Here is a 144179-nt window from a genome sequence, read left to right as displayed (position 1 = left end):
CACTCACTGGCCACTTTATTAGGTACACCTGTCCAACTTCTTGTTAACACTTAATTTCTAATCAGCCAATCACATGGCGGCAACTCAGTGCATTTAGGCATGTAGACATGGTCAAGACAATCTCCTGCAGTTCAAACCGAGCATCAGTATGGGGAAGAAAGGTGATTTGAGTGCCTTTGAACGTGGCATGGTTGTTGGTGCCAGAAGGGCTGGTCTGAGTATTTCAGAAACTGCTGATCTACTGGGATTTTCACGCACAACCATCTCTAGGGTTTACAGAGAATGGTCCGAAAAAGAAAAAAAATCCAGTGAGCGGCAGTTCTGTGGGCAGAAATGCCTTGTTGATGCCAGAGGTCAGAGGAGAATGGGCAGACTGGTTCGAGCTGATAGAAAGGCAACAGTGACTCAAATCGCCACCCGTTACAACCAAGGTAGGCCTAAGAGCATCTCTGAACGCACAGTGCGTCGAACTTTGAGGCAGATGGGCTACAGCAGCAGAAGACCACACCGGGTACCACTCCTTTCAGCTAAGAACAGGAAACTGAGGCTACAATTTGCACAAGCTCATCGAAATTGGACAGTAGAAGATTGGAAAAACGTTGCTTGGTCTGATGAGTCTCGATTTCTGCTGCGACATTCGGATGGTAGGGTCAGAATTTGGCGTAAACAACATGAAAGCATGGATCCATCCTGCCTTGTATGGAGCATCTTTGGGATGTGCAGCCGACAAATCTGCGGCAACTGTGTGATGCCATCATGTCAATATGGACCAAAATCTCTGAGGAATGCTTCCAGCACCTTGTTGAATCTATGCCACGAAGAATTGAGGCAGTTCTGAAGGCAAAAGGGAGTCCAACCCGTTACTAGCATGGTGTACCTAATAAAGTGGCCGGTGAGTGTATATATATATATAATTCCAAATAACCTTCCCTTTTTAATAATTAAAAAAAAACATATTTTGTATGGCTGTGTCCGTAAAAGTCAAATCTATAAAAATATAAATTTAATTACTGATATGGTAAACACTGTAAAGAGAATTAAATCAAAACACCAGAATTGCAATTTTTTGGTTGCTACAGCTCCCTTAAAAAATGCAATGAAAAGCTCTCAAATCCTCATAATATCCCAGAATTGTATCAATAAAAAGATTAGCGTGCAAAAAAAAAAAAAAAATCCTTTCAAACCCTTGCATTTAAAGAAGTTGTCTGATCTTAAACTACAAGTCTATAGACATTCTATGTGATTGCAGACTTGTGATTCCTCACAGCGCGCACAGTGATCGCTGTGAGGATTCTCTAATGCCGACGCCAAAAATGGCGGCTATATGCATACTCCGGGCCACATTCTGACTAGATGGTCACGGCTTCGCTCACAGCAAGTGTATTGAGTGAGGCTGAAAATCGTTTAGTTGGAATGTGGCGAGGAGCATGCATATTGCATACTTGCGGGCACATAACCACCGTCCTCGGGGCCAGAGAATCCTCACAGCACAAAGCGTGCACAATGTGAGGATTTACAAGTCAGCAGTCACACAGAGTGACTGCAGACTTGTAATTAAAGACGGGACACAACCCCTTTAACCTTTGTGATGAATTCGGAATTCCTGTTATAAACAAGTATCACAAATATGAGATTGCTGCGTATTTCTCGTAGGACACGTTCAGCATTTGGTCAGTATTTTACCTCAGTATCTGTAAGCCAAAACCAGCAGTAGGTGATACTACAGAAGTGGTGACGAGTTTCTATCAGGGGCGGACACAGACTGCTTGGGGCCCTTGTGCAGGAAATGTGCCTGGGCCCCCCTCCTTTTAAGGCGACAAAGCTAAGGGACTGTGCTATACATAAGTGAGTACACTTTATACTAAGGGACTGTTAGACATAATAATCGATAATAATGTCTTCCTCCACCTCCTCCTGTTCTTAAACCCATTATAAATCCCCCGCATCCCATTATTGCCCTCTCCCCCACCGCCCATGATTGACCTCTTCACCACCTCCATTATTGCTTTCTCCCCCACCACCCCATATCATTGCCCATTCCACCACCTCCATCATTGCCTCCTCCCCACAACCCCCATCATCGTCCTTTCCACTGCCACCATCATTTCCTCCTGCCCCACCACCTCTATCATTGCCCTCTCCATCAACCCAATCATTGCCTTCGGCCCCGTGACCCTCATCATTGCCCTCTCCTCCACCTACACACACACACAGCACCATTCACCTCCCTGCACACACACACCTCACCTCTGCTCACACAGTATCCTGAAGCCGCACCATCGCTGGCAGCTTCCTGTCTCACACAGCCGTGGCGCTAAATGATGATGTCATCCAGCTGCTGCTGTGTGGCAGGAAGCAGGATCCATTCCCTGCAGCTCTGCTGCCTTTTTCTCTTGCAGGCAGCGGAGCTGCAATCCCATGATGGCAATCTGGCCTGGGGCCCCCTGGAGACGGATAAACTGGCCAGATTGCCCTCATTACTAGCCACCCTGCAGGCAGGGATGGTTTTAGGCAAAGTGGGGCCCTAGGCAAAGTTTAAAATGGGGCCTCAAATCCTAACATATTGCACATCACACAGAAGCATTTCTGTTGTATTTACAAGCGCTGAGTTCAGGCCACTAAAGAAATGTGATCGACAATACTGAAGTTGTTCAACGCTTGTTTCCAGGCCTTTTTACACCGTCTGAGAAAGAATGATGGGAACAGAACAATCACTAATAGATCACTAACAGATCACCATACAGTATCATGTTACCAGCAGCACACCTACAGTTTACAACGGCGATGTGCTGCTGAGAACAATGATTTCTGTTCCGGCATAACCAATCCAATCAATGGATGAATAGGCAGCATTTTACTTGTTTAGTATAATACACCTCATAGTCCTCAATATATTATAATGTGCACCACAGTCCTCCATATTGTAAAATACACACCGCATAATCCTCCATATAGTATAATACACTCCTCAGTCCTCAGTCCTATAATTCACTTCCCACAGTATAATGCACCCCATAGTTCTTCATATAGTATAATGTATTCCCCATAGTCCTTGATACAGTATAATGCAGCCCACACACTGTATAGTATAATGCAGCCACCCCATACAGCATAATGCAGCCACCCCTGTTATGACCTGGTGGTTAAGAAGCAACATGGGACGAGCTCTGAGGAGGTGGTATCTGTACTGACCGCAGTTCCTAATCCTAACACCAACACTAGAAGTAGCCGTGGGATGTTCCTGTCACTCCCTAGACACCTCATCACAGCCTGAGAACTAACTACCCCTAAAGATGGAAACAGAAAGCTATCTTGCCTCAGAGAAAACCCCCAAAGGAAAGATAGCCCCCCACAAATATTGACTGTGAGTGGAGAGGGAAATGACATAACACAGAATGAAAACAAGATTTAGCAAAGGAGGCCAAAACTAATCTAGATAGACAGGACAGAAAAGGATACTGTGCGGTCATTATTAAAAGCTAAAAATCCACGCAGAGTTTACAAAAAATCTCCACACCGACTCACGGTGTGGAGGGGCAAATCTGCTTCCCCAGAGCTTCCAGCTAAGCTGAATATATCATACTGACAAGCTGGACAAGAAAAAACATAACATGAGCTGAACGATTTAGTCCACAGCAAGTGGACAACAAAAGAACAAGCAATGACTTAATTTTGCTGAAAATGGACAGGCTATCAGAGAAATCCAAGGAGAGATCTGAATCCAACCAAGAAACATTGACAGCTGGCACTGGCTGAAGACTAGAGCCAGGCTAAATAGCAGATCCAGGAGAGACGATCAGTGGAAGCAGCTGCTAATGCTAAACCCAAGGAGCAGCAGTTCCACTCAAAACCACCGGAGGGAGCCCAAGGGCAGAATTCACAAAAGTGCCATTTACGACCACCGGAGGGAGCCCAAGAACGGAATTCACAACACACCCCACAGAGTATGATGTAACCCCCATGGAATATAATGCAGCCACCCTCATATAGTATAATGTAGCCCCCCATAAAGTATGATGCAATCACCCCTCATAGAATATAAATATAATACAGCCCCCCATAGAATATAATACAGCCCACCTCCCCATAGAATATAATGTAGCCCCATCAAAGAGTATGATGCAATCCTCCCTCATAAAATCTAATACAGCCCCCATAGAATATAATACAGCCCACCTCCCCATAGAATATAATGTAGCCCCCATAGAATATAATGCAGCCCCCCATAGTATATAACACAGCCTTCCCCATAGAATATAATGCACCCCCCATAGTATATAACACAGCCTCCCCCATAGAAGATAACGTATAATGTACCCACCTTAGTATACAACACAGCCCGCATAGTATACAGCACTGCCCACATAGTATACAGCGCAGCCTCATAGTATACAGAACAGCCTCATAGTATACAGCGCAGCCTCATAGTATACAGAACTGCCCGCATAGTATACAGCGCAGCCTCATAGTATACAGAACTGCCCGCATAGTATACAGCGCAGCCTCATAGTATACAGTGCAGCCTCATAGTATACAGCGCAGCCTCATAGTATACAGCGCAGCCTCATAGTATACAGCGCAGCCTCATAGTATACAGCACAGACTCATAGTATACAGCGCAGCCTCATGGTATACAGCACACAGCCTCATGGTATACAGCACACAGCCTCATAGTATACAGCGCAGCCTCATGGTATACAGCACACAGCCTCATGGTATACAGCACTGCCTCATAGTATACAGCGCAGTCTCATGATATACAGCACACAGCCTCATGGTATACCGCACACAGCCTCATGGTATACAGCACTGCCTCATAGTATACAGCACACTGCCTCATAGTATACAGCGCAGCTCTCCCCCCCAGAATGGCCCCACAGTCCAGTACTCAGTTATAGAGTAAAAAAAAACAACAAATAACACAGCACACTCCTCACCTCTCCTCGTGCCCGCGCTGCTTCCAGTTCCTGCTCCTGCCGGCACACAGTGAGTGCGCGGTAGTGTCTGTCAGAAGCAGAGCGGGGAATGATGAGAGAGGGAGCGTCAGCTGACGCTCTCTCCTCCATCATTGCTTTGAACTGTACCGGCAGACGCCGGTATAGTTAAATGCAGCGGGGGCGCTGGCGGCAGGCGGGCCCCCTGCCTCACAGGGGCCCCATAGCAGCTGCGTGATGTGCCGCTAGCTGGGGGCCCCTGGGGGAGCGAGGACCTAGGCAGCTGCCTGCCCCTAACGCCGGCCCTGCCTGCAGGGGCCCCCTGGAGCCTCCAGGCCCCTGTGCAGCTGCACAGGTTGAACAGGCGGTATGTCCGCCCATGCCTCTGTCTCTCTGTCACCAATCTACAAAAATATGGGGAAAAAATCCCCAAAAATGCTTTTCTATGTAAAAATCTAAAAAAATTAAATATTATACACAGAACAAGTTACACATATTTAAAGACATGCACCCGTAAAGGGAATTTCTCAGTAGTTTTTTTTGTAATTTGAGAGCAGCATAATAAAGAGCTAGAAACCCTGATTCCAGGGATGTGCAACATCAAAAAGTTAATTTATTTCAGTTCTTCAATACAAAAAGTTAAACTCATATATTATGTAGAGTCATTACAAACAGAGTGATGTATTTCATGTGTTTATTTCTGTTAATGTTGATGATTATGGCTTACAGTCAATGAAAACCCAAAAGTCATTATCTCAGTAAATTAGAATAATTAACAAAAAAAACACCTGCAAAGGCGTTTAAAAAGGTCCCTTAGTCTGTTTCAGTAGCTCCACAATCATGGGGAAGACTGCTGACTTGAAAGATGTCCAAAAGGCAGTCATTGACACTCCACAAGGAGGGTAAGCCAATAAAGGTCGTTGCCATAGAAGCTAATGTTCACAGAGTGCTGTATCCAAGCATAATAATGGAAAGTTGAGTGGAAGGAAAAAGTGTGGTAGAAAAAGGTGCACAGCCTTGAAAGGATTGTTCAGAAAAGGCCATTTAAAAATTTGTGGGAGATTCACAAGGAGTGGACTGCTGCTGGAGTCATTGCTTCAAGAGCCGCCACACACAGACGTATCCAGGACATGGACTACAAGTGTCACATTCCTTGTGTCAAGCCACTCATGACCAATAGACAATGCCAGAAGCCTCTTACCTGGGCCAAGGAGAAGAAGAACTGGACTGTTGTCAGTGGTCCAAGGTGTTGTTCTCAGATGAAAGTAAATTTTGCATTTCATTTGGAAATCAAGGTCCCAGAATCTGGAGGAAGAGTGGAGAGGCCACAATCCAAGCTGCTGGAGGTTTAGTGTGAAGTTTTCACAATCAGTGATGGTTTGGGGAGCCATGTCATCTGCTGGTGTAGGTCCACTGTGTTTTATCAAGACCAAAGTCAGCGCATCCATCTACGAGGACATTTTAGAGCACTTTGGAGATGGAAATGTCATTCTCCAGCAGGACTTGGCACCTGTCCACACTGCCAAAAGCACCAATATACCTGGTTTATAAACAACAGTATCACTGTGCTTGATTGGTCAGCAAACTCGCCTGACCTTAACCCCATAGAGAATCTATGGAGTATTGTAAAGAGGAAGATGAGACACCAGACCCAACAATGCAGATGAGCTGAAGGCTGCTATCAAAGCAACCTGGGCTTCCATAACAGCTCAGCAGTGCCACAGGCTGATCGCCTCCATGCCACGACGCATTGATGCAGTAATTGATGCAAAAGGAGACCCGACAAAGTATTGAGTGCATTTACTGATGACATATTTCAGTAGTTAAACAATAAGTTTCCCAAGATAAATACCAAAAATAACAGGTCCAAATTCAAAAAGCATTATGAACACAAAAAACCCCAATAGGTGTAATTAAAGTAACAGGGGAATCAAAGAATATGTTCAACCATAAAATCAATTTTATTAATAGAAATTAACACTTAAAAATCTGAGCATATTATCACTACCAAAGCAGGAAAGTTAGGGGATCATAAGAGAAAGTATAAAAAGGGGTAAAAATATATAATATAAATAAGTGTATGCAAAGCAGAAGGCTCTGCCAAAATTGCACAAGTGAATTGATGTAAACAGAGGTAAGTTACAAAGGGTTAAAAGATGTGAAAAAGGCAGAGCAACAATAGGGAAAAGTATAAAGTGAAAAGTATGGTCCCCAATAACACAGATAAAAATAGGTCTAAAACTGTCAACATACCATATGGCCATATCATGGAGAAAATAATTTTGTAGAAAGCTAATAATATCAATTATCAATTCATTAAATCAAATGATAAAATCCGTAACCTGATTGTCCACAAGCATCTATCATAATTAAATCAAGTCCATAAAGAGGTTCACAATCCCGGCTGTTCAACAGTCTATCAAGGCTCCATAATGTCTCATAGAAAAAAATAATAAAGAATTCACAGTCTAGCCAGGGACCATTTCTAGAGTTCATATATTCTGCAACAGATCCATGGAGTACAATAGCAGAGAAAAACAAGCTTGTTTGTAGGAAGACTTACCTCCCCCAATTCTCCATCTCTTTATAGGATGAAAAATGTTCACAAAGTAGAAATCATCACATACATGGATATAGATAGGTGGATTAAAATCCGGCCTTCATGGCTGTATACTGCAGAGCAAACAAATATGAGTTAAAATCAATAAAAAAACACAACCCACCTCCCAAAAGATGCCTCCATATTTCTAAAAATGAACCAAACCCCAGATTTTCATTAAGCCTGGTCGGTACCCAATCTAAAAGTCCACTTGCTCTCAACGTAAGCAAGAGTTTTCTTGAGATCACCATTTCTCGGTCCCAAAAGAACTCTGAGAAGACTTGAATCCCTATGATGGAATTGTTGAAAATATCTTAGTAGGGTTTTAAATTGTTCAGGATCATCCTCTGTCCTAGATTTGTCCATGTCTCTTACATGTTCCTTGATACATACGTGAAGTTCTCTAGCAAGGAGACCAATGTAGATTTTCCCACCTGGACATCGGGCGTGATAGATCACCCACTAAATGGTGTCTGATGTCATATGTCTAATTTAATGACATTCCCCTGAAGGTAGCCCTCTCAGGTGTGTTCATAGTTGTCAATAATTGTGTCCTGTCCTGTTTATGAGACTAGGACACCTGCTGATTGTGCTATGTCTTCACATGTCTGTGTGGATGTGAGGTCATAAGTCGTCTGCACCACAAATAATATGGGAGTGAGCGGTGACATCTTACTCCTTTAATCCCCATTCTCCTGATGATGCCTGAGAGCGGGCGAAACATGTTGGGGGATTAATGTTTATAGATTTAGGGCGACAGGACCTGCATTACAATAACGGTGACAATCCGCCAGTATATAACTAATCGCTGACTGCAGCAGTAAATGGTACGGTGTATTCACTGCCTGTGACTGTGACACAATAGCACAAAGAAGCCGTAATAACAGCGTCATTTTCATTTATGGGGATTTTAATTGTTACTTTTCTTTGTGTTACTGTCGTGGTCGTAACGACAAATACATCCTTCCTTCACCAGTCATTCCAAATTAAACTATAAGCATGTGGTACCGGGTAAGAATGAGTCAGACAGGTAGCTGGTTCAATCTCAGTGCATGCTCGTGGATCCACACACATGTGTGTAACGGTCACAGCAACTGGCTTTATTCTAAAATACACAATACTATATTGAGTGTTAGGGGAAGGCGTGCATTAGGCGGGGTTTGAACAGTATACGTCCAGTGCTCAGTCCTTCTGATTCGTCAGACGTCTCCTGGTGGATTCCTCCTCTTCTTTACTTCTCTAAGTTTCGTTTCCAAAGAAATGAATCTTAACCCTTCGGTCACTAAACTGAAACGAAACTGAACACTGGCGGCCATCTTTAAATACAATTATATTCGCAAGCAAATAGGAAAAACTTATTGTTTTACAGTATAAGATATAAAAGTACAAAAAGTATATAAAGAAATATATTTTCACCTTGACAATCCCCCCTAAACACTAAGTTTTTCCCTTAAAGAAAGATCCTTCGAGACTGTCCATGTGATGGGGAAAGGGGAGGTGGATTTCTTCATCCAGACACCTCAGAAGCTCTCCCCTAGCGAGAGGCCTCCAGGCAGCTGAACCCTTCACTAACCTCACATGGAGTTCTCCCACTGTCCCTAAACTAAATCTCTTAACATCATCTGAGAATGGGGGGTTTTGTCTACTCTCTTGAGGGGAATATACTTAGGGATCTCCCCTGGATCAGTACCATCGTACTCTGGTGGGTCTACTTCTTGATTGAGGAAGGTGCCAGTCGGAGTTGCTTTGGCAATAACCTTTTTATACAAGGGAATAACACAACAGAGAATTATTGATCCAATTATAAGGAGGGCAATTAGTACCAAACAAACTTATTGAAGGAATCTTTTGATCCCACCTAACCAACTGGAGAAGAAAGATGTGTCTACTCCAGCATACATGACACATCGTCTTATTGTCCTAATTCGTTCAACTTCTTTAGAAACCTTCAGGTCTTTTGGATCTTCATTTCGCCATTCAGGTCTGGCTGTCTATATTTCGTATCGTAAGTCATTGGTCATACCGTCAATGAATGTATTTACCAATACTCTAACATCAAGTGGGTTTATGGGACTGTACCTCATGTCTTCCCATTTCAGCTGTAACCGTCCAAAGTATAGCTCTACACTCTCTCCTTTTGTCACATCTGTAAAAAGTCTTAATTTGCATCCTAGCTCGTCACCTGTTTTTGTGCTCACTAACTACCTAGGCCTGCCCAGGTGCACTTATACATCCAACATATGGTCATTATTTGTCTGTAAAATGGGAAAGTTTGGTTCTCAGGGTCAGCCAATTGCTTTAGCGTAGCTAGCTAGTCAGAGGGCCTCCAGGGATAATACTCCTGTATCTGTCTTACCCTACCTGATGTGGTTGGTTCTTTGGTGGTGGGGAGTGACATGACATGCTGGTCTACAGCTCCTTCCCAAAAGGATTACTGTCAGCCTACTCCTAAAAGTTAATGTCCCCACTATCCACCAACCACAATCCTGTGTCAGCTTCTTATATCACTGCATGTGATCTTGTCTGGACAGGATTCAGTGTAATTCTCTTAGGTCGGGTTGCCGCACGGGTCATACAAGTGTTAGGGCCCAAATCCTCAACTATACCCTGAAAGGCATCACAGCTATAATTGACAAACCTTTGTTCACTGTAATATATATATATTTGATCCATTCAACATTTTTATTAATCTGCACCTGTGGGATAATAGAAGCAATGCCGGCATAAATCTGGTTCTGGGCTTTAAACTGGTCAGGCACCCCCCTTGGCACTCCAATGGCATCAATATATACTAGTAGATCTTCTTCATAACTCATGTGGAGCTGATCAAAACTTCTCCTCTTTCTGGTAGGTTTATCAGGTACCTCTGGATCCCAAGGTAAAATCTTGAACTGCATAGCCAGTCTAACAAGTGTGCATTGACCTGTCCAGGCATTAGGCAACCTAGGACGGAGCTTACCATCTCCACATAACCAATAAATATCGTACATATATTGTGTATGTTTAATTAGCAAATCCGTATCTAGAGAACTGTTCCCTTTGCAGAAACTTGTCTTGAAGATCCCTACTGGTGTACCTGTGGTGTCGTGGGAATTATACCAGGTGTAATTGTCAGCTAATACGGTTACTCCTCCTGGAACCTTTAGTTTAGGTTCCTTATGAATCAGTGGGACATAATCTGGGCAATCAGTGGGCTTCAGACCTTTCAACAGATTCATGACACAGGCAGTGGTGTTGTCATCAGGAAAAAGCAATGCATGCGTGTAGAGATGTGTATTCGCAGCAGCACAAGCAATACATCCTACAGAGATATTCTGGACTCTTACATTATATCTCACCCATTCTAACCATAGGTTTTTCCTTGGGGCTGTTTGTGTTTCTATGGAGAAAACCTCTTGCCAACTGAGACCTGGAATGGGGATCACTTCATTAACTACATTTTGCAAACGCTCACCTGGGCTTGTTTTAGGTGTACTGGTAACAGGGGCCTTGGTTGGTCTAGAGCTAATATCCTGGAGCTGTATATGGCCTAAATTCCCATGGTATCAACTATTAAATACATAATTATAATGCCTTCCCAGTACATACGTCTGTAGGTCAGCAGATTGGGGCTTTCAAAATTTAGGAGGAGGGGGTGACAACTTTTACCCCATTTACAGCCCCTAAGTGGTTGCAGAAGGGCTGTTAGATGCATTCTCTCACGAAGACTCCTACCCGTCCCATCCTTGGGAACATGGCTTCACTAGGTTTATATCCCCAATCATCTCCCGTATTCCAGGCAGCATCTGACCAATAATAACAGTTATTGTTGTCATTTCTGGTAGCACACATATAAAAACTGGATGATTCCCTCTACCACCCGTTCAGTCTCGAGGTACTTGACTACATCACAGAAATCAAATCGCCAGATATTTACCGGGGCTGTCAGGTTTACCCAGAGAATAGTGGGACCAGAATTCTTATTTACAATAGGGGCCTAAGAAGTAGGGGCGAGGATGGCCCCCAACCTCAAGATCAAAAACAACAGCAACATTTCCTTTCAGTCACTACTGTGACTAAACACTGGTTCGGTCTCTTTTACAGTGTGAGGCATGGATCCAGGTGCTCTTTCCTTCACGTTTTACTGCAGTGGGGGTGACCAGGATCACCGTGTGGGGTCCTTCAAATCTCGTCTGGAGACAATCTCTGCGCACAAACTTTTTCACATACACCAGGTCTCCTGGCACAAAGGGATGGTGTCCAGGAACCTTGTCTGGGTGTCATGAATCCCAATGGCTAGGGATAGCACAGGACAAGCAAAGTACAAATATATTACGGACGAGCTCTAGGGTGATGGAACCTGGGCTGACCGCTGCCCTACACCTGACAAACGCAACTAGAGATAGCCAGGGAGCGTGCCTACGTTGGTTCTAGACGCCACGCACCAGCCTAAGAGCTAACTAGCACTGCAGAGGAAATAAAGACCTCACTTGCCTCCAGCGGAATGAACCCCAAAAGATAAAGTTGCCCCCCACATGTATTGACGGTGAAATGAGAGGAAGGCACACACATAGAGATGATATATATAGTTTTAGCAAATTGAGGCCCGCTGTAAACTAGAAAGCAGAACGATACAAAAGGGGACTGAGCGGTCAGCAAAAAACCCTAATCAAAAAAACCATCCTGAGATTACAAGAACCCATGTGCCAACTCATGGCACATGGGGAGAACCTCAGTCCACTAGAGCTACCAGCTAGCATAGAGACATAATAAGCAAGCTGGACAAAAAACCAAACAACTGAAAATCAGCACTTAGCTTATCCTGAAAGATCTGGGAGCAGGTAGGCAGGAACCAAACAGAGCACATCTGAATACATTGATAGCCGGCAAGGGAAATGACAGAAAGGCCAGGTAAAATAGGAAACACCCAGCCACTGATGGACAGGTGGAAACCAAAGGCCGCAACCCACCAAGGTCACCCAGTACCAGCAGTAACCACCAGAGGGAGCCCACAAACAGAATCCACAACACTGGGTCTGGAAGAGAACTGAAGACAGTTAAATGCACTTTGGCAAAGTGTCCATGTAAGGCCTGCACATAGCTAGTCAAGTCCTGGTACTTGAGCTGCAACTGTTGTGGAAAGAAACATTCAAGATTGGGGCTCCTGCCAAACAGAATCTCATACGGTGACAGTCCTGTCTTCCTGTTTGGGGTATATCTTACTGAAAACAAAGCTAGAGGAAGGCATTCTGTCCATGGTTTACCAGTCTCTGCCATTGCCTTCTGGATTTTAAGCTTAAGAGTTCCATTTAGTCTCTCCACTTTTCCACTGCTCTACGGATGGTATGGAGTATGCAATGCTTGACTTACCCCCAGTGCTGCCATTACCTCTGACATGATCTCTCCAGTAAAATGGGAACCCTGATCGCTTTCAATGACTTCAGGAACTCCATACCTGCATATAATCTCAGCCATCAGTTTCTTCGCCGTTGTCTTAGCTGTAGCTTTGGCAACTGGGTAGGCTTCTGGCCAACCTGAAAATAAATCAATGCAGACCAACACATACTCATACGTCCCTACCCTGGACAACTGAATATAATCAATCTGCAGTCTCTGGAATGGGTAAAGGGGCCGGGGAGTGTGTTTGGATGGGGTTTTCACTGTCCTACCCTGATTATGTGTGGCACATATCATGCAGCTCTGTACCTGCCTTTCTGCGCAGGTGGAAAACCCCGGGGGCAATCCATTGTTTCTGTAGGGTGTCACACATGGCCGTCTTCGAGTGGTGCACATTCCCGTGCAGAACCTGTGCCATCATTGGGTACAGTACCTGTGGCAGGCAGACCTTTTCACCCCTCCCCCATAGTCCAGTGACGGTATCAGAGCAAGCCCCTATCTCTTGCCACCTATTTTTCTCCTCCTTACTTGCCTGTTCTTGTAACCGGGCTAAGATGTCTTTCAACACAAGTGGAGATGGTGGGGTGTCTAGGTGATGTACTCTAGAGGCTACAGGAGTGCTTGCTGCTTTCTTGGCAGCCTGGTCTGCCAGTGCGTTACCCTTTGCCTGTCCATCAGTGCCTTTGGTATGTGCCTTTACCTTTATGATGCCTGCTTGGGTGGGAAGCTGTAGTGCATTCATAAGTTGCTGGACTGCCTCAGCATGTTTAATGGGGTGGCCATTTGCTGTCAGGAAAGCCCTGGCTCTCCAGATAGGCCCATAACTGTGTGCAATGCCAAAAGCATACCTGGAATCAGTGTAGATATTTACAGTCTTACCTTCTGCTAGTTTGCACGCTCTGCTTCTTGTGCAGACATATGAGCTGGCATTGACTCTGCCTTGATTACCTCATGTTCTGAGACCACAGCATATCTGGTACAGAAGCGTCCTTGGTCATCTTGGTGACGGGATCCATCTACAAAAAGCTCAAAATCAGCATTAGAATGGGCACACTAGAGACCAGCCATTTCCTGAGACATTAATTCTAGACAATCATGGGGTTTGGAAACCTAATCTTGTTCCTCTGGATCCATTCTAGAAAGAAAAAGAGTGTCCTTGCTCATGTCACCTACTCCTCCCCCCTTTGGATCCAGGGGAACTAGGAGAAAAGTAACGGGGTTTAGGACAGTGCACCTTTTCAAAGTCACATTGGTAGGCATGAGAATAGCACACTAAAATCGCAGCTGTCTAGCCATGGACATGTGGCTAGGTTGTACCTGGTTAAGGATACTATATACATCGTGTGGGGTGTGGACCATCAGTGAATAATCCAAAACAATCTCTGAAGATTTGTGTAGCAACAGCTGGACAGACAACACAGTCCAAACACAGAAGGGGCTTCCTCTTGCCACCGTATCCAGGCGACCGCTGTAATAAGCAACAGATCTCTGTTTGTTTCCATGTAGCTGAGTCAGCACACCTGTAGCATGTCCTGCAATAGGTGAGCTCTGTCTGCAAGGCAGTCTGCAATACTGTACGGCAGTGCTCGGGTGTCTTGTAATCAGTATCTAGGGCCTGCAGTGTGTAACACTATATCACAGGGCAAATTCCCTCTTTGGGTGGACATAGCGTCTCCTGGATACAAGGGGCCATAAGTGGCAAGGTAGGCCTGACACTCTTGGGCTATGACTGGCTCCCCCCTTTTGGCTATCTGTTGGGCCAAACCACCTCTATATGACAGGGTAGAATTAGCTGGATTCACCATGGCTCCTATCTGGTGGGTAATTATGTCCCCATACCCCACTGAGAAAAGAACCTGGGATTCCTGAGATGTGATGTAGAAACGTGAATGACAGGGAAACAAACTTCAGATTCTTGGAGAGTCTGGCCTTGTAGGTGTGAAGGTTTCACGGGAAGAGGAGATGTAGGGGCCTTTCCGGGCTGGGGGGGGGGTTCCCAGACAGGGTTAAAAGGGATATTTTAGTATGAGACTAGATTTGTGTAAGGTGGGGAGGGCAGGGGCTGAACTCTGTTACATAGACTCTGATAAGGAATGAAGCTTCGTCCTTGTACTGCGGACTGCGGTGGGGGCTGTATTTGGAGCGGGGAATTGCTGTCAGCGTTTAGCAAGGGAAAGGTGGGGGCTACGACCCTAAATCTACTCGCTCCACAATTGTAACAGACCTCTCTACACTGAGAATTAGTAACTCCGCATACATCACAAATCCACCCGACAGGATCATAGAATAGAGGCGCACTAAGTTTTGGCAACCCAGTATATTGGTGCTTTGGGATTGTAAGGAGCACAGAGCTTACAGTCGGGAGAAGAGGCTTAATTTCCTGGGGAGGGACCATATTATCTAACAGGGAGCCCCCCTGTTGATCTTCAATTTGCTATATATCAATCACTCAACTTGATACAGGTAATTACCAATCTTTCAATTACTTACAAGTTTTACTCTAAGACTAGGCACAGGTCTATTTCACTTTCAATTCCATACAGTACTTATTGCTTTAAACACAAATCTCTCAGCGTGTACTAAACCAAGGACAGAGAAAACTTTGGAATGCAATACATAGCCCCCCTCTCTGTAGCCCACAGTACCGAAGGGAAAAATTTCAAGCAGATCGCGCAGGGATTCACTCACCCCCTCCCATCTAGTAACACGGAGATAAGAAAAATCACTGCATTCTTCAGCGCTGAAGGGAGAGCAAGAGCCCAACTCTATACCCCCCTTCCTCCAGCACGTAGCGCAGATCAGGAGAAAAGAGGAGAACTGACAAAGAAATCTCGCAGCGGTCCGCTCTGCCCCTCCCATGTCCTACAAAGTAACAAATTGCAGCAGTTTTCAGACTTAATTTCTACAAAACTTTCCTATGATCCTCCGTGGTCTGGGCGGAGCCCCAAGGACGGCCCGTACGCACACACACGGCAGGTTTCCACCCAGGTTGGATTCTGCACAACACAAACAGGACACACCTACGCTTCTGGAGAGCTCATCCCGTCGCCATTACAGGGCGCTGGCTGAGACTGCATTTTCATCATCAGTGGCACGGCGGCCATTTTTCAATCTGTAAGATCACAGTTCAAAGGCATTTTATAACCAAACACGGGCTCTACATTGTCTGATCCTTCCTCTCCATCAACCTATTTTCATCCTTTGTTCTTTAAGCTTCGCGCAACTCGCAGATGAGCTTCTTGACTGTCTCTTGCCCTCCCGTGACCATTGTCTTGACTTCCACAGCATCCTCATCTAACTTGTGGGGCACGGACTTCCTTTGCTTTAAGATACGCAGCTTGGCTCCCAGGATACTATGGCCTCCTGCAGTAGGCCACTGGCAGCGATCTTCAACACTGATATTCTAAAAACACGGAGCCTCTCGCTCAACGTTTCCGTCCCTAACCTGAACAACAGTGATTAACAGACTATCCTGCCACGATATCCCAAACCGTTGGGAGGCGGTCTCCTAATGAGACCCCTCCACAAAAATATAGGTGGTCCCCTCTCAGAACGTCTTAAGTTACCTATCAGCACAGGTGGTCCCCTCTCGGAACGCCTTAGTTACCTGTCTGGACAGGTGGTCCCCTCTCGGAACGTCTTAGTTACCTATCAGCACAGGTGGTCCCCTCTCGGAACGTCTTAGTTACCTGTCAGCACAATATCACAGAGGCTGCGTCTCCTTTCCCTTTCTCTAAGCTGCCCCACAATCTACAACTAGCTCAATTTATCACTCCACTTCACTACTAGACAATAGTCATGGGTAGGGTGGTTGAACGGAGTACAATGACCGGTGGAGGAGGTGTGGTGTACAGAGGACGCACAGAATGCGACGTCTCTCAGTTGCTGGTTCAGAGCATGGCACAGGATCGCGTTCGGTCTCACCACTTGACCGGTCACTCCCCAGACCCAAGGAGACCACAGACAAACCAATAACGGCTGAGACACTAGCAAGTGTGACACATACAATGTATATGATCGCCACTTACCGTGTGCGGAGGGTGATCAGTCCTCGAGGTCAGCCACTACAGGTATCATCCACAGACATCCAGGCATGGGTCCAGGGGGTCTCGGATCGCTGGCCACGCCCCCCATTGGGCTGCCAATTGTCGTGGTCGTAACGACAAATACATCCTTCCTTCACCAGTCATTCCAAATTAAACTATAAGCATGTGGTACCGGGTAAGAATGAGTCAGACAGGTAGCTGGTTCAATCTCAGTGCATGCTCGTGGATCCACACACATGTGTGTAACGGTCACAGCAACTGGCTTTATTCTAAAATACACAATACTATATTGAGTGTTAGGGGAAGGCGTGCATTAGGCGGGGTTTGAACAGTATACGTCCAGTGCTCAGTCCTTCTGATTCGTCAGACGTCTCCTGGTGGATTCCTCCTCTTCTTTACTTCTCTAAGTTTCGTTTCCAAAGAAATGAATCTTAACCCTTCGGTCACTAAACTGAAACGAAACTGAACACTGGCGGCCATCTTTAAATACAATTATATTCGCAAGCAAATAGGAAAAACTTATTGTTTTACAGTATAAGATATAAAAGTACAAAAAGTATATAAAGAAATATATTTTCACCTTGACATTACATGTAAATAAAGCGATATTATAAAGAGGAAGAAGAAGATTTCGGTGACCCCAGAGATGAGCAGCAGTGACCTGTCCTTCCCATGGGTTGTGGTGGGATTACTGTAAATCACATGTGATGGGTTATTGGGAACGGTACAACCTGTATTATATATAGCACTGATGGCTTTATTATATACTGCCCCAATATCACCATATTCCTGGTAAGAGGTAATAATTGGTAGAAAGTGTTGGTTATACAGAGAATATAAAAGCTCAGGAAGAGTTTACAGCTCCGTGTATTCTGTCCATGAGGTGCAGTAGAGCCGGCTGGGTGGCACTGTGGGTAATAGGTGCGCACCACTTTGGTGGAATAGACTCTTGGGAGAAATGATAAAGGGAAATGGGACATCGAGGAAATATGTGATAAGAAACATAGAAAAACTAATAAAAATATTAACTTTACAATACAAAAATAATGTAAGTTATAAAATGGAACTGTCGGCTGAAGTGATTGGACCGAGGTCTACAGGCGGGAAGAGATTATGGAGAATGGCGACTACTGGACGAGGAGAAGCGAGCGAGAAGAGGAGCGAGGAGAAGGGCGCGAGGAGAAGAGGAAGAGGGAAGAGGACAGCGTGACCGGATTAAAGAAGAAAAGGAGACGAGACAACAGCGGATTGGAGGAGCCAACACCTGGATGCAGCGGAGACCCTGGATCATCCGGCCCCTATGCCAGGCTTAACATCAGCCTCTTCAACATCCACCAGGTCCTAGGTAGAGGCGCCTTTGGCAAAGTAAGGCCTACATATTTGTTATTTGAAATCTGAGATTTTTCATATATCCCCATGTATTGTTTTCTGTTATCAGCCATGTCTTGCTTTGTTATTGCTCATTGTAGTGTCCTTCTGTGAGGTGAGGTATAAGACATCACCATAGTTAGGGCTAGTGCTGCTATAACCTGGTATTCTTCTACACTGGAGGGTTCCTCTCAGGGGTCACAGCTGTAGAGGGCAGGGGACATTATTTTTTTCTCCTATCAGGCTGCCATATTGTACATACATTTGTCTCTGTGTTTTTATTAAATCTAGATAATCAATGATATTTGGACCATACTAATGCCAACTCAATGCCTCTACTAATGCTTACTCTGTTTATTTCCATATGGTAACAGAGGAAAACCCTTTAAAAAGTCATCGTCATTTTAATTTTTATTTCATAAATCAATAGCAAACATGAAAATAAGCAGCTTTGTAATAATTCTAATCAGATAAATCTTCTTTCTCCACCAAGACTGATTTTTCATATTCTATATTCTCAATTTCTGGGTAAACTCTGTATTTAGTGAAGACAGATTGTTACATTACTGAGAGGAGATGACAGTTGGTGCTGATAATATTCTATGTAGTGGAGAGGAGGGGCTAAATGCAAAACTCCTCCCTCCTCCCTTCTGCATAGAATATTATCAGCACCAACTTTCATCTCCCCTCAGTAATGTAACAATCTGTCTTCACTAAATACAGAGTTTACCCAGGTACATAGAATTTTGAAAATAAAAAATCAGTCCTGGCGGAGAAAGAAGCCGATTTGGCTGATAAAATGTATTATAAAGTTAAATATTTTCATGTGTATTATTGTTTTATGAACTAAATATTAAAATGACGAATATTAAGACCTCTCCATAGCCCATCCATGGAGCAGGCAGTGCATTGTTCTGATAGATCTGCTCCTCTATATGGTCCTGGTCACTAGCAGACTGAGCGATCACTCAGTTTTCTCATGCGCCTCGTGGACTATAAAATCCAGATCCTTCCACCCCTGCAGAGACCTTCTAAGTATTCTCCATTTGTGTTTTTCAGGTGGTCCTGGCATCTGTCCCCGGCAGTAACATCAACGTGGCCGTCAAAATGATCACCAAAAGGGACAACGAGGACACCATCTTGAGAGAGTGGCGGATACTCCTGGCGGCCAGACACTGCCCATTCCTGTGCCACCTCTATGCCACACACCAGTCTCAGCACAGGGCATATTTCATCATGGAGTACCTGTCCGGTGGCAGCGTGGAGGATTTGATCAGGATGTGCGGCTGCCTGAACATCGGCAATGTGAGGTGAGAAAGCAGAGAATGTACCTAAAAGAGAACTAAGAGAAAGGGAAAAAACCTGAGGTCGGGGTGCAGCTAGGGGAGCACTGGCAGGGCATATATTTAGGGTGCTGGAAGCAGGAGGTGGGGTGCCATGGTATTTGGGGATTGCCAGAGAAGGATTTCATGACATTGATTCTGCACTCTGATCTCCATCAGATTCTACACAGCAGAGATGGTAAGTGGCCTCCAGTTCCTCCACGGACACAACATCGTCCACCGGTAAGCAGAACTTTCCTCCTTCTCTCTGTCCCCTTTACAAGCTGTAGATATGGCCCCCGGCTTCCCTGGTGTCCTGCCGCCTATTCTGCCGTATTTTGTAGTGACCCATTTTCCATCTCTTGTATGACTGGACAGATTTCTTATTTTGTTTTCTTCTTTCATTGCAGTGACATAAAGCCGGATAACATCATGTTGGATGCAGATGGCCACATCCGTATCATCGACCTTGGGCTTGCCCAAGATGGCGTCTCCTCCTCCAAAAACATCTCTGGAGTGAGCACTTTCCATTACATGGCCCCTGAGGTGCATCGTAGAAAACGGTATGGCGCAGCAGTGGACTGGTGGAGCCTGGGGATTGTGGTGTCCAGGATGGCAGCAGGGCGATATCCATTTTACAACGGCCCCGTCAAGCAAATGGCTTTCAAATCCATCATCAACGAGAAGCCAAAATTTCCAACTTGGCTTGATGCTGACGTGAAACATCTCATCAAGAAGCTGCTGCGCAAAGACCCTCAGACACGCCTGGGTGTGAGCGGGAACATCAGAGAGCATCCATTCTTTACCACCATCGGCTGGGAGGATCTGGAGCAAAGGAGAGTAGAGCCACCATTAACACCATTCAGGCCAGTTCTGGAGAACCACCATCTGAAGTGGCCGGAGCACACAGTCCTTCACCCCGTGGCCGGATTTACGTACGTGTCACCAAGCTGGACCCGGTAAGTATCTCCTCCTCTGGGGATAACACTCATCAGGTGCTGTTCTCTCATTGTGGTAATCATCATCATCGATCTTACCTTTTTTCACTTTTTTTGACAGTGACTTTATGTTTCTATTTTTCTTAGGTGGATGAAAAGATCTGGACTGTGAAAGAATTCACGACCATCTGGTGAGTGACCGATGTACACACAGGACACCTATTATGTCAGTACATTGTATCTGATGTTATATAGCAGAATGATTCATTATAAAGACCATTCCCCTAATATAACATAAGATCCGGTAGATAGATTTCCTGTCTTCCTCTTATGTCTTGCAGGATGAGCCTGTGCCAACTGCTCAGAACTTCATGCCTCCTGACCCGTGCCTCACGTCTCTGCTGCTGTACGTCACCTCGGCTGCCCTTCAACATCATCTCTCTCTATACCATCTTCATGCCGGACCACTGCCATTGCTGCCCCAGACCCTTGACCTCCTGGGCTGGCATCCAACATCCCTCCAGCCCGAAGATCTTCTACCCCAGGGGCGGCCTGTGCTAAGTTTCCATCTGGTGAGTTCAGGAACAATAGTCGCACCTTTCAGTCCTGGGGCCGCTGAGCAGCAGCATGTAAGGAGCGGCCATTATCCCTGAACTCACCTTAGCACAGGCCTGGTAAGTATCGCACCCATCACACATCACCCACACTACATGGTCAGTGCCGGTCCCCACACTACATCATCAGTACAGGCATAGCACACAGTACATATCAGCACATAGATGTAGGACATAGATCGGCTTCTGATCCTGAGATTTAATCTGATCGCCATATTTGGGGTCAGGAAGGAATTTTTCCCTCTAATATGAGGACAATTGGCCCATTCCTCATAGGGGGTTTTCGCCTTCCTCTGGATCTACACGGCCTTAAATAGGTTTAGTATAATAGATTAATAAGTAGAATCACACACTAGTAGCACAAAAAAAAGTTATAATAAAATAAAATGTTCTTACTTTAAAAGAAAAAATAGTTCCTATAAATAATAATTAGTCCAAGTAAAGAAACATATATATTATTGTACATGACAGGTATATTACACAGGTTAGATACATTACACAGGTTAGGTATCAGCCTTTGATCTTGGGATTCATTCTGATCGCCATATTTGGGGTCAGGAAGGAATTTTTCCCCCTGATATGAGGATAATTGGCCGATTCCTCACAGGGGGTTTTCGCCTTCCTCTGGATCAACACGACCGATACATACATTTAGTGTCATAGGTTAATAAGTAAGTGCACACTTTTAGAGCATAAAAAAGATACAAAATAAAATATTATTAGTTGAAAAAATGTTTCCTAACCAAATATAGACATAAATTAGTCCAAACATGCTACCAGATTAATAGGAAAAAAATAATACAACACATTTTTTTACTTTAATCTCATCGGTTCATTATCAGCCCTTGATCCTGGGATTTATTCTGACCGCCATACTTTATTTGGGGTCAGGAAGGAATTTTCCCCCCTGATATGAGGATAATTGGCCGATTCCTCACAGGGGGTTTTCGCCTTCCTCTGGACCAACACGGCCCATAGATAGATTTAGTCTGATAGATGAATAATTTACACATATACATGATATATAATATATAATAACCTCATCTATAAATAAAATCTTCTTTTTACCCCTATACCTTTGTGTTGTCTTTACTCTATTGCTCGGCCATGTAGTCATTATTATACTGCCCCCTATGTCTGGTGGGCGCATACAGCAGTGTCCCCCACACTCCAGGCCTCACGGCCCCAACACATCATGGTGTCAGGATTTCCTTCGTATTTCTCGGGGGAGAGAACCTGCGGCAGCTTCTGAGGCCTCGATAATAATTCCATCCTCAGTGCAAAATTAAGGAAATCCTGACACCATGATGTGTTGGCGCCGTGAGGACTGGAGTTTGGGGATCAATGTCACACATGAGATAAAGCTGGATGAGCCCCGATATTGTTATATCCGATGGGGATAAATCAGGTAATTGCTCTGATTCCAGGGAGTGTCAGGTCCAGAGCAGGAGACTCTGGGGCCTTTCTCCATTTCCGCTAATAAATGAGAACACTGAGCCGCTCCATCCTCTATTACCTCAGAACTTCCTAACAGGACAGAGAAGAATGGGTTTCCTATACCAGACCCCCATATCATAGACAGCCAGTCTGATTAGATCCTCCAGAAAAGATTAATGAAGAAGGAGAATCCCCTGCAGAGAGGCGTCCACAGCAAGAGATGTGATAGTAATAGCTTTTGTGTCATTTCCTAGTGAACTGTATCTGGAAATAAAGGATGACAATCAAAATGGCCGCCATTATCGCTCCTACAAAGGACATCACTAAGCTTTCATACACCCTGAACAGTACATGGTGTAATGACACATCCCCTCACATTAGCACTGTTACAGAGGTGCCATAAAGCTCTCATAGATCCATGGTCAGCATTAGGGGTAGGCAGACTTGGCATCTGCCTAGTACCCTCACTCCTCCAGGGGCCCCCAGCCAGTGGTATACCGTTAATAGCGGCATACCACGCAGCCGCTAATACCGGCACACCATGAGGCCACTATGGGATCAGTGGGTCAGGGGATGCCGATACAGTTGAAAGCAATGATAGAGGAGAGAGCGTCATCTGAAGCTCCCTCTCCCATCATTCCCCTCTATTTCTGACGCAGTGGGTACGCGATGACGTCAATTAATCGCGCACCATGCTATGGGGGCAGTGGAGCTATAGTATATAGTGTACTATACTATTTGGAGGACTAAGGAGTGTATTTGTCACAACTCTGTTGTCGGGTGTCCTGGGACCAGGGGCTCATTCCCTGTCCCTAACACTAGGGGCCCCTAGCTTGCCCTGTTCCCCAGGTTACTTCTGATGATGAAGATGCTGTGGCCACATACCTTGCCTTAGCTCCACCCTCAGTCTGCACCCTTACCGCACGCAGGAAGGAGGTGATTAATAGTGTACCGTAATATACCAACCAGACTAACAAGATAATACGAACAGGGGTAATGAAAAATACCAAACATACAACCCCCCATAGAATATAATACAGCCCACCTCCCCATAGAATATAATGTAGCCCCATCAAAGAGTATGATGCAATCCTCCCTCATAAAATCTAATACAGCCCCCATAGAATATAATGTAGCCCCCCATGGAATATAATACAGTCCACCTCCCCATAGAATATAATGTAGCCCTCATAGAATATAATGCAGCCCCCCATAGTATGTAACACAGCCTTCCCCATAGAATATAATGCACCCCCCATAGTATATAACACAGCCTCCCAAATAGAAGATAACGTATAATGTACCCACCTTAGTATACAACACAGCCCACATAGTATACAGCACAGCCTGCATAGTATACAGCACTGCCCGCATAGTATACAGCGCAGCCTCATAGTATACAGAACAGCCTCATAGTATACAGCGCAGCCTCATAGTATACAGCACTGCCCACATAGTATACAGCACTGACCGCATAGTATACAGCACTGCCCGCATAGTATACAGCGCAGCCTCATAGTATACAGAACAGCCTCATAGTATACAGCGCAGCCTCATAGAATACAGCGCAGCCTCGTAGTATACAGCGCAGCCTCATAGTATACAGCGCAGCCTCATAGTATACAGCGCAGCCTCATAGTATACAGCGCAGCCTCATGGTATACAGCACACAGCCTCATGGTATACAGCACACAGCCTCATGGTATACAGCACACAGCCTCATGGTATACAGCACACAGCCTCATGGTATACAGCACACAGCCTCATGGTATACAGCACACAGCCTCATGGTATACAGCACACAGCCTCATGGTATACAGCACACTGCCTCATGGTATACAGCACACTGCCTCATGGTATACAGCACACAGCCTCATGGTATACAGCACACAGCCTCATGGTATACAGCACACAGCCTCATGGTATACAGCACTGCCTCATAGTATACAGCACACTGCCTCATAGTATACAGCGCAGCTCTCCCCCCCAGAATGGCCCCACAGTCCAGTACTCACTGTTATAGAGTAAAAAAAAAACAACACAGCACACTCCTCACCTCTCCTCGTGCCCGCGCGGCTTCCAGTTCCTGCCGGCACACAGTGAGTGCGCGGCTGTGTCTGTCAGAGGCAGAGGGGAGGATGATGGGAGAGGGAGCGTCAGCTGACGCTCTCTCCTCCATCAATGCTTTGAACTGTACCGGCAGACGCCGGTATAGTTAAATGCGGCGGGGGAGTCGGCGCTGGTGGCAGGCGGGCCTCCTGCCTCACAGGGGCCCCATAGTAGCTGCGTGATGTGCCGCTAGCTGGGGGCCCCTGGGGGAGCGGGGACCTAGGCAGCTGCCTGCCCCTAACGCTGGCCCTGCCTGCAGGGGCCCCCTGGAGCCTCCAGGCCCCTGTGCAGCTGCACAGGTTGAACAGGCGGTATGTCCGCCCATGGTTTCTATTATACTTTTCCTCCACTGTTCCTCTCCTGGTTTTGGCTTACAGATACTAAGGTAAACTACTGACCAAATACTGAGCGTGTGAATGTGGCTGTAGACATATACTCAGGAGGGTCAGTGTGAGCTAGCCCCTTCTATAGTGGCCGCCATACTCCCACAGTACTCCCACTGTGACTGTCGCACGCCCACACCCTACACCTCTTCTTGCACAAGACAGGGCTCTGCCCCACTCTACCATTTTCAGCAGTATGGGCTGAAGAATCTCAGTACAATGTAAGGGGGGGAAGGATATATTTATTTCATAAACTGGCATTAAGTGTGCCTTATGGACACAACTAAACAGACACAATAAGAACAGTTGCCCATAGCAACAATCCGACTACAGTTTCACTTTCTAACTTGGTGCTATAAAATACAAGATGACAAGTTGCTATGGACAACAGCTTCATTTCCTGCCTGGGAGCCGCCTTGGTAATGGTAGAGGCTAAATCCAAGTCGGCTAAAGGACCTCTGCCCATGTGACCGGAAGGGGCGGTGCCTCTTCCTCCATAGAACAGACAGAGCAGACACGAGGAAGCTGTGGATGTCATGGCGGGATTTCGTGCAGGATTTGGATTTGGAGTGTTTTGTGCAGGATTTGCCTCTTCCTCCATAGAGCAGAGCAGACAGGAGGAGGCTGTGGATGTCATGGCTGGATTTCGAGGATTTTTGTGCAAGATTTGGGGTATTATAGGGGTCATTCTCCAAAGTCATAGATCAGGTAAGTGGGAGTCTGCCTGGGGAGAATGGGGTGGTGTTGCTTGCATGGGGCTGCTGGGGAGAATGGGGTGGTGATGCTTGCATGGGGCTGCCTGGGGAGAATGGGGTGGTGTTGCTTGCATGGGGCTGCTGGGGAGAATGGGGTGGTGTTGCTTGCATGGGGCTGCTGGGGAGAATGGGGTGGTGTTGCTTGCATGGGGCTGCTGGGGAGAATGGGGTGGTGATGCTTGCATGGGGCTGCTGGGGAGAATGGGGTGGTGATGCTTGCATGGGGCTGCCTGGGGAGAATGGGGTGGTGATGCTTGCATGGGGCTGCCTGGGGAGAATGGGGTGGTGTTGCTTGCATGGGGCTGCTGGGGAGAATGGGGTGGTGTTGCTTGCATGGGGCTGCTGGGGAGAATGGGGTGGTGTTGCTTGCATGGGGCTGCTGGGGAGAATGGGGTGGTGATGCTTGCATGGGGCTGCCTGGGGAGAATGGGATGTTGCTTGCATGGGGCTGCCTGGGGAGAATGGGGTGGTGATGCTTGCATGGGGCTGCCTGGGGAGAATGGGGTGGTGTTGCTTGCATGGGGCTGCTGGGGAGAATGGGGTGGTGATGCTTGCATGGGGCTGCCTGGGGAGAATGGGATGTTGCTTGCATGGGGCTGCCTGGGGAGAATGGGGTGGTGATGCTTGCATGGGGCTGCCTGGGGAGAATGGGGTGGTGATGCTTGCATGGGGCTGCCTGGGGAGAATGGGGTGGTGATGCTTGCATGGGGCTGCCTGGGGAGAATGGGGTGGTGATGCTTGCATGGGGCTGCCTGGGGAGAATGGGGTGATGTTGCTTGCATGGGGCTGCCTGGGGAGAATGGGGTGGTGATGCTTGCATGGGGCTGCCTGGGGAGAATGGGGTGGTGATGCTTGCATGGGGCTGCCTGGGGAGAATGGGGTGGTGTTGCTTGCATGGGGCTGCCTGGAGAGAATGGGGTGATGTTGCTTGCATGGGGCTGCCTGGGGAGAATGGGGTGATGTTGCTTGCATGGGGCTGCCTGGGGAGAATGGGGTGATGTTGCTTGCATGGGGCTGCCTGGGGAGAATGGGGTGATGTTGCTTGCATGGGGCTGCCTGGGGAGAATGGGGTGATGTTGCTTGCATGGGGCTGCCTGGGGAGAATGGGGTGATGTTGCTTGCATGGGGCTGCCTGGGGAGAATGGGGTGATGTTGCTTGCATGGGGCTGCCTGGGGAGAATGGGGTGATGTTGCTTGCATGGGGCTGCCTGGGGAGAATGGGGTGGTGATGCTTGCATGGGGCTGCCTGGGGAGAATGGGGTGATGTTGCTTGCATGGGGCTGCCTGGGGAGAATGGGATGATGTTGCTTGCCTGGGGAGAATGGGGTGGTGATGCTTGCATGGGGCTGCCTGGGGAGAATGGGGTGGTGTTGCTTGCATGGGGCTGCCTGGAGAGAATGGGGTGATGTTGCTTGCATGGGGCTGCCTGGGGAGAATGGGGTGTTGCTTGCATGGGGCAGCTGGGGAGAATGGGGTGGTGATGCTTGCATGGGGCTGCTGGGGAGAATGGGGGGTGTTGCTTGCATGGGGCTGCCTGGGGAGAATGGGGGGTGTTGCTTGCATGGGGCTGCCTGGGGAGAATGGGGTGATGTTGCTTGCATGGGGCTGCTTGGGGAGAATGGGGTGATGTTGCTTGCATGGGGCTGCTTGGGGAGAATGGGGTGATGCTTGCTTGGGGAGAATGGGGTGATGCTTGCATGGGGCTGCTGGGGAGAATGGGGGGTGTTGCTTGCATGGGGCTGCCTGGGGAGAATGGGGGGGGTGTTGCTTGCATGGGGCTGCCTGGGGAGAATGGGGGGTGTTGCTTGCATGGGGCTGCCTGGGGAGAATGGGGGGTGTTGCTTGCATGGGGCTGCCTGGGGAGAATGGGGGGTGTTGCTTGCATGGGGCTGCCTGGGGAGAATGGGGTGGTGTTGCTTGCATGGGGCTGCCTGGGGAGAATGGGGTGGTGTTGCTTGCATGGGGCTGCCTGGGGAGAATGGGGTGGTGTTGCTTGCATGGGGCTGCCTGGGGAGAATGGGGTGGTGTTGCTTGCATGGGGCTGCCTGGGGAGAATGGGGTGATGTTGCTTGCATGGGGCTGCCTGGGGAGAATGGGGTGATGTTGCTTGCATGGGGCTGCCTGGGGAGAATGGGGTGATGTTGCTTGCATGGGGCTGCCTGGGGAGAATGGGGTGATGTTGCTTGCATGGGGCTGCCTGGGGAGAATGGGGTGGTGTTGCTTGCCTGGGGAGAATGGGGTGGTGATGCTTGCATTGGGCTGCCTGGGGAGAATGGGGTGGTGTTGCTTGCATGGGGCTGCCTGGAGAGAATGGGGTGATGTTGCTTGCATGGGGCTGCCTGGGGAGAATGGGGTGTTGCTTGCATTGGGGAGAATGGGGTGGTGTTGCTTGCATTGGGCAGCTGGGGAGAATGGGGTGGTGATGCTTGCATGGGGCTGCTGGGGAGAATGGGGTGGTGATGCTTGCATGGGGCTGCCTGGGGAGAATGGGGGGGTGTTGCTTGCATGGGGCTGCCTGGGGAGAATGGGGGGGTGTTGCTTGCATGGGGCTGCCTGGGGAGAATGGGGGGGTGTTGCTTGCATGGGGCTGCCTGGGGAGAATGGGGGGTGTTGCTTGCATGGGGCTGCCTGGGGAGAATGGGGTGATGTTGCTTGCATGGGGCTGCTTGGGGAGAATGGGGTGATGTTGCTTGCATGGGGCTGCTTGGGGAGAATGGGGTGATGCTTGCATGGGGCTGCCTGGGGAGAATGGGGCTGATGTTACTCGCATGGGTCTGTGTGGTGTGCAGGTCAGTGTGTGTGATGTCACTTGCGGTGGGGGGGTGCAGGAAAGTATAGTGCTACGTGTGTGGGGGCGAACAGGGGAGGGGATGAATGATGATGGAGATCTGAGGGATTGATATTACTTAGCATGAGAATCTCTGCCTGGTGGTGAGGGGTCGGTCCTGTTTTTTTTTTTTTTTTTTTTTTTTTTTTTTTTTTTTTTTTTATATACATAAAATGTGTTCTCATTAATATTATTGGGGACACATGCTGTCAGGTTGATGACTGAGCTATGACCTCTGGGAGCGAAGCAGCTTTACAACAATGTCTCCAGATCCCTGACTTTATTCTCCCCTCGCACTCTGTGCTGGTCAGTATTAGCCCGGTGGCCACTGGTGTCAGCCACTACTTGTATCCAGTTTTCTGCATGATTTTTTTTCTGTTTTATTCTAGGTATTGTGACTTTTCCCCATCCTGTGCCCCCCAGAGCAGTGACCTCCCTGCAGATGTCATTTCATCACTGGACTTCTTTTCACCAAGTGGAATGGCGGTGCCCCCACAATCCATGTGAGGACCCAAAGGGATGACACTGTGGGCGTCTGATAATGTCAGATTGATGAGTATAATTACTAAATTTGTCTCCCTCCCCCGCCCCGGCTCCGTCTCCCCCGCCCCGGCTCCGTCTCCCCCGCCCCGGCTCCGTCTCCCCCGCCCCGGCTCCGTCTCCCCCGCCCCGGCTCCGTCTGTTAAAGGGAACCTGTCACCCCCAAAATCGATGGTAAGCTAAGCCCACCAGCGTCAGGGGCTTATCCTACAGCATTCTGTAATGCTGTAGTTAAGCCTCCAATGTATCTTAAAAGATGAGAAAAAGAGGTTATATTATACTCACGCTGGCGGTCCGATCCAAGTCGCGGTCCGATCCAAGTCGCGGTCCGGTCCTGGGCCTCCCATCTTAATAGGATGACTTCCTCTTCTTGTCTTCACGCTGTGGTGCGCAGGCGCCGGGAAAGGTCAGAGGGGCCTGCACACTGCAGTACTTTGTGCTGGAGCCGCAGCGTGAAGACACGAAGAGGACCAAAACAAAAGTCAAGGGTGCTCACTATACTTAGGCAGGGGTGCTCTGGAGAAAAAGAGTCCAATATACAGGTCCTTCTCAAAAAATTAGCATATAGTGTTAAATTTCATTATTTACCATAATGTAATGATTACAATTAAACTTTCATATATTATAGATTCATTATCCACCAACTGAAATTTGTCAGGTCTTTTATTGTTTTAATACTGATGATTTTGGCCTACAACTCCTGATAACCCAAAAAACCTGTCTCAATAAATTAGCATATCAAGAAAAGGTTCTCTAAACGACCTATTACCCTAATCTTCTGAATCAACTAATTAACTCTAAACACATGCAAAAGATACCTGAGGCTTTTATAAACTCCCTGCCTGGTTCATTACTCAAAACCCCCATCATGGGTAAGACTAGCGACCTGACAGATGTCAAGAAGGCCATCATTGACACCCTCAAGCAAGAGGGTAAGACCCAGAAAGAAATTTCTCAACAAATAGGCTGTTCCCAGAGTGCTGTATCAAGGCACCTCAATGGTAAGTCTGTTGAAAGGAAACAATGTGGCAGAAAACGCTGTACAACGAGAAGAGGTGACCGGACCCTGAGGAAGATTGTGGAGAAGGACCGATTCCAGACCTTGGGGAACCTGAGGAAGCAGTGGACTGAGTCTGGTGTGGAAACATCCAGAGCCACCGTGCACAGGCGTGTGCAGGAAATGGGCTACAGGTGCCGCATTCCCCAGGTAAAGCCACTTTTGAACCATAAACAGCGGCAGAAGCGCCTGACCTGGGCTACAGAGAAGCAGCACTGGACTGTTACTAAGTGGTCCCAAGTACTTTTTTCTGATGAAAGCAAATTTTGCATGTCATTCGTAAATCAAGGTGCCAGAGTCTGGAGGAAGACTGGGGAGAAGGAAATGCCAAAATGCCTGAAGTCCAGTGTCAAGTACCCACAGTCAGTGATGGTGTGGGGTGCCATGTCAGCTGCTGGTGTTGGTCCACTGTGTTTCATCAAGGGCAGGGTCAATGCAGCTAGCTATCAGGAGATTTTGGAGCACTTCATGCTTCCATCGGCTGAAATGCTTTATGGAGATGAAGATTTCATTTTTCAGCACGACCTGGCACCTGCTCACAGTGCCAAAACCACTGGTAAATGGTTTACTGACCATGGTATTACTGTGCTCAATTGGCCTGCCAACTCTCCTGACCTGAACCCCATAGAGAATCTGTGGGATATTGTGAAGAGAAAGTTGAGAGACGCAAGACCCAACACTCTGGATGAGCTTAAGGCCGCTATTGAAGCATCCTGGGCCTCCATAACATCTCAGCAGTGTCACAGGCTGATTGCCTCCATGCCACGCCGCATTGAAGCAGTCATTTCTGCCAAAGGATTCCCGACCAAGTATTGAGTGCATAACTGAACATTATTATTTGATGTTTTTTTTGTTTGGTATTAAAAAACACTTTTATTTGATTGGCCGGTTGAAAAATGCTAATTTATTGAGACAGGTTTTTTGGGTTATCAGGAGTTGTAGGCCAAAATCATCAGTATTAAAACAATAAAAGACCTGACAAATTTCAGTAGGTGGATAATGAATCTATAATATATGAAAGTTTAATTGTAATCATTACATTATGGTAAATAATGAAATTTAACACTATATGCTAATTTTTTGAGAAGGACCTGTATTATAGATAACTCCGGCACACCATAAATCTTCAGCAGTAAATGTATATTTATTATCTCAATTCAGTAGACAGCGGGATGCCATACAGAAAAGAAAAACGATCACAATTGTGGGTATCCCCAACGTTTCGGCATCAAATAGCCTTTCTCAAGGGGTATCAGTTTATTTGTGATGCGACCAACAAGGTGAAAGGCTCCCGCTTAATCTTTTCAACGTCCGGAACAAGGCTCCAAGTAAGGACAAAATGCTGCGGTCAGGTTTTGTCCTTGTCATTTTGTCCTTACTTGGAGCCTTGTTCCGGACGTTGAAAAGATTAAGCGGGAGCCTTTCACCTTGTTGGTCGCATCACAAATAAACTGATACCCCTTGAGAAAGGCTATTTGATGCCGAAACGTTGGGGATACCCACAATTGTGATCGTTTTTATTTCTGTATGGCATCCCGCTGTCTACTGAATTGAGACACGAAGAGGACGTCATCTGATGAAGATAGGAGGCTCCGGACTGCGATGCCCATCGGACAGGACTGGGACTGTCCCTGGGTGAGTATAATATAACCTCTTTCTCATTTTTTAGGATACATCGGGGGCTTATCTACAGCATTACAGAATGCATTACAGAATGCTGTAGATAAGCCCCTGATGCTGGTGGGCTTAGCTCGCCCTCGATTTTGGGGGTGACAGGTTGCCTTTAAGCACCACAATACAATTTTTGCAGCTAAAGCACAGTGGACTTTGGTAAAAAAATGTGTTTTTCTTTTGTTATTAATCTGTCTTTAATGTTTAATTCATTGTTTTGATTTCTAAAACTCTTTATTATTGATTTGTATGTATGCATACTTATATATTTCTCTTTTTTATTTCTAACTATTCATCTTGTAATAAACTTGTTTGACAGCTATGAGTTGAAATTTCATTTCCTTGCGGATTTACGTTCTATGGGATAATGGGGAAGAGACAAAAGGTCGGGGGTGCAGTAGCTCTGGTGGTGGTGAGGCGGCAGAATGGTTATTGCAGGCTGTAGGCTTTCCTGAAGAGATGAGTTTTCAGGTTCCATCTGAGGGATCCAAGGGTGGCGGATAATCGGACGTGTTGAGGCGTGGAATTCGAGAGGATGAAGGATATTGGGGAGAAATCTTGGAGGTGGTTGTGTGAGGAATAAGTGTGGAGGAGAGTAGGAGGTCTTGGGAGGATCGGAGATTACGTGAGGGAAGATAGTGGGAGATTAGTTCAGAGATATAGGGAGGGGACAGGTTGTGGATGGCTTTGTAGATCAGTGTTAGTAGTTTGAACTGGATTCGTTGTGGAATTGGGAGCCAGTGGAGGGATTTGCAGAGGGGAGAAACAGGAGTAGCGAGGAGAGAGGTGGATTAGCCGGGCAGCAGAGTTGAGGACAGACTGGAGTGGTGCAAGAGAGTTAGCGGGGAGGCCACAGAGGAGGATGTTGCAGTAGTCGAGGCGAGAGATGATGAGGGCATGCACAAGCATTTTAGTAGATTAAGGGCAGAGGAAGGGACGGATTATGGCAATATGTTTGAGTTGGAGGCGACAGGAGGTGGCAAGAGTTTGGACGTGCGGTTTGATGGACAGGGCAGAGTCGAGAGTTACCGCGAGGCAGCGTATTTCAGGTGTGGGAGAGAGCGTGATGCCGCTTACCATAATAGATAGATCAGGTAGGGGGGATACGCGAGATGGAGGAAAGATGAGTTCGGTATTGTCTACATTGAGTTTTAGGAAGCGAGAGGTGAAGAAGGAGGATATGGCTGCTAGACACTTCGGGATTCTGGACAGCAGAGAGGTGACATCTGGGCCAGAGAGGTAGATCTGAGTGTCATCAGCATACAGGTGATACTGGAAGCCATGGGACTTTATGAGTTATCCTAGGCCAAGGGTATAGATGGAAAAAAGTAGGGGCCCCAGGCCAGAGCCTTGAGGGACTCCAACAGAGAGAGGGCGGAATGAGCCAATACAGTCTGCTGTGCCTGCGCAACGACCGCAGAGTTGCCCAGATCTTCCTTACTGATTACTGGGTGGCCACCCTGCTGGATCCCTGCTGCAAAGACAAAGTACCATTATTTGTTCCGTCACTGGAGCGGGATGCCAAAATGTGTGAATACAAGCACATGCTGGTAGAGGCACTACTGACGGCATTCCCACCTGACAGAAGAAACACAACGCAGAGGAGGAGGAAGTCGCCAACGCAGCTGTGGCACCACCTCAGAAGGGAGGGTTAACATGGCTAAAATGTGAAAAAAATTCATCAGCATGACACAGCATGCATCCAGCACCACCATCTGATACGGTCTATACAACCAGGTGCCAGTGTTATAACAACATGGTGGAAGAGTACATGTCTATGTCCACACGTCTGCATATACTAAGTTGGGTCTGCCCATTTAACTTCTTGGTTTCCAAACTGGACACATGGCCTAGGCTTGGAAGTGCCGGCATGCCCCGTGGCAAGTGTAATGTTGGAACATTTGTTTATCAGAGCAGGGGATATCACACATAGGCGCATCCACCTGTCCAAAGCCAACGTGGCCACTCTCGCCTTCATTAAAAGAAACCAGGAGTGGAGTCCACAGGACTTGTCTTTGCCTTTGGCAAACCAGACAAAGGTACCATCTGCACCCAGACATTGTTATATTTTATTTGCCATTTGTTTTATTTTGGGGCCTTACCAAAAAGGAAGAGAAATAAAATCCACCAAAATAATGGCCTGCCTCTTCCACCTACACTGCAATGTCCACCTACATCTCCTCCTCCACTAGGACATCCGACTACTGTATCTACATTGTTCTTTTTTATTTTATACTATGTTCTTTTAAATGCTGTCCCTAAAAAAAAAAAAAAAAAAATCCTCCAAAAAACTGTTGGATACCTCATCCCCTGCCTCTTCCACCTTCATCGCCACATTCGCCTCAAGCTCATCCACCTACTACACCTCCTCCTACATTTGGACCTATGCCTCTTTTTTCAAGATTATTATTACTTTTTATTCTCTGTTATTTTAAGTGATCTTACTATCCACATTTGTTTTCAGGGCTATTGTCCTGCTTACCCCCTTTTTGTTCTATTTTTCACCTTTACCGCTTACTACCCCCATTTTACCACGCGAAAGTACGAGACCACATTAACTGTGAGCTGGTCTCATTATGCTGGGAAGGGCCCAATAAAGATTTAACTTTTCAGCTTATTAATCAGTGAACAGCTGTCTGCTTTTTCTTTGCTGGTTATTAAAAAATGGGTGGACTCATCCAAAAAATTAATTGGGGCCCCCTCTATTTTTAATAACCAGCTACGGCAAAACAGACAGCTAAGGGCTGATATTAAAAAGCTGTGAAGGTCCATGGATATTGGCCCCTACCAACACTAATGAGACTAGTCCTCAGCCGCACGAGAAATGGAGCATCTATTAGGGTATATTTCCACTGTCAGGATGGCCGGCGGTATCGCCGCAGCGGCGAAGCCCCGCCCCCTTTCTGCGACGCGATCATGCCGGATGTGTTAACTCTTCACATCCGGGATGATCGCTCGCTCCCATAGGGCCCTGTGATATGCCTTGCGGGGACGCTGCGTCCCTGCAAGGTGTACAGACATGCTGCGATCTGAAAAGACGCGCAGCATGTCCGGAGTCGCAGGGCCGCCGCGTGCGGGTTTCCACGCATAGTGGAGACGGGATTTCATAAAATCCCCTCCACTATGCTGGAACATCTGGACGCTGCTTGTTTGACGCTGAAGCTCTGCGCAGTGTCAAACAAGCAGCGTTTCCTGACCGTGGAAACATACCCTAAGAAGCGCTAATTCTTGAGCATCGACTCAGCTCTTCCTGATTGCATGTGTGCAGTGGCAACTGGGGTAATATATACAGCTCTGGCCAAAATTAAGAAACCACCACATCAAAACCCTGCCATGGGCAGCCCATTCTCCAGACCTGAACCCCACTGGAAACCTCTGGAATGTAATCAAGAGGATGATGGATAGTCACAAGCCATCAAACAAAGAACTGCTTACATTTTTGCGCCAGAAGCAGTGTGAAACACTGCTGGAAAGCATGCCAAGATGCATGAAAGCTGTGATTAAAAATTATGGTTAGTACACAAAATATTAATTTCTGAATAGTGATGGGGTCGAGCAAATTGGAATACTCGGGTACTCAGCCAGAACAGCGAACCCAATATAAGTCTATGGGAGACCCAAGTACTTTTACTACGATCTCCCCCGGGGGTCCTTTTAAGGTCTAAAAATGATGGAAACACTGCTCAAAAGACACAGGAACATCATGGGGATCGCCCCTGAAAAAATTCCTGACTCCTAGTTCACAGCCTTAATAATTTTTTTCCGAGATTCATGCCATTTTTCCTGGTGCCACAAAAAACACATTAAAACGAAACCAAAATGGGTTTTGCTGGCCTCTAAGGCCAAATATTTAACCCCAGGCCGAAAATTTCCTCTCCCTCTTAGGCTGCCGTCACACAAGGAGTATTTGGTCAGTATTTTACATCAGTATTTGTAGCCAAAACCAGGAGTGGGTGATAAATGCAGAAGTGGTGACGTGTTTCTATGATACTTTTCCTCTATTTGTTCCACTCCTGGTTTTGGCTACAAATACTGATGTAAAATACTGACCAAATACTGCTAGTGTGACGGCAGCCTTAGGCTTAGTTCAGACGCAGCGTTTTTGAAGCGTTTTTCAACTTTAACATTGCTTTCAACCACTACAAATGCATTCACTGGGAAATGTCATTGTAACATTTAACTGGCCATGTGGTGTGTGACACATAAGCAGACCCATCTTGTTTCATTTATAAAGGAGGGACTCTTAAAGTCACAGAGCCTATTTTTACTGGCATCAGGCGGCATTAATCTTCTTAAAGGGCCAATATGAAACAGTGGGTCTCCTAAGCTGTTGTAGCCTATGCTGTGAGTGGATGGGCTGCCAAGAATTACGACGCACCACAGTACCCCTGTCATAAGATGTCCAGGGGGGACTCCTGAAAAAGTGTTGCATTGAATTCAAGGCCTGCCCTGCTACCAATTCATATGCACCCCAATAAGCCTTTGAACCCACATAGTGGATGGGCCCATGAAAATCCACTTCACAATATGCATTTTGTACTCCGTACTCCTTTGTTTTACACATTGGCGGCAAGGCCAGCCCTGCTGCATAGTCATATGCACCCCATTAGGCCTTGGAACACACATACTGGATGTGCCCATGAAAATCCACTCGTATTTTTTATGGTATGATGGTTCCCTCTTTGCAGAATTATTTACAGGAAATTTGGCAATTGTGTTTGCCATGTTTTTAACACTAAGGTTCAGATACGGCTTTAAAAAAGTCTAATCCTAGCAATACAAAGCAATTTCATTGCAAACTACAAAAATCAAGGAATATTAAGATTGAATAGTGTGAGTGCGTACATTTTTGTATATGTTACCAATAACATACAAAAGTTAATGATTACATATAAGGATTACATAGATATACTGATTACGTGTATATATGAAGATTAACTTCATACAGTCTACTTAGATCATCACCAAGAGGCTTTTAAATATCATCCGTCTGGAATATCCGAGAAGCAACACCAAGACAGAGAACCCCTTTTAGATTACCTACACTGCATGGGCGTCCCCAATTATGCAGGTATCAGCACACTGTACATGTACAGGTACCCCAGTTTTGGTATCTGTCTTAGTCATGTTTCTCTGGTCTTATATAGTGATTTACACTATGTAGTAACTCTAGTTTCACCCAGACCTTCAAGTGACCAGCTTTCACGGGTGTATTAAACTGAGATATCATGGAGTCATGAGACGAGTGGCCATAAACCACTAGAAAATAAAAACCACAAGGATTTAGATCAAACCACCACAGGCAGAGTTTCAGTAAACCTTAATGTTTTACAACGACAAACAGCAAACATAGAGGCTTCAAACTGTTTCTGAAGTGAGAAAACAAACATTTATCAACATGGTGCATTATGAGCATTGTCTGTCACATTTGTAAATGTTTTACAAGACATGCAGCTATGTGATTGTCTGAATGCATTCGGTGTACAGTATTTCAATCTTGTTTACAAATCGCCATTTGTATATTCGCCATTTGTACATTTGAGGCAGCCAAAGTTATCGCTCTCAAGGAGAGAAACTAATATAGTGGACAAAGAAATATTTGTAATAAACTACTGAGCCAAACTAACATCATTGCATTATCAAATTTATATGAAGTGTATTGTGTCCAATTTACGCAACCAGGCAACACAAAAAGGAGCTTTTCCAGTGAGCTCTTTAAGGTACACAAATGTGAAGTGTTTGCTATCAAGGATGTGGTTTCACCAATGGGGGGTACCTTTTTTAAAAATATACTATTGCCATCACAGCCACCCATGCCCAAACTTCACGGGCCTATAACAATACAAAGCATGTTCACCCAGGTCATGTTGTCGGAGATAAGGAAGAGACATTGCAGGAGACAGTTAAGAATTAGGGCCAATGTAGTGGTGTGGGTCTCTGAGACTTGTAATGAAGTGCATGATCTGCCAAACAATTCCCCAAAGGGGGTACTGTCAAGGTGAAAAGATATATCTTCATACACTTTTTGTACTGTTGTATTCTTATACTGTGAAACAATAAGTTTTTCCCATCTGCTAGCTAATATAGATGTAATTGTATTTAAAATGGCTGCCAGTATTCACCTTTGCCCTACTTTTTGTCTCTGAGGAAAGAAGTATCATTTCTTCTTAAATTGAAACTTGAGGAATGTGAAGAAAGGAGGATTCGCCAGGAGACATCAGGACAAATCAGAAAGACTGAATACTAGACATATACTGCTTAAACCCCGCCCAATGCATTCCTTCTCCTAACACACAATATAGTACTGTGTATCCGGAAATAAACGCAGTTGCTGTGATCGTGGCCGATACTGGTAGACGCACGAGCATCAACTGAGATTGAACCAGCTATTTGTCTGACTCATTCTTACCCGGTACCAAATGCTCTGCTCATACTTTAATTTGGGATGACTGGTGAATGAGGGTTATTGTCGTGACGACCCCGACAGTACCTTTTTTAAAAGTACATTAGTGCCATCGCATGCCCCTAGCCCAAATATTAACGGCCTATAACAGTACTGAGCATGTTTACCCTGGTGATCTAGTGGCAGGAACATTTTAGATTGCAGGAGAGCAAGTTAAGAAGTCAGCCCAATGGAATGTCATGCCCAATTCCACAATGTGGGATCTTTTTAAAAAAACTAAGAGTGCCATCACAGCCCCCTTGGCAGGGCCGGACTGGCCATCGGGCAGTTCTGGCAAATGCCAGAAGGGTCGGTGGCAGTAGTGGGCCACTCGAGTGTGCCGCTGTCAGCACACTCCCCCCGTTGTCGGCACACTCCCCCCGTTGTCAGCACACTCCCGGCCCCGCATTCAACTATACCGGCGTCATAGACACCGGTACAGTTGAATGCAATGATGGAGGAGAGAGCGTCTGCTGACGCTCCCTCTCCCATCATTCCCCGCTCTGCCTGCCGCTGACACTGTGGGTGCGCGATGACGTCATATCATCGCGCACCTGCTGTGTGACCGGGCGGGCAGACTGCAGCTGCTGAGACCGGAGCCAGGAGCAGCAGCGCGGGGCAAGAGGAAAGGTGAGTAGACTTTGTTTTTTTATTATTACATATCAATGGGTGATAACTGGATTGTAGGGGGGGGCTGGCTGCATTACATTCTATGGGGCAGTGCTGCATTACATGATTTTATGGGGCTGGGCTGCATTACATGATTCTATGGGGCAGTGCTGCATTACATGATTCTATGGGGCTGGGCTGCATTACATGATTCTATGGGGCAGTGCTGCATTACATGATTCTATGGGGCTGGGCTGCATTAAATTCTATGGGGCAGTGCTGCATTACAGGATTCTATGGGGCTGTGCTGCATTACATTCTATGGGGGCTGTGCTGCATTACATTCTATGGGGACTGAGCTGTAATGCTGGATACAGCTGTAATTATATGTTATATAGTCGTGTTACACTCCCCTCACTTCTTGTAACCTACAATTGTACAAAGATATTATACAGTCACCAGGCGACAAGTGGGCCTGTGTGACTTCAAATGCCAGGGCTGAATTTTAGTCCCAGTCCGGCCCTGCCCCTTGGCCAAAATGCACCGTACAGAGCACGTTCACCCTGGTGATCTATTGGCAGATACAGGACAGATTGCAGGCGACTGTCATGATTCCAATGGCAGGGAATCACCAAAAGGGCAAGCACAAAAATAGGACAAGCTCTAGGGTGATGGAACCTGAGCTGACCGCGATCCTGAACTTAACACAAACACTATCAGCAGCCGGGGAACGTACCTACGGGGACTCTAGACGTCTCGCGCCAGCCGGAGAACTAACTTCCCCTAGAAGATGAAAAGCAGACCTCTCTTGCCTCCTAGAGAAATACCCCAAAGGGATAGCAGCCCCCCACATATAATGACGGTGAATTAAGAGGAAGGCACATGCGCAGGTATGAAAACAGTTTTAGCAAAATGAGGCCCGCTAAAGCTAGATAGCAGAAGGATACAAAAGAGATCTAGGCGGTCAGCGAAAAACCCTTTCTTCAAAAAACCATCCTGAAATTACTGGGACCCATGTGCCAACTCATGGTACATGGGGAGTAATTTCAGCCCACTAGAGCAACCAGCAGCAAAGACTCATATGTATGCAAGCTGGACTAAAAACATGATAAGGCAGAACACAAAAAACAAGAAAATCAGAACTTAGCTTGTCCAGCAGATTATAGGAGCAGGTAGCAGAGGCAAACAGAGACACTCTGATTACATTGATAGCCGGCAAGGGAATGACAGGAAAGCTAGGTTAAATAGGAAACACCCAGCCTATGATGGACAGGTGGAAACCAGAGACCGCAACCCACCAAAGTCACCCAGTACCACTTGTAACCACCAGAGGGAGCCCAAAAAAAGAATCCACAACAGGCGACTGAGTTAAGAAGTAGGCCCAATGTAATGTCATGCCCAATTTCCCAATGTGTTGTCCTATTTGGACTTAAAAAAATATTGCCAGCACAGCCCCTTTGCCCAAAATTCACTGGCCTATAACAGTACAGAGCACGTTCACCCTGGTGATCTACTGGCAGGTACAGGACAGTTTGCAGGAGACCGAGTTAAGAAGTAGGCCCAATGTAATGTCATGCCCAGTTCCCCAATGTGTTGTCCTTTTTAAAAAAAAATAAAAGAGTGCCATCAGAGCATCCTTGGCCAAAATGCACCGTACAGACCACGTTCACGCTGGTGATATATTGGTTCTGGAGGAGGAGGATTAGGATAAGGAGGAGGATAAGAACAAACAGACCAAATCTGTAAGCGTATACCCATGTTGGGTTGTGAAGAGGTGCATAAGAATACGCCTCCCCAAAAGAGAGAATGTATTTGAGGTTATGTTTTGCTGTTTTCACTTGGTGGTGTACAGAAGTCTTTCCCAATCCAGGCCTTGTTCATTTTTATAAGAGTCAGCCTGTCAGCATTTTCAGTTGACAGGCGGATGCGCTTTTCTGTTATAATTCCACCAGCGGCACTAAAAACCCTCTCTGACAGAACGCTAGCAGCAGGGCAGGCCAGGACCTCCAAGGTGTAGACAGCCAGTTCATGTCACGTGTCCAGCTTGGATACCCAATAATTCAAAGGCACATAGGAATCCCGGAGGATGTTTGCACGATCTGCAAGGTACTCCCTCACCATCTTCCCAAACATTGCACTTCTTGTGACAGTACCCCTTGCCTCTGTGCCGCCACGATGGGAGTGTCTGAGAAAACTGTCCCAGAACTTGGCCATTGTTCCCCTGCCTGAGCTGGATTGTACTTCTGTCTCTCTCTTGCTTGGAGTCCTTGGTTGTACAACAAACTCTTGAAGTCTGCTGCCAGCGTTCTCACATGGGAATTTTCTAAGTAATTCCGCTACAAGGGCCCTGTGGTACTGCAAAATTTTAGTACACCTCTCTGCCTCAGGCAGAAGAGATTGAAAGTTCTCCTTGTAGCGTGGGTCTAGAAGTGTCACCAACCAGTAATGAGTGTCACCCAAAATTTTGATAATCCGAGGGTCACGTGAAATGCAGTGCAACTTAAAGTCAGCCATGCCTGCCAGACTGCTAACAGGCAAGACTTCCGTGTCCTCATCAACAGGACGACTGACGATGCTGTCCTCCTCCTCCTCCTCCCTGTCCTCAGGTCATCCCCACTGAACAGAAGCTAATACAGGTGTGTTTGTAGTACCATCTATAGCACATGAAAGTAGCTCCTGTTCTTCCTCCTCCTCCTGATTGCCTACCAATCCACGTTGAGAAGACATGAGGCTGGGCTGAGTGTAATCCCCCTGTATGTTTCCTTGCTCCATGTCCTCGTGCTCCGCCTGCAATGCATCCTCTTTGATTGTGAGCAGAGAGTTTTTCAGAATGCTGAGAAGCGGGATAGTGATGCTAATTATGGCATCATCGCCACTCACCATCTTAGTGCAGTCCTCAAAGTTTTGGAGGATGTTATATATGTCTGACATCCATGTCCACTCCTGAGGTCTTATGTGTGGAGTCTGACCTGAAATTCGACGGCCTTGTTAATGTTGGTAGTCAACAACGGCCCTCTTCTGCTCCTTTCCAAGATATGCAGCGTAGAGTTCCAGCGCGTGGGGATGGGGGACATCACACAATAGTCAGTGAGCTGGAATCTGAAAACTCTGCTGAAGCACGGCAAGGGCGGCTGAAGCTGTAGCTGACTTTCTAAAATGGTCAGACAGACAGCGTACTTTCACTAGCAGATCCGGCAGCTCCGGGTAGCTTTTCAGAAAACGTTGAACCAAGAGATTAAGCACATGGGCCAAGCAAGGTACGTGTGTGAGCTCACCTTGCCTCAGAGCCACCACCAGGTTTCGGCCATTGTCACACATGACCATGCCTGGCTGTAGGTTCAGCGGTGTCATCCAAACATCTGACTGCTCTTTCAGCGCTGTCCACAACTCTTCTGCATTGTGCGGTTTGTCACCTATGCAGATTATCTTCAGCACAGCCTGTTGCCGCTTGGCTGAGGCAGTGCTGCAGTGCTTCCAGCTTCTGACTGATGTGTTGATTTCAGAGATGGAGGATGAATAGGAGGAGGAGGTGCAGGAGCTGTAGACTGTGGGGGCAACCCTGATTGACATAGGGCCAGCAATCCTCAGCGTGGGGAGGATGTGTTCCATCTCAAGGTCCAACTGGGTCCGGCTTCCACTATGTTAACCCAGTGTGCCGTCATTGAGATGTACCGTCCCTGCCCACAAGCACTTGTCCACGTGTCCGTGGTTAGGTGGACTTTCCCGGTAACAGCATTGTTGAGGGCACGGGTAATGTTGTGGGACACATGCTGGTGTAATGCCGGTACGGCACACCGAGAGAAATAGTGGCGACTGGGGACCGAGTACCTTGGGATGACCGCCCCCATCAGGTTGCGGAATGCTTCCGTCTCAACAAGCCTAAAAGGCAGCATTTCTAGCACAAGCAGAAGAGAAATAATAGAATTGAGGACTGTGGCCTGTGGGGTGTTGGCTGGGTATTTCTGCTTGTGTTCCAAAGACTGGGTTATAGACAACTGAATGCTGTGCTGGGTCAAGGACGTGGACGGGCTTGCTGATGGTGCTGCTTGACTGTGGGCCACAAGAGGTGCAGGGCTAGAGGCATCTTCACATGCACGGTGTACTAGGGATTGGCTTCTATGCAAAACAGTGGAAGAAGCAGTGGTGTGACCAGCATGCAGTGGTCCTCGAGCCTGGGGTTCGGCCCACAAAGTCAGGTGCTTTGCTTGCATGTGCCTGATCATGCTGGTGGTCAGGCTGGTTGTTTTGCTACCCCTGCTGAAGCAGGCATGGCAGGTGCTGCAAATGGCCTGTTTAGGGTTATCGGCAGAGTCTTTAAAAAATAGCCAGACTCGGGAAGATCTCACAGGTGGAATGGCAACTTCACTCATGTTGGTGTTACAGGGAACGGATGCACGCCTTCTGTCTGTGGCCACCACACTGCTTCTTCCTGCCTGTTGGGGGATATGCCTCCTTCCCCATTTGTGCTGCTGTCCTCGCTACGCATGTCCTCCTGCCAGCTTGGGTCATTTACTATGACATCCACCACCTCGTCTTCCACATGTGCACCTTGCTCCTCCTCCTGACTTTCTAGAAATTAGGTCTCATCATGGTCCACCTCTTGTGACACTTTCCCACCATTGCCTTCGTGTGACTGGGGCTGGTCAAAGCTTTGGGCAGCTCTACATGCGATCTCATCTTTCCCCACTTCAAGTTGACCTGCAGAGATTTCTGAATCTTGAAATGGAAAACTGAACAGCTCTTCAGAGTGTCCAAGTGTGGGATCAGTTGTCTCAGGGTACTCGGCATGGTGGGAGGAAGGAGGATCAGGGTGAGGAATATCCTGGCCTCACTCACGGCTACTCAGACTTGACCGTGTGAAAGACAAGGTAGTGGTGGTGATGGCTAAGTGACTGGAAGCATTATCCGCTATCCAACCAACAACCGTTACACACTGCTCTGGCTTCAATAGTTGTGTGCTGCGGTACCCTAGAAACTGGGACAGGAATGTCGAGCGAGAAGATGTGGGTCTTTGTTGTTGCCCACTTTCACCTTGCCCACGGCCTCATCCTATGGATGCACCATCACGTCCACTTCCCCGTCCTTTGCCTCTTGCCTTAACCATTTTAAATGGACTACTGCACTATTTCAAATGCTCAACACAAATGTCTTTATTAGTAGCGAAATAATATGTGATCAGTATGCCTGCAAATCTATGATTTTTCAAACCCAAACACCAGGCAGGCCTCAGCCTGACCTAACAGACTGTATTCATGTTTTTTTTAAGTTAATTTATGCAAAATAGTGCTGTATTGAATTTGAGTATCACACAGCCAAAAAATAAGTACACCAGCCTCCAATGCCCAAACTTGGAGCACAGAGATATATGACGGCTGTAACGGAAACACCACACTGGCAAATCTGTAGCCTTTGAATTTTTTTGATACGAAATAGTGCTGTATAGAATTTGACTATCACACAGTCAAAAAATAAGTACACCGGCCTCCAATGACCAAACATGGAGCACGCAGATATATGAGGCCTTTTTCAGTGAATTTAAAACACCAAAAAAAAGGGAGCACAAGGGTCGCACAGACAACTATGCTACGTATGCCTGACAAACTATAACTTTTCAACAGGCCTCAGTATGACAGAACAGACTGTATTTTTTTTTTTGGGGGGGGGGGGATTTTTGAAAAAAATGAAGGAAAAATAAATATATAGACAGTAAATAAGCTGCAGCTGCAGGCAGTTATGGAGCTTTGGGAGGGATGCAGTGGGAGCAATGGACGCACATACAGTGCCTGCTGGCCTTGCACTGATGTGGATATGCTGTGCCCTGCCTACCTAGTGCTGCAATATCGGGACCCACAAATTAGCCCTAAAAAGGACTTTTGGTTTCTGAGGAGTTGTGGATGTAAGAGTTGCAGACCTACACTCTAAAACCACGATTCTGACCCTATCTCGGCAGCAGCTCTCCCTATTCTCGCTGAAACAGGAACAGAACGCGGCGAGCAGGGCGGCACCAGGTCTCTTATACTCGGGATGATGCTGTGCGGCCCAGCCAATCACTGCACGACACAACAAAGATGGCTGCCGCGTTTCATGGCCTGGCAGACAATCTCTGCACCATGATTGGGTCTCTAAAGTCCGCTAAAACTTCTGGGTGGAGACTGCAGTTACCGCCGAATAGTACCGGAAATGCTCGCTGCTCGCCGAGTACCCCGATACTCGGGCGAGTAACGAGTAGTGGCGAGCACGTTCACTCATCACTATTTCTGAACTCTTCCTGAGTTAAAAAATTAGTACTGTTGTTTCTAAATGATTATGAACTTGTTTTCTTTGCATTATTTGAGGTCTGAAAGCACTGTTTTTTTTTAATTTTGACCATTTTTCTTTGTTAGAAAAAAATACTAAATTTATTTCTTGAAAATTCTGAGACATGTCAGACGTTTATAGAATAAAAGAACAATTTACATTTTACTCAAAAATATACCTAGAAAGAGAAAAATCAGACAAACTGGACATTTTGCAGTGGTCTCTTAATTTTTGCCAGGGCTGTAAGTATAATTACAACTGTGATTTGTCAAAAATCACAGCTGACATCAAGCCCAGGGTTAGTAATAGAGAGGTGTCTATGAAACACCCCGTTTACTAACACTGTAAGTAAAAATAAAGAAACACATTAAAAACATGTACGGTAATTAAAATATAAAAACAGACACCCTCTTTCACCCATTTATCATCATCATCAAGGTCCCAAGACGATCCCCTGCTCCAATACATACAGAAGCCACAGTGACATCATAAAACGTGACCCCTCCCCGTGTCCGCCGTACACACACTAAGGGTGGCATGGAAGCCGCCACCTCTGAGGTCACTGGAGATTGCAGTTTGCGGTTATCACAGCACCCTCTGAGCTGTCAACTGTCACTTGAGGTGAACTCAAGGAGCACAGTGACCGGCAATACGCATAACCTGGCGGAAACATTGTAGTAGGTTGGATTGCCGGACTGCCCCCAGCGTGACACATCAGCACTACAGTACGGAAGTCCGACAGTGAACCAGTGGGATCATTACAGTGCATCAGATTGGTGAATCACTGGTGGACTGCGCTGCCCACTAGACTTTGTTATATACAGCAAGCTAAAGCTAAGTGGGCAGAAGGACCTGGTGTTTTAGCTTACTAAGTCTGGTATTAAACCACTCCAAGGGACCTGGTCCTTTATCCCACTTGGATTTAGCTTTCTCACAGTGAGCAGGCTAAATCCAAGTTGGCAGAAGGACCTGGTCCTTTATCCTGCTAGGTCTAGTATTAAAACACTCAGAGGGACCTGGTCCTTTATCCCACTTGGATTTAGCTTTCTCACAGAGAGCAGGCTAAATCCAAGTCGGCCGAAGGACCTGGTCCATTTGGCCAATAATTATAGTATTAACCCCTTCACAACGCATGATGCAGTTACATCATATATCATAAAAATATCAGAAAAAGAAATATCGCGTTTGCTCCATTTAAAAAAAAATAAATTTGGAATTGACGTGATCAGAAAGGTCTGACCAATCAAAATGTAAAATAATCTGATCAGCAAACGGCATAACGAGAAAAAAACTAGAAATGCCATAATTACTTTTTTTTGGTCACCACAACATTGTAATAAAATGAAATAAGAGGTGATCAAAACATGGTATCCGCGCCAAAATGGTATCAATAAGAACGTCCCGCCAAAATAAAAAAAATTCCCAACGGCGATGTGGATGGAAAAATAAATAAGTTATGGGAAGAAAAAAAAACGGAAAATCGCCCGAGGGTTAAAACACTCCTAGGTGCATGCATGGAAAAAATCTGTGGTTGTGTGATCTACAAAAATGATCACCAGTAAATAAAACGGGACGCGGATGAGATTGGTGCAGAATATTGTACACACTGGGATTACGGGGAAAATTCTTGCGTATAATTGTCACATATAAATAAAAGTGTAATCAGATGTCAGATCTAGTCTGCAGCTCAATATAACTGCAAAAAATCACAAGACAAGATTCATATCTATCTATATACAATGAGGGTCCTTCTATCTACTGGGATTTAGCATTCTTATATAGAGCAGGCTAAATCCAAGTCGGCTAAAGGCCCTGGTCCCTCTGCCGACTGGGAAATAGCCCACTCTGTGTGAGAAAGCTAAATCCCAGTGCACAGAAGGACCTGGTCCTTTAGCCGACTGGGATTTAGCTTTCTCACAGAGAGCAGGCTATTTCCAAGTCGGCAGAAGGACCTGGTCCATTTGGCCAATAATTATAGTATTGACCCCTTCACAACACATGATGCAGTTAGGCTACGTTCACATTTGCGTTGTGCGCCGCAGCGCACAACGCAAACAAAAACGCGGCAAAACGCACGCTAAAACGCTGCGTTTTGCGCCGCATGTGTCCTTTTTGGCCGAAAGTTGGACGCAAAAAAAATGCAACTTGAAGCGTTTCTTGCATCCAACGCTTGCGGCCATGCGGCGCAAAACGCAGCACAACGCATGTCCATGCGCCCCCATGTTAAATATAGGGGCGCATGACGCATGTGGCGCCGCTGCGGCGCCCGACGCTGCGGCGCGGACCACAAATGTGAACGTAGCCTTACATCATATATCATAAAAATATCAGAAAAAAAAATATCGCTTTTGCTCCATTTAAAAAAATAAATAAATTTGGAATTGACGTGATCAGAAAGGTCTGACCAATCAAAATGTAAAATAATCTGATCAGCAAACGGCATAACGAGAAAAAAAACGCCATAATTACGTTTTTTTTGGTCGCAGCAACATTGCAATAAAATGAAATAAGAGGTGATCAAAACATGGTATCCGCGCCAAAATGGTATCAATAAGAACGTCCCGCCAAAATAACAAAAAAATCCCAATGGCGATGTGGATGGAAAAATAAGTTATGGGAAGGAAATTAAAAAAAAAAAAAAACGGAAAATTGCCCGAGGGTTAAAACACTCCTAGGTGCATGCATGGAAAAAATCTGTGGTTGTGTGATCTACAAAAATGATCACCAGTAAATAAAACGGGACGCGGATGAGATTGGCGCAGAATATTGTACACACTGGGATTACGGGGAAAATTTGTGTGTATAATTGTCACATATAAATAAATGTGTAATCAGATGTCATATCCAGGCTGCAGCTCACTATAACTGCAAAAAATCACATGACAGTATTCATATCTATCTATACACAATAAGGGTCCTTCTATCTGCTGGGATTTAGCATTCTTATATAGAGCAGGCTAAATCCAAGTCGGCTAAAGGACCTGGTCCCTCTGCCGACTGGGAAATAGCCGGCTCTGTGTGAGAAAGCTAAATCCCAGTGCACAGAAGGACCTGGTCCTTTAGCCGACTGGGATTTAGCTTTCTCACACAGAGTGGGCTATTTCCAAGTCGGCAGAGGGACCAGGTCCTTTAGCCGACTTGGATTTAGCCACAACCCTTGGTAAATGCTAGAGTGTATGGGCTCCTTCCAGGTGTGACGTCATTTCCGGGGGCGTGTCCTACCGAGAGGGCGGCGTGTTCTCCAAGGCGGCAAAGGAAAGCAGCATGACAGCTTGTGGACGCCATGGAGGTCAGTGGTTTCAGGGTGAAAAATGCTACTTGCCGATCGCTATTCGCTATTGGGGGGAGGCCCTGTGGTGGTCGACCTACTTGTCTGTGTGGGGAGTGACCCGTGGTGGGATTTTGGGGGGCTCCGCTGCTGCTGGCTATTGTGGGGGACCCCTGCGGTGGGATTTTGGGGGGCTCCGCTGCTGCTGGCTATTGTGGGGGATCCCTGCGGTGGGATTTGGGGGGGCTCCGCTGCTGCTGGCTACTGTGGGGGACCCCTGCGGTGGGATTTGGGGGGCTCCGCTGCTGCTGGCTATTGTGGGGGACCCCTGCGGTGGGATTTGGGGGGGCTCGGCTGCTGCTGGTTATTGTGGGGGACCCCTGTGGTGAGATTTTGGGGGGCTCCGCTGCTGCTGGCTATTGTGGGGGACCCCTGTGGTGGGATTTTGGTGGGCTCCGCTGCTGCTGGCTATTGTGGGGGACCCCTGTGGTGGGATTTTGGGGGGCTCCGCTGCTGCTGGCTATTGTGGGGGACCCCTGTGGTGAGATTTTGGTGGGCTCCGCTGCTGCTGGCTATTGTGGGGGATCCCGGTGGTGGGATGTGGGGGATCCCGGTGGTGGGATTTGGGGGGGCTCGGCTGCTGCTGGCTATTGTGGGGGACCCCTGCTGTGGGATTTTGGGGGGCTCGGCTGTTGCTGGCTATTGTGGGGGACCCCTGTGGTGGGATTTTGGTGGGCTCCACTGCTGCTGGCTATTGTGGGGGATCCCTGCGGTGGGATTTGGGGGGGCTCCACTGCTGCTGGCTATTGTGGGGGACCCCTGCGGTGGAATTTTGGGAGGCTCCGCTGCTGCTGGCTATTGTGGGGGACCCCTGCGGTGGGATTTTGGTGGGCTCCGCTGCTGCTGGCTATTGTGGGGGATCCCTGCGGTGGGATTTTGGGAGGCTCCGCTGCTTCTGGCTATTGTGGGGGACCCCTGTGGTGGGATTTTGGGGGGCTCCGCTGCTGCTGGCTATTGTGGGGGACCCCTGCTGTGGGATTTTGGGGGGCTCGGCTGCTGCTGGCTATTGTGGGGGACCCCTGCGGTGGGATTTTGGGAGGCTCCGCTGCTGCTGGCTATTGTGGGGGACCCCTGCGGTGGGATTTTGGTGGGCTCCGCTGCTGCTGGCTATTGTGGGGGATCCCTGCGGTGGGATTTGGGGGGGCTCCGCTGCTGCTGGCTATTGTGGGGGACCCCTGCGGTGGGATTTTGGGGGGCTCGGCTGCTGCTGGCGATTGTGGGGGACCCCTGCGGTGGGCTTTTGGGAGGCTCCGCTGCTGCTGGCTATTGTGGGGGACCCCTGTGGTGGGATTTTGGGGGGCTCCGCTGCTGCTGGCTATTGTGGGGGATCCCTGCGGTGGGATTTTGGGGGGCTCCGCTGCTGCTGGCTATTGTGGGGGACCCCTGCGGTGGGATTTTGGGGGGCTCTGCTGCTGCTGGCTATTGTGGGGGATCCCTGCGGTGGGATTTGGGGGGGCTCCGCTGCTGCTGGCTATTGTGGGGGACCCCTGCGGTGGGATTTGGGGGGGCTCGGCTGCTGCTGGTTATTGTGGGGGACCCCTGTGGTGAGATTTTGGGGGGCTCCGCTGCTGCTGGCTATTGTGGGGGACCCCTGTGGTGGGATTTTGGTGGGCTCCGCTGCTGCTGGCTATTGTGGGGGATCCCGGTGGTGGGATTTGGGGGGGCTCCGCTGCTGCTGGCTATTGTGGGGGACCCCTGTGGTGGGATTTTGGGGGGCTCCGCTGCTGCTGGCTATTGTGGGGGACCCCTGTGGTGAGATTTTGGTGGGCTCCGCTGCTGCTGGCTATTGTGGGGGATCCCGGTGGTGGGATTTGGGGGGGCTCGGCTGCTGCTGGCTATTGTGGGGGACCCCTGCTGTGGGATTTTGGGGGGCTCGGCTGTTGCTGGCTATTGTGGGGGACCGCTGCGGTGGTATTTTGGGGGGCTCCGCTGCTGCTGGCTATTGTGGGGGATCCCTGCGGTGGGATTTTGGGAGGCTCCGCTGCTGCTGGCTATTGTGGGGGACCCCTGTGGTGGGATTTTGGTGGGCTCCACTGCTGCTGGCTATTGTGGGGGATCCCTGCGGTGGGATTTGGGGGGGCTCCACTGCTGCTGGCTATTGTGGGGGACCCCTGCGGTGGAATTTTGGGAGGCTCCGCTGCTGCTGGCTATTGTGGGGGACCCCTGCGGTGGGATTTTGGTGGGCTCCGCTGCTGCTGGCTATTGTGGGGGATCCCTGCGGTGGGATTTTGGGAGGCTCCGCTGCTTCTGGCTATTGTGGGGGACCCCTGTGGTGGGATTTTGGGGGGCTCCGCTGCTGCTGGCTATTGTGGGGGACCCCTGCTGTGGGATTTTGGGGGGCTCGGCTGCTGCTGGCTATTGTGGGGGACCCCTGCGGTGGGATTTTGGGAGGCTCCGCTGCTGCTGGCTATTGTGGGGGACCCCTGCGGTGGGATTTTGGTGGGCTCCGCTGCTGCTGGCTATTGTGGGGGATCCCTGCGGTGGGATTTGGGGGGGCTCCGCTGCTGCTGGCTATTGTGGGGGACCCCTGCGGTGGGATTTTGGGGGGCTCGGCTGCTGCTGGCGATTGTGGGGGACCCCTGCGGTGGGCTTTTGGGAGGCTCCGCTGCTGCTGGCTATTGTGGGGGACCCCTGTGGTGGGATTTTGGGGGGCTCCGCTGCTGCTGGCTATTGTGGGGGATCCCTGCGGTGGGATTTTGGGGGGCTCCGCTGCTGCTGGCTATTGTGGGGGACCCCTGTGGTGGGATTTTGGGGGGCTCTGCTGCTGCTGGCTATTGTGGGGGATCCCTGCGGTGGGATTTGGGGGGGCTCCGCTGCTGCTGGCTATTGTGGGGGACCCCTGCGGTGGGATTTGGGGGGGCTCGGCTGCTGCTGGTTATTGTGGGGGACCCCTGCGGTGGGATTTTGGGGGGCTCCGCTGCTGCTGGCTATTGTGGGGGACCCCTGTGGTGGGATTTTGGGGGGCTCGGCTGTTGCTGGCTATTGTGGGGGACCGCTGCGGTGGTATTTTGGGAGGCTCCGCTGCTGCTGGCTATTGTGGGGGACCCCTGCGGTGGTATTTTGGGGGGCTCCGCTGCTGCTGGCTATTGTGGGGGATCCCTGCGGTGGGATTTTGGGAGGCTCCGCTGCTGCTGGCTATTGTGGGGGACCCCTGTGGTGGGATTTTGGTGGGCTCCGCTGCTGCTGGCTATTGTGGGGGATCCCTGCGGTGGGATTTGGGGGGGCTCCGCTGCTGCTGGCTATTGTGGGGGACCCCTGCGGTGGGATTTTGGGAGGCTCCGCTGCTGCTGGCTATTGTGGGGGACCCCTGCGGTGGGATTTTGGTGGGCTCCGCTGCTGCTGGCTATTTTGGGGGATCCCTGCGGTGGGATTTTGGGGGGCTCCGCTGCTTCTGGCTATTGTGGGGGACCCCTGTGGTGGGATTTTGGGGGGCTCCGCTGCTGCTGGCTATTGTGGGGGATCCCGGTGGTGGGATTTGGGGGGGGCTCCGCTGCTGCTGGCTATTGTGGGGGACCCCTGCTGTGGGATTTTGGGGGGCTCGGCTGCTGCTGGCTATTGTGGGGGACCCCTGCGGTGGGATTTTGGGAGGCTCCGCTGCTGCTGGCTATTGTGGGGGACCCCTGCGGTGGGCTTTTGGGAGGCTCCGCTGCTGCTGGCTATTGTGGGGGACCCCTGTGGTGAGATTTTGGTGGGCTCCGCTGCTGCTGGCAATTGTGGGGGATCCCTGCGGTGGGATTTGGGGGGGCTCCGCTGCTGCTGGCTATTGTGGGGGACCCCTGCGGTGGGATTTTGGGGGGCTCGGCTGCTGCTGGCTATTGTGGGGGACCCCTGTGGTGGGCTTTTGGGAGGCTCCGCTGCTGCTGGCTATTGTGGGGGACCCCTGTGGTGGGATTTTGGTGGGCTCCGCTGCTGCTGGCTATTGTGGGGGATCCCGGTGGTGGGATTTGGGGGGGCTCCACTGCTGCTGGCTATTGTGGGGGACCCCTGCTGTGGGATTTTGGGGGGCTCGGCTGCTGCTGGCTATTGTGGGGGACCCCTGCGGTGGGATTTTGGGAGGCTCCGCTGCTGCTGGCTATTGTGGGGGGACCCCTGTGGTGGGGTTTTGGTGGGCTCCGCTGCTGCTGGCTATTGTGGGGGGACCCCTGTGGTGGGGTTTTGGTGGGCTCCGCTGCTGCTGGCTATTGTGGGGGACCCCTGTGGTGGGGTTTTGGTGGGCTCCGCTGCTGCTGGCTATTGTGGGGGACCCCTGTGGTGGGATTTTGGTGGGCTCCGCTGCTGCTGGCTATTGTGGGGGATCCCTGCTGTGGGATTTTGAGGGGCTCCGCTGCTGCTGGCTATTGTGGGGGACCCCTGCGGTGGGATTTTGGGGGGCTCTGCTGCTGCTGGCTATTGTGGGGGACTCCTGCGGTGGGATTTTGGGAGGCTCCGCTGCTGCTGGCTATTGTGGGGGACCCCTGTGGTGGGCTTTTGGGGGGACCTGCTGCTGCTTGCTATTGTGGGATTTTGTGGGGGGGGACTGCTGCTGGCTGTTGTGGTGGACTTCTGTGGTAGGCAACCTGCTTTTGTGAGGGGGGCTGCAGGCTATTGGGGGACCCCTGACCTGCTTGTGGGGGGGGGGCGACCTGCTGCATGCAATTGGGGGTGACCCATTTTAGTGGGGGGGTGACCTGCTTGTGGGGGGGGGACCTGCTGCTGGCAATTGGGGGGACCCCTGTGGTGGGATTTAGGGGTGACCTGCTTATGGGGAGACTTGTTTGGGGTGGGAGACCTGCTGCTGGCTATTGGAGTGACCCCTGTGGTGTGATTTGGGGGCGACCTGCATGCGGGGGACCCCTTTTAGTGAGGGTGACCTGCTTATGGTTGGGTTTGGGGAGGCGACCTGCTTGTTGCGGGACCCCTTTTAGTGGGGGCGACCTGCTTGTGGAGGGGTGACCTGCTGATGGCTATTGATGGGCCCCTGTGGTGGGGTTTGGGGGTGACCTGCTGGCTATTGTTGGGGACCCCTGTGGTGGGGTTTGGAGGTGACGTGCTGCTTACGGGGTGGACCCCTTTTAGTGGGGGCGACCTGCTGCTGGCTATTGGGGAGACCCTGGTGATGGGGTATGAGGGAGACATGCTTGTGGTCGGGTTTTGGGAGGGCGTGACCTGCTGTCTATTTGGGGGGACCCTTGTGGTGGATGTGGGGGGAGACCTGCTGCAAGCTATTGGGGGACCCCTGTGGTGGGATGCGGGGGTGACCTGCTTGTGGTGGGATGTGGGGAGGCGACCTGCATGTGAGGGGTGACCTGCTGCAGGCTATTTGGGGGACCCCTGTGGTGAGATTTGAGGGCGACCTGCTTGTCGTTGAATGTGGGGAGGCGACCTGCTTGTCGTTGAATGTGGGGAGGCGACCTGCTTGTCGTTGAATGTGGGGAGGCGACCTGCTTGTCGTTGAATGTGGGGAGGCGACCTGCTTGTCGTTGAATGTGGGGAGGCGACCTGCTTGTCGTTGAATGTGGGGAGGCGACCTGCTTGTCGTGGAATGTGGGGAGGCGACCTGCTTGTCGTGGAATGTGGGGAGGCGACCTGCTTGTCGTTGAATGTGGGGAGGCGACCTGCTTGTCGTGGAATGTGGGGAGGCGACCTGCTGCTGGCTATTGGGGGGATCCCGTGGTGGGATTTGGGGATGACCTGCTGCTTACAGATGGAACCCTTTTATTGGGGGGTGACCTGCTGCTTACTGGGGGATCCCTTTTATTGGGGGCGACCTGCTTATGGGTTGGGTTTGGGGGGGGGGGCTGAAGAGGGTTTAAGCTGGGTGGGGGGTGGACATCGAAGGGGGTGTGTGCTGGATGGGGGGGGTCCACGTCCGATGGGTGTTGGATGTCCGATGGGGGTTTGTGGGGGTTGGACGTCCGAAGGGGGTGTGTGCTGGGTGGGGGGGTCCACGTCCGATGGGGGTTTGTGCTCGGGAGGGTAGGGTCCACGTGTGATGGGGGTTTGTGCTGGGTGGGGGGTCTGCATCTGGGGGTTTGCTGGGTGGGGGGTTCCGCGTCCGGTGGGGGTTGGACGTCCGATGGTGGTTTGTGGGGGTTGGACGTCCGATGGGGGTTGGACGTCCGATGGGGGTTTGTGGGGGTTGGACGTCCGATGAGAGTTTAAGCTGGGGTGGCGTTCGATTGGAGGGGGTGTCTGATGGGATTTATGGTTGGGGCAGGGGGCGCCATATTTGGATTTACGCTTGAGGGGAGGGAATGTCTGGTGGGCTTTGGATTTATCCTGTGGGGTCCGCTGGTTAATGTGAGGTGGATGTTCCTGACTGGGGGAGCGAGGTTATGCTGTGTGGCCATCTGGTTGATGTGGGGGGGGGGGGGCTAATGCTTCATTGGGGTACACAAAAAAAATATGAGTGTATGCTGCTTATGCTGCTATGCAAAAAAAAAAGGTATTTCCCTGTAGAGTAGGCCACACCACCAACTGGCACGAAGCTAATCCTTTTTAGCTTAATGTCAGTAGGAGGCAGACATGGGTCTGGACCACCCAGCTCAGTTCTGACTTAGGTTTTGGGGGGGGGTTTTTATTAACGATTTTCCTTTTTCTTTTTTTTTTTTTTTTTTTTTTTTTCAGATACGGCTTTTGAGGGCGACAGTGGAATTGTCACTCTAATCTCCCACCTAGAATTGTCACTACCATATCATCTGTGGTCTACGAGGCAAGGCCCTAACACATCAAAAGTGTTTGTGGTTCCCCAGAGGACGGTCCATGCCACGAATCCCCCTACCCTCTGGCCCCCCCAGAGCCAGATAGAGTAGGGAGGGAAGACTAATCCGTTATGTGCCAGCCGCCGAAAGGTCTGCGTCCAGGTTATTCCATGCCCATCTTCATCATCGGTCTGTGAAGAATGATGTGTGACCTTCAGGACAGGTATACCCTACCAGGCAGTGAGGGGGCTACTTTAAAAAAAAATAAAAAAAAAATGGAAAGGACAGGACAAGTATGTCCTAGTTTGCCCCTGAGCAATATGGACATCTTCTGGGGAAACCTTCCTATTCATGCAGCCTCCATGTTTTCCAGAGGCTCCTGTGACCCTGCTCTTAAAATATCCAGGCTTCGGTCAAGGCCTTCTCTGGTGACCGGTCCACACCGCCAGTGCCCTGAACAATCATGCACACCAACTTTCTAGTGTGTCCTACTCTGCACCTATCAGTTTAAGAGTACTTCGCTTCTGCAACAGAGGACTAAAGTCTGCCTCCCAAGAGATCTGCTGTTCAATTTTGGTTGTTTTGGAAATGTTCTGTCCAAAAAACCGACGGGACAACTCTCCGACCCGCCAGGAAAAGATGAGACCTTCCTTTAGGCCAACCCCCTCCTGGCATCCATGAACCCACCAGCACTGGTCTGCTAGGCCTGGATCTAGCAGACTCTCTTCGACATGATGGGGCGTTCCCACCTTGGATGTTTCTCAGGGTCGGCTGCCGTGTCCTTCACAATTCAAGGCCGGTATTACGATCTCTGGTCTGGGACACCGAAACCTCAGACATTGGAGGCAGGCCTGGGGGGAACAGAGCCACATACCAAACCGACAGTCCAACCCGCATGCACCAACAGCATACTACAGTTTTACAATACTTTAGAAATGCATAAAATGAAACAAGCAAAGGCATAAAGTTATTCAATGCAAAAAAATGCAGTTTTATAAAATTGGAAATGTTTCTATATCTAATGGTAAAATGATATTTATCCAGTATTTCTATAAGTAAAAGTCTGAGATTTCTGTGGGAAATGGTAATTTGTTCCTCTTAAACCAGTTCTGAATGTAAATAAAACATTGCTCTGATGAAGTCTCCACATTGTATTTTCGTCTTTCATTTCATGTGTAGGGCAGGACAAGCCCATGATGTATCTGTGTAACACATGTAAGGTGCTATAATAACAGCCTTAGGCTGGTTTCACACCAGCGTTCGGCAGGGCTGCGGATGGCAGCCTTCTTCCTCCGTTAAGGCTACTTTCACACTAACGTCGCTTGCTGTACGTCTCAATGCGTCATTTTGGAGAAAAAACGCATCCTGCAAAGTTGCCTGCATGATGCGTTTTTTCTCCATAGACTTTCATTAGCAACACATTGGGACGGATTGCCACACGTCGCATCCATCATGCGACAGATGCGTCGTGTTTTGGCGGACCGTCGGCACAAAAAAAGTTCCATGTAACTTTTTTGTGCGTCGAGTCCGCCATTTTCGACCGCGCATGCGTGGCCGAAAATCCGCCCCCTCCTCCCCGGAACTCACAATAGGCCCCGGATGCGTTGTAAAACTGCCTCCGCTGCCCACGTTGTTCTACATAAAACACACTGTCCGTCGGGCCGACGGTTTGCGACTGCCCGTACCGACTGACTAGTGTGAAAGTAGCCTTAGCCCTGCTCACTGCCACAACTCTTCATTCAGTTCCGCCTACGTCTGCATGCGTCCTGCATACCCTATCTTTAATATTGGGTACGCAGGCCAAGCGGATGCCTCCGCATGCGTTGTTTCAACGCTGCGCCGACTGCAATAAAATGCAACATGTTGCGTTCGACGCAGTTCAGCGCATCTTCAAAATGAGGCATGCCTGTGTACCCAATGTTAGATAGGGGACGCATGCAGACTTAGGCGGAGCTGAAGGAAGAGGCGCAGCAGTGGGTGGGGCTTAATGGAGGAAGAAGGCTGCCGAACGCTGGTGTGAAACCTGCCTGAGACAGGTAAACCACTTTTGAAACCGTGTTCACATGTACAAGCTCTTAGCCCCTTTGTGGCGTGGCCAATTTTTTAAAATCTGACCAGTGTCACTTTATATAGTAATAACTCTGGAATGCTTCAACATCCCATTGATTTTGAGATTAATTTTTTTTTTTCGTGTTATATTAGGCTTTATGATAATGGTAAACTTGAGTTGATATGTTTTGATTTATTTTGTAAAAAATCAGAAATTTTAAAAATTTTAAAAAATATAAATTTTGAATGATTTTCCCTTTAAGGCCGGAGTCACACTAGAGAGGAATACGGACGAGTGCTATGCGAGAAAAAAATCGCATAGCACTCGAACCAATGTTAATCTCCCATCACTTTTTTTTCACGGCTGTATATGTGCGAGTGAAATTGCAGTATGCTGTGATTTGCACCGTATATCAGCCGAGACTCGCCAATGAAAGTCTATTTGTGCAAGAAAAACTCACACCACACGGGCCTTCAGTGTGACTTGCGAGAAATACGCAACGGTGTCCTTTGAAAGGCCGACAATTCAGGTGCAGTGTACAGTAATATCACACTGACAGGTTACAATAGAATAGACATATACACACAGTATAGGTGTATATAAAATCTAAAGAGATACACTACAGACCAAAAGTTTGGACACACCTCATTTAAAGATTTTTCTGTATTTCATGACTGAAAATTGTATATTCACACTGAAGGCATCAAAACTATGAATTAACACGTGGAATTATATACTTAATTTCAGTTTCACACTTTTTTGTTATGTCTTATATTCTAGGTTCTTCAAAGTAGCCACCTTTTTCTTTGATGACTGCTTTTCACACTCTTGGCATTCTCTTGATGAGCTGCAAGAGGTAGTCACTGGGAATGATTTTCACTTCACAGGTGTGCCCTGTCAGGTTTAATAAGTGGGATTTCTTGCCTTATAAATGGGTTTGGGACCATCAGTTGTGTTGTGCAGAAGTCTGGTGGATACACAGCTGATAGTCTTACTGAATAGACTGTTAGCTGCTTTTTTCCTGCCATAATACAAATTCTAAGTAAAGAAAAACGAGTGGCCATCATTACTTTAAGAAATGAAGATCAGTCAGTCCGAAAAATTGGGAAAACTGAAAGTGTCCCCAAGTGCAGTGGCAAAAACCACCAAGCGCTACTAAGAAACTGGCTCACATGAGGACCGCCCCAGGAAAGGAATACCAAGAGTCACCTCTGCTTCTGAGGATAAGTTTATCTGAGTCACCAGCCTCAGAAATCGCAGGTTAACAGCAGCTCAGATTAGAGACCAGGTCAATGCCACACAGAGTTCTAGCAGCAGACACATCTCTACAACAACTGTTAGGGCTTGTTTCCATTTGCGAGAAACACATCCGTATCTCGCATGTGGAAACCAAGCTGTGGCGCCGGCACTTTGGAGCAAAGCGTGCAGCTCCATGTGTTCCTATGCGGCTGCATGCTCCGCTCTGGAGTGCCGGTGCTACAGCTTGGTTTCCACATGCGAGATACGGACGTGTTTCTCGTAAATGGAAACAAGCCCTTAAGAGGAGACTTTGTGCAGCAGGCCTTCATGGTAAAATAGCTGCTAGGAAACCACTGCTAAGGACAGGCAACAAGCAGAAGAGACTTGTTTGGGCTAAATAACGCAAGGAATGGACATTAGACCAGTGGAAACCTGTGCTTTGGTCAGATGAGTCCGAATTTTAGATCTTTGGTTCTAACCACCGTGTCTTTGTACACAGAAAAGGTGAACGGATGGACTCTAAATGCCTGGTTTCCACCGTGAAGCATGGAGGAGGAGGTGTGATGGTGTGGGGGGCTTTGCTGGTGACACTGTTGGGGATTTATTCAAAATTGAAGGCATACTGAACCAGCATGGCTACCACAGCATCTTGCAGCGACATGCTATACCATCCGGTTTGCTTTTAGTTAGACCATCATTTATTTTTCAACATGACAATGACCCCAAACACACCTCCAGGCTGTGTAAGGGCTATTTGACCAAGAAGGAGAGTGATGGGGTGCTACGCCAGATGACCTGGCCACCACAGTCACCAGACCTGAACCCAATCGAGATGGTTTGGGGTGAGCTGGACCACAGAGTGAAGCCAAAAGGGCCAACAAGTGCTAAGCATCTCTGGGAACTCCTTCAAGATTGTTGGAAGACCATTCCCAGTGACTATCTCTTGAAGCTCATCAAGAGACTGCCAAGAGTGTGCAAAGCAGTCATCAAAGCAAAAGGTGGCTACTTTGAAAAACCTAGAAAATAAGACATTTTCAGTTGCCTTACACTTTTATTAAGTATATAATTCCACATAGTTTTGATGCCTTCAGTGTGAATGTACAGTTTTCATAGTCATGAAAATACAGAAAAATCTTTAAATGAGGTGTGTCTAAACATTTGGTCTATACTGTCTGTGTGTGTGTATGTATGTGTGTGTGTGTATATGTATATGTGTATATATATATAATATATCACACGGACAGTGGAATAGCTGATAGTTAATTTGTCGGCTTCTGTTAAATCATTGCAGAGGCTGACAGGATAGGAGACATAGTTTACATACAGCAAACCATTGCAGAACAGTTAGACTTATATAGGTCAGTGACTAATACGGTTAGTAGTGTGTGTGTGTGTGTGTGTGTGTGTGTGTAAAATTTGGGGCCTGTATGTATTTAATAATGTTTTCACTGAAAAAACTGGCGTGGGCTCCCGCACAATTTTCTGTGCCACAGAGGGAAAGCCAGTGACTGAGGACAGATATTATAGCCTAGAGAGGGACCATGGTTATTGCCACCCCAGAAAAGGTGCATCTGTAAGATGCGCCAATTCTGGCACTCAGCCTCTGTCTTCTCACTGCCCTGTAGCGGTGGCATATGGGGTAATAAGGGGTTAATTTCACCTTTGTATTGTAAGGTGACATTAGGCCAGCTTAGTAATGGAGAGATGTCTGATAGATGCCTCTCCATTACTAACCTGTGGGCTTGATGTTACTTGACAATAAAAAGGTGACATCAACCGCACAATTATGAACCCCTCTGCTACAGGGCAAGTGGGAAGAGCGAGGCTAAGTGCCAGAATTGGCACATCTATAAGATGCGCCATTTCTGCGACGGCTGAGAGCTGATGGTTTTTAGCCTGTGGGGCTGCCAATATCCATGGCCTCTTCACAGGCTATAAATATCAGCCTACAGCTGTCTGCCTAGCATTTGCTGGTTGGATTTTATGTCAATATTTTGTGTCCCCCTGTAAAATAGCCAGTAAAGGCTAAGCAAACAGCTGTGAGCTGATATTAATAGCCTGGAAACCTTTATGGTTATTGGCTCCTTTCCAGAATAGTAACATCAGCTGTCAGCTTTCCCACTGCTGGTTATGAAAATTATGCGGGAGCCCATGCAGGCTTTATTTTTTGAAAAATAAACATTTTGCATTTCACGCAGGTTTCTTAGTTGTTTTTTTTACAGCATATGTAGGTTAATTATGTTAATGCTCCTACATGGGTGTGTGTGTGTCTTTAGTTAATATTAATGAGGGTATCTCGTGAAGAGTTTGAATAAGGAAATGCATCAAATTCCTTTATTTATTTTTTATTTTTTTTAATATATCTTTATTTAGCGCTCACGATTTACAGAAACGCATCAAATCCGCATAAAAAAGTACAGAATTTCCACTGCGTTTTCTGCTAAGAGACGCACTAACCATGCAGACATTTCCTCAAGCAAATCTGCAACGTGCGCACATAGCCTTAACCATTATGCGTCCATATTCATTAATGAGCAGAACCACGTGAACGCTGAACACAGGAAGAGCTGCCCGGAGACCATCGGACATGCAGGGACCGCGCCAGGAGCAGGTGAGTATGTGACAGCCGCCGCTTCCCCGCCGACAATTACTCGAGTATAAGCCGAGAGGGTCTCTTTCTGCCCAAAAAAATTTCGGCTTATACGCGAGTATATACGGTACAGCACTCTAGAAGGGTGTGTATAAGGCCATATAGGTGCTGGTGGTACTATATATGGGGAAAACCTGGTGACAGGTTCCCTTTAAGAAACCTATGGAACTAGGTTAAAATTAGCATTTTTTTGGATGGTGAAAAACTTGTAATTTAAATATTGATGGTGGCTGAACTGCAGGTGGTCTGTGTCGCTTCATAAGTTTAAGGCCGGGGTCACACTAGCGTAGAATACGGACGAGCGCTATGTGAGAAAGCATCGCATGGCACTCGGACCAGTGTTAATCTATGGGGCAGATCACATCTGTGATTATTTTTTCATGCCAAATCAGCATACGAGAACAATCGCAGCATATATACCTGACAGGGGCCCATACAGTCTATATCTACAATAATATATACCTGACAGGGGCCCATACATTCTGATATCATCACTAATATATATACCTGACGGGGCCCATACATTCTGATATCATCACTAATATATATACCTGACGGGGCCCATACATTCTGATATCATCACTAATATATATACCTGACAGGGCCCATACATTCTGATATCACTAATATATACCTGACAGGGCCCATACATTCTGATATCATCACTAATATATATACCTGACAGGGCCCATACATTCTGATATCACTAATATACAGGTCCTTCTCAAAAAATTAGCATATAGTGTTAAATTTCATTATTTACCATAATGTAATGATTACAATTAAACTTTCATATATTATAGATTCATTATCCACCAACTGAAATTTGTCAGGTCTTTTATTGTTTTAATACTGATGATTTTGGCATACAACTCCTGATAACCCAAAAAACCTGTCTCAATAAATTAGCATATCAAGAAAAGGTTCTCTAAATGACCTATTACCCTAATCTTCTGAATCAACTAATTAACTCTAAACACATGCAAAAGATACCTGAGGCTTTTAAAAACTCCCTGCCTGGTTCATTACTCAAAACCCCCATCATGGGTAAGACTAGCGACCTGACAGATGTCAAGAAGGCCATCATTGACACCCTCAAGCAAGAGGGTAAGACCCAGAAAGAAATTTCTCAACAAATAGGCTGTTCCCAGAGTGCTGTATCAAGGCACCTCAATGGTAAGTCTGTTGGAAGGAAACAATGTGGCAGAAAACGCTGTACAACGAGAAGAGGTGACCGGAACCTGAGGAAGCAGTGGACTGAGTCTGGTGTGGAAACATCCAGAGCCACCGTGCACAGGCGTGTGCAGGAAATGGGCTACAGGTGCCGCATTCCCCAGGTAAAGCCACTTTTGAACCATAAACAGCGGCAGAAGCGCCTGACCTGGGCTACAGAGAAGCAGCACTGGACTGTTGCTAAGTGGTCCCAAGTACTTTTTTCTGATGAAAGCAAATTTTGCATGTCATTCGGAAATCAAGGTGCCAGAGTCTGGAGGAAGACTGGGGAGAAGGAAATGCCAAAATGCCTGAAGTCCAGTGTCAAGTACCCACAGTCAGTGATGGTGTGGGGTGCCATGTCAGCTGCTGGTGTTGGTCCACTGTGTTTCATCAAGGGCAGGGTCAATGCAGCTAGCTATCAGGAGATTTTGGAGCACTTCATGCTTCCATCGGCTGAAATGCTTTATGGAGATGAAGATTTCATTTTTCAGCACGACCTGGCACCTGCTCACAGTGCCAAAACCACTGGTAAATGGTTTACTGACCATGGTATTACTGTGCTCAATTGGCCTGCCAACTCTCCTGACCTGAACCCCATAGAGAATCTGTGGGATATTGTGAAGAGAAAGTTGAGAGACGCAAGACCCAACACTCTGGATGAGCTTAAGGCCGCTATTGAAGCATCCTGGGCCTCCATAACATCTCAGCAGTGTCACAGGCTGATTGCCTCCATGCCACGCCGCATTGAAGCAGTCATTTCTGCCAAAGGATTCCCGACCAAGTATTGAGTGCATAACTGAACATTATTATTTGATGGTTTTTTTGTTTGGTATTAAAAAACACTTTTATTTGATTGGTCGGGTGAAATATGCTAATTTATTGAGACAGGTTTTTTGGGTTTTCAGGAGTTGTATGCCAAAATCATCAGTATTAAAACAATAAAAGACCTGACAAATTTCAGTTGGTGGATAATGAATCTATAATATATGAAAGTTTAATTGTAATCATTACATTATGGTAAATAATGAAATTTAACACTATATGCTAATTTTTTGAGAAGGACCTGTATACCTGACAGGGCCCATACATTCTGATATTATCAGTAATATATACCTGACATGGGCCCATACATTCTGATATCATCACTAATATATACCTGACAGGGCCCATACATTCTGATATCACTAATATATACCTGACAGGGCCCATACATTCTGATATCATCAGTAATATATACCTGACAGGAGCCCATGCATTCTGATACCATCACTAATATATACCTGACAGGAGCCCACACATTCTGATATCATCACTACTGTAATATATACCTCACAGAGGCCCATACATTATGATATTATCACTAATATACACCTGATAGGAGCCCATACATTCTGATATCATCACTTATATATACCTGACAGGAGCCCGTACAGTCTATATCTACAATAATATATACCTGACAGGAGCCCGTACAGTCTATATCTACAATAATATATGCCTGAAAGGAGTCTGTACAGTCTGTATCTACAATAATATATACCTGGAAGGAGCCCATACACTCTAGCATCTTCAGTAGTGAGCCGGCTAGAGTGTATGGGCTGCAGTCAGGGAACCAGGAAGGAGCCCATACAGTCTATATCTACAATAATATATACCTGACAGGAGCCTGTACAGTCTGTATCTACAATAATATATATCTGACAGGAGCCCATACACTCTAGGCTCAACCAAGCCGCCTTTCCACAGCAGCTCTTCTGAGGGTCGGGACTCGGAACTAAGCGCTCGTAGGTCTTCTTTCCAGACGGAAGATTAATGTTGTTGCACCGCGGACAGGAAGAGCTTTTGCAGTCATCATGGCGACCGCCGCTTGGCTGCCTCGGTTGTCGGTGTTCCGTGCCCTTGGCCCCCTTAGTGTCCGGTCCTCGTCCTGCTTTCAGAGCGCCTATAGTTTAGATAAGTTGTATCCAGAGAGCAGTAACCGGACGTCAGAGGTGAGCGGGCGCTGCAGGGTGTGTGATTGACAGCTGCTCCCACCAATGGGAGGCGTGTGCGGACTTGTCAGTGACCTCCAGGAGCTGCCATCATTGTGGTGACATTCGGGACAGTAGAATCTGTATCTTGTGTATTAGAAGGCTCCAGAATGTGGCCACTGCTTACCTCAGGAGATGATCTCCCTGCTTTACACTGCCGCACTGCTTTCCTTACAATTGCCACACTGTATTTCTGTCGACTAGCTGGTTAAAGATCAGTATTTATGAGCAGATTAATAAAGGGGATTTCCATAAGGTGGTCTACAGCTTGGGGCCCTCACCTCTTTTTACATCTAATTTCCTAGCAAAGAACTACCCCTAATCCTTCCTACTTATTATCTGTCATGGTGTCCTACATGAAACCTCTCTGTGATTGTGGAAGCCAATCCATAGCCTGTCCCTGCGGCCATGACCTCATAGCGTATAGATGATAGCCAATAGTGGCTGCTTCCTTCCCTATCACAGCGCCATCCTTGTCTATGGCCTTGTCTGGGGTTGCAGCTCGGCACATTTACTTGGACAGGAGTGACGCTACTTTTATAATCACATACCGCTCAATAACTTTGGAAACACTTCTTCACATTTTGATTATCTAAATTGGATTTACTTTGATGGAAATGCATATGAAATACTCCATGATATTATTTTTCTTTCACATTAATAAACTCTCTCCATTCATGTGTGCTACAAGTAATTAGGCAATGAAAGCACAAGGTTAGTATGGTATATTTTGCTTACAACCTTTCATTTCACTCTACCATTTTTCCATTTATTATCATTACTACAGGTAAGAAGACCAGACCTCATAGACATTCCTGTAGGTAAATAGTTTTTTTTCTTTTAGTGCCTTGTAATTGGGTCGTATGGTTATCCTGTATGATGTGGCTATTAGTGCGGTAATGACACAAACATAAATGACCTATCCATATTTGTATGATTGCTGGGCCCTCCACCGTTCATGAAAACAGTGGGCCCATGTGAAGGAAGCGGTAGTGCTTATGTGTGGCCATTGCTCATTTCACCTGTATGCGATTGGTCGTGCACATGCAGAACCAGCGCTCCCTTGGAGACTAGACAGAGCGATGGTCACACATTCACACTACTGCTTTATATACATAGCAGATATGGGACACCTGTACTTCTCAGTGAGAATCCCACAGCGATGATATATTTATCATCTATCCTGTGCATAGTGTAAGTAAATGACACTTAAACATGCATTTTTGGTCCATTGATTTCAACTTGTGCTTCTATATGTGCTATTGTTGCACTACCTTCTGTAGTCCCTGTCCTAGGAGAGTGTTTCTAGGGCTCTGTTCACATTTATATTGGAGACGCAGTTGAAAGCATCATTCTATTGTAACACTGTCAGATTAGATGAGAAGAATAGCACAAGGCTGTTTCTTCCATCAAGTAGATAAATGATTATACATAACAAGCCCCACTGTAAATCAGTGTCGGTGCTTATCCTATATACTTCACCATTTTCTTTTATAATCTCAGGATTGCTGCCAATTCCACATTTCATTGCAGTTTTTGTCACTTGCCGCATCATAAGCTCCACATGTACCTTTAGGCTGTTCACTCATGGTGTATTTGCTGCATTTTTTGTTCTGCACCAAAACCCGAGTGCTTGGCAGGAAAGAAGCTGTGGCAAAAGAACAGTTTTTGGTGCGTTTTTTTTTAATGCGTTTTTCCATTCAATTAATTGGGTGAAAAACGCTGAAAGAAGTGACATGCTCTGTGTCCAAAAAAACGCTGCAAAGCACAAAATACTGATGACAAAAACCCAATGTGTGTGTATGAGATTTCTGAAATCTTATAGACATAGTTGGTACTGTCAAATGCAGCTGAAAATTAGCATTAAAAAAAGCAGCAAAAAATGCTGCAAAAACGCACAGTGTGAACATAGCCTAAATGTTTAATACTGCGTATTAGGCATATAATACATTTTCTTCAAAATTGCTGGTAAATGGCCCAAGAGGATGTCTGTCGCATGTCAGATATTAGTGACAGATTAAGAGATTTACATGCTCTTTGTAACAAAATGTACAAATGTATGTTTTCAGATCGCCTCACCATTTCATACAGCAAGAGCAGTGGTCCTGGGGGACAGAACGTCAACAAAGGTGAGCGCACGTACACAAGATCTAGAAAAATAATACAGATTGACCCAAAATGAAGATTTCCACTGACACATGCAAAATTCCTAGGAATAGTCTTTACAAAAATGAATAACATGGCTGAATTTTGTATTGCATCTTTCTAGACTTTGATGTAGAGACCTTGTGGCTGTAATGTATCCCCTGACCGATAGTCTGTGCATTCTTCTGCAGTTACAGTGAATGGCCACTTAATTAATGGCATCTGCCCTTTTCCAGTTGCAGTTTCCATGTATAGAAATTAGACAAGTGACCCCAAATTGGAGTGCAGCAGAAAATCATGCGGATAAAATGGGAAAATCGAGCAATAGTTATGAGTGGTAGATTAGCCAGGGTCAGCATTTTAACCCCGTCCTGACATACTATCCCGTCGAGGCGGGCTGGGCCCGTCAGACCACCGACGGGATAGTACGTCATGGGCGATCAGCCGCGCTCACGGGGGGAGCGCGGCCTGCTGTCAACTGATTATCACAGCTGACATCCGGCACTATGTGCCAGGAGCGGTCACGAACCGGATGCAAACATGATCGCAGTGTTCGGGCGGCATAGGCAAACATCGCGCTGGGAGAGGGCTCCCTGCGTTCTACCCTGAGACCCTCGGAACAACGCGATGTGATCGCGTTGTTGAGAGGGTCTCCTACATCCTCCTCACTACAGGCCCCCGGATCCAAGATGGCTGCGAGGTCCTGCAGGGAAGTGGCTTGACGGCGCCTGCTAAGATGCTAAGAGCAGGCGCCGGGAAAGCCTGCAGCACTGCCTGTCAGATCGCTGATCTGACACAGTGCTGTGCACAGTGTCAGATCAGCGATCTCACAATATATAGTGATGTCCCACCCTGGGAGTAAGTAAAAAAGGTAAAAAAATAAAAGGAAAATGCTGTGTAAAAATATATATATATATATATATATATATATATATATATATATATATATATATATATATATATATATATATATATATATATATATATATATATATATATATATATATATTATATATATATATATTCCTATAAATACATTTCTTTATGTAAATAAAAAAACAAACAAACAATAAAAGTACACATATTTAGTATCACCGCATCTGTAACGACCCGACCTATAAGGCTATGTGCACACTTTGCGGGGTCCTCTGCGGGTTCTCCCGCAGCGGATTTGATAAATCTGCAGGGCAAAACCACTGCGGTTATCCCTGCAGATTTATCGCGGTTTGTTTTGCAGTTTACGCTGCGGGTTTACTCCTATACTATTGATGCTGCATATGCAGCAATATGCAGCATCAATAGTAATGTTAAAAAAAAATAAAAAATGGTTATATACTCACCCTCTGACGTCCCGATCTCCTCGGCGCTGCACGCGGCGGTCTGGTTCCAAAGATGCTGTGCGAGAAGGACCTTCGTGACGTCACGGTCATGTGACCGCGACGTCATCTCAGGCCCTGCTCGCACAGCAACCCTGCAACCGTGCAGCGCTGAGAGGTGAGTATATCATTATTTTTTATTTTAATTATTTTTTTTTACACTAAAATGGTTCCCAGGGCCTGGAGAAGAGTCTCCTCTCCTCCACCCCGGGTACCATCCGCACATGATCCGCTTACTTCCCGCATCGTGGGCACAGCCCCATGCGGGAAGTTAGCGGATCAATGCATTCCTATGTGTGCAGAATTGCAGCGATTCTGCACAAAAGAAGTGACATGCTGCGGAATGTAAACCGCTGCGTTTCTGCGCAATTTTTCCTGCAGCATGTGCACAGCGGATTGCGGTTTCCATAGGGTTTACATGTAAATGTAAACGCAATGGAAACTGCTGCGGACCCGCAGCTGCAGAAACGCTGCGGATCCACGGTAAAACCCGCAAAGTGTGAACATGGCCTAAAACTGTCCCACTAATTAGTTCGTGAACACCGTAAAAAAAAAAAAGAAAACAGGCAAAAAACAATGCTTTATCATACCGCCAAACAAAAAGTGGAATAACACGCGATCAAAAAGATGGATATAAATAACCATGGTACCGCTGAAAACGTCATCTTGTTCCGCAAAAAACAAGCCACCATACAACACCGTCAGCGAAAAAATAAAAAGTTATAGCTGTCAGAATAAAGCGATGCAAAAACAATTATTTTTTATTTATAATACTTTATATTGTATAAAAGCGCCAAAACATAAAAAAATATGAGGTATCGCTGTAATTGTACTGACCCGAAGAATAAAACTGCTTTTTCAATTTTACCAAACGTGGAATGGTATAACACCCCCCCCCCCCCCCCCCAAAAAAAAAAAAAGAAATTCATGAATCGCTGGTTTTTGTACATTGTTCCTAACAAAAATCGGAATAAAAAGCGATCAAAAAATGTCGTGCCCGAAAATGGTACCAATAAAAACGTCAACTCGTCCCCAAAACACATGACCTCACATGACTCTGTGGGCCAAAATATGGAAAAATTAAAGCTCTCAAAATGTGGTGACGCAAAACTATTTTTTGCAATAAAAAGCGTCTTTTAGTATGTGACAGCTGCCAAACAAAAATCCGCTATAAAAACCCACTATAAATAGTAAATCAAACCCCCCCCTTTATCACCCCCTTAGTTAGGGAAAAATAATAAAATAAAAAAAATAAAAAAAGTATTTCCATTTTCCCATTAGGGTTAGGGTTTGGATTATGTTTACGGTTTGGATAGAGGTGTGTTAGGGTTAGGGGTGTGGTTAGATTTAGGGTTAGGGGTGGGTTGGGATTAGGGTTAGGGGTGTGGTTAGGGTTAGGGGTGGGTTGGGATTAGGGTTAGGGGTGTGGTCAGGGTTGGGATTAGGGTTAGGGGTTTGTTGGGTTAGGGTTGGAGTTACAATTGGGGGGTTTCCACTGTTCAGGCACATCAGGGGCTCTGCAAACGCAACATGACGTCCGATCTGAATTCCAGCCAATTCTGCGTTGAAAAAGTAAAACGGTGCTCCTTCCCTTCCGAGCTCTGCCGTGCACCCAAACAGTGGTTTACCCCCACATATGGGATATCGGCAGGGACGTATTTGCCACTAGGCATTTGAGGGCACGTGCCTAGGGTGGGACGATGCGGGGGGGGGCGGCACCTGAGCAAGTGTTTTTTTAAAAGTCCGGAGTCACCGACTGGCCGCCTGCCTCCTTGAAGACGTCATACTCACCCTACTCCAGCAATGCCTGGTCTCAGCTTCGGCAGCTCGTCCTGTGTGAGCAGTCACGTGGTACCGCTCATTAAGGTGATAAATATGGACGCATATTCATGACCTTAATGAGCGGTACCACTACCCGCTCACGCAGGAAGAAGGTGCTGCGCCGGGACAGAGATGGAGGGATGTTCGGTGCGGTGTGGGAAAAGTGAGTATGACAGCCGGGGAGGGAGGATGAAGGAGGACGGGGAGCCGAGCCATGCGAGGTGCAAGATGGGAGCGGGGAGCCGAGCCATGCATACAGGATGGGAGGTGGGGGGGTGAGATGAGCCATGCATACTGGATGGGAGGGGGAGATGAGCCATGCATACAGGATGGGAGGGGGGGTGAGATGAGCCATGCATACAGGATGGGAGGGGGGGTGAGATGAGCCATGCATACAGGATGGGAGGGGGGGCGAGATGAGCCATGCATACAGGATGGGAGGGGGGGCGAGATGAGCCATGCATACAGGATGGGAGGGGGGGTGAGATGAGCCATGCATACGGGATGGGAGGGGGTGATGAGCCATGCATACGGGATGGGAGGGGGTGATGAGCCATGCATACGGGATGGGGGGGGGAGAAGATGAGCCATGCATACAAGATGGGAGGGAGGGGGCCATTATGCAGTATGGAGCATCATGTGTGGCCATTATACAGTATTGAGCATCATGTGTGGCCGTTATACAGTATGGAGCACTGTGTGGCCATTATACAGTATGGAGCACTGTGTGGCCATTATACAGTATGGAGCATCATGTGTGGCCATTATACAGTATGGAGCATCATGTGTGGCCATTATACAGTATGGAGCACTGTGTGGCCATTATGCAGTATGGAGCATCGTGTGTGGCCATTATACAGTATGGAGCATCGTGTGTGGCCATTATACAGTATGGAGCAGTGTGTGGCCATTATACAGTATGGAGCACTGTGTGGCCATTATACAGTATGGAGCATCATGTGTGGCCATTATACAGTATGGAGCATCATGTGTGGCCATTATACAGTATGGAGCATCATGTGTGGCCATTATACAGTATGGAGCATCATGTGGGGTCGTTATACAGCATGGAGCACTGTGTGGCCATATGTTTTTTTGTTTGTTTATGAAACCGTGTGATCAGCAGTACTAAATGGGTGTGGTTGGGACGTGGATATGGGTGTGACTAGTTTTGAAATGGGTGTGGTCAGAGGCGTGGCACAAACTTTATCCCTCTTTCCCTTCAAAAGTTGGAAGGTATGATACCGCATTTGCCGGATCGCGGCAAGTGCCGCAAATGTCCACAAATCCCATAGGAAATGAATGAGGCCGAATGCAGTGTTGCCATAAGTGATCCGTTACACGGCAGATGCGGAAAAACTGCCCGATCTGCTGCAAAAGGCTACTTTACTCGGACTCCCATGACAGCACGACGAGAGAGGGGATCCGCCCATTAGGAACAGGAAACCTACAGATACAAAAGGGCGGCACCTCTCCCCTGCATCAGTTGGTTTCCTGTTCCTAAAGGGACGGGTGCCTACAGATTAACTAAAGGAGCCCAGGCCGGCCGGACCGAATCTGGTAGCGGGGGGGTCTCCTACCTCGGCCGGTGCGGAGAACCCTGGAGACGCCACGGTGGTCCTGGCTGGACTGCACGCGGTGGCGTTCGCAGCAGGGAGCGGAGTCCGGAGGATTTCCTGCCTCCATCAGCGTCGGCGCCGGTAAGTATACCCATTGGTGGTGCAGCGGTGCGGTGAATGTGGGGTGCCGGCGTCAGGGCTGTCTGGGTGAACTCCCGGAGCGCTGCGGTCCGTTCCCGGTGTCCTGCACCGCTCTCAGCGTGTGCTGGAGCGTTTCCGGGTGCAGTGACGTGAGGGGGCGGAGTTAGCAGCCGCTTCCGGGTCGCCGGGTGTCTGCGCATGCGCAGTCGATCCAAGATGGCGGCGCCCATAGCATCCTGATGCCGGTTTTCTCCCACATGGTTCCTGCCTCCCTGCGGTATCCTGAGCCAATGGGGCAGCGTCTGACCTATCTGCTGACCGGATCCAAGGGGGATTTAAGCAGGTGACAACTACAGAGCCCTGCTTTTGGTCGCAAATCATCATGGAGAGTGGTGGTGAGCAGCAGCAGCAGCAGCAGCAGCTAGATGAGGTGCGTCAGAAGCCCAAAGACAGAAGCGACCAGTCCAGTCGAAGAAGCTCGTCCGCAAAAGGATCCAGAGCTTCGGCTAGGAAAGAACCCCCTCGTATTCCGGTATTTACTTTGGCGCACGGGTAAGTGATCTACGTGAAAGTTCACTCTGTGACGCAGGCCCCCTATACTTTATCATTCTAGGGGAAGAAAAGCACGGACAAGTCAAGGCATAAGGAATGTGCCCTCTGTGGGGTCCCCTTACCTGATTCTTGCCCCAAAAAATTATGTGCCCCCTGTATACAACAGACGGTGAGGTCTACAGGAGTGGTTGGGTGGAAGTGACATTAGGTCAGATAGTATTTATCACCTATATTGTCCTCCCCTAGGTAGCGGAAGAATCTGTGAGTGCGGCTAACCTGAAAGAAATGATCCGTTTGGAAGTAAGGGAATCCTTACGGTCCCTGTCCCAAGCGGGAGGTTCCAAACATAGGACCCCTCTGGACTCTAATTCTTCGGAGGAAGAAAGAGAAGAGGGTGCCTATCACTCAAGTCCTTCCTCCTCTTCATCAGATGAGGAGTCTGGACGATTCTGTCTACCCCTGGATAGAATTGACAAAGTCGTCAAGTCTGTTAGAGGCACAATGGGGATAGAAGAGCCCAAACCGCAGCCCTCAAAGCAGGATATGATGTTCAGCGGATTGGATCGTAAGAAACATAGATCTTTCCCGGTGAACGAAAAAATCCAAGACCTGATTCTCCGAGAATGGAAGAAACCCGAGAAAAAGGGTTCCTTACCGCCAGCGTTGAAACGCAGGTACCCTTTCGACGATCCGGTTGTGGAAACATGGGATAAAGCCCCTAAGCTGGATGCGGCGGTGGCAAAAGCGTCGAAGAAGGCCTCATTGCCATTTGAGGATATGGGGACCCTCAAAGACCCCCTTGACAGAAAGGCAGATGCTTTTCTTAAAGGAACCTGGGAGACGGCGGCAGGATCTCTAAGACCAGCAGTTGCCGCGACTTGTACAGCCAGGTCTTTAATGGTCTGGCTGGATCAGTTAGAGTCCCAGCTCAAGGACGGCGCTTCCAGAGATTCCATTCTGAAGGCTTTACCAACAATGCAGAATGCTGCGGCCTTTCTGTCAGACGCATCTGTGGACTCAGTCAGGATGGCGGCTAGAGCGGCAGGACTCTCCAACGCGGCTCGTAGAGCTTTATGGTTGAAGTGCTGGTCTGGCGACATTCAATCCAGAACTAAACTCTGCGCCATTCCGTGTAAAGGAGAATATCTCTTTGGACCAACTCTGGATGAGTTGCTAGAGAAAGCGGGGGATGATAAGAAGAAATTTCCCAATCCATCTTCAGCATCCTACCGCAGACCCTTCATTAAAAGGAGATTTGGTCGCGGGAAAAAACGCGGATCCTCACCCTCTAGAGAGAGTTTTAGATGGGAGGACAGACGCGGAAGAGGTACGGGCTATATGTTTCGCCGTTCCTCGAAAGAACAGAAAAAACCGGACCAATGACTAGCGGTCCCCGTGGGGGGTAGACTGTCAGCTTTCTCATCAGCTTGGTTTGACATTACAAACAGTAAATGGGTCCGAGGCATCATAGCGAAAGGTCTAAGACTTGACTTTGATCACTGGCCTCGAGATAAATTTAATTTAACCCCTTTACGTTCCTCCCCCCTTGAGCAAGCAGCCTTGGAAGCAGAGGTCACAAACTTATGCTTCAAGAATGTTTTGGTTGAAATTCCAGTATCAGAAAGAGGGAGAGGATTTTACTCTCCTCTCTTTCTGATCAAGAAGCCAGACGGATCATTTAGAACGATCATAAATCTTAAAGGCCTTAATAATTTTCTGACCAATGAATCGTTCAAGATGGAATCAATTGGTTCAGCAATAAAAATGTTGTTTAAACACTGCTTCATGGTAGTTGTAGATCTAAAGGACGCGTACTATCATGTCCCAATACATGAAGACTTCCAGAGATTCCTGAGGGTAGCTGTGTCAATGGGGGGACAAATTCGTCATTTCCAGTTTAGAGCTCTTCCCTTTGGCTTATCAGCGGCTCCTAGGGTGTTTACCAAGATAGTGGCCGAAGTCATGGCGCACTTACGAGAGTCTGACATCTTAATTGTCCCCTATTTGGATGATTTCCTTATAGTTGGGAATTCAGCAGACCATTGCCTCTCTCAGCTACAGACAACCACAACCAAACTTGAGCATCTGGGGTGGATTGTGAATTATGAAAAATCCCGATTACAGCCCCAGAAAATACAGAGATTCTTAGGACTGTTGTTAAATTCAGAGACCCAACAGTGTTGTCTTCCGCCCGACAAGTTATTACACATCCAACAACAGGTGTCTAGAGCAACTGATAATCCATCCATGACACTTAGACAGGCTATGTCACTGTTAGGATCTCTAACCTCGTGCATTCCTGCTGTCCGGTGGGCCCAATTTCACACCAGACCCTTACAATCCGAGGTACTGGTTAATGACAGAATCTTGCAAGGCTCCTTGCAAAGTCAGATTACTTTGGGTCCAGAAGCACTGACATCTCTTAGATGGTGGCTAGTCACTGACAATTTATCGGCAGGAGTTCCCTGGGTGACACAGGCGACACGTATTGTAACGACAGACGCTAGCCCTTCAGGTTGGGGAGCACACATGGACGACATGATAGTTCAGGGTCTATGGGACCCCTTAACATCAGCCTCCTCCAACCAAAAAGAATTAATGGCGGTTGAACTGTCAGTTAAAAAATTACTCTCATATCTGCAGGGTCACCACGTCAAGATCCTCTCGGACAACCAGGTGGCGGTCGCGTACATAAATCACCAGGGTGGAACTCATTCCGAATCATTGATGAGGGTGACAGATCGTCTATTCCAGACTGCGGAAGACCATTTTCTATCTTTAACCGCACTGCACATAAGAGGAAAAGAAAATGTAAAAGCGGACTTTCTAAGCCGCAACACCCTGAGACAAGGGGAGTGGTCTCTAAACAGTCTTGTGTTCGACCAGATTGTCCACAAATGGGGACATCCAGAGGTGGATTTATTTGCCACCAGGGACAATCGAAAGACAGTAAAATTCTGTTCCCTAAATCCCAGGGAGAATCCTCTAGCGGTAGACGCCTTTCTGATCAGTTGGAACTTTCGGCTGGCGTATGCGTTCCCCCCGCTGGCCTTGATACCTCTGGTAATCAGGAAGATAAGAGAGGATCGGGCAAGAGTTATTTTGATTGCCCCATTTTGGCCCAGAAGGGCCTGGTTCACCTGGCTCAGGATCATGTCAGTGGAGGACCCCTGGGTGCTTCCGGACATCCCAGATTTGCTCCACCAGGGTCCGATCAGCCATCCTCAAGTAAAGAATCTCCATTTAACGGCATGGAGTTTGAGAGGGCGTTACTGAGGGACAAAGGGTTCTCCCCAAATTTGATTGAAACCCTTATGAAAAGTAGAAAGCAGATTACAACAACAATCTATGCTAGAACCTGGCGGAAATTCCTAGCCTCTTCTGACTTTAATTTAGAAGAGGGAATTCCTATAAAACAGATCTTAGAATTCCCGCAAAGGGGCTTAGAGCTAGATCTATCCACTAGTACCCTAAGGGTACAAGTCTCGTCCCTAGGGGCCTTGTTTTCCTGTAACATCGCCAATAATTATTGGATCTCAAGGTTCATTAAAGCTTCTAGCAGGGCTAGACCCATACATAAGGATAGATCTATGCCGTGGGATCTTAATCTAGTCCTGTCAGCATTGACTAGAGAGCCGTTTGAACCATTACAATCAGCTTCAATCAAGGCCCTATCCCTTAAAACAGCATTTCTGGTAGCGATAACATCTGCCCGTAGGGTAGGGGACATACAAGCTCTCTCCAGAATTTCCCCTTACACAGAGTTTCTGCCAGATAGGGTAGTCCTCAGACCGGACCCAGCCTATTTACCAAAAGTGTCATCACGGTTTCACAGGTCACAGGAGATAGTTTTACCATCCTTTCTTCCCAATCCCTCCAACCCTAAAGAAGAGCTACTCCATACACTAGACGTTAGGAGATGCCTGTTAGAATACATCTCTGTTACTGATACATGGAAAAAAGATAATGCGTTATTTTTATCTTTCCAAAACCCTAGAAAGGGACTCAGAGTATCAAAGTACACACTAGCGAAGTGGATTAGGGAGGCTATCTCTTTGGCTTATACTGCAGGTGGGGGTCCGACTCCGCAGAATCTGAGGGCGCATTCCACCAGAGCCATGGCTACATCCTGGGCGGAAAGATCTGGAGTATCAATCGACCAGATATGTAAGGCGGCCACATGGTCATCCCCGTCCACCTTCTTTAAACACTATAGGTTGGATTTAGGGGCCTCCTCTGATCTCACCTTCGGGTTAAGGGTGCTGCAAGCTATAGTCCCTCCCTAAGGTAGTGTTACATCTCTGTAATTCTCTCGTCGTGCTGTCATGGGAGTCCGAGTAAAGCATTAAGCTACTTACGGTAGCGGCATTTCTCGGAGGCCCATGAGAGCACCCTTAGTTCCCTCCCTATTCACGTGGGGGTTGCACCTCCTATAATGTATATATCTCACGTATGATACCCAGTTCCAATATATGGGTTATAATATTGTATATAAACTGTATATAATGTATATTTTTGTGTGCCACTAACCGCGGTAGTCCTCTCAAGGCTCTGAAATACAACTGATGCAGGGGAGAGGTGCCGCCCTTTTGTATCTGTAGGTTTCCTGTTCCTAATGGGCGGATCCCCTCTCTCGTCGTGCTGTCATGGGCCTCCGAGAAATGCCGCTACCGTAAGTAGCTTAATGCTTTCATATCAGTGATTTTTGCCAAAGTCACTGCTGATCATACTGTGTCATACTTACCAAAGGGGGAGGCAGCACTAAAAGTGCATAGGGCAGCAGAAACTCTAAATACGGCCCTGGGTATCGGTGTACTCGGGACAAATTGGACAACAACTTTTGCGGTCCAATTTCTCCTGTTACCCTTGAGAAAATACAAATTTGAGGGCTAAAAAATAATTTTTGTGGGAAAAAAATGGTTTTTATTTTTACGGCTCTGCGTTATAAACTGTAGTGAAATACTTGGGGGTTCAAAGTTCTCACAACACATCTAGATAAGTTCCTTGGGGGGGGGTCTAGTGTCCAAAATGGGGTCACTTGTGGGGGGTTTCCACTGCTTAGGCACATCAGTGGCTCTGCAATACGCAACATGACGCCCGCAGACCATTCCATCAAAGTCTGCATTCCAAAACGCCACTTCTTCCCTTCCGAGCCCCGACGTGTGCCCAAACAGTAGTTTTCTCCCACATATGGGGTATCAGCGTACTCAGGACAAACTGGACAACAACTTTTGGTGTCCAATTTGTTCTGTTACCCTTGGGAAAACACAAAACTGGGGGCTAAAAAATAATTTTTGTGGAAAAAAAAAAAGATTTTATATTTTTATGGCTCTGTGTTATAAACTGTAGTGAAACACTTGGGGGTTCAAAGTTCTCACAACACAACTAGATAAGTTCCTTAGGTGGTCTAGTTTCCAATATGGGGTCACTTGTGGGGGGTTTCCACTGTTTAGGCACATCAGGAGCTCTCCAAACACAACATGGCATCTGATCTCAATTCCAGCCAATTCTGCTTTGAAAAAGTAAAACTGCGCTCCTTCCCTTCCGAGCTCTGCCATGCGCCCAAACAGTGGTTTACCCCCACATATGAGGTATCTGTGTACTCTGGACAAATTGCACAACAACTTTTGGGGTTTAATTTCTACTGTTATCCTTGGGAAAATAAAACAATTTGGATCTGAAGTAATTTTTTTGTGAAAAAAAACTTGTGTTCATTTTTTTTTTTTTTTTTAAACATTCCAAAAATTCCTGTGAAGCACCTAAAGGGTTAATAAACTTCTTAAATGTGGTTTTGCTCACGTTGAGGGGTGCAGTTTTTAGAATGGTGTCACTTTTGGATATTTCCTATCATATAGACCCCTCAAAGTGACTTCAAATGTGATGTTGTCCCTAAAAAGAAAAAATGGTGTCGTAAGAATGAGAAATCGCTGGTCAAATTTTAACCCTTATAACTCCCTAACAAAACAAAAAATTGGTTCCAAAATTGTGCAGATGTAAAGTAGACATGTGGGAAATGTTACTTATTAAGTATTTTGTGTGACATATCTCTGTGATTTAAGGGCATGAAAATTCAAAGTTGGAAAAATGCGAAATTTTTGAAATTTTTGCCAAATTTCCTTTTTTTCCACAAATGCAAGTAATATCAAAGAAATTTTACCACTCTCATAAAGTGCAATTTGTCCCGAGAAAGCAATATCAGAATCACCGGGATCCGTTGAAGCGTTCCAGAGTTATAACCTCATAAAGGGACAGTGGTCAGAATTGTAAAAATTGGCCCGGTCAATAACGTGCAAACCAACCTTGGGGTTAAAGTGGTTAAAAAGAATCAAGAATATACTGAGAATAGTGTGAGCAAGGAAAAACGTCCAAGTAATGGGGATCCTGTGTATGTAACCAACTTGACAAAAGGGGCTGAAGCATAGTGAGAATCGTTCTGGCAAACAGCTAGTGCACAAAGTAGTTAATTGCAGCCAAATACAATGCTAGTGCTGCAACAAACATGTACGACATACAACTAGATCTGCACAGATGGGATATAACATCAATCAGCTAGTGCCATTACCGACTTATGGAAGTAAAACGGCAAGACTCCAGTGAGCACAAGAGGGCACAAAGGGGATTACTGAGCAGTGTAATAAAACTGGTCTGATCAATAGATTTGTTGTTCCAATTAACCCTTCCTGTCAGGTATCGGGTTAGTGGTGGAGTGATGGTAGTGGGCATGTTTTCTTGGCACTCCCTGGACCCTCTGATACCTTTTGATGGATGCGTTGACAGTGTGGCTTACCTAGGCATCGTGATTTACCAGGTCAATCCCTTCATGGGAGTTGTTTGCCGTATTCCTGAAGGACACTTTCAGCAGGACAATGTGGCATGTTACAAGGGTTATATAATCATGGATTGGTTCTCTGAACGTCACAGTCCCAGATCTTAATCCTGATAATCTCGGAGACAAGGTAAAATATGACGTTTAGAGCAGGTCTGTTTGGACACACCTTCTCATTTAAAGATTTTTCTGTATTTTCATGACTATGAAAATTGTACATTCACACTGAAGGCATCAAAACTATGAATTAACACATGTGGAATTATATACTTAACAAAAAAGTGTGAAACAACTGAAATTATGTCTTATATTCTAGGTTTTTCAAAGTAGCCACCTTTCTCCTGCGCCTCATTGGGGGACACAGGACCAAGGGTGTTATGCTGCTTGCCACTAGGAAGACACTAAGTAAACACAAAAAGAATTAACTCCTCCTCTGCAGTATACACCCCTTGACTGGCCAGTAATGACCCAGTTCTTGCTTAGTGTCTGTAGGAGGCACTTGGGTCTGTTATCAGATCCCACCGTTTTTTATTTTATTTTTATTTTCTGTAAATTTTATTTACTATTATTATTATTATTATTTTTATTAATGGAGTGAAGGGGGCGACGGTTTCCTTTCTAGGGTCTGCTCTTCCCCAAACCATCTCCCCCCTGTAAGATGGGGAGCACATAGAGTATAGCTCTTATGTGCATCTCCCGGGCTCCTCCGCAATCAAGCCCTCACCTCGGCGTCATGTAGTCCCCACGGTAGCCATAAGTCCCCTGCGGCAGGCACATCCGTAAGTGCCCTGCGGCAGGCACATATCATGACATATCAGGATGCTCTCCATCCCCCGGCATAGGGAGGATTAATTGAGCTGGAGGCTGCATCTCTACTTGGTGAGTAGTACCCTTCCTCACGCTGCCTGAGTGGGAAGGTGCGGTCCGGGTCCCTGGGGAGAGGTGCCGCTGGCTAGACGCCAGCGGCGATCATTCGGCGCTGCATCGCAGCCGCCGGCGTGTTCCGCCGGCAGGCTTCATAAATTTAGTCCCCGGCTTCTTCAGCCGGACTAGGCCGCATTTGAAATTCCCGCCCACTGCCGGAGCCCCGCCCACTACTCAGGCAGGCGCTTCTCGCTCTGAACGAGAAGAGCCCTGCAAATCTCGGGCGCCATCTTGGGACTCTACTTCTGCAGGGAAATCAGCCGAAAACGCTAATTTTCCTCTCGTCCTCCCTGGGGACACTAGCACAGGACTGCGGGTAAGCTGCTCCACTCTATAGGGAAAAGCTTAACCCCTTCTCTGCACCCATAGCCCTGCTACCGCAGTTTATTGGAGGTATAGACATACACTATGTCTCAATCTAAGGAGGCAAAAAGGGGCAATAAAAAGCACACTGTGTTTTTTACTTCATGTGCCACTTGCAATTCGGCGTTGCCACGTGCCCACAATACCCCTTTGTGCCGGAACTGTGACCCGGCCTGTGCGCAGCCGCCTTCTGCCTCTACCTCCAATGTCTCCACCAACCACGTCGAGCCTAACCATCCTGAGTGGGCCGCTTCCTTGTCACTTTCTAAGGATTCTTTGGCCAAGGCATTGGACTCTTTCCGGGGATCCTCCCTAAGCCAGAACTTCCCTCCGTTGACCGCGACGAAATCTGGCGCTGGTATAGGGACGTCCCGCCACAGGGGGCGTACTGTACTATGGGAATCTCTGGGTTCCAGAAAAAGAACCCATGCCTCGTCCCCCGTACACGCTGGAGCTTCAGCATCTGCGAGCTCATCTTCTCGCTCCCCTTCTCCCGAGGGTCGCAGCGTACATGACTCGGAATACGAGTCGGAGGAATCTTTAACCCAAGACTTCTCGATCGGTCAAGAGACACTTGACTCCCTTATTGAGGCAGTCAACAAAACGCTGATGGTGGACGAGGAATCTGTATCCACTCAGGAACACGTCGTGTCTTTTAAAAAGACTAAACGCGTCCAAAAGATATTTGCTAATCACCCTGAGTTTCAGGACATTGTCCAAAAACACAGGGAACACCCGGATAAGTGTTTTACGGCTCAAAAGGCCACGGAAGCTAAATATCCTTTCTTCAAGGACCTAATGAAGGAGTTGCTTTTCTCTCCTTCTGTGGATCCTGCCGTATCGCGTCTCGTATCCAAAACAATCCTATCTCTGTCCGACGGTTCATCGGTCAAAAACCCTTCTGACCGTCAAATTGACCACCTGGCTCGCTCAGTCTTTGAGGCCTCAGGAGCAGCACTCCTTCCATCTTTTGCTGCTACCTGGGTGGCTAAGGCAATGGTTGCCTGGGCAGAGGTGTTATCCTCTACCGTCCATGGCAGTAATCTTCCCCAGAGGCGGCCAGACTCGCTAACCAGATAGCTCAGGCCGGAGACTTCGTAGTTAACGCTTTCATAGATGCGGCTAATTGCGCAGCGCAAGTGGCTGCAAACGCAATCTCCATCAGGAGGGTCTTGTGGCTCCGCGATTGGCGAGCAGATTCTGCCTCTAAAAAGTCACTGACTTCTTTACCTTACCATGCTGGCCGCTTATTTGGGGAAAAACTAGACCAAATCATTTCTGACGCTACCGGAGGGAAGAGTAAATTTCTTTCTCAGGAAAAACCTACCCGGCCCTTTCGGAATCAACAACAATTTCGATTCCGGTCCTTTTGTAACAACTCCAGTTGGTCATCCACTTCCCCTGGTTCGGGACAGCGGGGAGACAGAAATCCCCAGGTCTCATACAGACCTAACCGTTCCTGGAAACCCAGACCGAGACCTTCTGGCCCTAAGGCATCCGTATCCACTAAACCTTCTACACAATGACTCATCGACGTGTCCGGCGGACGCCGACAAAGTAGGCGGACGTCTTCATTCGTTCCGTCAAAATTGGCTCTCGGTCGTCCACGACAAGTGGGTCAGAGAGCTCGTGTCCTCCGGATACAAAATTGAGTTTTCTTCCATTCCCCCCCCCCCCCCTTCTGCTTCTTCCCAATCCTCTCCCCCCAAATCGAGAGCGTCACATCTTCTCCAGGCCATACAGGCGCTTCGAAGGGACGGTGTCATCGTCCCAAGGAAGAACGGGACTCTACGGCCCATACTGGACCTCAAACTGCTGAACAATTTCGTACGGGTCCGACACTTCAGGATGGGCTCGCTCCATTCTGTTGTCGCGTCCCTGGAAAAAGGAGAGTTCCTTGCATCCATAGACATCAAGGATGCTTATCTCCACATCCCAATTTTTCCATCTCATCAGCAGTTCCTGCGCTTCGCAGTCCAGGACGAACACTTCCAGTTTGTAGCCTTGCCCTTCAGGCTCGCCACTGCCACCAGAATCTTCACGAAGGTCATGGCAGCTGTCATGGCCAATCTTCACGCTCGGGGAGTGGTAGTTCTTTCATATCTGGATGACCTATTGATCAAGGGTCCGTCCCATTCTGCCTGCGAGGAGTCTGTAAGTATGACCGTGGATTCTCTTTCTCGCCTGGGTTGGAAAATCAACTTCGAGAAATCATCTCCGGTGCCGGCTCAGCAAATCTGCTTCCTGGGCATGATTATGGACTCTTCCCGCGGGTTAGTCATTCTCCCTCCAGAGAAGGTCTTGTCCTTACAACAGGGAGCGCGCAAGCTCTCCCGCCCAGTCCCTCACTCAATTTGCTTCACGATGCGCATCCTCGGGAAAATGGTTGCGGCAATGGAAGCTGTTCCGTTTGCGCAGTTCCATCTCCGTCCCCTGCAACAGGAGCTGCTGTTAGCCTGGGAGAGGAGTCCGTTTTCCCTCAACCGTCGTTTTCGCCTATCCCCACAGGTCAGGAAAACCCTCAGGTGGTGGACGCTACAGTCCTCCCTGAACCAAGGGAAGTCCTTTCTCCCTGTGCGCTGGTTAGTGGTGACCACCGATGCCAGCCTTTTTGGCTGGGGCGCAGTTTTCAATCACCACACGACACAGGGACGTTGGTCCACACTAGAGTCGCGTCTCCTAATCAATATCTTGGAGATTCGAGCGATCACATTTACCTTACACAATTTTCACCACCTTCCCGCAGGCCATCCCATCAGGATCCAATCCGACAACATATATATCAACCGGCAAGGGGGAACCCGCAGCAGGGCGACCATGCGCGAAGTCACCCACATTCTACGCTGGGCCGAGACCAATCATTCGCTCATCTCGGCGATCCACATACCGGGTGTGGAGAATTGGGAAGGGGACTTCCTCAGTCACCAAGGTCTTACCTCGGACGAATGGTCCCTCCATCTGGAAGTCTTCCAGCAGATTTGTCTTTGCTGGGGGACGCCGGATGTGGATCTCATGGCCTCAAGGCTAAACAACCAGGTTCCTGAGTTCATTGCTCGATCTCGCGATCCTTGCACCATCGGAGCAGATGCTCTGGTTCTGTCGTGGCATCGGTTCCAGCTGTCGTACATATTTCCTCCTCTTCCTCTGCTCCCGAGGGTCAAGAAGATCAGGGCAAAGGGGAGACCGGTGATCCTTGTCATGGCGGACTGGCCGTGCCGAGCATGGTACGTGGAACTCGTCTAAATGGTCGCTTCCAGATCGCGTGGATCTTCTATCACAGGGCCCGATTTGCCACCAGAAATCCGGGACCCTGTCTTTGACGGCGTGGTCTTTGAATCCTGGATTTTAGCCCAAGCCGGATTCTCTCCAGGGGTTTCTTCTACCATGATTCATGCTAGGAAACCCGTATCCATGCGCATTTATCATCGCACCTGGCGTATCTTCTTTTCATGGTGCAATGCGCATGGATGTTCTCTGTTTTCCATTCCGTCCATTCTGGAGTTCCTCCAATCAGGTTTAGAGACAGGCCTTGCCCTAGGCTCGCTCAAGGGACAAGTGTCCGCATTGTCAGTTTTATTCCAACGAAAGATCGCTTCCAGACTGCCGGTTAAGACTTTAATCCAAGGAGTCTCCCGGGTGGTCCCTCCCTATAGAATGCCATTGGCTTCATGGGATCTTAACTTGGTTCAGGAGGCCCCTTTCGAACCATTGCAGGACATCTCTCACCCTCCTTTCATGGAAGGTGGTCTTTCTAGTGGTGATTACATCAAGCAGGCGAATCTCTGATTTGGTTTCTCTCTCTTGCCGACCCCCTTTTCTGATTTTTCACCCAGACAAGGCAGTTTTGAGGACTTCTCCCTCTTTCCTACCTAAAGTCGTCTCCTCTTTTCACCTGAATGAGGACATTGTCTTGCCGTCATTCTGTCCGGCACCAACCCATCGTATCGAGAAAGGTCTCCATACTCTTGGATGTAGTTAGGGCTCTTCAGCGGTACATATCTCGGACAGCTCCCTTCCGTAAGTCAGATGTCCTTTTCGTGCTTCCGGAGGGACATAGGAAAGGTCTAGGCGCCTCAATGGCTACTCTAGCCAGGTGGATTCGCTCCACTATCCAGGAATCCTACCGCATCAGGAACACCCCTGTCCCAGCAGGGATTAAGGCGCATTTGACTCGGTCGGTCGGTGCCTCTTGGGCCATTCGACACCAGGCGTCAGCACAACAGCTTTGCAAAGCTGCGACTTGGTCCAGTCTGCATACTTTTACGAAGCACTATCACATTCATACCCAGGCTTCGGCAGACGCTGCCCTTGGCAGGCGCATTCTGCAGATAGCGGTACCTCAGTAAGCCAGTGGTACAGTCCCCACCCAGGTACTGCTTTAGGACACCCCATGGTCCTGTGTCCCCCAATGAGGCGTAGGAGAAAAGGAGATTTTTGTGTACTCACCATAAAATCTTTTTCTCCGAGCCAATCATTGGATGACACAGCACCCACCCTGTTAGCCTATTGGCTTGTTGTTGTTGTTGTTGTTTGTTCCTCAGTTTTTGACATAGTTTACTTGTCTTGGTTTTCTTATACTTCTACTGCTTTACTACCGAACTGGGTCATTACTGGCCAGTCAAGGGGTGTATACTGCAGAGGAGGAGTTAATTCTTTGTGTTTACTTAGTGTCCACCTAGTGGCAAGCAGCATAACACCCATGGTCCTGTGTCCCCCCCAAAGATTGGCTCGGTGAAAAAGATTTTACGGTGAGTGCACAAAAATCTCCTTTTTGCTTTGATGACTGCTTTGCACACTCTTGGCATTCTCTTGATGAGCTTCAAGAGGTAGTCACCGGGAATGGTTTTCACTTCACAGGTGTGCCTTGTCAGGTTTAATAAGTGGGATTTCTTGCCTTATAAATGGGGTTGGGACCATCAGCTGTGTTGTGCAGAAGTCTGGTGGATACACAGCTGATAGTCCTACTGAATAGACTGTTAGCTGCTTTTTTTTCTTGCCATAATACAAATTCTAAGTAAACATGTGGCCATCATTACTTAAAGAAATGAAGGTCAGTCAGTCCGAAAAATTGGGATAACTTTGAAAGTGTCCCCAAGTGCAGTGGCAAAAACCATCAAGCGCTACAAAGAAACTGGCTCACATGAGGACCGCCCCAGGAAAGGAAGACCAAGAGTCACCTCTGCTTCTGAGGATAAGTTTATCTGAGTCACCAGCCTCAGAAATCGCAGGTTAACGGAAGCTCAGATTAGAGACCAGGTCAATGCCACACAGAGTTCTAGCAGCAGACAAATCTCTACAACAACTGTTAAGAGGAAACTTTGTGCAGCAGGCCTTCGTGGTAAAATAGCTGATAAGAAACCACTGCTAAGGACAGGCAACAAGCAGAAGAGACTTGTTTGGGCTAAAGAACACAAGGAATGGACATTAGACCAGTGGAAATCTGTGCTTTGGTCTGATGAGTCCAAATTTGAGATCTTTGGTTCCAACCACCGTGTCCTTGTGCGACGCAGAAAAGGTGGACGGATGGACTCTACATGCCTGGTTCCCACCGTGAAGCATGGAGGAGGAGGTGTGATGGTGTGGGGGTGCTTTGCTGGTGACACTGTTGGGGATTTATTAAAAATTGAAGGCATACTGAACTGGCATGCCTACCACAGCATCTTGCAGCGGCATGCTATTCCATCCGGTTTGCATTTAGTTGGACCATCATTTATTTTTCAACAGGACAATGACCCCAAACACACCTCCAAGCTGTGTAAGGGCTATTTGACCAAGAAGGAGAGGGATGGGGTGCTATCCCAGATGACCTGGCCTCCACAGTCACCAGACCTGAACCCAATCGAGATGGTTTGGGGTGAGCTGGACCGCAGAGTGAAGGCAAAAGGGCCAACAAGTGCTAAGCATCTCTGGGAACTCCTTCAAGATTGTTGGAAGACCATTCCCGGTGACTACCTCTTGAAGCTCATCAAAAGAATGCCAAGAGTGTGCAAAGCAGTCATCAAAGCAAAAGGTGGCTACTTTGAAGAACCTAGAATATAAAACATAATTTCAGTTGTTTCACACTTTTTTTGTTAAGTATATAATTCCACATGTGTTAATTCATAGTTTTGATGCCTTCAGTGTGAATGTACAATTTTCAGAGTCATGAAAATACAGAAAAATCTTTAAATGAGAAGGTGTGTCCAAACTTTTGCTCTGTACTGTATGTCTAAATAAATTATCATGGATCTAAAGACCAACAGAGATCCAATGTACTAAAGGACTACCTGTCATAAGCTGGCCATGGCACCGCAGCAAAGGTGCAAACCTAGAAGCAGCCCCAGCACCATCCACATGTTGTGTCCTTTTGTGTTTCACAGGGAACACCCAATCTTGGACATTTTAATCCTAAAGTTGCCATTGTCATTGTCAGGATCATGATAGCGTCATGCTGATAGGTTTCCATGGCAGCTAGATTGTATTTAGATAAATGAGCTATCTAAAGTGCCAAGTCCCCACTGATCCATAAATAGTGGCAGTATCTGAACGTTTTGCTCCACAGAGACTTTACACACTTTCCATTGTAAGCCTCGGAGGAGTGCAGGGCTCAGCTGAGCACTTCCATTCCTTTATACTAGTGATGGGTGTCAAAAGTTTGTGAAAATGGCGTTTTACTTCTGTCTTATGAGAGGGTCAGGCTGCTGGTCACATAATTGGAGAACTGAATGCTATAATTCTGGCAATTTTCTGTGTAAATTGGTGTCTCATAACTTTACACAGTTAACACAAAGGCTGAAATACGATTCCACTTGTCCTCAGCTGACTGGATCCCAGAAGATGTGAGGGAGAAGGTCTCTGTCCAGGTAAGTGGTTCTTGGATGGTTGGACTGTTTAGATATTGGACAAATATAAAGATGGTATGGTATGTTAACTGCTGTACAGACACTTCAGTCACATGTCAGTTACCGTATATACTCGAGTATAAGCCGTGGCACCTAATTTTGCCACGGAAAACTGGGTAAGCTTATTGACTCGAGTATAAGCCGGGTGTGCATTGTCCCCTCATCCCTGTCCTGCTATGCGTGGCTCACCCCTGTCCTGTCCTGGTATGCGTGGCTCCCCCCGTCCTCTCCTGGTATGCATTGCTAACCCCCATCCTGTCCTGGTATGAGAGGCTCACCCCTGTCCTGTCCTGGAATGCGTGCCTCCCCCCCCCCCCCCCCCCCCCCCCCGTCCTGTCCTGGTATGCGTGGCTCTCCCTGTATGTGCGTGGCTCACCCTTCATCATGTCCTGGTATATGTGGCTCTCTACCCCCCCATCATTGTATGCATGGCTCCCCCGTTCCCGCCGTTGTATGTATGGCTTCCCTGGTCCCGTTGTATGTATGCATGGCTCACCCCCGTCCCGTCGTTGTATGCATGGCTCCCCACGTCCCGGTATGCATGCTTCCTATTACGAAAAAAACCATCCTACTCACCCTCCTCGCCTATGGGAGTGGAGACGCGTGCATATTCCTTACCTTAATGAGCGGTGCCACGTGATCGCTCCACACAGGAAGAGCTACCGGGACCAACGAGATGCTGCGAGGGCACAGAGGAGGGTGAGTAGGATGTCTTCTGGAAGCCGACGGCAGAGGGTGTCACTATGCGCTATAAGAGAAATGAATATTAATTTCTCTTTAGCAGCTGCACAGTTACAGCCTCAGACTCCGACTCCTGCCTCTGTCACTCACTGCTCCCCTCCCCCGCTGGCTTTCTGGACAATGACTCGTGTATAAGCCAAGGGGGGGGGGGGGGGGGGGGCGTTTTAAGCACAAAAAATGTGCTGAAAAACTCGGCTTATACACGAGTATATACGGTATATATCTGCTGCTGTTCTGGAATTTTTAGGAGGAATAGTACATGTGAAAATTCTCACCTTCAGTTTTTTTTAAATAGGAAGGGAGGAATGAGCCATTGTTGGTGACCTCTGGCGATGGCATATCAACATAACAAAAAATGAGTGTGCATGATGTAATCCAACGTGCAGTCCAAGTTTTCCCACCATCTGTTATTGACGGAGAGCCAGGACATCCAGATGGGTATTACCGTATTTTTCGGACTACAAGATGCACTTTTTCCCCCCAAAAAAAGGGGGGAAAATGGGGGGTGCGTCTAATAGTCGCAATGCAGGCTTACCGTGGCGGCAGAGGTGCGGCGGCAGAGGCGCGGGGATGAGGAGGCGCAGTGAGCGGAGTCCCTTTCACCGGTAAGGTGATGCAGCAGCCCCGGTAAGCAGCAGAGCCGGGTGAATCCTGTAGTTATCGGTGGTGGCGGCCATCTTCCTGAGGCCGCGCGTGCGCAGATGGAGCGCTCTGCTTCCCGGGGCTTCAGGAAAATGGCCGCGGGAGGCCGCGCGTGCGCAGATGGAGATCGCGGTGGCCATTTTCCTGAAGCCGAGTTTGCAGATTTAGATCTTGGCTTCAGGAAAATGGCCGCCGTGATCTCCATCTGCGCACGTGCGGCCTCCCACGGCCATTTTCCTGAAGCCCCGGGAAGCAGAGCGCTTCATCTGCGCACGCGTGGCCTCAGGAAGATGGCTGCCACCACCGATAACAGGATCTGCTGCTTACCGGGCTGCTGCATCACCTCACCGGGGAAAGGGACCCCTCTCACGCCATACCTCTCACTGCGCCTCCTCATCCCAGCACCTCTGCCGGTAACGACTGCTGCAACCCTCCCATGGACACCAGGCCGTGGCGTCGCCCACCTAAGCAGGAAGGGACCCTGCTCAGGTGCACGCCGTACAGCATCACCCCACCTCTGCCGACACCATGCCTCCTGTGACCCTGCTCTGCCACCGCCAGCCCTCAGGTAAGATACTGTAAATTCGGACAATAAGACGGACCCCCATCTTATAAAAAAATCTTTTTTTCTGCAATTTTCACCCCAAATTTGGGGTGCGCCTTATGGTCCGGTGCGTCTTATAGACCGAAAAATACGGTAGATGGCTTTCTAGTCCCATAGAAATTAGCAGGTTTGGCTGGTGTTCATCCATTGTATGTGGTCACCTTAATGTTTTGTGATTTCAGCTACTTTCTTGTGTGCAATGTAGAAGTGAATGGGCAGCACCAAAGACAACCCTTTAAGTTCTGTATATATCAGCATTTTGGGATAATTGCGCTTCATTGCCTATTCCATTCCTGTATTATCTAGAATAAGAACCGCATAAACCGCAATGGAGAACTAATTGTCACATCAGAAGTGAGCCGGTACCAAATGCGAAACTTGGCTGATTGCCTAGATAAAATCCGATCTATGATTTCTGAAGCCAAACAAAAGCCAAAACCTGTGTCGAAAGAAGATGTTGAACTACGGCAAATGAGGTATTTTCATTCATTAGAGGACTCTCGTTCGTCTTTTGATTTGCCTTAAAGATCATCCATCTCGGCAGCACATTCTTTGTACACAGAACCTGTGCTGCTGAGAACAATAGCAGCCCATGCGTACAGAATGATCTATAACCGATGATTAATCTGTCGTGGTCTGCTTGTACAAACCGGTTATTAACTGACTGCCAACTAGCAAACATGTTGATGATTTGCGGTCATTTAACACCACTGTTCTACTGATGTAAATGCACCTTTTTAGTATGCTGCATGAAAGGGCAGCATGATACCACTAAAGATATGTTCTCCTAGTAGCCAAACGGGCAGAAAAGTAATTCTGATATAAAACATAAAATAGGACCACCTAATATTGCACTTAAGCCGAATTCAGACATCTGAGAAACATGGTCCGTGTAAGGTCCGCACTGCACGCATTGGTTGAGGGTCTCCTGACCTGAACTTGGTAACCTCCTAGGCATGTATGAGGCTGTCACATTCAGACCAGTGGACCTGCAGCCAATTCGTGCATTACTGTCCGGACAAATGGACCCTGTTTCACGGATGTCTGATGGGATGAGATTTCTGCTGTGGCGACTTCCAGCAGGTGTTTATAGTCTGTTCAGTTGAGAACTGGTCAATATCAGCACTTAGTATAAGTGTTTCTTCTACACAGGTCTATGTTCTCTTCTTTATTTTTATGCCAAACAGCATTTTATTCCAGGAAACAGCCATGGTATTTAGCTCTCCTTTGTGTAATTGTTACATCTTATTTTATCTGCAGGTTGGAAAATGCAAACAGAGAACGCCTGCGGCAGAAGAAGATGAATTCTTCAGTAAAGCAGAGTCGTAGTATAAGCTTGGACTGACTATAGGACAAGGCTCACGTATTTTCATTTTTCTGTAACATGGTTTTCCCAGTTGTGGCAAAATGATGATAATAATGGAGGCTTGTCTTGTGCCCTGAATTCCTGCAGACAACATTTGATTCACAAGGAATGCTGGATGATACCGTGATCTAGCATGTGGTATCCACACCTAGAATAACACTTATGGCCAAGAAAAGCTACTTAATAAACCTATGTATGAGATGCTGGTGTCACCTTTGTCCAAAGAATAGAAAACTGTGCTTTGTGTATGTTGTGAATGTCAGTAAAAAAAACAGATACCGTATATACTCGTGTATAAGCTGAGTTTTTCAGCACCTTTTTCTTTGCTGAAAAGGACACCCCTCGGCTTATACACGAGTCACGGTCCCACTTACCTGTTCTCCAATGCAGTGCGGAGGTCCCCGGTGTCTCCAGATTGTCTGCGTGCTCCCCTGCAGCCTCGGTAAATATTTTGGTGGCTGCTGACAGGGCCTGCGGTCGGCATCGGCACCAGGACAAGTGCCAGGGTCCTGAGCAGGAGGGGACACCAGCGCACTTTGGAGGCCAGGTGCCTGTTCCGCCGCTTGCACAGGCTCCCGGCACTTGCGATATTCACCTGTCCCCGTTCCACCGCCGCTCTGTGTCTTCCGGGTCCTCTGGCTGTGACGTTTAGGTCAGAGGGCGCAATGACGTGATTAGTGTGCGCCCTCTGCCTGGACAGTGAGAGAGAGAGAGGCGACGCTGAGGAGCAGCGGGCAGCGACGAGAGGATGTCAATTTTTTTTTAATTGCAGCAGCAATATAGGGTATATGATCAGCATAAACTGCATTATTGAGCATTATATGAGCATCTTATGGAGCCATCATCAACTTTATGGAGCATTATGTATGGGGTATATTTTTGTATGGAGCATCTTATGGGGCCCATCATCAGTCCATAACCTTTAAGCCTCCCCGGTGCCCATATTGGCGGAACTCCGCTTTTACTTCAGGCTCAGACTGGTGTGGTGCGAGAGTCCCCAATAGGCAGCATAGTCCCCAATCGGCAGGTAAATGTCCCCAAAATTCAGCATAGTCCCCAATAGGCAGGTAAATGTGCCCAATAGGCAGCATAGTCCCCAATAGGCAGGAAAATGTGCCCAATAGGCAGCATAGTCCCCAATAGGCAGGTAAATGTCCCCAATAGGCAGCATAGTTCCCAATAGGCAGGTAAATGTCCCCAATAGGCAGCATAGTCGCCAATAGGCAGGTAAATATCCCTGTCACGATAATGTGAATATGCCATGTTTGAGTCTGCCTAGCTTTACAATAATGTGAATATGCCATGTTTGAGTTTGCCTAGCTTTACAAGACATGCTTCTGCCTGCTGCTATGTGTGTAATTCAAACACTACACTCTCCTCACTCCTTCCTTTCCCCCTCCCGTAGGAATGTTAATTAGCAAGGAATGTCTTTGTCTAAAAACCCATGTGCTTGCTGTATGTGGGGGAGATATTAAAGAAGCCATAATGCGACGCCAGTGTATGATAGAAATATGACAGATACATATTTGGAACGTGCTTTGATAGAGCTTCGCTACACTGCCTTTTGCTAAATTCTAGCACCAAAAGAACCCGAAAAATGGCTTATACTCGAGTCAAGAATTTTCCCAGTTATTTGTGGTAAAATTGGGTGCCTCGGCTTATACTTTACCGATTGTTTCTCCTTTTTGTACATACTTTGGTTATTTTGTTTTTTTAAATTTATTTGCACTTTTTACATTTTGTAGTAACTGAAGAAGGTTCATGTTGAACCGAAACGTTTTGAGTATACTGCAAAATAAATTCTTCTGTTCCAAGCATCCTAAGTTGAGTGCTAAGTTTTATGTTGATTAAGTATATGGCGTGGGAGCCTAACTATAGCACCACTTCGTAGCTGTGCTCACGGTGTTGTTTCACATACCTTTGGAAAGTGGACAGCAACATTTTCGCCAGTCCTCTAGGGGCATAGTCATATGAAAATCCTTCTCCCATTGTGTCATATTTAAGCTTTTCGCCCCCTTGCATATTATTTAACGACAAGTATATTAGAGAGATTGTTCCCCTGCCCAGGGGGTCATCCAAGCATTTCTGCTCATAACTAGTAGGGCGAAGAGGGGTCCTATGCGGTAAAATTTGTTCAGCAAAGTGGAAGATTTGATTTAAACGTAAAATTTCTATAGCTGGTGGTGCATACTTTTGCATAAATTCTTGTTTAGTGATTAGTATGTTAAAAGGCGTGGTAAGATGTTTCAGAATGGTTATACCGTTAGATGTAGACCAGGAGAAGAGACGGGGATCTAGCCCCGGCGGGAATGAGGGATTATGAAAAAGGTGAGTCAATAAGGAAGTTTTAGATTGTAGAGAGTGTTTGAACCTTTCCTTCCTCCAAAGCATCAGGGAATGGGCAGTGAATGGGGCTGTTGTATGGAGACCTTTTGGGGGCTTCTGTAAAGACCAAAGAAGACCAGGTAATATGGAAGGGGTCAGAAAAGAAGATTCGAGTCCAACCCACCTAGGCACTTCTTTTTTTTATCTGCACAGGCATTTGTTAACTGGGCCAATTGGGCTGCCCTATAGTATAATGCAAAGTTGGGCAGTGACATGCCTCCTAATTTTCTATTGATAAACATGTTTTTTTGTTTAATTCTGGGTTTTTTCCCCTGCCATATGAATTTTGAAATCATACTGTGAATCTCCCGCAACGCCCCGGGAGGTAGGGGGATGGGCAGGGAGCGGAATATATATAAAAATCGTGGTAGGGAGACAATCTTAATGGCGTGCAGTCTGCCAAGCCAGGATAGGTTCGCAGAAGACCACCTGGCAAGGTCAGATCTAAGATTACGTATTAGAGGGATGTAGTTCCATTTAAATAGAGTCGACCTATGGGGGGTTAGGTTGACTCCGAGATAGGTTAAGAATTGCTCTTTTTTAGTAAATTTAAATTGAGAAACAATACTATTTTGTGTTTCTTTAGGGGTATTAATGAACAAGGCCTCTGATTTGTCTATGTTGATCTTAAGGCCAGAGATCAGCTCAAACTCGTGATGTACTGCGAATAGATTTGGAAGTGTAATAATAGGATTAATAAGGGTCAAAAGTAAGTCATCCGCGAAAAGGCTAGACTTATATTGTTCCTCCTTGTCTGTGGGTCCGCTAATGTTAGGATTGGTTCTAATAGCTTCGGCCAGGGGCTCCATGGCTAGGGCAAATAGAGCTGGTGATAGCGGGCAGCCCTGCCTTGTACTTCGTTGTATGTTGATAGGAGTGGGTTGGTTAGATGATAATTTTAAATACGCCGTAGGGCTATCATATAGTAGTTGAGGGCTTGGAATAATACCATGGGGAATGCCAAATTTGGAAAGGACTTCAAATAAGTAGGTCCAAGAGACTGAGTCAAAAGCTTTCTCTATGTCAAGTGCTAGTAAGAGCAGGGATTGTTTATGATGGTTTGCTGAGTGTATTAGGTTAAGGTTCCTCCTAATATTGTCAGGGCCCTGCCTCTTAGGAACAAACCCCACCTGATCTCGATGGACCAATGCAGGTAGAATTTTATTAAGTCTGGCCGTGATGATGGACGTAAAAAATTTTAAATCTACATTCAGTAATGAGATGGGCCTATAATTCTTAGGATAGAGATGGTCTTTCTTTGGTTTTGGAATTACTGTCACATGGGCAGTATAAAATTCGGGTGGCATTTGGGTCCCACCTAATAGGGCGTTACAGAAGCTTTGAATATGAGGCATGAGTATGTTGTCAAACTTTTTGTAATATAATGCCGTGAGTCCATCAGGCCCAGGAGCTTTATTTTTTAAAAAATTTTTGATTGTTGTTTTTATTTCATCCTTGCTAACGGGTTGTTGAAGGTGATCAACGTCTGAGGCAGATGCCCTTGGGAGCGCTAAATCGTTAAGAAAGGCTTGGAGACGCTGTGGGGGTGGGGGCTGGGGAGAAGAATAAAGATTTTGGTAGTATTTTTGAAACGTATTGTAAATAACATCTGGGTGGGCAGTAATATGACCCGTTGGATCTTTGATTGAGGGGATATTGTTTAAAAGCTCTCTATTTCTGAGTTTGCGTGCTAGCATGCTGCTTGGTTTGTTGGCATGTTTGTGAAAGGTTGATTTAGTCCATGTCAATGCTCTTTCGGATCTGTTTGTTAGAATAGTATTTAATTGCAACTTGACTTCATGGATACGTTTAATTAGATAGAGAGATGAGAAGGTCTGGTTTGCCTGTTCTAGTCTAGAGAGCTTATTTTCCAAACTTAGTTGCAGTTCTGACCTTTGTCTTTTTTTGTTAGAGGCAATTTTGATTAACGAGCCAGTTATACATTTTTTATGTGCCATCCACACTGTTCCGGGCGTCACTTCGTTAGTGTTGTTAGTTTGAAAATATAGATTTAGATCGTCTTTTATGGTAGATAGAACAGAAGGGTCTGTTAGAAGGGACTCATTCAATCTCCATTTGAACAGCCTAGAGGAGGCGGTAGTAAATTTGAACACGGATAAGACTGCGTCGTGGTCAGACCAGGAGGATACAATATGTCGGGAGTAAAGGGCCGAAGGGAGTGTTTTGGTGGAGATTAAGTGTAAGTCAATTCTGGAGTAAGATTTTTGTGCGGGGGAGAAATATGTATAACCTCTCTGAGGACCATTTAATTCTCTCCATACATCCGCTAAACAATTTACCCTCAACATTTGGAGAATTTTTTTTCTGTCAGTTTTCGTTATGTCTGACCGTTTCTGCGAGCTGCTATCGAGTAATGGGTTTATGGTTAGGTTAAAGTCTCCACACCAAATAAGGTGGTGATAAGTAAGTGAAGCTAGTTTTGATAAGATCAGTTGTAAGACGCGAGTTTGAGTGGCATCGGGCAGGTAGCAGTTGACAATGTGAAGACAAAAGAAAAAATCCAGCTCACCATAGTTGTAGTCCCTGGAGGCTCGGAGCACGGAAACACTGTGTCAAGGCATGAGGAATGCAGGAAATAGAAAAAAATCCAGCTCAACGAGGTGGTGAAAAAGCAAAGTCTTGGTACTTTATTCACTTCATATCACAAAAAATAGAGGATAAAACAACAGCACAATATAATTAAAAACACTATCTACGCGTTTCTGGTGACATAGCACCCTTAGTCATGTTGAAAGGTTTTTGATATGAAGTGAATAAAGTACCAAGACTTTGCTTTTTCACCACCTCGTTGAGCTGGATTTTTTTTCTATTTCCAGCAGTTGACAATGCATAGATTTAGGCCTTGCAGGGTTCCTAGTAAGATGATGAATCTGCCCCCAGGATCTGAATAAGTACTAACTTGTTGGAATGGGAAGTTATTTTTAATAAAAATAGCCACGCCTCTCGTTTTGCGATTCCAAGATGAGAGGAAATATTGTGAGTAAGGGTATGTGTCCACGTTCAGGATTGCATCAGGATTTGGTCAGGATTTTCCATCAGTATTTGTAAGCCAAAACCAGGAGTGGAACAATTAGAGGAAAAGTATAATAGAAACACATGCACCAATTCTGCATTTATCACCCACTCCTGGTTTTGGCTTACAAATACTGACGGAAAATCCTGACCAAATCCTGATGCAATCCTGAAAGTGGACACATACCCTAATGGGCATCAAAGTATTTGGGATGCGAGGAGTTGGTAAAATGGGTCTCCTGAAGGCAGATTACATCAGGTTTATGCTTCAGGTAGTCGAGGAAGGCTTTCTTACGTTTTAAAGGTGAATTAAATCCTCACACATTGTGGGAGATGACTCTACACATGGATAATTAAGTATGCAATGCTAATAAAATGTAAATCGGCATTCACCTCCCAACTCTGCCCAACCAACCCACCAATACTGTGATAATCTCTGTGGGAAAACAGTAGGAAAGGGACAAACAGAGGGAAGACACTAACAAGTAACATAGAAAAATTTTTCATGAGGGCTTCAAGCCCGAGGAATATGGCGACCTGGGTTCCCATATTAAATAGTATACCAGATGTCGCCAAATTTGGGCAGCATGTTGCAACCCCGAGGATCCCAACCCCTGGAAATTGTAGGACCGACAGAAAAAGAAAAGAAAAAAAAAAAAAGGGGGGAGAAGGGGAAGTGGTGGGAAGTAGGGGAGAAGGGAAGAGAGGGAATAGGGGGGGAGGAAGGGAAAAGGATTAATGAGGGGGGAGAAAGGGAGGGAGGGGGAAGGGTAGGGAAGGGTATGAATGGTATAGGTAGGATAAGTAGGTCTCTTGTAAATGGACCGAGCACTAATTGTTTGTATATATAGTTGAATTCAGTGCTTGATGGTTATGATAAATCCGGAGAGGAGCATGGTAGCTCTCTGACCTTACAGCAACGTCTGAGGATGCGTATAGCTTCTGTTAAAGTTAGATTGTAGGTCAAGTATATCAGGTGACCCGAATATTTTGGCGGCTTGTTCTGGGGGAGTTCTTCCACTCGTGAATCCTCTTCTTAGACTAAAATCTCTCTCTCTGTGAGGCGTTTATTCTCAGCGAGGAAAGGAAAGCCTAGGTCCTAGTATACGAGAGATGCCTTAATGTGGCTACCAGGTACACATGAATTGGCCAGTTTATACGCTAAACACTCATTTTTTCATATTTCTAATTCAGTAATGCAGTTCAATTTTCATGTTTGCATGTTTTGGCGCCGCAGTGTGCTGCCTTATTTATTTAACTGTATACGAGTTGGTGACTCTAGGTTTAGCACCTGTTCACACTTAGTCTATGTTTGGATGTGACGGTCAGTTTTTTTAAATTACCGTATATACTTGAGTTTAAGCCGACCTGAGTATAAGCCGACCCCCCCAATTTTGCCACAAAAAACTGGGAAAACGTATTGACTCGAGTATAAGCCTAGGGTGGAAAATGCAGCAGCTACTGGTAAATTTCAAAAATAAAAATAGATACCAATAAAAGTAAAATTAATTGAGACATCAGTAGTTTAAGTGTTTTTGAATATCCATATTGAATCAGGAGCCCCATATAATGCTCCATACAGTTCATGATGGCCCCATAAGATGCTCCATACAAAATACGCCCCATATAATGCTCCATACAGTTTATGATGGGCCCCATAAGATGCTCCATATTAAAATATGCCCCATACAATGCAGCACAAATGTTGATTATGTCCCTATAAGATGCTCCATAGAGATAATTGCCCCATATAATGCTGCACATGGCCCCATACAGATTTGCCCCATATAAGGCTGCACATAGCCCCATATAATGCTGCACTTTGCCCCATATAATGCTGCACATGGCCCCATACAGATATTTGCCCAATATAACGCTGCACATGGCCCCATAAGATGCTCCATACAGATATTTGCCCCATATTATGCTGCACATGGCCCCATACAGATATTTGCCCCATATAACGCTGCACATGGCCCCATAAGATGCTCCATACAGATATTTGCCCCCATATAACGCTGCACATGGCCCCATAAGATGCTCCATACAGACATTTGTCCCATATGCTGTTGCTGCGATTAAAAAAATAAATGGCATACTCACCTCTCAGGCCCCCGGCACTTGCTATATTTACCTTTCCCGTTCCACCGCTGACCACCGCTGTGTCTTCCCCGTCCTCTGCACTGACTGTTCAGGCAGGGGACGGCGCGCACTGATCGCGTCACCGCACCCTCTGACCTGCGCGTCACTGCAGAGGACGCGGAAGACGTAGCGGCGCCGACGGTGGAACGGGGAGCAGGTGAATATCACGCCCTGCCCCCGCCATACTCACCTGCTCCTGGCGCGTCCCTGTATGTCTTCCCCGGCGTCGGCAGCTTCTTTTAGTGAGCGGTCACATGGTACCGCTCATTACAGTAATGAATATGCGGCTCCACCCCTATGGGAGTGGAGTCGGGTCCATATTCATTACTGTAATGAGCGGTACCATGTGACCGCTCACTACAGGAAGAAGCTGCCGGCGCCAGGGAACCAAGGACGTGCAGGGACCGCGCCAGGAGCAGATGAGTATGATTATAGCTTCGCTCCCCCTCCCCTGCTGACCCCTGGGTATGACTTGAGTATAAGCTGAGAGGGTTACTTTCAGCCCAAAAAAGTGGGCTGAAAATCTTAGCTTATACTCGAGTATATTCGGTAGTATTCATTAGCCTTCTGACTGAGCACTCCACCTCTTAGCCACAGGTGTTTTAATCGCAGCAGGACCATTACCCCTCCACAGAGAGAGAGATTTTAGTCTAAGAGGAGGATTCACAGTAGGTTCCCATTCAGATGAAGACGTTTATTCTCAGCGAGGAAAGGAAAGTCTAGGTCCTGGTATACGAGAGATGCCTCAATGTGGCTACCAGGTACACATGAATTGGCCAATTTATACGCTAAATGCTCTCATTTTTTCATATTTCTAATGCAGTAATGCAGTTCAATTTTCATGTTTGCATGTTTTTGCTCCGCAGTGTAAGTTTCTTGAATCTGAAAAGGTTGGATTTAAATGTTTGACACACTTATGAGCATCCCTGAAATAAAGGTAGTCTGGTTATTTAGGAAACTTTCCAACTTTGAAGAACAGTTACTAAAACTCAGTTGTAATTTGCATAGTTCTAGGTGTGAATGAGGTTCTGCTGAGGAAAAGACCTCCAATGACAAAAATTGGAATAGATTGTCAACTACCATGATATTGATAACCTATCCCTTGAATAGGACATGACTATAACACATTGGTAATGGTCTGACAACAAGCGCACCCATTGATCAACTTGCCTTCTCCGTTGTGGCCGGATGTAAACTGAATAGAGAGTGGAATATGACAGCTCTGGACACTGTTTAGTGGCAGGTCCCAGGTAGTGATGATCAGCCCCTATACACATGAATAGGAGTGGCAGCTAAATAGTGTACGAAGCGGTTGGTGTTCCACTGTGTACTCAGTCTACATCTGGCCAGAGCTGTGCGATGAGGGTGCCAGGGGTCTGGAAGCTTGCCAGTCTGATACTGGCCTATCCTAAAGATTTCTCATCAATGTCAAAGTAGAAAGCAGCTCATTTTACGAAATAGAAGGCACTATGGGTATTTATGTCCATAAGTCAAGGGGGAGCACAAGTCTTGCTTCAGCATGGTTGCTGTGCTAAAGCATCCTAAAGGAAGAGTCAGACAGGGATCGCAAAGCAATGCTCAGATTGTCCAGCGGCTCTCCTGAGCATAACAGCATGTATTTCTAGGCAGCTGCCACTCTCAGGTCGGGAGAGCCGCCAGCCAGTCCGAGAATTGCGTTGCAAGCCCCGTCCAAGTTATACGGCCGCCTGACTTTTCCCTTATACTGATAAAATCCATTCAATGTTAAGCAGCTGCTGGAAAGCAAATGATAGATTTCATATAATATGGTAAAAATGTGAAATGTGTATATATAAAGTCTAAATCCATGTTAATGATTGTAGAATCCTTTAGAAAGGCAACCATACTTCTCATCTTTTTCACATCTGCAGCTGGAAATTTAAATCAATACTTAAAAAGTGATTTCTAAACACAGACTAGTAAATAAAGTGCAAAGGACACTTGGCTCTAAGTATGCAAGAGATCTTTTAATTTTACTGAAACAACTGACAATGAAAAATAAGAATTTTCTGAGCCTCGATACCTCATTTATCTACATAACACCCATTCAAACAAGTAATGTGTAAAGGCCCCGTCACACATAGCAATTTACCAACGATCACGACCAGCGATACGACCTGGCCGTGATCGTTGGTAAGTCGCTGTGTGGTCGCTGGGGAGCTGTCACACAGACAGCTCTCTCCAGCGACCAACGATCAGGGGAACGACTTCGGCATCGTTGAAACTGTCTTCAACGATGCCGAAGTCCCCCTGCAGCACCCGGGTAACCAGGGTAAACATCGGGTTACTAAGCGCAGGGCCGCGCTTAGTAACCCGATGTTTACCCTGGTTACCAAAAAAAACAAACAGTACATACTCACCATCTGATGTCTGTCAGGTCCCTTGCCGTCTGCTTCCTGCTCTGACTGAGTGCCGCCGTACAGTGAGAGCAGAGCGCAGCGGTGACGTCACCGCTGTGCTGTACTTTCACTTTGCGGCGCTCAGTCAGTGTGGGAAGCAGACGGCAAGGGACCTGACGGACATCAGATGGTGAGTATGTACTGTTTTTTTTTTTTTACATTTACGCTGGTAACCAGGGTAAACATCGGGTTACTAAGCGCGGCCCTGCGCTTAGTAACCCGATGTTTACCCTGGTTACCAGCGAAGACATCGCTGGATCGGTGTCACACACACCGATTCAGCGATGTCAGCGGGACCACAACGACCAAAAAACGGCCCAGGCCATTCCGACACGACCAGCGATCTCACAGCAGGGGCCGGGTCGCTGGTACGTGTCACACATAGCGAGATCGCTACTGAGGTCGCTGTTGCGTCACAAAACTTGTGACTCAGCAGCGATCTCGCTAGCGATCTCGCTATGTGAGACGGGGCCTTAAGTCATGACTTATCTTCACCATAAAAATTGCCATGGTTGCATGATGACATGATTGACGGTTGACATTCTAGATTTTACCAATAGGTCACATGGATGGCTTTCCACCATGAAATGTTTGTAGTCTTGCACTACACTGGGCACAGGGTGGCACGTTGACCTCATTTCCATCACTACTGTAGCCAGCAGTTGGCTTCCATGGTCGCATGCTATCAAAGCTCACTGAGCTTTGCTCATGCAACCTGTCTCACGGCCAAAATTGCCGCAGAGTGTCAGCATCTAACTTGACATGCAGGTTTGAAATCTACAGCGCTGGTCAATTTTATATTGAGTGTGGTTTCAGACAGGGGAGTGCAGTTTGTGTCCAAGTTTTGGAGGGTTTTTGTAAAAGGTTGGGTATCTGTCTGATCTTTCCTTCAGCATATCATCCTGAGACTAATGGTCAGACAGAGAGGACCAATCAGTCTCTGGCACAAATCTTGTGATGTCTAACCACAGCTCGGCAGGACTATTCGTGTTCCTCTTTTCCTGTGGCTGAATTTGCTTTTAATAATCACATTAATCAGTCCACGGGCACCTCCCCTTCTGTAATTATGGGTTTCACCCTCATTTTGGGGAATTTTCCTGACTGGATTCAGGGTGTCCCGGGGCTGATCTAGCTGTTCAACCGTTGGGGGAGGTGTGGCAGGAGGTTCAGAGGAACGTTGGGGAGGCTCAGGGGAGGTATAAATTCTTTGCTGACAAAAGACGATCTGTGGGGCCAGTATTCCGGGTTGGGGATAATGTATGGTTGTCCACCAGGAATATTAAGCTTAAAGTTCCTTCGGTTAAGTTGGGGCCCAAGTTCATTGACCCTTATGAGATTATGGAGGTAGACAACCCTGTAGCCTTCCATTTGCGCCTTTCTCCATCACTATGGATCCCCAACGTGTTCCATAAAGCTCTTTTGAAACCATTGGGGTCTTCCTCAGGGGATGCTCCATCTCCACGGCCACCTATTTCAGTGGATGATCAGAGTGAGTATGCGGTAGAACGGATTGTGGATTCTCACATGATCCGTAGCTCACTCCAATATCTAGTTAATTTGAAGGGTTACGGTCCTGAGGCTCGGTCCTGGGTTCCGGCGCGATTGGTCCATGTGGATCGGTTGATCCAGGCCTTTCATGCTCGGTATCCTGGGAAACCTGGGGGTCCGGTGCCCCCCCCCCCCCCTTGAGAGGGTACTGTCATGATCCAGGTCGGGGTTTGCTTCTTGCTTTTCTTTCCCCAGTCTGGTTATGGTGGCGTTAACTTTTCCTGCCTCTCTTTGGTTCATGGGTGGCTATTTATTGGTGCCATTTCTGATAGCATGTGTCAGTGATAGTTCCAGTCTCTGGCTTGAGCAGCTAACCTGTACACCCTAGTGATCCTTCTGCCTCTGACTATCCGTATTTATGTCTGACCCGTTCCCTATCCCTGACTTAGTGTGTGTTTGGTGGTTTCATACAGTGTATGACTCGGCTTGAATTCTGAACCCTGCTTCCAGCTTTCCATCTCTGTTATTACGCTTCCCATCTTGGATCCTGTGCTACCGTCTGGTTCCGACTTCAGGCTTGTCCCTGACCTCGTGCATTGCTATGACCTCTGGTACTTCGTCTTCCTGTTTGTTGCTGACCAGCCTGTCTGACTTCTCTGCCGCCTCCTAGTGGCGCTACACACTTTGCACTGTGGTGCTACACGGTGAATGCTACGTTTTTCCCCTTACATGCGCCCCGTGGTGGAGGTTGCATGCAACTGCCTTGCAGTTACCTTACAGCAATATGGTACAGAGGATGGCTGCCAGTATTTTGATCAAAGAATATTAGTGGGCAGACATCATATACTTGTTATCCGGCTAGATGTTGGCTAAATAAGCACATCACCATGTAAAAAGTAACAAGTACATATTACCTGAAGTGACATGATGCAGAAGATGGTTGCCAAATGAAGACCACAGCGTCCCTACTCACACCTCATCGGAAACAGCTGCTCTAATGATCTGGCAAAAGTTCATCTTCTAAAGATCTATGACCTGATTCATCAAGGTGGCCTTGATGAACTGGGCACAGGAGTAAGATGTGCCAAATTAAATTATAGCAGGAGCCCACGGCAAAGCCTCCTCATGGCCGAGCACCTAATTTTGCGGTATTTCAAGAAACATTTACTCCATAAAACTGGTGTAAACTACTTAATTAGTTGATTACTTGATGGGTCTATTAATGTCTTCTTTATCATTTAACAGTTTAAATAAAGTGGATGTGATTTCATTAAAATGAAAAATGTATATAAAAAACTGCAATTGCATAAAGTGCAGAATCCTGAAATTTATGCACTAAAAAAAAAAAAAACATTAAAAACCGCTGCTTCAAATTAGCACCAAAGCGCAGCAAAAATGGAAAATCAGAGCAGATTGCTTCGGCACATTTTCCCAATACCTGCAAAAAAAAACACAGCGGGAAAACAAACATTTTTGCTGCTGTTATAGATTGATGCAATGTGATGGTGAATTGGAGCTGAATATATATAGCTAATAAAAAATAAAACACAAGATCGAGATAAATTGAAACAAAAGAAGTTCCAGACCATAGGAAATATATAATGGCTCGCAGATATACTACGGATACCAGAAAGGGACAATCCATGGGCGGACATACCGCCTGTTCAACCTGTGCAGCTGCACAGGGGCCCGGAGGCTCCAGGGGGCCCCTGCAGGCAGGGCCAGCGTTAGGGGCAGGCAGCTGCCTAGGTCCTCGCTCCCCCAGGGGTCCCCAGCTAGTGGCACATCACGCAGCTGCTATGGGGCCCCTGTGAGGCAGGGGGGCCCGCCTGCCGCCAGCGCTGACTCCATCGCCGCATTTAACTATACCGGCGTCTGCCGGTACAGTTCAAAGCATTGATGGAGGAGAGAGCGTCAGCTGACGCTCCCTCTCTCATCATTCCCCGCTCTGCCTCTGACAGACACTGCCGCGCACTCACTGTGTGCCGGCAGGAGCAGGAACTGGAAGCAGCGCGGGCATGAGGAGAGGTGAGGAGTGTGCTGTGTTGTTGTTTTTTTTAAACTCTATAACAGTGAGTACTGGACTGTGGGGCCATTCTGGGGGGGAGAGCTGCGCTGTATACTATGAGGCAGTGTGCTGTATACCATGAGGCTGTGTGCTGTATACCATGAGGCTGTGTGCTGTATACCATGAGGCTGCTCTGTATACTATGAGGCTGCGCTGTATACTATGAGGCTGCGCTGTATACTATGAGGCTGCGCTGTATACTATGCGGTCAGTGCTGTATACTATGCGGGCTGTGGTGTATACTATGTGGGCTGTGTTGTATACTAAGGTGGGTACATTATATGTTATCTTCTATGGGGGAGGCTGTGTTATATACTATGGGGGGTGCATTATATTCTATGGGGAAGGCTGTGTTACATACTATGGGGGGCTGCATTATATTCTGTGGGGGCTACATTATATTCTATGGGGAGGTGGACTGTATTATATTCCATGGGGGGCTACATTATATTCTATGGGGGGGCTGTATTAGATTTTATGAGGGAGGATTGCATCATACTCTTTGATGGGGCTACATTATATTCTATGGGGAGGTGGGCTGTATTATATTCTATGGGGGGGTTGTATGTTTGGTAGTTTTTGTTACCCCTGTTCGTATTATCTTGTTAGTCTGGTTGGTATATTACGGTGCACTATTAATCACCTCCTTCCTGCGTGCGGTAAGGGTGCAGACTGAGGGTGGAGCTAAGGCAAGGTATGTGGCTGCAGCAACTTCATCATCAGAAGTAACCTGGGGAACAGGGCAAGCTAGGGGCCCCTAGTGTTAGGGACAGGGAATGAGCCCCTGGTCCCAGGACACCCGACAACAGAGTTGTGACAAATACACTCCTCAGTCCTCCAAATAGTATAGTACACTAATTTTAGTCCTCAATATTGTATAATGCACCCCCCATAGTCCTTCATGTAGTGCAATCCACCCCATAGTTCTTCATATAGTATAATGCATTCCCCATAGCCTTCCATACAGTATAATGCAGGTTCCATATAGTATAATGCACTTCCCATAGTACGATAGAGTGTAATGCAGCCCCCATAAAGGATAATGCACTCCATAGTCATAGTCATTGATAGAGTATGATGGAGCCCCCTCGGAGTATAATGCATCCCCCCCTCAGAGTATAATGCAGCCACTACATAGAGTATAATGTAGGCACCCCATAGAGCAGTGTTCCCCAACTCTGGTCCTCAAGAGCCACCAACAGGTCATGTTTTCAGGATTTCCTTAATATTGAAGAGGTAATAATTGCATCACCTGCACAGGCAATAATTCCATCACTTGTGCAATACTAAGGAAAACCTGAAAACATGACCTGTTGGTGGCTCTGAGGACTGGAGTTGGGGAACACTGCCATAGCGTATAATGCAGCCACCCCATAGAGTATCATGTAGCCCAACTGTCCTGCAGTATTATGGCTGCACGTACTCACTAATATATGAAAAAAAATACAATACTCACCTCTCCTCCTAGTTCCCCCGCTGCTGCAGAGCGTCTCAGCAGCTCCACTGCCCGGCATAGCATGGTGCGCGATTAATTGACGTCATCGCGTACCCACTGCATCAGAAATAGAGGGGAATGATGGGAGAGGGAGCTTCAGATGACGCTCTCTCCTCTATCATTGCTTTCAACTGTATCGGCATCCCCTGACCCACGGATCCCATAGTGGCCTCATGGTGTGCCGGTATTAGCGGCTGCGTGGTATGCCGCTATTAACGGTATACCACTGGCTGGGGGCCCCTGGAGGAGTGAGGGTACTAGGCAGATGCCAAGTCTGCCTACCCCTAATGCTGACCATGGATCTATGAGAGCTTTATGGCACCTCTGTAACAGTGGTAATGTGAGGGGATGTGTCATTACACCATGTACTGTTCAGGGTGTATGAAAGCTTAGTGATGTCCCCTGTAGGAGCGATAATGGCGGCCATTTTGATTGTCATCCTTTATTTCCAGATACAGATCACTAGGAAATGACACAAAAGCTGTTACTATCACATCTCTTGCTGTGGACGCCTCTCTGCAGGGGATTCTCCTTCTTCCTTAATCTTTTCTGGAGGATCTAATCAGACTGGCTGTCTATGATATGGGGGTCTGGTATAGGAAACCCATTCTTCTCTGTCCTGTTAGGAAGTTCTGAGGTAATAGAGGATGGAGCGGCTCAGTGTTCTCATTTATTAGCGGAAATGGAGCAAGGCCCCAGAGTCTCCTGCTCTGGACCTGACACTCCCAGGAATCAGAGCAATTACCTGATTTATCCCCATTGGATATAACGATATTGGGGCTCATCCAGCTTTATCTCATGTGTGACATTGATCCCCAAACTCCAGTCCTCACGGCCCCAACACATCATGGTGTCAGGATTTCCTTCATTTTGCACTGAGGATGGAATTATTATCGAGGCCTCAGAAGCTGCCACAGGTTCTCTCCCCCGAGAAATACAAAGGAAATCCTGACACCATGATGTGTTGGGGCCGTGAGGCCTGGAGTGTGGGGGATACTGCTGTATGCGCCCACCAGACATAGGGGGCAGTATAATAATGACTACATGGCCGAGCAATGGAGTAAAGACAACACAAAGGTATAGGGGTAAAAAGATTTTATTTATAGATGAGGTTATTATATATTATATATCATGCATATGTGTAAATTATTCATCTATCAGACTAAATCTATCTATGGGCCGTATTGGTCCAGAGGAAGGCGAAAACCCCCTGTGAGGAATCGGCCAATTATCCTCATATTAGGGGAAAAATTCCTTCCTGACCCCAAATATGGCGATCAGAATGAATCCCAGGATCAAGGGCTCATAGCTAAGGTGTATACGTAAGTTTAATGTAAAAAATATATATTATTTAAAATTATTATTATATTATTATTATATAAATGTTTATTATATAAAAATATAAAAGTAATTTCTATTTTTCGGCTAATTTACGTTTATATTTGTGTCAACTATATTATTGTAAATCCAAAATATATTATTATTTTACATAAATTATATATTTTTTATTATACATAAGAAGCTACTTATTTATTCTATTTTCCTAAACCTATCTATGGGCCGTGTTGGTCCAGAGGAAGGCGAAAACCCCCTGTGAGGAATCGGCCAATTATCATATCACGGGGGAAAATTCCTTCCTGACCCCAAATAAAGTATGGCAGTCAAAATAAATCCCAGGATCAAGGGCTGATAATGAACCGATGAGATTAAAGTAAAAAAATGTGTTGTATTATTTTTTTCCTACTAATCTGGTAGCATGTTTGGACTAATTTATGTCTATATTTGGTTAGGAAACATTTTTTCAACTAATAATATTTTATTTTGTATCTTTTTTTATGCTCTAAAAGTGTGCACTTACTTATTAACCTATGACACTAAATGTATGTATCGGCCGTGTTGATCCAGAGGAAGGCGAAAACCCCCTGTGAGGAATCGGCCAATTATCCTCATATCAGGGGGAAAAATTCCTTCCTGACCCCAAATATGGCGATCAGAATGAATCCCAAGATCAAAGGCTGATACCTAACCTGTGTAATGTACCTAACCTGTGTAATATACCTGTCATGTAAAATAATATACCGTATATACTCGAGTATAAGCCGAGATTTTCAGCCCAAATTTTTGGGCTGAAAGTGCCCCTCTCGGCTTATACTCGAGTCACGGTCGGCGGTGGGGTCGGCGGGTGAGGGGGAGAGGGCGCTGAGGCATACTCACCTAGTCCCGGCGCTCCTGGCGCTCCCCCTGCCTGTCACACTGTCTTCGGGTGCCGCAGCTCTTCCCCTGTTCAGTGGTCACGTGGGACCGCTCATTAGACAAATGAATATGGACTCCACTCCCATAGGGGTGGAGCCGCATAGTCATTTCTCTAATCAGCTGTGCCAGTGACCGCTGACAGAGGAAGAGCTGCAGCACCCGAAGACAGTGTGACAGGCAGGGGGAGAGCCGGGACTAGGTGCGTATTTTATATTCACCTGTCCACGTTCCACCCACCGGGCGCCGCTCCGTCTTCCCGTCCTCTTGCTCTGACTGTTCAGGTCAGAGGGCGCGATGACGCATATAGTGTGCGCGCCGCCCTCTGCCTGATCAGTCAGTGCAGAGAGACGCCGGGACGGGACGCTGAGGAGCTGCAAGCAAGAGAGGTGAGTATGTGTTTTTTTTTTTTTATTGCAGCAGCAGCGTTATATATGGCACAGATTTATGTGGAGTATCTATGGGGCAACGGTGCAGAGGATTGTATATATGGCACAGATTTATATGGCACATCTATGGGGCAACGGTGCAGAGCACTATATATGGCACAGATTTATATGGCACATCTATGGGGCAACGGTGCAGAGCACTATACATGGCACAGATTTATATGGCACATCTATGGGGCAACAGTGCAGAGCATTATATATGGCACAGATTTATATGGCACATCTATGGGGCAACGGTGCAGAGCATTATATATGGCACAGATTTATATGGCACATCTATGGGGCAACGGTGCAGAGCATTATATATGGCACAGATTTATATGGCACATCTATGGGGCAACGGTGCAGAGCACTATACATGGCACAGATTTATATGGCACATCTATGGGGCAACGGTGCAGAGCATTATATATGGCACAGATTTATATGGCACATCTGTGGGGCAACAGTGCAGAGCTTTATATGTGGCACAGATTTATATGGCACATCTATGGGGCAACAGTGCAGAGCATTATATATGGCACAGATTTATATGGCACATCTATGGGGCAACGGTGCAGAGCACTATACATGGCACAGATTTATATGGCACATCTATGGGGCAACAGTGCAGAGCATTATATATGGCACAGATTTATATGGCACATCTATGGGGCAACGGTGCAGAGCATTATATATGGCACAGATTTATATGGCACATCTATGGGGCAACAATGAACAGTGCAGAGCATATATGGCACTGCTTTATAAGGAGCATCTATGGGGCAATAATGAACAGTGCAGAGCATATATGGCACTGCTTTATATGGAGCATCTATGGGGCCATAATGAACGGTGCAGAGCATTGTATATGGGGCATCTATGGGGCCATAATGAATGGTGCAGAGCAATGGCACAGCTTTATAAGGAGCATCTATGGGGCCATAATGAACGGTGCAGAGCATTCTATATGGCACAGCTATATATGGAGCATCTATGGGGCAATAATCAACGGTATGGAGCATTATATATGGCACAGCTTTATATGGAACCTCCTTTGGGGCAATAATGAACGGTATGGAGCATCTATTTTTATTTTTGAAATTCACTGGTAGCTGCTGTATTTTCCACCCTAGGCTTATACTCGAGTCAATAAGTTTTCCCAGTTTTTTGTGGCAAAATTAGGGGGGTCGGCTTATACTCGGGTCGGCTTATACTCGAGTATATACGGTATATGTTTCTTTACTTGGACTAATTATTATTTATAGGAACTATTTTTTCTTTTAAAGAAAGAACATTTTATTTTATTATAACTTTTTTTGTGCTACTAGTGTGTGATTCTACTTATTAATCTATTATACTAAACCTATTTAAGGCCGTGTAGATCCAGAGGAAGGCGAAAACCCCCTATGAGGAATGGCCCAATTGTCCTCATATTAGGGGGAAAAATTCCTTCCTGACCCCAAATATGGCGATCAGATTAAATCTCAGGATTAGAAGCCGATCTATGTCCTACATCTATGTGCTGATATGTACTGTGTGCTATGTGTGTGCCTGTACTGATGATGTAGTGTGGGGACCTGCACTGACCATGTAGTGTGGGTGATGTGTGATGGGTGCAATACTTACCAGGCCTGTGCTAAGGTGAGTTCAGGGATAATGGTCGCTCCTCACATGCTGCTGCTCAGCGGCCCCAGGACTGAAAGGTGCGACTATTGTTCCTGAACTCACCAGATGGAAACTTAGCACAGGCCGCTCCTGGGGTAGAAGATCTTCGGGCTGGAGGGATGTTAGATGCCAGCCCAGGAGGTCAAGGGTCTGGGGCAGCAATGGCAGTGGTCCGGCATGAAGATGGTATAGAGAGAGATGATGTTGAAGGGCAGCCGAGGTGACATACAGCAGCAGCGACGTGAGGCACGGGTCAGGAGGCATGAAGTTCTGGGCAGTTGGCACGGGTTCATCCTGCAAGACATAAGAGGAAGACAGGAAATCTATCTACCGGATCTTATGTTATATTAGGGGAATGGTCTTTATAATGAACCATTCTGCTATATAACATCAGATGCAATGTACTGACATAATAGGTGTCCTGTGTGTACATCGGTCACTCACCAGATGGTCGTGAATTCTTTCACAGTCCAGATCTTTTCATCCACCTAAGAAAAATAGAAACATAAAGTCACTGTCAGAAAAAGTGAAAAAAGGTAAGATCGATGATGATGATTACCACAATGAGAGAACAGCACCTGATGAGTGTTATCCCCAGAGGAGGAGATACTTACTGGGTCCAGCTTGGTGACACGAACGTAAATCCGGCCACGGGGTGAAGGACTGTGTGCTCCGGCCACTGCAGATGGTGGTTCTCCAGAACTGGCCTGAATGGTGTAAATGGTGGCTCTACTCTCCTTTCCTCCAGATCCTCCCAGCCGATGGTGGTAAAGAATGGATGCTCTCTAATGTTCCCGCTCACACCCAGGCGTGTCTGAGGGTCTTTGCGCAGCAGCTTCTTGATGAGATGTTTCACGTCAGCATCAAGCCAAGTTGGAAATTTTGGCTTCTCGATGATGGATTTGAAAGCCATTTGCTTGACGGGGCCGTTGTAAAATGGATATCGCCCTGCTGCCATCCTGGACACCACAATCCCCAGGCTCCACCAGTCCACTGCTGCGCCATACCGTTTTCTACGATGCACCTCAGGGGCCATGTAATTGAAAGTGCCCGTCACTCCAGAGATGTTTTTGGAGGAGGAGACGCCATCTTGGGCAAGCCCAAGGTCGATGATACGGATGTGGCCATCTGCATCCAACATGATGTTATCCGGCTTTATGTCACTGCAATGAAAGAAGAAAACAAAATAAGAAATCTGTCCAGTGATACAAGAGATGGAAAATGGGTCACTACAAAATACGGCAGAATAGGCGGCAGGACACCAGGGAAGCCGGGGGCCATATCTACAGCTTGTAAAGGGGACACAGAGAAGGAGGAAAGTTCTGCTTACCGGTGGACGATGTTGTGTCCGTGGAGGAACTGGAGGCCACTTACCATCTCTGCTGTGTAGAATCTGATGGAGAGAACAGAGTGCAGAATCAATGTCATGAAATCCTTCTCTGGCAATCCCCAAATACCATGGCACCCCACCTCCTGCTTCCAGCACCCTAAATATATGCCCTGCCAGTGCTCCCCTAGCTGCACCCCGACCTCAGGTTTTTTCCGTTTCTCTTAGTTCTCTTTTAGGTACATTCTCTGCTTTCTCACCTCACATTGCCGATGTTCAAGCAGCCGCACATCCTGATCAAATCCTCCACGCTGCCACCGGACAGGTACTCCATGATGAAATATGCCCTGTGCTGAGACTGGTGTGCGGCATAGAGGTGGCACAGGAATGGGCAGTGTCTGGCCGCCAGGAGTATCCGCCGCTCTCTCAAGATGGTGTCCTCGTTGTCCATTTTGGTGATCATTTTGACGGCCACATTGATGTTACTGGCGGGGACAGATGCCAGGACCACCTGAAAAACACAAATGGAGAATACTTAGAAGGTGTCTGCAGGGGTGGAAGGATCAGGATTTTATAGTCCACAAGGCGCATGATAAAACTGAGTGATCGCTCAGTCTGCTAGTGACCAGGACCATATAGAGGAGCAGATCTATCAGAACAATGCACTGCCTGCTCCATGGATGGGCTATGGAGAGGTCTTAATAAATATTCGTCATTTAGTTCATAAAACAATAATACACATTAAAATATTTAACTTTGTAATACATTTTATCAGCCAAATCGGCTTCTTTCTCCGCCAGGACTGATTTTTTATTTTCAAAATTCTATGTACCTGGGTAAACTCTGTATTTAGTGAAGACAGATTGTTACATTACTGAGGGGAGATGACAGTTGGTGCTGATAATATTCTATGCAGAAGAGAGGGGGGAGGAGGAGGGAGGAGTTTTGCATTTAGCCCCTCCTCTCCACTACATAGAATATTATCAGCACCAACTGTCATCTCCTCTCAGTAATGTAACAATCTGTCTTCACTAAATACAGAGTTTACCCAGAAATTGAGAATATAGAATATGAAAAATCAGTCTTGGAGGAGAAAGAAGATTTATCTGATTAGAACTATTACAAAGCTGCTTATTTTCATGTTTGCTATTGATTTATGAAATAAAAATTAAAATGACGATGACTTTTTAAAGGGTTTTCCTCTGTTACCATATGGAAATAAACAGAGTAAGCATTAGTAGAGGCATTGAGTTGGCATTAGTATGGTCCAAATATCATTGATTATCTAGATTTAATAAAAGCACAGAGACAAATGTATGTACAATATGGCAGCCTGATAGGAGAAAAAAATAATGTCCCCTGCCCTCTACAGCTGTGACCCCTGAGATGAACCCTCCAGTATAGAAGAATACCAGGTTAAAGCAGCACTAGCCCTAACTATGGTGATGTCTTATACCTCATCTCACAGAAGGACACTACAATGAGCAATAACAAAGCAAGACATGGCTGATAACAGAGAACAATACATAGGGATATATGAAAAATCTCAGATTTCAAATAAATAACAAATATGTAGGCCTTACTTTGCCAAAGGCACCTCTACCTAGGACCTGGTGGATGTTGAAGCGGCTGATGTTAAGCCTGGCATAGGGGCCGGATGATAAAGGGTCTCCGCTGCATCCAGGTGTTGGCTCCTCCAATCCGCTGTTGTCTCGTCTCCTTTTCTTCTTTAATCCGGTCACGCTGTCCTCTTCCCTCTTCCCTCTTCCCCTCGCGCCTCTTCTCCTCGCTCTCTTCTCCTCGTCCAGTAGTCGCCATTCTCCGTAATCCCTTCCCGCCTGTAGACCTCGGTCCAATCACTTCAGCCGACAGTTGAAAGTAAACGGCAGTTGGGCGTGTGCAGGTGACCAGAGGTCAGAGGTGACGGAACCCTCAGGTGGCTCCTGCCAGGCAGCGGCTCCTGGCCCTGCTCTGCCCCATACACTGTGATGTGGGCATCATGGGTGACAGTTTAGAGTCCAGAGGAACGGCAGAGAACTTCATGGCGACTTCCAGTGGTTAATTTATTAGATTATTAATCCCTCTATGTGTTTCTTCATAGTTCCATTTTATAACTTACATTATTTTTGTATTGTAAAGTTAATATTTTTATTAGTTTTTCTATGTTTCTTATCACATATTTCCTCGATGTCCCATTTCCCTTTATCATTTCTCCCAAGAGTCTATTCCACCAAAGTGGTGCGCACCTATTACCCCCAGTGCCACCCAGCCGGCTCTACTGCACCTCATGGACAGAATGCACGGAGCTGTAAACTCTTCCTGAGCTTTTATATTCTCTGTATAACCAACACTTTCTACCAATTATTACCTCTTACCAGGAATATGGTGATATTGGGGCAGTATATAATAAAGCCATCAGTGCTATATATAATACAGGTTGTACCATTCCCAATAACCCATCACATGTGATTTACAGTACTGTGGCCACTCTAGATATTATCTTGTGAAGGTGTTATAGCATGTTGCCAGCCACAATGCCTTTGATCATTTAACCACCCCCTGGTGTGCTGGCCCCAGCTGCCAAATTATCCCCACCCTGGTCCCACAATCTATCTCTCATGACCCAGTACTGGACTATAAATGTAGAACCATCCTTAGGGGTGCACGCAAGTGGGGGTGCATGCATCACAGAAGCAAAGCGTCACGGAAGATAAGCGTCGTGATACAGCAGTTATTTCATGGCAGTTAGTCAGGGCAGGAGTCAGGTAACCCACACTCTGTTCTCCCTTCTATCCATGTGCTTCATTCCTATCCTCCTATGCTCCCTTGCAATCCACATTCACCGCCCAATACTCCCTCCACCACGACTCATACACATCAGCTCCTCACTCCTTCCATCTCCCATGTACAGCTCCCATGCACTTCTCACCTTCCTGAAAAACCTCAGCCCATCTTACCCAAACACACTGCACAAAACAACTTCAAACACTTCCAAAAACGACTTGCTTTTTATCTTGTTACTCCTACTGATTTCGGGGGACATATCCCCCAACCCCGGTCCCCCATCCCCCAACCTCAACCGCTACCCTACCTCATATCAAAACCATACTAACCTTATTAATATTACTTGCACTCCCTCATCTCTCCCTTTCAATTGTGCCCTTTGGAATCCACGGTCTGTATGTAACAAGCTTCCTTTCCTGCACAACTACTTTCTGAACAACTCTCTCAATCTGTTGGCCCTCACTGAAACCTGGATCCAGGACTCTGACACTGTCTCCCCTGCTGCCATTTCCCATGGTGGCTTACAATTCTCCCATTCCCCAAGACCCACAAACAGACCTGGTGGTGGAGTCGGCATACTCTTGTCCCCCCAATGCACGTTCCAGGTTATACCCCCAATTCCATCACTTTCATTCCCTTCTTTTGAGGTCCACACCATCAGGCTCTTTCGTCCCCTCTCCCTCAGAGTAGCGGTCATATACCGGCCCCCAGGCTCACCCACACACTTCCTGGACCACTTCTCAGCCTGGCTGCCGCACTTCATGTCCTCAGAACTACCAACCCTTATCCTGGGAGACTTCAACATTCCCATTAACAGCCCCACTTCCACATCTGCATCCCAGCTTCTATCACTAACCATTTCCCTAGGCCTCTCACAGCTCTCAACCTCTGAAACACACAAAGACGGTAACACCCTGGACCTGGTCTTTGCCCGGCTCTGTTCAATCTCTTACCTAGATAACTCACCACTTCCCCTCTCGGACCACAACATTCTCTCCTTCACACTCACAATTCCTCGCCCACCCCAGCACTCTCCTACCTACCACACATTCAGAAATCTACATGCCATTAACCCTCATACACTTTCAGACTCCTTACACACATCACTGTCCCCAATCTCTTCTTTTTCCTGTCCTGATCTGGCTGCACATCACTACAATGACACTCTTAGAAGCACCCTAGACCAAGTAGCTCCCCTCACCCTCAGAACCTCCAAACACAGAGTGAAACAGCCCTGGCTCACATCGCAAACCCAATTTCTCCAGCGATGTTCCAGGTGTGCTGAACACTTATGGAGGAAAACTCGCACCCCAGAAGACTTCATACACTTCAAATTTATGCTAAGGACCTATATCTCTGCCCTTCACCTCGCCAAACAGTCCTACTACACCACCCTGATCTCCTCACTATCCAACCACCCCAAGAAACTGTTTGACACCTTTCACTCCCTCCTCAGGCCAAAAGCACAAGACCCTATCACAGACATTTGTGCTGATGACCTGGCCTCCCACTTTATAGAGAAAATAGACAATATCCGTCAGGAAATCCGCTCCCAGACACAAAGTGCAATGACTCCCATTCCTCCCTGCATCTCCCCTGGCTCACTCTCCACATTCGATCCCATCACAGAAGAAGAAGTCTCCAAGCTCCTCTCCTCTTCTCGTCTGACCACATGCACCACCGACCCCATTCCCTCACACCTCCAGTCGTCACAACTCACCTAACTACTATTTTTAATCTCTCCTTCTCCTCTGGCATTTTCCCCTCCTCCTTCAAACACTCTATCATTACTCCATTACTAAAAAAAACCCACCCTTGACCCATCATGCACAAACAACTACAGACCGGTCTCTAATCTCCCCTTCATCTCAAAACTCCTGGAGCGCCTAGTCTACTCCCGCCTTTCCCGTTACCTCTCCACTCATTCCCTCCTAGACCCTTCACAGTCCGGGTTCCGCCCCCTACATTCAACAGAAACTGCACTCATCAAGGTGACCAATGACCTTCTGACAGCAAAATGTAACGGTAACCACTCTCTGCTCATTCTCCTCGATCTCTCTGCAGCTTTCAACACTGTTGACCACCCTCTCCTACTCTCTAGGCTCCAGTCACTAGGCATTAAGGACACTGCTCTCTCCTGGTTCTCTTCCTATCTTTCTGAACGTTCCTTCAGTGTTCTGTTCTCCGGCTCCACTTCATCTCCTCTTCCTCTCACTGTCGGGGTACCTCAAGGCTCAGTCCTTGGCCCCCTTCTATTCTCCCTCTACACGGCCCCAATTGGACAGACCATCAGCAGATTTGGCTTTCAGTACCATCTTTATACTGATGACACACAACTATACACGTCATCCCCTGACCTTACCCCCGCTGTACTACAGAACGCCACTGACTGTCTGTCCGCAGTCTCTGACATCATGTCCGCTCTCTATCTGAAACTCAACCTCTCCAAAACTGAACTTCTTCTGCTCCCGCCTTCTACTAACCTCCCTAAATCTGACATTTCCCTCTCCGAGGGTGGCACCATAATAACACCCCGGCAGCAGGCACGCTGTCTAGGTGTTTTGTTTGACTCCGATCTCTCCTTCACCTCCCACATACAATCTCTTGCCCGCTCGTGCCGCTTACACCTAAAGAACATCTCTAGAATCCGCCCTTTTCTCACCATGGAGACAACAAAAACCCTCACTTGTGTTGTTTGTTGTTTTTTTTTACTCTATAACTGAGTACTGGACTGTGGGGCCATTCTAGGGGGGAGAGCTGCACTGTATACTATGAGGCAGTGTGCTGTATACTATGAGGCTGCTCTGTATACCATGAGGCTGTGTGCTGTATACCATGAGGCTGTGTGCTGTATACCATGAGGCTGGGTTGTATACTGTGAGGCAGTGCTGTATACCATGAGGCTGTGTGCTGTATACCATGAGGCTGCGCTGTATACTATGAGGCTGCGCTGTATACTATGAGGCTGCGCTGCATACTATGAGGCTGCGCTGTATACAATGCGGGCAGTTCTGTATACTATGAGGCTGCGCTGTATACTATGCGGGCAGTTCTGTATACTATAAGGCTGCGCTGTATACTATGAGGCTGTTCTGTATACTATGAGGCTGTGCTGTATACTATGCGGGCAGTGCTGTATACTATGCGGGCTGTGTTGTATACTAAGGTGGGTACATTATACATTATCTTCTATGGGGGAGGCTGTGTTATATACTATGGGGGGTGCATTATATTCTATGGGGTAGGCTGTGTTGTATACTATGGGGGGCTGCATTATATTCTATGGGGGCTACATTATATTCTATGGGGAGGTGGGCTGTATTATATTCTATGGGGGCTGTATTAGATTTTATGAGGGAGGATTGCATCATACTCTTTGATGGGGCTACATTATATTCTATGGGGAGGTGGGCTGTATTATATTCTATGGGGGGCTGTATTATATTTATATTCTATGAGGGGTGATTGCATCATACTTTATGGGGGGGCTATATTATACTATATGAGGGTGGCTGCATTATATTCCATGGGGGTTACATCATACTCTGTGGGGTGGCTGCATTATGCTCTATGGGGTGGCTGCATTATACTATATGTGGGCTGCATTATACTGTATCAAGGACTATGGGGAACACATTATACTATATGAAGAACTATGGGGTGCATTATACTGTGGGAAGTGAATTATAGGACTGAGGACTGAGGAGTGTATTATACTATATGGAGGATTATGCGGTGTGTATTTTACAATATGGAGGACTGTGGTGCACATTATAATATATTGAGGACTATGAGGTGTATTATACTAAACAAGTAAAATGCTGCCTATTCATCCATTGATTGGATTGGTTATGCCGGAACAGAAATCATTGTTCTCAGCAGCACATCGCCGTTGTAAACTGTAGGTGTGCTGCTGGTAACATGATACTGTATGGTGATCTGTTAGTGATCTATTAGTGATTGTTCTGTTACCATCATTCTTTCTCAGACGGTGTAAAGAGGCCGGGAAACAAGTGTTGAACAACTTCAGTATTGTCAATCACATTCCTTTAGTGGCCTGAACTCAGCGCTTGTAAATACAACAGAAATGCTTCTGTGTGATGTGCAATATGTTAGGATTTGAGGCCCCATTTTAAACTTTGCCTAGGGCCCCACTTTGCCTAAAACCATCCCTGCCTGCAGGGTGGCTAATAAAGAGGGCAATCTGGGCAGTTTATCCGTCTCCGTGGGGCCCCTGGCCAGATTGCCATCATGGGATTGCAGCTCCGCTGCCTGCAAGAGAAAAAGGCAGCGGAGCTGCAGGGAATGGATCCATCCTGCTTCCTGCCACACAGCAGCGGCAGAATGACATCATCATTTAGCGCCACGGCTGTGTGAGACAGGAAGCTGCCAGCGATGGTGCGGCTTCAGGATACTGTGTGAGCAGAGGTGAGGTGTGTGTGTGCAGAGAGGTGAATGGTGCTGTGTGTGTGTAGGTGGAGGAGAGGGCAATGATGGGGGTGACGGGGCCGAAGGCAATGATTGGGTTGATGGAGAGGGCAATGATAGGGGTGGTGGGGCAGGAGGAAATGATGGTGGCAGTGGAAAGGATGATGATGGGGGTGGTGGGGAGGAGGCAATAATGGAGGTGGTGAAGAGGTCAATCATGGGGGTGGGGGAGAGGGCAATAATGGGATGCGGGGGATTTATAATGGGTTTAAGAACAGGGGGAGGTGGAGGAAGACATTATTATCGATTATTATGTCTAACAGTCCCTTAGTATAAAGTGTACTCACTTATGTATAGCACAGTCCCTTAGCTTTGTTGCCTTAAAAGGAGGGGGGCCCAGGCACATTTCCTGCACAGGGGCCCCAAGCAGTCTGTGTCCGCCCCTGGTGGTGGGGCAGGAGGAAATGATGGTGGCAGTGGAAAGGACAATGATGGGGGTGGTGGGGAGGAGGCAATGATGGAGGTGGTGGAATGGACAATGATATGGGCTGGTGGGGGAAAAAGCAATAATGGAGGTGGTGAAGAAGTCAATCATGGGGGGTGGGGGAGAGGGCAATAATGGGATGCGGGGGATTTATAATGGGTTTAAGAACAGAGGGAGGTGCAGGAAGACATTATTATCGATTATTATGTCTAACAGTCCCTTAGTATGAAGTGTACTCACTTATGTATAGCACAGTCCCTTAGCTTTGTCGCCTTAAAAGGAGGGGGGCCCAGGCACATTTCCTGCACAGGGGCCCCAAGCAGTCTGTGTCCGCCCCTGGGACAATCATACATGGAGGAAAACTCTCCCTTCTAATGTAATCATGTTTGAAAACTAAGCATGGAGAAGCACAATGTGACCGATAACTCCCTCTACTGGTGCTTCCTGTAATGGCAGGAGTATACTGTAAACGTTGAGGTTTAGATAGTAAAAGATATCATTATTAATATGATCACATAATAAGAAAAAAAGCATGTAAACTTTAAATTATGTAAAAAAACAAAAAAAAGAAGAAAAAAGAAATTATTACCCACCCCAGATGGGACTCGAACCCACAATCCCTGGCTTAGGAGGCCAGTGCCTTATCCATTAGGCCACTGGGGCTGCACTCTACACATTGAAGTCAGTACATTACAAATAGAGAGTACACAGAATAACAACGTTGAGATGAGATATTGTGATATTCTTTATAAGCTGTTCTATTCAATACAAAGGGATTTACTTACAAACAATTTTGTGGTATGGAAATACTAAAATCTGAGCGTATTATGAATGCAGCATGGAGCGGTACATACAGGATCACAGCCGAAGCTCAGGAAACAGAAGGAGGCAAAAAAAAAAAACGACCACGAAGGGACTCGAACCCTCAATCTTCTGATCCGAAGTCAGACGCCTTATCCATTAGGCCACGCGGTCTGTGTCTCTGCTGCTTACTACAGGTTGTATCAGACCAGCAACTCTATTGTGATCCAAGTGTAGCGACAGGATTGTGCATTATAGGTTCACATTGCGTTAGTGGGTGATCGCTAACGGACAGCGTTGCACGGCGAAAATGTCGCATTTAACGCCGTGCAACGGGTTCGTTAGCGCACCCATTGACAGCAATGTAAATTTCGCCTGTAGCGCATCGCTAGCGTGTGCCGTTTTCAGCTCGCGCTAGCGATGTGTCGTTCTTTTGTAGCGCGCCTCGGACGCTGCTTGCAGCATCCGCGGCGCGCCCGAGGTCCGTTCCGTTCCGTTCGATCTGCGAGAGCGGGGACGTTAGCGCGACCCCTAAACACGGCCCCTACAAAAACATTGCGTTAGCGCAATCCGCTAGCGCTAGCGCTAAACGGATTGCCCTAACGCAATGTGAACCTAGCCTTACTGCTGCTCGGGACAAAGAGCCTGTGCATACTGTGCCGGACACTTCTTATTGCGAGGCTGAAGTTGGATTCTTATTTGGAGGTTTCTTATTCGGCAATTTTTTCTTTTCTGCTTTTTATACGTTGAACAACCAAAAATAATCATCACAATAATAACATACAATGCAGCGAGGCGCCCTGATGTGAATACACTTGCAAAAATTATAAAACTGGCACAAAAATGGGCATCAAAGTGGGCACCGAAGGGCGTTAATAAAAAGGGTTAAATGACGGGCCACTGATATCACACTGCAGACATATAGAACAGGGTGCCCCACATCAAATTCAGTTCTCTCCAGCCTGGCCCAAATGGGTTCTGGGCATCAGAACTGGCATCAAAGTGGACAGACAGTTGATTTTGGTCATTTGAATAAGTAACTGATATTTTTAAGGGGTTAAATGACTTTGAGCCACTGATATCACACTAAGAATACACAGATAGTGATGCCCTGCATCAAACCCAGGTCCATCCAGCCTGGCCCAAATGGGTTCTGGGCATCAGAATTGGCATCACAATGGGCAAACAGCCATTTTTCACAGATTTGAATAAGTCAATTATGTTTTTAAAGAGTTAAACAACTGATCTCAGTGTCATCTCAGTCATTTAACCCCTTGAAAACATCAATTACTTATTAAAATATGTGAAAATTGTCTGTTTTCCCACTTTGATGCCAATTCTGATGCCCAGAACCAAGGCATTAGATCTGAATCTGATCTCAATCTGAGCAGGTGCTGCCCCCGCCATTTTCCTGGAGGCCACCGCATCAATGGATGTGTGGGAGCCTCTGGGCTTTCACAAAATGCCGATGCAGCTTCCACACCACAGAGCACCGCTGAACCAGTCTGGGATGGTAGTCATACCACTGGACCACCGACCACCCCCTGTGACCACACCACCTGCACTACCGATATTCCCCGGGTAAGCTGAATTTGGACTGCAAGATGGACCCCCATTTGACACATTAATTTTTTTGCCCTATTTTCCTTCTAAAAATTTGAGGTGCGTCTTATGGTCCAGTGCGTCTTATAGTCTGAAAAATATGGGTATGTCTCCTATACTGGTATATGTTCCAAATCCTCATATATATGCCCCCCATTGTGGTATATATGTCCTCCATCCTGGTATATATGTCCCCATCCTGGGCCCATCTTGGTGTATATCACCCCCATCATGGTGTATACAGTGGGTATGGAAAGTATTCAGATCCCTTCTAACTTTTTCACTCTTTGTTTCATTGCAGCCATTTGGTAAATGAAAAAAGTTCATTATTTCTCATTAATGTACACTCTGCATCACATCTTAACTGAAAAATAACAGAAATTTAATTTTTGCAAACTTATTAAAAAAGAAAAACTGAAAAATCACATGGTCATAAGTACTCAGACCTTTTGCTCAGTATTGAGTAGAAGCATTCTTTTGAGCTAGTACAGCCATAAGTCTGTCACGCTGTTCTGTCTGTATCTGTTTTTTGTCGTGACAATGTATGTTTTTGCTTTAATACTTTGCTCCTTTCCCCCTAATTGAGCTGGGATACTGTCGACTGTTACCTGTATGGAGCCTGCTTAGTTCCCTGCTCTGCTGCGTAGCCGTACATGGGTGGTTAGGTCTTTGCTCTGCTGCATGACCATCTGCATGTGTGGTCCCTGGTTGCCGCTGTGGAAGCTGTCCGCAGGTTGTGAGGTAATTTGCAGCTGGTGCATGACTTTCCACGTGTCTAGGCGTGCAGCTGCTGCCAGGTGTCCTGATGACCTCATGTACCCTGATGTCCTGATGTCTTGCCTGCGTTCTGATGACCTCGTGTACCCTGATGTCCTGCCTGTGTCCTGATGTCCCGCCTATGTGTGCCCCAGTGATCCGTTGGTGCCTTGTGGTCCACTGGGTGGTACCCTTCTGGGAGGTGTGGAATCGGGAGCTTGGCATAGTAATGTTTGGTTTATGTACTGTGTGACTTTACTTTAATAAACTTTACTTTCTCTATACCTGAAGTTGTGTGGTGTAATCAAGTCCTACGTGTTTCTTTCCTTGTCCACATGCTCAGCTGCCATAGAACCCCGGTCTCTGCCCTCCCCTAGTTCGGGTAGGCCCGGGTCCCTCTCTGCGGTATAAAGGGTCCATATTGCGTCCTAGGGGGATGCGCCCCCCCACGCTGTTGTGGGGGCGTCTATGGGCTGGGCCGCATCAGTGGCTGTAGCTTATCGTGACAGTCTTCTTGGGAATGATGCTACTAGTTTTTCACACCTGGATTTTCTGGATCCTCTGCCATTCCTCCTTGCAGATCTTCTCCTGGTATATATGTTCCTGATCCTGGTATATATGTTACACATCCTGGTATATACAGTATATGTCCCCGTTCTGGTATATAAGACTCCTATGGTGACCGCCATAGCATGGACCTAGCACACTGGACAAGCAGTGGATACTGCGTCCATTCTACTATTTACGTCTCCTGACCCGGGGTCACTGTGGCATTACCGGTCAACCCACTAGTATTGGGAACTCTAATCTACAATATATGATCCTGAGACTTAGAAATAGTCATATGAGGTACATTGATGAAGGTCAAAAACTGACCGAAACGTTTACTGTATGTATTTTTTACCTCATTAAATTTCACCACATCTATGTTTCGTGTGTGCCAAGTTTATCTATCTAGCATTCAACTATACCGGCGTCTATGACGCCGGTATAGTTGAATGCAATGATGGAGGACACTCCCTCTCCCATCATTCCCCGCTCTGCCTCTGACACTGCGGATGCGTGCGCACTCACCGTGGCCCAGGCAGTGCAGCGGCAGCCGCCGAGACAGGAGCAAGGAGCACCGCAGGCACGAGGGGAGTGTTTTTTTTTTTTTACTGGACTGTGGGGCCATTCTAGGGGGGGAGAAATGTGGGCTCTGCTGTATACTACTATGTGGGCTCTGCTGTATACTACTATGTGGGCTCTGCTGTATACTACTATGTGGGCTGTGCTGTATACTACTATGTGGGCAGTGCTGTATACTAGTATGTGGGTAGTGCTGTATACTACTGTGTGGGCTCTGTTGTATACTACTGTGTGGGCTGTGCTGTATACTGCTGCAGCGCCCCAGAGTCCTGGTCGTTGCAGTACTGATGCTCCGCCGCTAAGGGGGGCTATGGTACGTCTGATGGCACTGAAGGAGTTCACCTGACCAGGTATCACAGACACCAATACACTTCACAGTCTGGCCTCCAGGGGGAGCTAAGGGTGCTATGCATTAAGCCACTCCTCACAGTCTGGTAAAACTGGGGGTTAGATAGGAAGTTAGGGAGAAGCTGACTGGGTTGGAACCAGGCAACATCCTGTGGCAGAGGGTGTTGCAGGGGAAGATTCAGGGGGGTCCCTGTCAGGAGTGGGATCCTGACAGAGGCCTAGCGAACAGAAAGAACGTTACGGGACTGCGCCTGCACTTCATCGCGGCGGTACCCCAAGAAAGGACAAGAAGCGAGGTTTATTGTGCTGAGTGAGAAACGAGATCACGCAACAAGGAGAAACACCAGTAGGAGTCGTGCTGTAAGACGAGGCAACATCCTACTGAGGCGAATAGCCGGTGGCCGGAAACGCCGAGGAAGTATTGAGCTCCAGGCCTTACTTCAAACCTACGGCAGGACAGTCAGTTATAGGCGGGCTGTCTCACTCAAATCACCTAAGAAGACATAGGGGGCAATATTTGGAGAGGGGCGACACTAGGGTCCCGGAAGAGCTCCAAGCCTACCCGTCATACGGGTGCGTCCTAGCCATATCATCTGGGGGGACGAAGAAGAACATCATAATCGAGTTGTGAGGGAACTTCAGAAACAGACACAACAGTTGTGGGGACTCTCCCGTAAGCACAGCAGGGAAGGACCACAACACACAAGCGCTAGAAGGTAGGCACAGATTTCCACCTGCAAAGGGAACTCTGGAGGTGCCATCGGACCGGCCGGACTCAGGTAGCCCGGTTAACCGTATTCCGGATTGAGGATCCTGAAGCCTTCAGTAAAGAGGTAAAGAGACTGCAACCTGGTGTCCTCGTTATTCACCGCGACCTGCACCACACCACAACATCATCACATTCTCCACTTTCACTGGACGCCCCTCAGCAGGGTCACGGACCGGGCCTAGTGTTGTGAATTCTGTTGTGGGTTCTGCTCTTGGGCTCCCTCCGGTGGTTATAAGTGGTAGTGCTGCTGTTTGTCCTTCACAGCAGTCATCAGGTGCATCCACTTCAGACGGGGCTATTTAGTCTGGCTTCACCCTTTACTGAGTGCCAGTTGTTCATTGTTTCTGGAGGATTCACATCCCTTCCTGGTCGCTCCTGCTTGCAGTTCATTTCTACAAGATAAGTTCTGCTTGTTTTTCTGCCCACATGTTGTGGGCCTCATTGTTCAGTGCTTTGCATGTTTTTTCTTGTCCAGCTTTATCTGTGTAAGGATTTATGCAGACAAGCTGGAATCTCTGGAGAGGCAGATTTACCCTCCATGTCTTTAGTTAGATGTGGAGTTTTTGTATTATCTGTGGTGGACATTTCATAGTATTTTAATACTGACCGCATAGTTCTCTGTCCTATCTTTTCTATCTAGCTAGATTGGCCTCCTTTGCTAAATTCTGTTTTCAGCCTGTGTATGTTTTTTCCTCTCCTCTCACAGTCAATATTTGTGGGGGGCTGCCTATTCTTTGGGAATTTTCTCTGAGGCAAGATAGTTTTCCCTTTTTTATCTATAGGGTTAATTAGTCCTCCGGCTGTGTCGAGGTGTCTAGGATTGGTAGGTACATCCCACGGCTACTTCTAGTTGCGGTGTTAAGTCCAGGGTCTGCGGTCAGTACAGTTACCACATTCTCCAGAGTACGTCTCATGCCGCTCCTAGGCCACCAGATCATAACAGTACAACTGGCCAACAATGAGTTAACCGCATCTCAAAAGAAGGGAAAGAAAGCGCTGAGCCATTTTTTTTTTCTGTACTCTGTTGTGTTTTTTTTTCCCTCTTTACCTCTGGGTGGCTCAGGAGTTAGGCGCTGACATGGATGTTCAGGGACTTGCTTCTCGTGTGGATCAACTTGCTGCTAGAGTACAGGGAATTTCTGATTATATCGTGCAGACTCCTGTTTTAGAGCCTAGAATTCCTACCCCCGATCTGTTTTTTGGGGACAGGTCCACATTTTTGAGCTTTAACCCCTTCATGACCATGGGATTTTCCGTTTTTCCGTATTCGTTTTTCACTGCCCTCCTTCCCAGAGCCATAACTTTTTATTTTTCCGTCAATTTGGCCATGTGAGGGCTTATTTTTTGCGGGACGAGTTGTACTTTTGAACGACATCATTGGTTTTACCATGTTGTGTACTAGAAAACGGGAAAAAAAATCCAAGTGCGGTGAAATTGCAAAAAAAGTGCAATCCCACACTTGTTTTTTGCTTGGCTTTTTTGCTAGGTTCACTAAATGCTAAAACTGACCTGCCATTATGATTCTCCAGGTCATTACGAGTTCATCCTAACATGACTAGGTTATTTTTTACCTAAGTGGTGAAAAAAAATTCCAAACTTTGCTAAAAAAAAAAAAAATTGCGCCATTTTCCGATACTCGTAGCGTCTCCATTTTTCATGATCTGGGGTCAGTTGAGGGCTTATTTTTTGCATGCCGAGCTGGCATTTTTAATGATACCATTTTGGTGCAGATACGTTCTTTTGATCGCCCGTTATTGCATTTTAATGCAATGTCACGGCAACCAAAAAAACGTAATTCTGGCGTTTCTGATTTTTTTCTCATTACGCCGTTTAGTGATCAGGTTAATGCTTTTTTTTATTGATAGATCGGGCGATTCTGAACGCGGCGATACCAAATATATGTAGGTTTGATTTTTTTTTTTTTATTGATTTATTTTGATTGGGGCGAAAGGGGGGTGATTTAAACTTTTATGTTTTTTTTATTTTTTTCACATTTTTTTTAACTTTTTTTTTTTCTTTTGCCATGCTTCAGTAGCCTCCATGGGAGGCTAGAAGCAGGCACAACTCGATCGCCTCTGCTACATAACAGCGGTCATCAGATCGCTGCTATGCAGCAGAAAATCAGGTGTCAAGGACCTCTATGGTTACAATACTGAAGCATCGCCGACCCCCGATCATGTGACGGGGTCGGCGATGACGTCATTTCCGGCCGCCCGGCCGGATGCGGTAGTTAAATGCCGCTGTCTGCGTTTGATAGCGGCATTTAACTGGTTAATAGCGGCGGGTGAATCGCGATTTCACCCGCCGCTATTGCGGGCACATGTCAGCTGTTCAAAACAGCTGACATGTCCCGGCTTTGATGCGGGCTCATCGCGGAGCCCTGCATCAAAGCAGGGGACCTGACGTCGGACGTACTATTTCGTCCGACGTCAGGAAGGGGTTAAAAATAAATGTAAACTGTTTTTTGCTCTGAAGCCCCGTTCCTCTGGTGATCCCATTCAGCAGGTAAAAATTGTCATATTTCTGTTGCGTGGCGATCCTCAGGATTGGGCGTTTTCCCTGGAATCTGGGAATCCGGCCTTGCTTAATGTAGACACCTTTTTTCAGGCGCTTGGGTTATTGTATGACGAACCTAATTCTGTGGATCATGCTGAGAAAACCTTGTTGGCCCTGTGTCAGGGTCAAGAAGCGGCAGAATCGTATTGCCAGAAATTTAGAAAATGGTCTGTGCTGACTAAATGGAATGAGGATGCTTTGGCGGCAATTTTCAGAAAGGGTCTTTCTGAATCCGTTAAAGATGTTATGGTGGGGTTCCCCACGCCTGCTGGTCTGAGTGATTCTATTTCTCTGGCCATTCAAATTGATCGGCGCTTGCGTGAGCGCAGAGTTGTGCACACTATGGTGTTGTCTTCCGAGCGGAGTCCTGAGCCTATGCAGTGTGATAGGATTGTGTCTAGAGCTGAATGACAAGGATTCAGACGTCAGAATAGGTTGTGTTTTTACTGCGGCGATTCTGCTCATGTTATTTCTGATTGCCCTAAGCGTGCCAAGAGAATCGCTAATTCCGTTACCATCAGTACTGTACAATCTAAATTTCTGTTATCTGTGACCCTGATCTGCTCATTATCGTCATTTTCTGTCATGGCATTTGTGGATTCAGGCGCCGCTTTAAATTTAATGGACTTAGAATTTGCCAGACGTTGTGGTTTTCCCTTGCAGCCTTTGCAGAGTCCTATTCCTTTGAGGGGCATTGATGCTACACCATTGGCTAAAAATAAACCTCAGTTTTGGACACAGCTAACCATGTGCATGGTGCCAGCCCATCAGGAAGATTGTCGTTTTCTGGTGTTGCATAATTTGCATGATGCTATTGTGCTGGGGTTTCCATGGTTACAGGTGCATAATCCGGTGTTGGATTGGAAATCTATGTCTGTGACTAGTTGGGGTTGTCAGGGGGTTCATGATGACGTTTCTTTGATGTCAATTTCCTCCTCCCCCTCTTCTGAAATTCCTGAGTTTTTGTCAGATTTCCAGGATGTTTTCGATGAGCCCAAATCCAGTTCCCTTCCACCGCATAGGGACTGTGATTGTGCTATTGACTTGATTCCAGGCTGTAAGTTCCCTAAGGGCCGACTTTTCAACCTGTCTGTGCCAGAACATGCCACCATGCGGAGTTATGTTAAGGAGTCTTTGGAGAAGGGGCATATTCGGAGTACAGAAGGTTTCTTTTTTGGGTTTCATTTTTTCTCCCTCATCTATAGAAATGGATCCGGTTAAGGTTCAGGCCATTCATGATTGGATCCAGCCCACATCCGTGAAGAACCTTCAGAAATTTTTGGGCTTTGCTAATTTTTATCACCGTTTCATTGCCAACTTCTCTAGTGTGGTTAAACCCCTGACCGATTTGACGAAGAAAGGCGCTGATGTGACGAATTGGTCCTCTGCGGCTGTTTCTGCCTTTCAGGAGCTTAAACGCCGATTTTCTTCTGCCCCTGTGTTGCGTCAGCCGGATGTTTCTCTTCCTTTTCAGGTTGAGGTTGACGCTTCTGAGATTGGGGCAGGGGCCGTTTTGTCTCAGAGGAATTCTGATGGTTCCTTGATGAAACCGTGTGCCTTCTTTTCTCGAAAGTTTTCGCCTGCGGAACGTAATTATGATGTCGGCAATCGTGAGTTGTTGGCTATGAAGTGGGCATTTGAGGAGTGGCGACATTGGCTTGAGGGGGCCAAGCACCGTATTGTGGTCTTGACCGATCATAAGAATCTGATTTACCTCGAGTCTGCCAAACGGCTGAATCCTAGACAGGCCCGATGGTCCCTGTTTTTCTCCCGTTTCGATTTTGTGGTCTCGTATCTTCCGGGTTCTAAGAATGTTAAGGCTGATGCCCTTTCTAGGAGCCTTCTGCTCGATTCTCCTGGGGTCCTTGAGCCGGTCGGTATTTTGAAGGAAGGGGTGATTCTTTCTGCCATCTCCCCGATTTATGACGGGTTCTTCAGGAATTTCAGGCTGATAAACCTGACCACTGTCCAGTGGGGAAACTGTTTGTTCCTGACAGATGGACTAGTAGTGATTTCTGAGATTCATTGTTCGGTGCTGGTACCAGATTTTTGGTACCAGAGAATTGGTTGGAAGGTCCTTTTGGTGGCCTTCTTTGTCACGGGATGTGCGTTCCTTTGTGCAGTCCTGTGGGACTTGTGCGCGGGCCAAACCTTGCTGCTCCCGCGCCAGTGGGTTGCTTTTGCCTTTGCCGGTCCCTGAGAGGCCTTGGACGCATATTTCTATGGATTTTATTTCGGATCTTCCGGTTTCCCAGAGGATGTCGGTTATCTGGGTGGTTTGTGACCGGTTTTCTAAGATGGTTCATTTGGTACCTTTGCCTAAATTGCCCTCCTCTTCTGAGTTGGTTCCGTTGTTTTTTCAGCATGTGGTTCGTTTGCATGGCATTCCGGAGAATATTGTATCCGATAGAGGTTCCCAGTTTGTTTCTAGGTTTTGGCGGGCCTTTTGTGCTAGGCTGGGCATTGATTTTCTTTTTCATCCGCATTTCATCCTCAGACAAATGGCCAAACCGAGCGAACTAATCAGACTTTGGAAACTTATTTGAGGTGCTTTGTGTCTGCTGATCAGGATGATTGGGTGGCTTTCTTGCCATTGGCCGAGTTTGCCCTTAATAATCGGGCTAGTTCTGCCACTTTGGTTTCACCCTTCTTTTGTAATTCTGGTTTTCATCCCCGTTTTTCTTCAGGGCAGGCTGAGCCTTCTGATTGTCCCGGGGTGGACTCTGTGGTTGACAGGTTGCAGCAAATTTGGGCTCATGTGCTGGACAATTTGGTATTGTCTCAGGAGGAGGCTCAGCGTTTTGCTAACCGTCGTCGGTGTGTTGGTTCCCAGCTTCAGGTTGGAGATCTGGTCTGGTTGTCCTCCCGTCATGTTCCTATGAAGGTTTCTTCCCCAAAGTTCAAGCCTCGGTTTATTGGTCCTTATAGGATTTCTGAGATTATCAATCCTGTGTCTTTTCTTTTGGCCCTTCCAGCCTCTTTTTCCATCCATAATGTTTTTCATAGATCTTTGTTGCGGAAATATGTGGTGCCCGTGGTTCCCTCTGTTGATCCTCCTGCCCCGGTGTTGGTTGATGGAGAGTTGGAGTATGTGGTGGAGAAGATCTTGGATTCTCGTTTTTCAAGGCGGAGGCTTCAGTATCTTGTCAAGTGGAAGGGTTATGGCCAGGAGGATAATTCTTGGGTTGTTGCCTCCGATGTTCATGCTGACAATTTGGTTCGTGCCTTCCATTTGGCTCGTCCTGATCGGCCTGGGGGCTCTGGTGAGGGTTCGGTGACCCCTCCTCAAGGGGGGGGGTACTGTTGTGAATTCTGCTCTTGGGCTCCCTCCGGTGGTTATAAGTGGTAGCGCTGCTGTCTGTCTTTCACAGCAGTCATCAGGTGTGGCCACTTCGGACTGGGCTATTTAGTCTGGCTTCACCCTCTGGTCAGTGCCAGTTGTCCATTGTTCCTGGAGGATTCACATCCTTTCCTGGTCTCTCCTGCTTGCTGTGCAGTTCATCAAAGATAAGTTCTGGCTTGGCCTTTTGCTGTCCATATGCTGTGGACTTAATAGTTCAGTTCATTTTCATTTTTCATGTTTGTTTTGTCCAGCTTGGTCTGTGCAAGGATTTGTTCAGCCATGCTGGTATCTCTGGAGATGCAGATATACCCTCCATATCTTTAGTTAGATGTGGAGCTTTTGTATTTTTCTGTGGTGGATATTTTCTAGTATTTTAATACCGACCGCATAGTACTCTGTTCTTTCCTTTCTATCTAGCTAAATCCTGATTTCAGTCTGCGTATGTTTTTTCCCTCTCCTCTCACAGTCAATATTTGTGGGGGGCTGTCTATCCTTTGGGGGTTTTCTCTGAGGCAAGATAGTTTTCCCTTTTCATATCTCTAGGGGTATTTAGATCTCCGGCTGTGACGAGGTGTCTAGGGAGTGTTAGGTACATCCCACGGCTGCTTCTAGTTGCGGTGTTAAGTTCAGGGTCTGCGGTCAGTACAGGTCCCACCTTCTCCAGAGTGTTCCCCATGCTGCTCCTAGGCCACCATATCATAACAGGCCCGGTACCGGGTGCCCCTCGGCCCTGCGGCAGTGGGTGCGCTCCACTGCTATGTGGGCCGTGCTGTATACTACTATGTGGGCAGTGCTGTATACTACTGTGTGGGCTCTGCTGTATACTACTGTGTGGGCTTTGCTGTATACTGCTATGTGGGCTGTGCTATACACTACTATGTGGGCTGTGTTGTATACTGCTATGTGGGCTGTGCTATATACTTCTATGTGGGCTGTTGTGAATTCCGCTCTTGGGCTCCCTCCGATGGCTGTAAGTGGCACTTTTGTGAGTTCTGCTCTTGGGCTCCCTCCGGTGGTTTTGAGTGGTATGGCTGCTTCTTGGATTTAGCATCAGCAGCTGCTTCCACTGATCGTCTTTCTGGCTCGGCTATTTTAGTCTGGCCTTATCCCTCAATCAATGCCAGTTGTCAATTGTTCCTGCTTGGAGTCACGGCTCTTTTGGATTTCCCTGACACTCTGACCTGTTCAGCAAAGATAAGTCCTTGCTTGTCATTTTGCAGTCCGCTTGTTGTGGACTTTATTGTTCAGCACATTCTATGTTTTTCTCATTTGTCCAGCTTATCAGTATGGATCTATTCAGCTAAGCTGGAAGCTCTGGGCAGCAGATTTTGCCCTCCACACCTTTAGTCAGGTGTGGAGATTTTTTGCATTCTCTGCGGTGGACTTTTTCTAGTTTTTATTACTGACCGCACAGTGTTCTGTCCTGTACTATCTATCTAGCTAGAAGTGGCCTCCTTTGCTACATCTTGTTTCATTCTACGTATGTCATTTCCCTCTCCACTCACAGTCATTATTTGTGGGGGGCTGTCCTATCCTTTGGGGATTTTCTCTGAGGCAAGATAGCTTTCCTGTTTCTACCTTTAGGGGTAGTTAGCTCTTAGGCTGTGACGAGGTGTCTAGGGAGAGACAGGAACATCCCACGGCTACTTCTAGTATTGTGTTAAGATCAGGAACTGCGGTCAGTATAGTTACCACCTGCTCAGAGCTAGTCGCATGTCGCTCCTAAATCACCAGTCCATAACAGTGGGCTGTGCTGTATACTACTATGTGGGCAGTGCTGTATACTACTATGTGGGCAGTGCTGTATACTACTGTGTGGGCTCTGCTGTATACTACTGTGTGGGCTGTGCTGTATACTGCTATGTGGGCTGTGCTATACACTACTATGTGGGCAGTGCTGTATACTACTATGTGGGATGTGCTGTATAGTGCTACATGGGCTGTGCTGTATACTGCTACGTGGGCTGTGTTATCTGCTATGCGGGTTGTGCTATATACTATGGGGGGTATATTATATTCTATGGGGGAGGCCATGTTATATACTATGTGGTTGTTATATACTATTGTGGGGGTATATTATATTCTATGGGGGAGGCTGTGTTATACTATGGGGGGCTGCATTATATTCTATGGGGGCTACATTATATATTATGGGGATGTGGGCTGTATTATATTCTATGGGGTGGCTGCATTATACTCTGGGTTGGCTGCATTATACTCTGGGGTGGCTGCATTATATTCTGTAGGGCGGTGGCTGCATTATACTATATGTGGGCTGCATTATACTGTATCGAGGATTATGGGGAATACGTTATACTATATGAAGAACTATGGGGTGCATTATACTATGGGAAGTGAATTGTACTACATGGATGACTATGGCGGTGCATTATACTATATGGAGCACTATGAGGAGTGTATTATGCTATATAGAGGACTATGAGGAGTGTATTATGCTATATGGAGGACTGAGCAGTGTATTTTAATATATGGAGAACTATAGGGAGTGTATTATACTATATGGAGGACTGTGGTGCACATTATAATATATGGAGGACTATGGGGTGTATTTTACTAAACAAGTAAAATGCTGCATATTCAGATTGTTTTTGCTGGAACAAAAATCATTGTTCTCAGCAGCACATCGCCGGTGTAAACTGTAGATGTGCTGCTGATAACATGATACTGTATGGTAATCTGTTAGTGATCTATTATTGATCGTTCTGTCCCATCATTATTCCTCAGCTGGTGGAAAGAGGCCGGGAAGCAACTGTTGAACAACTTCAGTATTGTTGATCAAACTCATTTAGCGGCCTGAACTCAGCGTTTGTAAATACAACCGAAATGCTTTTGTGTGATGTGCAATATGTTAGCATTTGGGGCCCCATTTTAAACTTTGCCTAGGCGTAGGGCCCCACTTTGCCTAAAACCAGCCCTGCCTACAAGTGTACAAAGATATTATACAGTCACCATGTGACAAGTGGGCCTGCGTAACTTCAAATGCCAGGGCTGAATTTTAGTCCCAGTCCGGCCCTGGATAGAACAATCACTAATAGATCAATCTGTCCCCATACAATAATATGTTATCAGCAGCACATCGGTAGTTTTCACCGGGCGATGTGCTGCTGAGAACAATTTTTTTTTTTCCGGAATAAACCATCACATCACTCGAATATGCAGCATTTTGCTTCTTTACTATAATACACCCCATAGTGCTCCATATAGTATAATATGCACCACAGTCCTCCATATTGTATAATGCGCACACCATAGTCCTCCATATAATATAATGTGCCCCATAGTTCTCCATATAGTATAATACACTCCCTATATTCCTCCATATAGTATAATATACTCCCTATAGTCCTGCATATAGTATAATACAATCCTGAGTCCTCCATATAGTATTATACATTCCCCATAGTCCTCCATATAGTAAAATACACTCCTCATAGTCCTCCATATAGTATTATATACTCCACATAGTTCTCCATATAGTATAATATACTACTCAGTGCTCCATATAGTATAATACACACCTCAGTCCTCCATATAGTATTATACACTCCCCATAGTCCTCCATATAGTATTATATACTCCCCATAGTTCTCCATATAGTATAATACACTACTGAGTCCTCTATATAGTATAATATACTCCTATATAATACACTCCTCAGTCTTCCATATAGTATAGTACACTCCTCATAGTGCTCCATATAGTATAATGCACCCCCATAGTCCTCCATGTAGTAAAATTCACTTCTCATTGTATAATGCACCCCATAGTTCTTTATATAGTATAATGTATTCCCCATAGTCTTTGATACAGTATAATGTAGCCCCTATATAATATAATGCAGCCACCACATAGAGCATAATGCAGCCACTCCACAGAGTATAATGCAGCCACCACACAGAATATAATGTAGCCACCACAGAGTATATTGCAGCCGCGCCATACAATATAATGTAGACCCTCATAGAGTATAATGCAGCCCCCACAGAACATAATGCTGCCCCCCTCATATAGTATAATGTAGCCCACATAGAATACAATGTAGCCCCCTCAGAGTATAATGAAGCCACCCCTTAAATTATAATGTAGCCCCCAATAGAATATAATGCAGCCCCCCAGTAGAATACAATGTAGCCCCCTCATAGAATATGATGCAACCTCCCTGAGAATATAATACAGCCCCCCATAGAATATAATGTGGCTCCCCTAGAGAATATAATTCAGCCCCACAGTCCAGTACTTACTCTCTGATATATTTTAAAAAAAAACCACATAATCCTCACCTCTCCTCCTCCTTCGGATCGGTTATGGTCTCAGCGGCTGCACTGCCCAGCACATAGTGGGTGCGCAATGAAGTGACATCATCGTGCACCCGCAGTGTCAGAGGTAGAGGGGAATGATGGGAGAGGGAGCGTCATCTGACGCTCTCTCCTCCATCATTGAATGCGGCATGCAGGGAGGGGGAAATCGGCGCTGGCGTCGGGCAGGCCCACTGACTCACAGGCCCCATAGCAGCTGTGTGGTGTGCCGCTATTAGCAAGACAACACTGGCTGTTGCCCCTGGGGGGTCCTAGGCAGCTGCCTAGTCTGCCTGCCGCTAATGCCGGCCCCGTATGTAGGTGAGAGTTTGTTATCTTGTATGCAATTTTTTTAGGAGGAGATAACAGGGGAGTAGAGAAGGAGATCTTATGGGAATCATGCAGGTAAGTACTGGGAGATTAGGTCTCAATGTAAAGCCCTGGAGAGACGGGCTACCTAGAGTAGACCCTCTGGGTTGAGGTACAAAACCTCCCCTGAGCTATCCATGTGAAACCGACCTCTATACAGAGATCGTTAGGGACAGACCCAGGGGACTCTAATACCGACAGCCGGTACCAAGAGGGCTGCTCGTAGGGAGAATAGGAAGACAGGATAAAACAGAAATGCACTGAAAAAAGGAACCAAGAGGAACTGAGGAGCAGAATACAGACAGAACTAAGCAGGACTAGGACTGGAAGAGAACAGAATCCGAAGGACAGGATCCGGGGGGGCAGAAGCAAAAGCGGAGCGGAGCCGGTACAAGAGACCACCAGAGATATATGGAGGAGACTGCAGCTGTGGAGGAAACAAAGGAAAAACGGTAGGTAAGCTCAGTGAAAGCCTAGAGCACAGAAGAGGTGCACAAATGGGGGCCTAAGTACAGGTACAGGAAGATACGAAATAATCAGGCGCCTCCACTTTGGGAAGGTGGCCTGATATACCCGGTACCTCAATCCCATTGGCCAGGCGCTGCTTCCGGGTCAGGACACCGCCGCTGCTATAGGTACGGACAATGAGCGCCGGCCGCGAACTAGGGCGCATGTGCGAGTAGCGAAGTCCCACCGCTGACCGCAAGACCGGCAGTGCAGGAGAGACGTGCCGCCACCGCCGATTTAAAAAGAGAAAACACAGTTGTTTGACAATATATGACTTCACCCATCCACTAACCATGAGTGGAGAAAAAGTTTTGGTGTTATCATTCATATTCTCTGAAAAAAAGGACAAGACAGTAAAAATTCTGCTGGGGTATGTAAACTTTTGAGCACAACTGTAAGTAATTATATACACACGTGGTTAAAATTGTTGGTACCCCTCGTTTAAAGACAGAAAAACCCACAATGGTCACAGAAATAACTAGAATCAGACAAAAGTAATAATAAATAAAAGATCTATGAAACTGGACAAATGAAAGTCAGATATTGCTTTTCAACCATGCTTCCACAAAATAAAAAAAAATAAAAAACTCACCAAATAGGCCTGGAGAGAAATGATGGCACCCCTGAAAATAATGTGACAAAAGGGACATGTTAAATCAAGGCGTGTCCACTAATTAGCATCACAGGTGTCTACAATCTTGGAATCAGTGAGTGGGCCTGTCTATAGGGCTACAGATACTTGCTGTGCTGTTTGGTGACATGGTGTGTATCACACTCATCATGGACAAGAAGAAGCGAAGGAAAGCGTTGTCTCAGGAGATTAGAAAGAAAATTAGACAAACATGTTAAAGGTAAATGTTTTAAGACCATCTTCAAGCAGCTTGATGTTCCTGTGACTACAGTTGCACATATTATTCAGAAATTTAAGATCAATGGGACTGCAACCAACCTCCCTAGACATGGCCACAGGGGGAAAATTGATGACAAATCAAAAAGACGGATACTACAAATGGTAAGAAAAACTTCTAAACAGATTAAAGGTGAACTTCAAGCTCAAGGAACATCAGTATCAGATGGCACCATCCGTTGTTGTATGAGCCAAAGTGGACTTCATGGGAGATGACCAAGGAGGACACCCTTGTTGAAAAAAATCATAAAAATGCCAGACTGGAATTTGCCAAACTACATGTTGACAAGACATAAATAGTGTTGAGCGATACCTTCCGATATCGGAAAGTATCGGTATCGGAAAGTATCGGCCGATACCGGCAAAATATCGGATCTCGCCGATACCGATACCAATGCAAGTCAATGGGACGAAAATATCGGAATTAAAATAAACCCTTTCTTTCCTTGTAGGTTCATTGTACATGAAGGAAAACAACTAAGAATAATGTAGGATGTATTGGGGGAGGTGGCGGAGACATTAAAGGCATAGAGGTTTAGCCCAATCAAATAGAATAGCAGGAATTTATTTTTTTTTTTAAGACGTTCGGAGTTACAAAGATATTGACTATGTTAAGATTTTTTTTATTTTGTCAGATATAGGGTTGAGCGACTTTCATTTTTTTAAGATCGAGTCGGGTTTTGTGAAACCCGACTTTGTCCAGAGTCGAGTCGAGTGCAGTCGGCCGATTATCGCTAAAAGTCGGGGATCGACCGAAACACGAAACCCAATGCAAGTCAATGGGGAAGCATAGTCGGCAGTGAGTGGAGGCCAGGAAAACACCTACAGTGCCCATTTTAATGCCAAAAACATCCATTCTTGTTTCTGAAGCTTGTCAATCTTAATTAACTTTATAATAATAGTTGGGCATTGGAACTTGGGGTCATTTGGCAAAAGTTGTGGGGGGTAGGGCTGGTTCAAGGTTTTAGTGGGCCCAGGAAACGTGGACTACGTCACGGCGGTGGAGCAGGGAGAGGTAAGTATTTCAACGTTGCAAGTGCTGTGATCCTGAGCAAGCAGGGGGGGCCCACTCGTTCGCATTGGCACTGGCACAGGGCCCCTCAAAGTACAGCGGTGTGTTTGCACGGCGGGGGCGCCTCCCACCAGCAGCGACACTTTTGTGTACTCTGAGGGGCCCTGTGCCAGTGACGTTGCCAACGAGTATACCCCCCCACCTGATGAAGGAACCTGCACTTTCATCTGCACCTTCCTCTTTGTCCCTGTGTAAGGTGGTATAACATGCGGGAAGGGGAACCTTACTTTCAGCAGGGTCAGATTCTGGCTGTGTAGGGTGCAAGGGGAATGTAGTGGTCTAGGTCAATGTACCAGCAGACTCATCTAGCAGTGGCTGGGCAATGGGCAGGATGAGGAGGAAAGAGATATAGGGCCAAAGAATAAAGTAGGCTAAATGCAGTTCAAAATTGGTAACAGAACTAAACAGGCGGCATTGCTTTGTTCAGTGGAGTAGTAAACCCAGGAGCAGCAGACACTGTTTTAAGGGCCCAACCACACTAGTAGGCCAAATGCAGTTTAATATCTGCTACTGTAGGCCAAAAGCCAGAAGGTTGAAGCTCAGCTTTATTCAGTTGAGGAAAAACACCAGGGAGGGGCAGACACCGTTAGTAGGCCGTAACCAAAGTTGAAGGCCAAATGCAGTTTAATATCTGATACTATAGGCCGAAAGCCAGAAGGTTGAAGCTCAGCTTTATTCAGTTGAGGAAAAACACCAGGGAGGGGCAGACACCGTTAGTAGGCCCTAACCACCAATTTTTTAAAAAACAGCACTTAATGAGAGCCAGAAGGTTGAAGCTCAGCTTTATTCAGTTGAGGAAAAACACCAGGGAGGGGCAGACACCGTTAGTAGGCCGTAACCAAAGTTGAAGGCCAAATGCAGTTTAATATCTGATACTATAGGCCGAAAGCCAGAAGGTTGAAGCTCAGCTTTATTCAGTTGAGGAAAAACACCAGGGAGGGGCAGACACCGTTAGTAGGCGGTAACCAAAGTTGAAGGCCAAATGCAGTTTAATATCTGATACTATAGGCCGAAAGCCAGAAGGTTGAAGTTCAGCTTTATTCACTTGAGGAAAAACACCAGGGAGGGGCAGACACCGTTAGTAGGCCCTAACCACCAATTTTTTAAAAAACAGCACTTAATGAGAGCCAACAACCAAAGGAAAAAGAAGCAGCATAAAGTCCAGATAAATATGTAAACAAACTTTATTAACAATTTATTACAGGTTTAAAATGAGCAGAGGGAAGTGGTCCCCGTGCTGTACTCAGCACGCACCTACAGAAACAGGGGGTATGTGCCTGTAGTATATATATGCCCACATTATAGCCAAGGCTAGTATAGCAGAAAATTAAAGTGACTGTGCATAGGATTCAAAGAAGCCTGCATTGGACACACAGGTCCATAAGATTAGCTGACAAGCATATTTCATACTAAGTATATAATACTATACATACCAGGTAATGTGGAAACAAGTCACGGCGTGGATTGGCACTTCACCCCTGTATTGGGGGATACAGGGGTGAAGTGCCAATCCACGCCGTGACTTGTTTCCACATTACCTGGTATGTATAGTATTATATACTTAGTATGAAATATGCTTGTCAGCTAATCTTATGGACCTGTGTGTCCAATGCAGGCTTCTTTGAATCCTATGCACAGTCACTTTAATTTTCTGCTATACTAGCCTTGGCTATAATGTGGGCATATATATACTACAGGCACATACCCCCTGTTTCTGTAGGTGCGTGCTGAGTACAGCACGGGGACCACTTCCCTCTGCTCATTTTAAACCTGTAATAAATTGTTAATAAAGTTTGTTTACATATTTATCTGGACTTTATGCTGCTTCTTTTTCCTTTGGTTGTTGATTAATTTAGGCAGTGGTCCTATATGTTCCTGCCCTTGGTCCCAGTTTTTCTGTACTGAATATACCCTATCTGGGTTTAAATACTATGTTGGTGACCTTATATTGTTCCACCTTAGTGTTTTACTTAATGAGAGCCAGAAGGTTGAAGCTCAGCTTTATTCAGTTGAGGAAAAACACCAGGGAGGGGCAGACACCGTTAGTAGGCCCTAACCACCAATTTTTTTTAAAAACAGCACTTAATGAGAGCCAGAAGGTTGAAGCTCAGCTTTATTCAGTTGAGGGAAAACACCAGGGAGGGGCAGATGTAGCGCCCCCACTGCCGCAGGGCCGAGGAGTACCCGGTACCGGGCCTCTGAGTCTCTGTTCTGGGGTTGTCACGGTGGCTAGACCCGGTCCGTGACCCTGCTGAGGGGCGTACAATGAAGGTGGAGGTATGGTGATGATGTTATGATGTGGTGCAGGCCGCAGTAAATAACGAGGACACCAGGTTGCAGTCTCTTTACCTCTTTACTGAAGGCTTCAGGATCCTCAGTCCGGAATACGGTTAACCAGGCTGCGCAAGTCCGGCCGGTCCGATGGCACCTCCAGAGTTCCATTTGCAGGTGGAAATCTGTGCCTACCTTCTAGCGCTTGTGTGTTGTGGTCCTCCACTGCTGTGCTTACGGGATAGTCCCCACAACTGTTGTGTCTGTTTCTGAAGTTCCCTCACAACTCGATTATGATGTTCTTCTTCGTCCCCCAGATGATATGGCTAGGACGCACCCGTATGACGGGTAGGCTCGGAGCTCTTCCTGGACCCTAGTGTCGCCCCTCTCCTGTTGTTGCCCCCTATGTCTTCTTAGGTGATTTAGGTGAGACAGCCCACCTATAACTGACTGTCCTGCCGTAGGTTTGAAATTAGGCCTGGAGCTCTATACTTCCTCGGCGTTCCGGCCACCGGCTACGCGCCTCAGTAGGATGTTGCCTCGTCTTACAGCACGACTCCTACTGGTGTTTCTCCTTGTTGCGTTGATCTCGTTTCTCACTCAGCACAATAAACCTCGCTTCTTGTCCTTTCTTGGGGTACCGCCGCGATCAGGTGCAGGCGCGGTCCCGTAACGTTCTCTCTCAGTTCGCTAGGCCTCTGTCAGGATCCCACTCCTGACAAGGACCCCCCTGAGTCTCTCCCCGCAACACCCTCTGCCACAGAATGTTGCCTGTTCGATTCCCAGTCAGCTTCCTTCTAACTTCCTATCTAACCCCAGTTTTACCAGACTGTGAGGAGTGGCCTAATACATAGCGCCCTTAGCTCCCCCTGGAGGCCAGACTGTGAAGTGCATTTGTGTCTGTGATACCTGGTCAGGTGGACTCCTTCAGTGCCATCAGACGTACCATCACTCCCCTTAGTGACGGAGCATCAGTACTGCAACGACCAGGACTCTGGGGCGCTGCACTCCCCCCCCGGCTAAATCCAGTACTCCTGGACTGGGAAGAAACAACAATACATGTCAGCAAAAAGATATACAATTTTTGAAATGCAATAAACAAGTAAACTTTTAACAGAGCTTCCCTTTACGGGAGGTGAGGACACTGGAACGTTGCAAACATGGTTAAATACTTTTAAATAACGTACTATAACTAACTTCTCTTACCCAACCGGGTATCCTACTAAGTGTAATTTCCGAACAATAATTTAACATTGCCTTTAAGGACGTACACACGAAATCCACTAAAGACCTTCTTATAAACCATTATAAGGCTAATCAACCTTTCTTCATTTTTCATCTTTACATCTGCAGGACCGCCTGTCTATCGGCCCCAGGCCTACTGCCTCTCGTTCTGTTGCAGGACCGCCCCTTTCCGCCCGGGCCTACTGCCTTTCTGCTACTATACAGAGTATAGAACGTACCATCCATCTCTCAGTTTAAGATCACTGAGCCATCTCTGTATGGCTCCTAGGAGGACTCACCGATTAACCCCGTACGGGTCCACTTCCTGTTCTCATTCTCTGACACATCAATAAACATTTCTTACTATCAACTGTCTAACTACACATAACTTTACATGTAAGCATTATCACTATTTCTCTTAAGGCATCATTATACTTTAAGTGCTATGGGTAAACGTTCCCTTTAAGAGAGGACCAAGTCTCTATGAGGTAGTGCAACTTTCTCAAGCTGCAAGTCAGTGTGCAGCAAGGACTCCGGTACGGCTTCCAGGAACAGTTTCTTCGCAAAGAGTCCTTTCTTTTGTAAAACCAGTAGAGGGCACCTTTAAGAAGGTGCAAACTATTTACAGTGAGTTTGTAATCATGCAGTGTTCATGATCCGGCAGTTCTTTTCAACAGTAATGAACGAGAAACAAAACCAAAAAGGCAATAATAGGGTTCCCGGGTAAACGAAGGGATCCCTTTAAGAGTTAACTCTAGACGGGTATTATCAGCAAAAACACATAAAACGGACAGTTAACTATTTACATTCTATAAGGTATCTAGAGTTTCATAGTATGTTGCAAGACATCAGCCGATAGTGGACACCTCTTGACCGTTCAGGCTCCGGCCCCTGGTCTGCGGCTGATGTAGTGTCAGTGTCAATGGTTGGTCTCTCGGGTGCAGTCAGGTCACCCGGTGTCTGGATTCGAACGCTAACCCTGGCTGCAAGCTCGGCAGCCGCGACAAGGCGTACAGTGGCGATAGTAACAAGATCTGTCAAGTCCGGATCAGTCATGGTCGAGGCAACAGGTGACACTCCCTCAGGCCCACATCGTTGGACGTTCCGAGCGCACCATCCTTGCGCACTCCGGTGGCGGGTGTAGGTCACCTGATCCCCCCTTTGCAATAGTGGGTCACCATATTGGTTGCGGCAGGGAGTCTTCACGTTGTAACTGGTAACGAAGACGTCAGTCGGTAGTCCCGGTTCCTGTATGGAGCCCCAACCCCGCTTTGGGTGGAAGGCCAGCACAGTTCCCCGCTTTACCACGTCTTTCCTGCCGCACGCAGGCTTCGGGCGTTGTACTTTTGGCGCATTAGTTTGTTCTGTGTCTTTTCGTTTTTTCCAATGTAGGATCAGGCATTGTTTGTATTGTTCCCAAGTGAGCACAGCAAGGGTGAGGCCTTCCTCCCGAGCTCCCTCTGGCCCGGTCCAAGGGGTGTCCCACTGGAGGATCACCCCTTCTGGGCTCACATCTATGGGTTCCCCCATTGTGGTCGGTAGTGGAGGTACCAGCTTCCCCATCGTGTCGGGGGTGAGCACCACCAGCCCCGCCGAGAGGAAACGGTTATTGTTGGGGTTAGGAGCGGTCAGGGGAGCAGGATTGGTCAGGGGAGCAGGTGCGTCTTCCATACCTGCGCCTGATGTGATTCCACCGATGTCGATCCGTTCCGCTGACAAGGACACTGGAATAGGCCGCAGCCCGGACTGCGGTTCCTCCACGGTGAACTCTTGATGTGGTTCCGCTCTCCATGGTTCCGTGGTTGGGATAGGTAGGCTCGGCTCCTCCGCCGACGGCTCCAAGGAGTTCGAGGCCTTCAGCTGCGGTGGATTCGGGTCTGTCTCCGGTGGGTGAGGACAAGCCAGAAATACTTCGCCGTCGCTCGGGCACTTGCTGCTCATCGTCGCTGTCCAGCCTTCGGCGGCACCGCATACACCTGGCTCCGCCATTTCTCCAAGGTCGAGCTCCCTCTTTGCCTCGTTCCCGCCGTTCCAAATCAGGGGGTCGTTCTCTTCTGCTTCTGGGCAGGTCATCGTCTCGCAGCAGAAGTCGGAGGGGGCGGTCACTGCTTTTGGCGCCGCTTTGGTAATCTCCTCCCATGGCACGTCCTTCTTCTTCCTCTGCGCTCCCTGTGGCGCTGCAATGGTGGCGGGTTTTGGCGGCAAATGGCAGTGCACAGTCTTTGCAATAAGTCACAGTCCAAGTACAATAAATCACAGTCTCAAGGCACACATGACCTGATTCTTCAGGCTTAAGTAGATCCTGTTTGTGACGCCAAGTTGTAGCGCCCCCACTGCCGCAGGGCCGAGGGGTACCCGGTACCGGGCCTCTGAGTCTCTGTTCTGGGGTTGTCACGGTGGCTAGACCCGGTCCGTGACCCTGCTGAGGGGCGTACAATGAAGGTGGAGGTATGGTGATGATGTTATGATGTGGTACAGGCCGCAGTAAATAACGAGGACACCAGGTTGCAGTCTCTTTACCTCTTTACTGAACGCTTCAGGATCCTCAGTCCGGAATACGGTTAACCAGGCTGCGCAAGTCCGGCCGGTCCGATGGCACCTCCAGAGTTCCCTTTGCAGGTGGAAATCTGTGCCTACCTTCTAGCGCTTGTGTGTTGTGGTCCTCCCCTGCTGTGCTTACGGGATAGTCCCCACAACTGTTGTGTCTGTTTCTGAAGTTCCCTCACAACTCGATTATGATGTTCTTCTTCGTCCCCCAGATGATATGGGTAGGACGCACCCGTATGACGGGTAGGCTCGGAGCTCTTCCTGGACCCTAGTGTCGCCCCTCTCCTGTTGTTGCCCCCTATGTCTTCTTAGGTGATTTGGGTGAGACAGCCCACCTATAACTGACTGTCCTGCCGTAGGTTTGAAGTTAGGCCTGGAGCTCTATACTTCCTCGGCGTTCTGGCCACCGGCTACGCGCCTCAGTAGGATGTTGCCTCGTCTTACAGCACGACTCCTACTGGTGTTTCTCCTTGTTGCGTTGATCTCGTTTCTCACTCAGCACAATAAACCTCGCTTCTTGTCCTTTCTTGGGGTACCGCCGCGATCAGGTGCAGGCGCGGTCCCGTAACGTTCTCTCTCAGTTCGCTAGGCCTCTGTCAGGATCCCACTCCTGACAAGGACCCCCCTGAGTCTCTCCCCGCAACACCCTCTGCCACAGGATGTTGCCTGTTCGATTCCCAGTCAGCTTCCTTCTAACTTCCTATCTAACCCCCAGTTTTACCAGACTGTGAGGAGTGGCCTAATACATAGCGCCCTTAGCTCCCCCTGGAGGCCAGACTGTGAAGTGCATTGGTGTCTGTGATACCTGG

General features: G+C 47.2%; 3 protein-coding genes, 2 long non-coding RNA genes and 2 other non-coding genes across 8 annotated transcripts; 4 read left to right on the top strand and 3 right to left on the bottom strand.

Annotated features, from left to right (window-relative positions):
* The first annotated feature begins 19396 nt into the window (after window positions 1–19396).
* LOC143769039 (protein kinase C delta type-like) lies at window positions 19397–22262 on the top strand. Its single transcript, XM_077257635.1, has 5 exons — window positions 19397–19633; window positions 19826–19888; window positions 20056–20604; window positions 20731–20774; window positions 20925–22262. The coding sequence occupies exons 1-4, from the start codon at window positions 19431–19433 to the stop codon at window positions 20753–20755; spliced, it is 840 nt and encodes a 279-aa protein (XP_077113750.1). The 5' UTR covers window positions 19397–19430; the 3' UTR covers window positions 20756–20774; window positions 20925–22262.
* A 6399-nt stretch (window positions 22263–28661) lies between these two features.
* Window positions 28662–38363, top strand: LOC143765259 (uncharacterized). Its single transcript, XR_013213351.1, has 2 exons — window positions 28662–29211; window positions 38129–38363. It is a non-coding gene; the product is annotated as an uncharacterized LOC143765259 (long non-coding RNA).
* A 10166-nt stretch (window positions 38364–48529) lies between these two features.
* Window positions 48530–56468, top strand: LOC143765258 (uncharacterized). Its single transcript, XR_013213350.1, has 3 exons — window positions 48530–48613; window positions 55259–55555; window positions 55706–56468. It is a non-coding gene; the product is annotated as an uncharacterized LOC143765258 (long non-coding RNA).
* Window positions 56469–64216: 7748 nt separating this feature from the next.
* On the top strand, window positions 64217–90658 carry MRPL58 (mitochondrial ribosomal protein L58). 2 transcript variants are annotated; one of them, XM_077251740.1, is made up of 6 exons: window positions 64217–64477; window positions 65304–65337; window positions 66586–66645; window positions 86983–87065; window positions 89398–89567; window positions 90352–90658. In XM_077251740.1, the coding sequence occupies exons 1-6, from the start codon at window positions 64340–64342 to the stop codon at window positions 90434–90436; spliced, it is 570 nt and encodes a 189-aa protein (XP_077107855.1). In that variant the 5' UTR covers window positions 64217–64339; the 3' UTR covers window positions 90437–90658. The 2 variants fall into 2 exon arrangements, with proteins under 2 accessions (XP_077107855.1, XP_077107856.1); XM_077251741.1 differs by having other exon boundaries at window positions 64263–64477; window positions 87022–87065.
* An 18106-nt stretch (window positions 90659–108764) lies between these two features.
* On the bottom strand, window positions 108765–142896 carry LOC143767919 (protein kinase C delta type-like). The gene is made up of 6 exons (XM_077256438.1): window positions 142735–142896; window positions 111419–111669; window positions 111162–111224; window positions 110446–110994; window positions 110276–110319; window positions 108765–110125 (listed from the first exon to the last, which is right to left on the bottom strand). Exons 1-5 carry the CDS (start codon window positions 142894–142896, stop codon window positions 110295–110297), a joined length of 1050 nt encoding a protein of 349 aa, XP_077112553.1. The 3' UTR covers window positions 108765–110125; window positions 110276–110294.
* On the bottom strand, window positions 119445–119517 carry TRNAR-CCU (transfer RNA arginine (anticodon CCU)). The gene has a single exon. It is a non-coding gene; the product is annotated as a tRNA-Arg (tRNA).
* On the bottom strand, window positions 119757–119829 carry TRNAR-UCG (transfer RNA arginine (anticodon UCG)). The gene has a single exon. It is a non-coding gene; the product is annotated as a tRNA-Arg (tRNA).
* Window positions 142897–144179: the final 1283 nt, after the last annotated feature.

The sequence above is a fragment of the Ranitomeya variabilis genome, chromosome 4, assembly GCF_051348905.1.
Source record: "Ranitomeya variabilis isolate aRanVar5 chromosome 4, aRanVar5.hap1, whole genome shotgun sequence".
NCBI classification, from domain to species: domain Eukaryota; kingdom Metazoa; phylum Chordata; class Amphibia; order Anura; family Dendrobatidae; genus Ranitomeya; species Ranitomeya variabilis.
Note: the sequence above shows the minus strand (reverse complement) of the source record. Positions and strands in the feature narration are given on the sequence as shown.

Coding starts and splice junctions, on each gene's coding strand:
- MRPL58 (XM_077251740.1), top strand. CDS start 64,340: ATGGCGACCGCCGCTTGGCTGCCTCGGTTGTCGGTGTTCCGTGCCCTT. Junction 65,338..66,585: donor CCTCATAGACATTCCTGTAG/GTAAATAGTTTT, acceptor GTATGTTTTCAG/ATCGCCTCACCATTTCATAC. Junction 87,066..89,397: donor GGGAGAAGGTCTCTGTCCAG/GTAAGTGGTTCT, acceptor TGTATTATCTAG/AATAAGAACCGCATAAACCG.
- LOC143767919 (XM_077256438.1), bottom strand. CDS start 142,896: ATGACCTGCCCAGAAGCAGAAGAGAACGACCCCCTGATTTGGAACGGC. Junction 111,670..142,734: donor AGTGCCCGAGCGACGGCGAA/GTATTTCTGGCT, acceptor TGTGTTTTTCAG/GTGGTCCTGGCATCTGTCCC. Junction 110,995..111,161: donor GGACACAACATCGTCCACCG/GTAAGCAGAACT, acceptor CTTTCATTGCAG/TGACATAAAGCCGGATAACA.
- LOC143769039 (XM_077257635.1), top strand. CDS start 19,431: ATGATCACCAAAAGGGACAACGAGGACACCATCTTGAGAGAGTGGCGG. Junction 19,634..19,825: donor CTGAACATCGGCAATGTGAG/GTGAGAAAGCAG, acceptor GATCTCCATCAG/ATTCTACACAGCAGAGATGG. Junction 20,605..20,730: donor GTGTCACCAAGCTGGACCCG/GTAAGTATCTCC, acceptor TATTTTTCTTAG/GTGGATGAAAAGATCTGGAC.